The sequence below is a fragment of the Camellia sinensis genome, chromosome 8 (assembly GCF_055761805.1).
Source record: "Camellia sinensis isolate YWXY chromosome 8, ASM5576180v1, whole genome shotgun sequence".
Taxonomy (NCBI): Eukaryota; Viridiplantae; Streptophyta; class Magnoliopsida; order Ericales; family Theaceae; genus Camellia; species Camellia sinensis.
In genome coordinates this window covers 137,074,089-137,218,267 of record NC_138968.1, presented here as the reverse complement: position 1 = coordinate 137,218,267, position 144,179 = coordinate 137,074,089, and the positions used below count along the sequence as shown (strand labels likewise).

General features: G+C 35.3%; 5 protein-coding genes, 2 long non-coding RNA genes and 1 pseudogene across 14 annotated transcripts; 5 read left to right on the top strand and 3 right to left on the bottom strand.

Annotated features, from left to right (window-relative positions):
* The first annotated feature begins 44,279 nt into the window (after window positions 1-44,279).
* LOC145797145 (F-box protein CPR1-like) lies at window positions 44,280-46,044 on the top strand. Its single transcript, XM_082883568.1, has 2 exons — window positions 44,280-45,587; window positions 45,890-46,044. Exons 1-2 carry the CDS (start codon window positions 44,372-44,374, stop codon window positions 45,958-45,960), a joined length of 1,287 nt encoding a protein of 428 aa, XP_082739694.1. The 5' UTR covers window positions 44,280-44,371; the 3' UTR covers window positions 45,961-46,044.
* Window positions 46,045-50,606: 4,562 nt separating this feature from the next.
* LOC145798093 (F-box protein At3g07870-like) lies at window positions 50,607-51,638 on the top strand. The gene has a single exon (XM_082885561.1). It carries the CDS (start codon window positions 50,607-50,609, stop codon window positions 51,636-51,638), a length of 1,032 nt encoding a protein of 343 aa, XP_082741687.1.
* Window positions 51,639-75,672: 24,034 nt separating this feature from the next.
* LOC114276177 (F-box protein CPR1) lies at window positions 75,673-77,295 on the bottom strand. The gene has a single exon (XM_028217968.2). It carries the CDS (start codon window positions 77,177-77,179, stop codon window positions 75,950-75,952), a length of 1,230 nt encoding a protein of 409 aa, XP_028073769.2. The 5' UTR covers window positions 77,180-77,295; the 3' UTR covers window positions 75,673-75,949.
* A 9,055-nt stretch (window positions 77,296-86,350) lies between these two features.
* LOC114282749 (uncharacterized) lies at window positions 86,351-89,803 on the bottom strand. 7 transcript variants are annotated; one of them, XM_082883563.1, is made up of 7 exons: window positions 89,753-89,779; window positions 89,196-89,280; window positions 88,806-88,902; window positions 88,115-88,244; window positions 87,930-88,021; window positions 87,563-87,763; window positions 86,351-86,574 (listed from the first exon to the last, which is right to left on the bottom strand). In XM_082883563.1, exons 4-7 carry the CDS (start codon window positions 88,186-88,188, stop codon window positions 86,528-86,530), a joined length of 414 nt encoding a protein of 137 aa, XP_082739689.1. In that variant the 5' UTR covers window positions 88,189-88,244; window positions 88,806-88,902; window positions 89,196-89,280; window positions 89,753-89,779; the 3' UTR covers window positions 86,351-86,527. The 7 variants fall into 7 exon arrangements, with proteins under 7 accessions (XP_082739689.1, XP_082739690.1, XP_082739687.1 ...); XM_082883564.1 differs by lacking the exon at window positions 89,196-89,280 and having other exon boundaries at window positions 89,753-89,795; XM_082883561.1 differs by having other exon boundaries at window positions 88,115-88,902.
* A 3-nt stretch (window positions 89,804-89,806) lies between these two features.
* Window positions 89,807-92,547, bottom strand: LOC114302193 (uncharacterized). The gene is made up of 4 exons (XR_014338304.1): window positions 92,020-92,547; window positions 91,114-91,311; window positions 90,245-90,927; window positions 89,807-90,123 (listed from the first exon to the last, which is right to left on the bottom strand). It is a non-coding gene; the product is annotated as an uncharacterized LOC114302193 (long non-coding RNA).
* A 30,982-nt stretch (window positions 92,548-123,529) lies between these two features.
* On the top strand, window positions 123,530-126,708 carry LOC114287970 (F-box protein CPR1-like; annotated as a pseudogene). The gene is made up of 2 exons (XR_014338302.1): window positions 123,530-125,240; window positions 126,445-126,708. The product of XR_014338302.1 is annotated as an F-box protein CPR1-like (transcript).
* A 2,151-nt stretch (window positions 126,709-128,859) lies between these two features.
* On the top strand, window positions 128,860-129,713 carry LOC145797142 (uncharacterized). Its single transcript, XR_014338301.1, has 2 exons — window positions 128,860-129,117; window positions 129,568-129,713. It is a non-coding gene; the product is annotated as an uncharacterized LOC145797142 (long non-coding RNA).
* Window positions 129,714-130,115: 402 nt separating this feature from the next.
* On the top strand, window positions 130,116-132,062 carry LOC145798092 (F-box protein At3g07870-like). Its single transcript, XM_082885560.1, has 4 exons — window positions 130,116-130,270; window positions 130,952-131,288; window positions 131,384-131,632; window positions 132,015-132,062. Exons 1-4 carry the CDS (start codon window positions 130,116-130,118, stop codon window positions 132,060-132,062), a joined length of 789 nt encoding a protein of 262 aa, XP_082741686.1.
* The last annotated feature ends 12,117 nt before the right edge of the window (window positions 132,063-144,179 follow it).

Here is a 144,179-nt window from a genome sequence, read left to right as displayed (position 1 = left end):
TGGGCTTCTCCAATTCCTAGAAAGTATTTAAACAACTCTTGTATATGAAAACAATTCCAACCTATCAAATGTGCAGAAAAATCTATTTTTATTTTTTAGATTTGCAGAAAAATGTGCAGAACAATTCCAACAATTCCATATATAGATTTTATTTTTTAACATATCAAATGTGCAGAAAAATCTTCTTTTGCCAGAACAGAAAAAAATATGTTCGCAATTAGAAAGGGAGAGATAAAGAAGAGAATAAAGAGGGATTGAAGATTCGAAGCAGAGAGATGATCTTCTCTTGCCAGAATAGAAAAAAATATGTTCGCAATTAGAAAGGGAGAGATAAAGAAGAGGAACAAAGAGGGATTGAAGATTCGAAGCAAAGATGATGATAAACAGAAATGAACCCAAGTGAAGGATTTCAAAGTTAGAATTTCACCTGAAATTTTTCTGCTTTCTTCGCAAGCCTTTGAAGGCAAAATCTGAAACAACAGAAATGAACCCAAGTCAAGGATTTGAAAGTTAGAATCTCACCTGAAATTTTTGAAATTTTTCTGCTTTATTCGCAAGCCTTTGAAGGTAAAATCTGAAACAACAGAAATGAACCCAAGTCAAGGATTTCAAAGTTAGAATCTCACCTGAAATTTTTCTGCCTTTTTCGCAAGCCTTTGAAGGCAAAATCTGAAATCGCAATTCAAAGCAAAGAATTGGAGAGAAGGGAGAGATAAAGAAGAGGAACAAAGAGGGAGATAGAGATAAGGAGGGGAAAGGTGCAACAAAAAGGGGGAAAGAGATAAAGATGGAAGGGGGAGGAGACGTGGGAGAGAGAGAGAGAGAGTAGAGTGTGTTTGGGCAGGAAATATATTACTCTCAACCGTTAGATATTCATTAGGATTGATCTAGACCCTCCATTCAAAATGTATCTCACATATATTTGAAGACATTTTCAAAATCCTTCTTGCCTTATTATATAGATATATATAAAGGATGGTTACGTTTAGTAGAGTTTTCTAAATATAATTTGAGAATAGAGTTGTATTTTTAGTTTGTGAGTTTTGGAATTATGAGTTGAGTGTGAAAAATTTATTTGGTGAATGAGTTTTGAAAAGAGTTTTGAATTGAGTGAGAAATTTTTGATGTGACGTATGATATTTGATACAAAAACTTACAACTCATAACCAAACACACAACTCAAAATTTTATTCAAAGCTCATAAAAAAATTTTAAAAATTCAAAAAATATTTTTTATCATATATATATAAAAATTAACATATGTCAACAAAAAAAAAAATGCACTATTCTGGTCCAACCGATGGGACGACTGGTTAGCTCAAATTTTCCCGTCTTGAACAGAGTTTTCAAAAGTGAGTGTGAAATTAATTTTCAAAAATCGTAAACAAATATCGTGTGCAAATCAAAGCCTGAAACTAACGTTCTAAAACTCTACCAAACGGAGCCAAATATCTCAAGTCACGTAGTTGGGGGAGGTAGGTAGATGAAAATACCCGGGGGAAACAATTTATAATTTCTCCCCCTCTTTCGTGTTTGGAGGTTGAAGGTGGTTGGTGGTACACTGGTTGGTGATGCTCTCTCTCTCTCTCTCTTCTTCTCTCTCTCTCTCTCTCTCTCTCTAAGAAATTTGTTTCAAGAGTAGTGGGTAGCTACGGACCAGCCAAACTTGCTCCTCCATCTTCTCTTCATAAGCCCATTTCACTAGTCTCTAAGTCTTACTCCTATTTCAACTGAGGTCCTAGTAATTCCCATTTCTTATTTTTGTTGATTATGCTTTCAGTTGCATAATTTAGTCCCAAAATCTTGAAGTTGTAGTAGAGTGAGCTTCCCATTAGAAATCTTTAATCTTTTTGAATCCCAAAATCGTGATTCCTGAATTGGGATTTATCTTTGATTCATAAATTTCATTTCTACTTTTAAGTTTATGGGATTTTCTTTGTTGGGTTTCTTCACGATTTGATTCTTTTTGTGCAGGGTTGTTGGCTCAATTTGATTGATAGCTCAAAAATGTCACTGGAAGTGGTAAATCCACATGAAGAGGTAATCCCTCTGCAATTTATTTAGGCTGTGTTTGCACTATGATTTGCGTAAGGATTTGTGGATGGAAGGGAAAAAGTGAGGGAAATGTGAATGAAATATTAACTAAATTCTTTGTCCTTTCCCTCACATTTTCCTTCCCCTTCCAAATCGCTGCTCAAATCCATATCCAAACACAGCCTTATAGTTTTCAGATTAGTTGGGTTTTCTTTCATTTGTTACCTAAAAGCAAAACAACTGCTCAAAACACTAAATTAGGGGTATTGTTGTGCGTATGATCACCTTGAACCGGCCTCGTCAATTGAATGTCATTTCATCAAAAGTGGTAAGCATCTGTATAAAGTTTTTTTAATGCAAGGTTTAAGTTTTTGAAATAATTTTTGTGATTGAGGACTGCTTTTGTTTTTGGCAATAAGGTTTCTATTACTAGTCGAATACTTGGAAAAATGGGAAAATGACCAAAATGCAGAGCTCGTACTAATCAAGGCTAGTACCAATACATACTTCAATTCTTCGCCATTACTGTTATTTTTACATTATATATACCACACGACTCTGATAAAATAGCATTATTAAACGTAAATGTAACTGCCTCATCTTATTGAAGTTAGGTTGATGGATTTGCTTGGTGTTTCAAACTTTATAGTCTTGCTTATGTACTTTCATAGAAAGCTGGCAGTGCTTTTTCTGCCAATGGTGATTTGAAAATGTTCTATGATGGCAGGAACTTGAGTAAGTACATCATCATAATGTAATTTTAGATTGTGTTTGGATTATGAATTTGGGTAGGGATTTGGAAAGGGACAGAAAAAAGTGAAGAGAATGTGAATGAAATATAAGCTAATAAATTTTTTCATTTCTTTTCCAAATCCTTACCCAAGTCTAACCCATATCCATGATCCAAACACAGCCTTAGTATACAATTGCTTTTGCAACAAGGTCACTTATAAGTGGGCTTTCTTCTGCAGAGGATTCTGCCTTGAGGTGGTCTATAGAATGTATTGGCTTTGCTACCACATTCATACCTACAAGAAGACCCATGTAAGACATGAATTTGATCTTATATCCCAACCCTTGCAAAGGAAAGCAACTTTTGAGCTTATCCCAATAATGAAATAAATAAATAAAAGATAGAGATCCTGGGCATTTGGGTAAGCATTCTCCTATCACTTGGGTACTGACATACATCATATCAGATTCTTCATTCATCTTATTAATAAAGATGAAGTCATTGATAACAGTGTGGATATGTATGCAGGGGAATTTTTTGCTTTGACAGGAGCGAGGCTGAATGGTAAGGAATTGGTTGCAATTGGACTAGCAACCCATTTTGTCCCTCTTGAGGTGTGTTTTCAACTCTCTTATTCAATTCAGTACTGCTACGTTCACACAATTTTTACGGCCCGAATGCACACAATTGAGACTCTTACCGGTAAGAATTTCCAAAAGAGTCTCATTCGGGCAGATTTAGGCAAACAAAATTGTGTGGATGAATCATTAATCTATTCAATTATAGTTTTCTGCCATTTAATCATGCGTGGGAACTTTGTTCACGGTACGAAGGCATGCTTATATGAAGTATTAGACAGCTATGAGGGACATAGATGCAAAAATTAGTGTTGGTTTCATAATAATAATAATGTCCCTCATCTGATAAATGTTTGTGAAATATTTTCCTTGAATATGCATTCTCCCTACAGCCTGTAACAATATTTATTATGACAACTATAAAAGGAGCATAACCTTTTAACACTTGTACAAAATTTAATTGACTCGGCTGAAAAATGGTTGTCTTGTGTACGCGTTACTATGCGATTATTATACACTGTTTGTGTTCTAACCGTAAACTACAAAGACGTATCAATTGGGCTTAGTGGAATATGCATGGAGGCATGTGAGTGTTCAATAAGTGTTCAACAACAATGTCTTGGGTGGAGACAATGATATCAAGAACTTGAAAAGCAGCACAAAACGGCGGCCTTAATTCTTACAAATATGAAGTACTTAGAACTAGACAACCGAATTACCAATAATTTGAGCAGGACGAAGAAAAAAGTTCTTGATAATTTTGGAGCTAACTAGGTGGCGAAAACACAATACAAAATTAAGAAAGTAGTGACAACGGAGATGCGATAATGAATCATGAGCATGGGTGGCAATAGATGAATTAACCCTTCCAAAATTGCTACTTGTGTGGCTTCATTTCACAAGATGATTGGGATTAATTTAATTCATTAAAAGATAAAATAAATTAAAAAATTAATAAGATAAAATATCACATTCAAATCATAATTATTTTACTTTTTTTTTTTTACAAAATTACAAAAAAAAAGTAATAAATTCATCCCAAAATAGAATTTTTTAAGTCAGACTAAAATAATTACAAAGTCAAAAGTCAAACTAAAAACGTTCTTCCCAAACGAAGGCTCAATACATCTTGTTTGGCAACCAACTTTTTATTTTAAAAAATTAGAATATCACATCATACACATCATTCTATCACTTTTTTTTTTTCCTCACAACTTTTTATTTAATTAAAAAATTTATTCCAAACACACTAACCTTTTCTACCTCATAAAAAAGACAACAAATTAAAAAATCACTAAAAAGAGTCAAGTTATCAAAGGAGTAGTGAAAGGAAACAACCAAAGAAGGTTTTTTTTAAGGACGTGGGAAACATTATATTAATAAAAACAATAACAGTACCTAAACAAGATCCCAAAGAGCCATCAATAAAACAAAAACAAAAAAAAAACAACTCCGCCAAAAAAAAAAAAAAAAAAAAACAACTATAACCAAAGAGGGTTATAAATATTAAATCCAAGAAATCCTATGGTACACACCCCTCGAACGGTGTGTACCACCATATGCAACCGATCATAAATTGACACAAATTTATCACAAAAGTTTGTATCAATCACAAAATATATAATCTCACCACAAATTGACATAATAAAAAATATCATAATTTAGTCGCAATTTTTTGTTATATGAACCACAAGATTTTGAAGATTTTTAATGTTAATTTGTGATGAAATTACACATTTTATGATAAAATTACGTCAATTGTGGCAGGTACATATGGTGCATACCCTTGGAGGGTGTGTACCATCGGTTTCCAATAAATCCATCCCTAATTAGTCCTCACACAAAAACCATAAAAAGCAAGTGGGCTAATTTTACCTAATTTCCCCTTGATTTCAATTTGATCCTTATTATTTCACATGCAATACATTTGTCCTTTAATTTTTGATCTTGTGTCAAATTGGTCCAATTTTTAACAATTGATCCATTTTTTAACAGAAATTTGTTACTCACATCCAAGCTAACTGAACAAACACATATTCAGCAAGAGCAAGCAGCTGCCCAACACAGTTGAAACTTTTTCAAAAAAAGAAAAGAGGGAAGAATAGTGAATGGTTCATCTGCAATAGTAAAAACATTTCTTAAACTTATTAAAATCATTTTTTTAAGTCATTCAGGAGCATCTGATTGAGTTAAGAAAGTGAATTCCCCAACAATTCCTCATCAGAAAGCTGTGCCACCTATCGCAACTAGGACAAACCATGTTGGTATAAGGAACTTCCTTCTATTGTATTGCACATCAAAAAAATAAATGAACTTTTTCAGCCTCTAAAATCAACAGTTAAATAAGTCTCAAAAACAGAATATGTATATATAAAGAGTAAACAAAGAGAGAAGCAGAATAAAAGTCACAAGGCTCGTCTTCTGCCAGCTGATTACTAAATCAAAAGATACACGTAAGATATTACTGTCATATAAATTCGCTATTTTCTTATTCTTATTATAATTAATGTGGTAGGTAATAATACTTCAATACATAGCATTATTATTCATTTCCAAATTCAGGACCTGAAAAATCTGAACTTGTCCCTCCAAAGATATATTTGACCTTTGCACAATTGTTTAGAACACTTTACTACATAGTATTCACGAAATGGAAAATTTTCAGGGGATTCTTATAACTGGAAAATTCATTCTTCACTAATCATATCTTGTGGAAAGGCAGGGAAGGGTAAAGAGTGAAATTGAATGTTAAATTAACTGTTAGCAGTGAAGAACCCGAAAAAAGCAAAAAAAACCAACCCATGAGTTCAACAAAATACACCCTTGTCTTTGGTCAAGTAACATCCAGGTTGTACATAAGCCAAAATAACTAAAGTAAGTGTAAAGATGTCTATTTGTTGCATTTTTCTACTCTGTTATCAGAATCTTACGATTCGCGATTCGATTCACGATTCGATTCGCAATTTTTGCAAAATTGATACGAATCTAAGGGTGAATCTATTTTGGAAGTGAATCTCTAGTGAATCGCACGATTCACAATCGATTCACGATTCGATTCACTTTTTACGATTCATGCAATTTTTAAATTATTATGTCCGACATATTTTCGACTCTATTTTTCCTCCATTTTTTTAGTAAAAATGACATAATACAACTTCTAATAACATTTAATACCAAAATGACCAGCATATATACATGATTTGTTGTTATTTTAGTGATCATGAAGTTTTTAATAGGATCCAATTACATTTAGTCAGACCCAACATATTTTTAACCTTTCTTCTCATTTTTTTTTCCTTTAAAAAATCGTAATATATCTAATAAATTAGACTATGAATTATCTATTGCTATTTTATTAAATTAAATATTACATGTATGAGGTTAGTTATACTTTTTAAAATATTTTAGGCTTTAAAAAAAAAGATTCTAAATGATTTTTTCTTATTAATTGCTCACTGTTTACTTAGAAAAGTATGTATGCTTATTGTCCAAATATCAATATCGTTATTAATTACTGTTACTTTATAAATTGATAGTTTGTCTATTTGGTTATTATTTTTATTAAGAATGATTGATAAGAAATATCTAAAAAAAAGGTAAGATAGTGATCTTACATAGGGACGCTTGTTAACTTCTTACTTATTAAACTACGTGATTATCATTCAAAATAATATTTTTATTGATTTAAGTCTAAATATTTTATATTCATAAGATATATTTAACATCTAAATGTGTAAATATATGTCTTCAAATAATTTAGAAGAAATGACCGAATCTTTACGATTCACGATTCGATTCGATTCACGATTCGGTACGAGACCATTTCGATTCACGGTACGAATCCCGATTTGACAACTATGTTTTTCTACAGTAGTTTTTGGGTAAATTATACTGACTTCCTTTGACAATTGAAATAAACACAGTTAAGCCGCTAGTTTGACATACTTACACCCTATAATTTAAGGTGAGGCTATGAGGAGGTTGTGGTTGGTGCCTAGCCAGAAACTATAGAGAAAGGTGGGGGTAGACAGACAAGGTGGGGCAGGGGGTTAGAAATGGCAGAGGTGAAGAAGAAAACAAAGGGGTTTAGAGATGGTGGAGATGCCTTCATCAAAATAATGCTCCAGATCCTAATGGATTTGGCGTATCCCTTTAATTTAATGATTTTTTTGTAAGGGGCACGGAGGGGACACGGCGGGGACACGCGTGTCCATATCGGGAAACAGCATGGGACACGGCGGGGCTCCTTTTTAATTTTGTTATATTTATTTGGGGTCAAAGTGTAATATTTAAGAAACAAAAAATGAGAGAGGGTTATTTTGTAATAATACAAAATATATACAACTTAGGTTTTGTTTATTGTTGTGCTTGAATCTCTTCACTTCAGCAAACTCAAACGGCGTTGATTCGACTGCCTTCGAAGCCCTCCGACGACGCAACGAGACGAAGTCCTCCAGCGATGTGAGGCGATGAATAGTCCCTCTGGTGAGTGTCTTTTGTTCGATTCTTCGTCGTCTTCTTCTTCTTCATCGATTCTCAGTTGATCTCCATCACCGAACGACCTGGTAAGTAGTAAAGCTCTCGTCTCTGTCTCTCTTCTCTCTTCTCTCTTGTCTATCTCTCCTCTCACAGTCGATCTCCATCTCTGTCGTCTCTCTGCTCTCTTCTCTCTTTTCACCTCTCGCCTCTCTCTCGTCTCTTTGTCTTCTCTCTCTGGTCTATCTCATTTCTCTCTCTTTTCTGTTGATCAGATATTTTTATTTATATATATATATATATATATTATATCTCTTCTCTTTGTCTTCTTTCTTCTTTATTTTTTATTTATTTTATGATTAGATATTTATATATATTGTATATTTTAATTTAATTTTTTCTTTATAAATTTATATATTGTAAATTTATTTTTACTATATATTTAATTTTTTCTTTATATAATGTATACAATATATAGAACATATGTTTATAATGTTTAAATGTAATGGTCTTTATATACACATTAAATTAATATTAGTTTTTATTAATTTTGATTGTTTGGCAATATAAAATTAATCTACATAGCAAATACATAACATATATATTTTAAAAAATAATAATAACACAAACGGTGATAAAGAAATCTCCAAACTAAGGATTAAAGAAGATATTTGGCAAATATCATGCTCACATAACTAATTTTCAAATATACAAACCAAGATGCTCTTAGACAATACAACTAAAATTAACTCCAGAAAGAGATAATGGCGTAGGCTGAACTTTTCAGTATTCAAGGCATTCTCAAAAGACATACGTACTAGGATTGAAATAGAAGTAGCTTAGAGCTATCAATATAATGCATTTAGCAAGCATAAACCTAAGCAATAATGAATACTTTAATAAGGTGCAAAAGGTACATCTTGCCTGCACTTGTTCTTCTTGATTTTTATATCAGATCCTTGGTTCTATCAGTCCGCTTCACTCTCTTCGCACAGAACCGATCTCTTATAACCTCATCACAACAATCTGCCCCTTTATCAAGCAAGACTAGGCTCTCCATGTAAGTATCCACATCAAATGAATACCAACAATAGCTATCTATAGTGCCTTGGACACCAAGATATATAATTTGTTTGCTCTCAGGGTCATAAGTAACCAAATATCCCTCACTCGTCCCCAGAAGAACTTCACCGTTCTTTCTCATCCCAATTGGCTTCCTCAATAATCTTCCGGAAAGATCAATTCTAATTTGCCTAATCCAAGAATTTGCCACACCATACTGTTTCCGCGGGGGGGGGGGGGGGGGGGGTGGTGGTTGTTAGATCTACAATGCCGGATCAGACAAAGGGTTTCACCAAACACAACAAGGCTCATCTTTTGCATCAATTTGTCCTCACCAGCTATACCATCCGGAAATGAAGGGCTTGTTTGGTTTGTTTTTCAGAAAAATTTTTAGGAAAAATTCTCTACAAACAAATTTTCAAGAGTAATCAAATCAAAAAAAAATTTTCAAAAAAAAACTCAAAATTTTGTTTTGTTACCTACTTTTCAAAATCACTTTCTCTCCCATACACATCAAAACAATCACTTTTTTTTAAACTTTCTCTCCAAAATAATTTTTCAAAACCATTTCTAAAAAAAGGCAAACCAAACAAATTTTCGTACCTTTCTATCTCAAAAACTACTCCACAAACACAAACCAAAACACCTCATCGTTCATGTCGAATGACACAATCAAATTTCGAAAAATCCCACCATACGGTGCTAAAAAAAAAAAAGAAAAATCCCACCATACCTTGGAGTGTGAGCAACCCAATGTGAAACCCCATTGATATAAGCCTGTCGCGATCGCGCTACAACATTATACGGAAGAGCTTTATCACTAATGTTTCTCCAAATTCCAGTTTTTAGAGTGTAAAGCTCAACCTCAGGTGGAACTCTATCACAATCCAATCCAATATGCACAATTCTAACAACTTTGAAGTCATTAGATACTGAATCAAAGCCAAACCCAAAAGAATGCATAAAGGGGCCGTGTGACCTAAACCTGACTTTAGGGTATGGAATCAACACAGACTTCCTAATCAATGGATTCCACAAAAACATTTCATGGTTATAACAGGCCTGATCATCAGAAATGCAAATCAACCCATTACAGCTACCAACAATCCCAAAAGGAGGGTCTATGAAAGTGAATGGAAATTTGAGCTTTGCGTACTCATTGAATGTGTTGGTGATAGGATCGTCGAAGCGTAACGAGTAGTGTTCTTGTTCGATGGGATCTTCAGTGCAGTAGCGAAGTAGGAGGTGAGTGTTGTTAGGGTTTGAAATGGTTCGATTGAGGTGGTGAGAGATGAAACTAGGGCTTGTAATGAGAGAGTACCATGACTTGCAAACCAGTGTGAATCGGACGAGAGTCTCTGCGGGTAGCCTGGTGAGGATATCGATCAACAATTCTGGAGGTATGTAGTCCTACATTGCTTCTTCTTTTGTGCGGTTTTTAGGGTTTTAGGCAGGGGAAAATGGCATAAACCTCTGTTAGCGTTAGAAAAATGAAAAATTATCGGCCGGTTCTGAGGATCACGTAGCCATATTTCAGGCGAAATACAAACCTTTATTCCTCTAATATTTTTTAATAATTTCACACAAAATTATAATTTCATTTTTTTTTATTGTTACTCTTTGTTATTATTATTATTATTATTATTATTATTATTATTATTATTATTATTATCAATATTTAACACATTTTGCTATATTTGTCTACTTTAATTTCTCAATTTATTCTTCTTCTTTTTTTGGGCAATATTTTAAACATTCCAGTGAGTTTCTGACAATATTTTTGACGTCCAGTGAACTTTCTAAACATTTCGATGACGTTCAGAACATTCCGGCGATACTCTAAGAAATTTTCAGTGATATTTCGACGACTTTATGGTGATATTGAACATTCCAGCAAATCTCTGATAACCGTCTGACGGAAGTCCGGCAGTAGTGGAATGTAGCAACGCCTTTAAATTTTTAAAAAATAAATAAATAAATAAGATATAAGTATTTTGTTTTGAGATTAGATGGATTTTGAACTTTGTGTATGAGACTTATCAGTAAGTTTCTCTTATATAAATCTGATGTTTGGGTCAAGTGGCTTGAGTAAATACAAAGTCTCTTAATAGATAGTGCGAACTTAGCCGAGTCTGGTCAATGTCTACCTCTTGTTATTAGATAGAAATTAGCTTAAATATGCCACAAGAAAAAAAAAATTAAAAATTGAGTATTTAAAAGTTAGGAATAAATACTATTGAATTTTACTTTTTGATTATTAACTTTATACTTATAATAAACTATAACAAACATACTCAACGTATTAGTTAAAAAATTGAACATAAATTTAAATTTAAAGTAAAAATGATCCAATTAAAAGAAGTGAACCATCTAGAATTGCACATAAACCTCTCATTTACTTTCAAGATGGTGAAAAAAAAATTTGTTCTTTAATTTCAATTCAATTTTTGGAAGTGGGTTATCAGTTCATCTACAATTTTGTTTATTTATTTATTTTGTTATTGTATATATGTATTAAATGGCTTGTTTCAAGTCATTGTTTGGAATAGTATTTGGAAACTTGAAGCGTTACTTCAAATCAAAATTTTCGCTACCCCAACATGATCACTTGCTCACTAATAGTCTATTAGATGGATGGTTCGTGAGGGCCTTTTATGTGCTAGGGCCAAAGGGATACTTTTGTAAGAAATGATTTTGGAAAATATGATTTTTTCTTAACTTTGATCTATTTTTTAGGTGAGACCCATACGCCAAAGTTGGCGGGTCTAAGTGGTAACGCGTTTTCTGCCGCATTGTGATTCACGTAATATATTTGGTTGTTTAAAACAATTATCGAGTGAATGGGAATTGAAGCCAAAGTGAGCTCCATGGAAATTGAGTTTTTGGTGGAAATTTCTTAAGGTTTGGTTTAAGGCTTGTCCCACATTGGTTTGGTGGACAAACTTATGTGGGTTTATAAGGCATGAGTTTGTAACTTGGAGAGGGCCTCAAGGGGCACCCCAAGTTTGTAGAATGGAGAGGTTATGGGCAAATTGGGCTAGACTCATTGGATCCAAAAATAAACACACGGGCACGCCGTCGTTCGTCCGGGTAGGCTGGGTGCATGGTGTGAGGTTGGGTTGGGCTTGTCCGGCCCAATACCTATCTTTTTGGGGCAAAAATATTTGAATTTAATTTTATTTTTTGGTAAAATACAATCTGTCCAGAATTCAAAATTAATTTCGAAAATCTATCCAGTTTTTCCTCTACCCGAACAGGTTTTGAATTTGAATCGAATAAATTCAATATCTGTTTAAAATTCAAACCAAACAGTGCCTTACCTGTTTAAACAGATTTGTATCTATTTAATTTAAACTGAACAGGAACTGTACCTGTTTAATTCAAATCTAACAGTCACCACTCCATCTATAAATAGGTAGTCTCTCATTTGGTTTTTTACTCCAAGTTTTCGTTCCAAATTCTGCCTGCTCTCTCTGCATTTTGCTGCATAATTTTCCTTGTGAGAAAGAGTGTAAACACTTAGTGTGTTCGTTGTGTGAATAGTGTGTAGTGCTGCTACTATTCACTGTTGATCATTTTATCTTGGGAGATAGACGTCTACAATCTGAAAACACCGTGGAGAAGACGAATCTGTCTTAAGGATACAATGTTAAACACTAGACTTGATCAAAACTTTGTTCGAGAAATTAATAAAGTAAGTTGTTAATTTATTTTCTGTTTTTATTTACTGGTTTGATTTTTTGTAATCAAACAATCTCTCTCCTTCTCTTTATTTCTTCTATTTGTTGTTAAGTACACAAACATTATTTATTCGTAATATAGTGAATATTGTCCAACAATCTTAAGACAGATTATTTTTTGGTGTCTTCATTGTATTTATTTTTCTATTCTATTCATAAAGTGATATTCTGGTTGGAAAATACAAATAGTAATAATATACTGTTTGACAAATAGTAGTAATATACTATTTATTTTCTTTGCCAACTAGTAGTAATATATTGGTGTCATTAACAATTGCAGAATAGTAATTTGTGTTACAGAAAATTATTATGGTATTTTATCTTTCTAGTTTTAATAACAAGAAAAATAAAATTATTTTGTGTTATAATTTATTTTCTGGTTATAGTAACTAAGAAATTAATTTGGTTTTGGTTTTTTCTGATTTTTTGTAATTAGATATTATGGCTGCTGAAAGTAGTAATCCAAATCCGCTCGTTACACTGACTCCGGTCCCTATCTAGAACCATGTTCAAGTTCCAATAAATCATGGAGAAAAACTGAAAAAATTTAACGGTACTAAGTTTAAGAGATGGAAGCAAAAAATGTTGTTTTATCTTACAACTCTAAATCTGGCCCGGTTTCTCCATTAAGAGGCTCCAGTACTTAGAGATGATGAAAGTGATCGGCAAGTTGTTACCGCTATAGATGGTTGGAAACATTCTGATTTTCTGGGCAGAAACTGCATCCTCAATGGCCTTGATAACATGCTGTATAATGTTTACAGCCCTCTGAAAACAGGAAAAGAATTATGGGATTCTTTGGAGAAAAAATACAAGACAAAGGATGCCGGTACAAAAAAAATTTGTTGTCGGTAAATTTCTAGACTTCGTTATGGTAGACTCCCAAACGGTAATTTCTCAAGTTCAAAATTTTTAATTAATTTTGCATGATATTCATTCTGAAGGTATGTCTCTTAACGAGTCTTTCCAAGTCGCTGCTTTAGTGGAAAAGTTACCACCGGCTTCGAAAGATTTCAAAAATTATTTAAAACATAAACGCAAAGAGATTACCATGGATGAATTGATTGTAAGACTAAGAATTGAGGAAGATAACAGAAAGGCTAAAAAGGGAAATGGTAAAAATCCCATTGAGTCCAAGGCTAATGTGCTTGAACAAGTGCACAAACCACATAACAAAAAGAGGAAGTTCACTGGAGATGGTCCTAAACAAAGCGACAACAATGGCAATAAAAAGTTCAAAGGTAAATGCTATAATTATGGCAAGACCGGACATCTAGCTTTAGATTATCGCCGCCCTAAGAAGGATCGCGAAAGTACAAGCAAGAAGACCACCAATCAAGCAAATGTGATAGAATTAGATTACATCTCTAACGGGGTAAATAACATCAATCTCTCTACTATGGTGTCTGAGGCTAATTTGGTTGAAAATCCCAAGGAATGGTGGGTTAACACTGGGGTAACTTGTCACATTTGTGCGGACAAGAAGATGTTCACTACTTATAATGAGGCTGCAAATGGTGAACAACTTTTCATGAAAAATTCTTCTACTTCTACTGTGGCTGGACAAGGAAAAGTGATCTTGAAGATGACATCAGGAAAAGAACTTACCCTTAACAATGTGCTGCATGTACCAGACATCCGGAAGAATTTAGTTTCTAGTTCTTTGTTAAGTAAAAATGGTTTTAGGCTTGTATTTGAGTATGATAAATTTGTATTAACAAAGAGTGATATATATGTTGGTAAAGGATACATAAGTGATGGTCTCTTCAAGTTAAATGTAATGATGGTTGTACCAAAACTTGCTATTAATAAGAATAACACATCTTTTGCTTATATTTTTTAGTCAAATTTATGGCATGGTAAATTAGGACATGTGAATTTTGATGTTTTGCTTAGATTAATTGGTTTGAATTATATACCAAAGTTTGAAATTGATCATAATCACAAATGTGAAATTTGTGTAGAAGCGAAATTAACTAAGGCTCCATTTAAATCGGTTGAAAGAAAAATCAAACCTCTAGAATTAATTCATACTAATGTATGTGATTGTTCAAACTAGAGGAAGCAAAAAAATATTTCATAACATTTATCAATAATTACACAAGATATTGTTATGTATATTTACTTAGAAGTAAAGATGAAGCCTTGGAAATATTTAAACTCTACAAAACTGAAGTTGAAAATCAACTAGGTAAAACCATTAAAATGGTTAGAAGTGATAGGGGTGGTGAATATGATGCACCATTAAATGAATTTTGTGCACAACATGGCATTATTTACCAAACTACAGCACCCTATTCTCCACAGCAAAATGGAATTGCTGAAAGAAAGAATTGAACCCTTAAAGAAATGATGAATGCCATGTTACTAAGTTCAGGCTTACCGGAGAACTTGTGTCGGGAAGCAATATTATCTGCTAATTATGTTCTTAATAAAATACTCCACAAGAAAATCAACAACACTCCTTATGAATTGTGGAAATGTCGACCACCTTCCTACAAATACTTAAAAGTGTGAGGGTGTTTGGCAAAGGTAGAAGTTCCTGTTCCGAAAAAGACTAAGATAGAACCAAAAACAGTAGATTGTGTGTTTATTAGTTATGCTCAGAATAGTAGTGCATATCGATTTTTGACTTATAAATAAAAAATACGAGATATAAATGTGAACACTATTATAGAGTCAAGAAATGCTGTGTTTTTTGAACATGTCTTTCCTTACAAGAAAGGACAAGAATTAAGTTTACATAAAAGAACTTATGATTGTACACAAAGTCAAGAGACTAATGACAATCAAACACAAGAGACTAGTAATGGTCTCAACCAACAGGATTTAACTGATGATGAAGCAAGATGTAGTAAGAGAGCTAGAACATCAAAATCCTTTGGTCCAGATTTTCTGACATACCTGTTAGAAAATGAACCTCAAAGCTTTAAGGAAGCAATGATAGGTCTTGAAGCACCTTTGTGGAAAAAGGCTAGTAATAATGAAATTGAATCTATTATGCAAAATCATACTTGGGAATTGGTGGATCTTCCACCTGGTTCTAAACCTCTTGGATATAAGTGGATATTCAAGAGAAAAATGAAAGCAAATGGTTCAATAGACAAGTATAAAGCAAGACTTGTCGTAAAAAGTTACAGACAAAAAGAAGGTTTGGATTATTTTGACATATATTCTCCTGTGACAAGAATAACATCCATTAGCATGCTTATTGCTATAACAACATTGCATAATTTAGGAATACATCAAATGGATGTTAAGACAGCTTTCTTAAATTGAGATCTAAATGAGGAGATCTATATGGAGCAACCCGAAGGGGTTGTAGTACCAGGGCAATAAAAGAAAGTTTGTCGGCTTGTAAAATCTCTTTATGGATTAAAACAAGTTCCTAAGCAATGGCATGAAAAATTTGATCATGCTATGCTTACTAATGAGTTTAAGATAAACGAATGTGACAAATGCGTCTATGTTAAAAACACTGACAAAGGTTATGTCATCGTTTGTCTTTATGTGGATGACATGCTTATTATTGGAAGCAGTCAAAACATGATCAAATTAACTAAGTAAATGCTTAACAAAAGATTTGATATAAAAGATATGGGGTCGCAGATGTTATATTAGGAATGAAAATTACTAAAACATCTGATAGGTATGTATTATCTTCTTGGTAAATTTATCAAGGATGATATGAATGTAGCTAGAACACTTATAGACATCAGTTTTTATTTATCAAAAAATAAAGATGATGCAATGTCTCAGTTAAAATACTCCCAAATCATTGGAAGCCTAATGTACCTAATGAATTGCACTCGTCCTGATATAGCTTATGCTATTAGTAAATTGAGTAGGTACACTAGTAATCCCAGAGAAGACCATTGGAAAGCGATCATTCGGGTTTTTAGATATCTAAAATTTACCCGTGATCATGGTTTGAACTTCACACGATATCCTGCAATACTAGAAGGTTATTGTGATGCTAATTGGATATCGGATACTAAAGATTCAAAATCCACTAGTAGATATGTCTTTATTATGGGAGGCGCTGCTGTTCCTTGGAAGTCCACGAAACAAACATGCATCGCACAATCCACAATGGAATCTGAGTTCATTGCTTCAGATAAAGCAGGAGAAGAAGCATAATGGTTTCGCCACTTCTTAGAAGACATTCTAATGTAGTCAAAACCTGTGCTAGCTATCTGCATTCATTGTGATAGTCAATCTGTAATAGGCAAGGCACAAAATCATATGTATAATGGTAAGTCACGACATATTCGTCGCCGACATAATATCGTAAGGCAATTACTCTCAAATGGAATAATCTCAATAGATTATATAAAATCTAAAGAGAATATTGTGGATCCGTTAACAAAAGGTATGACAAAAGATCAAGTGTATAGTTCATCGAGTGAGATGAGATTAAAGCCTATTACATAAGAGTCATCATAATGGTAACCCTACTTATATGACTGGAGATCCCAGGAACTAAGTTCAAAGGGACAACTAAGTTATGTATGGCTCGCTAGAAATCACCAAGGGATTAAAATTCCTTACGCATTCCTATGGTGAAAGTGATATCTGCAACATGTGTTGTATGCAGAGATTTTAAAGATAAGCTTTGCTTTTAATGATTACTTATATCCTGATTTAGGCATAATAATCAAGACGAGTATAAGAGATACTCGCAATAAGAATCACCTATATGAGTGTCGAACTAGGGCCGACTCTATGAGAATGAAAATGCTAAATTCTCTAGAAACACTCATGAATAACCAAGAGCATTCAAGGCCAAAATGAACACAACCGTAAGAACCACGATGTGTCAAAAGATATTTTGTGTGAAATCTATTGTCTTGGCTTACACAAACGGCTGAACAATTCAAGGCATTGCGTCCATTGGTTAGCTAATAAGTCTGATAGGTTAAGGTTCAAGGCCGAAAGCTACCTATCTTGATGCAAGATATTTTCGATTCATACTCTTTCGACAAATTCTGCATATTGTTGCATTTTCCGTTGTCATCAAATTCCATTCATGTGGGAGATTGTAAGAAATGGTTTGGAAATATGATTTTTCCTTAACTTTGGTCTATTTTTTAGGTGGAACCCATATGCCAAAGTTGGCGGGTCTAAGTGGTAACGTGTTCTATGTCGCATTGTGATTCACGTAGTATATTTGGTTGCTCAAAACTATTATCGGGTGAATGAAAAATTGAAGCCAAAATAAGCTTCATGGAAATGGAGTTTTTGAAGGAAATTTCTTAAGGTTTGGTTTAAGGCTTGTCCTACATTGGTTTGGTGGGCAAACTAATGTGGGTTTATAAGGCATGGGTTTGTAACTTGGGGAGAGCCCCAAGGGGCACCCCAAGTTTGTAGAATGGAGAGGTTATGGGTAAATTGGGCTAGACCAATTGGACTCAAAACACACGTGCGCGCCGTCAGTCCGTCCAGGCAGGTTGGATACGGGTGCGTGGTGTGAGGTTGAGTTGGGCTTGTCTGGCCCAATACCTATATTTTTAGCCAAAAACATTTGAATTTTATTTTATTTTTTGGTAAAATAAAATCTGTCTAGAATTTTAAATTAATTCTGAAAATCTGTCCAGTTTTCCCTCTACCCGAATAGTTTTTGAATTTGAACCGAACAGATTCAATATCTGTTTAAAATTCAAACCAAACAGTGCCTTACCTGTTTAAACAGATTTTTATCTGTTTAATTTAAACTGAACTGTACGTGTTTAATTCAAACCTAACAGCCACCACTCAATCTATAAATAGGCAGTCTCTCATTTGATTTTTTACTCCAATTTTTCATCCTAAATTTTGCCTACTCTCTCTGTATTTTGCTGCATAATTTTCCGTGTGAGAAAGAGTGTAAACACTTAGTGTGTTTGTTGTGTGAATAGTGTGTAGTGCTGTTGCTATTCACTGTTGATCATTTTATCTTAGGAGATAGATGTCCACAATCTGAAAGTACCATAGAGAGTACAAATCTATGGACTTGATCAAAACTTTGTTCGAGAAATTAATAAATTAAGTTGTTAATTTATTTTCTGTTTTTATTTATTTATTTTTATTTACTGGTTTGATTTTTATAATCAAACAATCTCCCTCATTCTTTTTATTTCTTCTATTTGTTGTTATGTACACAAACATTATTTATTCGTAATATAGTGAAGATTGTCCAACAACTTCAACTCATTGTAGAAACTGATTACATTATGGTTTTAATGCTTTTCATAGGAAGTAAGTTCATCATTGCAAGTCGGAGCAGCTTCTTCTGGACAACCTAGTTCTAGCACAAGGATTAGAAGCGTCATATCTTCATTTTGTATACTGAGATGCTAATTTTATTGCAAGCACCTTAGCCAAATATATAGTTCAACTCACATCCCTAGCTATAGAAATAAATACAACTTCTCTATTTTTGAAGCCTTTTTTTTGTTATTGGATATGTTGGTGCTTCTCGGTTCAAATAAATATCTAAACCTAAACGTTGTACTGTTAATACAAATATTCTTTGTACTAAGTGAATGGTTCATCTACAATAGTAAAAACATGTTTAAAACTTCAGTAGGGTATCATTTACACAATTTCTTCCCCCACAATCCCACAAATGAAGTGGCAAGACATAATCCAAGTTCCATATTATGTCTTGCCACCTCATTTGTGGGGATTGTGAGGAAGAAAATTATGTGTATGAAACATTATTCTTTAAACTTATTAAAATCATTTTTAAGTCATTCAAGAGCATCTGGTTCAGTTAAGAAAGAGAATTCCCAACAATTCCTCATTACAACTAGGGCAAACCATGTTTATATAAGGACTTCTGTTGCATATCACAAAAATAAATAAATTTCTCTTTAAGCCTCTAAAATCAACAGTTAAACAAGTCTCAAAACTGTGTTTATAAAAATGAAAAAGAAAAAAAAAGAATAAACAATTCCCGTAATCAATTGATCAATAAGACTATTAAATCAAAGGAAACACAAAAGATATTATTGTCATTAATTATTTTTATTCTTCAATATATAGTATTATTGTTCTTTTTCCAAATTCAAGAGTTGAAAATTTGAACACTGCTCAAGAATAAAGATATATGTCCCTCCAAAGATAATATTTCACCTTTGCACAATTGTTTACAATAATTTACTACATAGTATTGCCAAAAGAAAAAAAATTCAAGGAATTTTTATAACTGGAAAAAATTCATTGTCCACTAATCAAATCTAGTGAAAAATTTCTATAAATAATTGTGACTAAACAAATCAAACATCATTGGAAAATAAATTATAGAATTGCGGATTTAAGAATGAAATGCAACATATACCAAGAAAGTAGCAACTTTTGAAAATCAATAAACACATTCTTCACCGTCATAGTCATGTAAAGCAAGTCTCTCCATGTAAAAGAATATTTTATAAGGCAATCGTGCAATTTAAGGTCCCTATGAAATTGGGTTTTAGGTTCATAGGAAACCAAATTACCTGTTCTTCTTTCAACAAGAATTTCACCATTCTTCATGGATCCAAAAGGAAATCCAATTGTTTTCCTTAAACTATACTATTTAGCCCAAGAGTTCACAACACCTTATTCCTTCATAAACCATATGCCCCATTTTGTTGTAGCTGGATCCTGGACAACCAAGGCAATCGTGTGTTGGAATGCCAAAATGGCAGCACAATGTCCATCAAAAGAAGGCACGATAATTTCCCCAAATATCTCATCTGCCAATCAGAACGACACAATCGCCAATTCTTTCATCTCCCTGCCTCTACATGCTATCCAATGGAGAACTCCATTAACAAAGGGACTCGGTCCCTTATGGGAATAATAAGGCAGTATCCAGTTGAAAAGCTCAGCCCACACTTCTCCTTAAAACCGAGGTATTAAGGAGAGGGAAACTAGAGCCTTATAACTAGCACAGATGGGGCAACTCCAAGTAATGTGGGACACACTCCAACACACCCTCCTGGACCACAACACACACTAGCTAGACAAATAGCCCACTAGTCACAGGCCTAATCAAGCTCTGATACCAAGTTGAAAAGCTCAGCCCACACTTCTCCGTAAAACCCAGGTATTAAGGAGAGGGAAACTAGAGCCTCATAATTAGCATAGATGAGACAATTCCAAGCGATGTGGGACACATTCCAACATATCTTACCCATAAACATGTCACCAGTCCTCTTCCTCCTCCAAGAATTTGTGCTCATGGTATAACCTTAACACTTGGATTTTTAAATTTTCCATATGCAATTTGCACCAACTTATAATCGCTGATTTTAGGAACAAAGCCAAACCCGAAAAACATTCCATACTGGTAAACTCTGAACTTCAATTTTGGGAGGATCTTTAATTTTCGGATCAAAGGGTTCCATTTATATTAAACGAATTTGTTTTTTCCAACATCTAGAAGGCACACTAACCCATTAGAACAACCAGCAACAAAAACATAATTTTCTAAGCATTTGGGAAAAAACTCTCTCTTGAACTCCAACAACGTTTCGCAACAACAAAATGAACAAGAGAAAAAAATTAGTATCAGATTGGATGATGAGTTAGGGGTCTTATTATCATCATTGATTGAATACTCTGATTTGTGAGTAAAATGAAGATGCTTGGTGATGAAGAAAGGTTCGGTTATTAAAGATCGCCATGATTTGCAAACGCACCTACATTGGCTGAGTGTTTTGAGTGGTAGTCTCCCCAAGATTTCCATCGTGATTAATTCTATCGGCAAATACTTGTTCAAGTCTGACATAATTGCGAGGTGAAAGACTGAAAAATAAAAACCAGACAATTTGAATTTTTTAGGAGTTTGTTTGTATGTAAACAGTTCTTCCAAACATCAAAATTGTGGTAATTTATAAATAAATAGGATTCTCAGGAAATAATCTAATGTTTGACTTATTAAAATTGTCTAATTTATCCATTCCCAAATAGATAAATACCAATTTTTGAGTTCACCTTTGACTTAAACTGCTAAAGAGTCCAAACTATCATGCTTACCGCCATTATATTTTTTGAGATTAGAATTTTTCTCATATTCATATCACAACTAGTTGGTAATCCGTCATGTATTAATTTTTAAATAATATTTTATAAAATAAAATAAAATTATTTGTATATGTTTATATATAAATTATTTTTAAAAATATTTTGCAATGTATGTATTACAAAAGAATAATATATATATCTATGTAATAATGATTAAATTATTTTTAAACATTCATTTTAATATTGAAAATAATGATTAAATTGGAGAAAAAAAAAGTCATTTAAAATTAAAGAATGATTCTAATTATTTATTTTGATAATCTTAACCTTATCATTCTATAAAAGTTTTATTTAAACAAATATATATATAATAATTTTATTTCAATTATTTATGTGTATTTTAATAATCTTAATCCTATTGTGCTATAAATGAGTCACTAAAATAAATATATAATAGTTTTATATGATATTAAATTATAACATAATAAAATAAACACTCAATTTAACATTAATAATAGTTAAACTAGAAAAAAAAAATAGTAGCCTACAATTAAAAGTGATTCTAATTATTTATTTATTTTATAAAAAAAATATTTAAAAAAATTAAATATAAGTATGTTGTGGTTATATTAAGAAAAAATAGATAGATTAATTATGTTGAGTATTTATTTTTTTTAATAGCTATTTTAAAAATATTTATTAGGAAAGTGTAGTTTAAATTATATATATGAAAAATAAGTATTTCTCAAATAAAATTCATATAAAATTTGTCATTATAATTGAAATTAAGTTTGCGTAGAACTTTATATGTAAATGAAAAAGACATGATGATGTGGCTTTTTTAGAAGGAAAAAAAAAAAGGACTTTAGAATGTATATATATATATATATATATGAAAAATAAATATTTCTCAAATAGAATCCATGTAAAATTAGTTATTATAATTGAAATTGAGTTTGTGTAGAACTTTATATGTATAATTAAAATTGAGTTTGTGTAAAACTTTATATGTAAATGGAAAAGGCATAATGATTTAGTTCTCTTAGAAAAAAGTAAGGCCTTATAATGTATCACCTAAGCATGAAAAAGATACTGCTTTTAATATATATATATATATATATATAAATATATGATATGTAAAAACTTGAGAGGTTTGTAAGGCTTATCACAAGTCTCATTGCGATGATTCGAATCATTTATTTTGTAGGACTTTCAATTATATCATTCATGAAAAAAATTAAATTGATCTAATAATCGTAAGTTTTTTTATTTTATCGTGTTTGTATCTAAAAAAAATGAATAGACTATTTTCAAAAATATATTTGCCATTCATGTTATTTAAAAACAAATGTGATAACATGAAAATGGTACGATTATTAGATCAAATTAATATTTTTATACATTGAGAATCCTACAAAATAAATGGTTCAAATCATCAAAATGAGACTTGTATTAGATCCCATAAACCCCTCAAATTATCTCAAATTGAAATGTAAACATAAGAAAAGTCTAATCTTTTTTTTTTGGCAAACTTCACTTTACCACCCTATAGTTTAGGCCATGCGCGGATTATCCCCCTGACTTTCAAATATCACCTCATAACCCCACTGTAGTTGATGAAGCAATGTGCACTGTTAATACTGTGAATGGTAGACGTAAAAAGACCAATTTGCCCTTGTATATATATATTGAAGCTTGCTTACCAGTTTCACTTCCAAAAGTCGTGCATCTGAGAAGAGGAAAGTGAAGAGAACTAGGGTTGTTCGATTGAACAAATTAAGGTTTCAATCGAACGAAATAGTATATAGATTTGAGAAAGTAGGGCTTCGATTATTCGATTGTCACTGATTTGGAGATCCATGAAGCAAACGAAGCCCAAAAGTTCATGAAGAATAAGTTGTAAGGTATTTTTTCGATCATTGCTTTTTATTTTGTGTTTTATTCGGTTCGATTTGCTGATATATATATGTATATAAAATGTTAGTTGATGTACTTTTTGTTGTTGTAAACTGTGGTCCCGTATGTTTTGTATATTAGGGTTTGTGTGCCTCCCTTTTTCGTAGCATTAGTGGTTAACTTTTTGTCATGGCACTGTGTGCGGTGCAGTTGTTCATATCTTGTTGCTATGGTGGTTTTTTGTATATATAAAGTTGTTCATATACTGTGGTCCCTTATGGTTGTTTGTTTATTTGTAGTAAATGATGTCAGTGTATTACTTTATTTGTTTATTGTCATTGTGTTTTGTGTGGGGTATGCACTGAAAAGGTGAAGTTTATCCCTAATCCTCAGTGTATTACTTTGTTTGTTTCATTCTTCAATTAATTTGTAACTTTATGCCTAAAGAATAGGTTTTTTAATTCTATTACTTTATGCTTTTATATTCTGTTTCTGTTTTGTGTGATCTGTTTGAGGATTAGGGATTATTTATTATTTTAGTTTATGTTGGTTACATGCATGACTATATCTTTGTTTAGGGTTTAGGGTTGTGGGTTGTGGTCCCAAAATGTATTGATGAAAGTCTTTTCTACTTTAGGAGTGAATGCTGAAAATGTCAGACAAATTCATAACTGTTCAAATGCATTATGGGAGCCATTTTGTCTTTCATCCACATGTTGTTTATGAGGGTGGTAGGATGAATGAAATAATTAACTGTGACTTTGAAAAAATGTCTATGTTTGAGTTAAGAGATCTTTATTATGACCTGGTTGGTGGAAAAGGAGCAAACATAGATATGTACTATACATGGCCTGGTTATAGTTTAGATGTTGGGTTGAAAACAATTTACGGTAATGTTGATGTGATGAAAATGCTTAAGGCTTATAAGGGTTTGGATTATGTAGTAGTTTATGTAGAGAAAGGTGTAGATCCTATTATGGTTTTGTCATCCAATGGTGAGTTGTTGTCAGATCCCAATGGTGTAGAACAGGGTGGTAATGCCATAGGTGGTGGTGACACAGAACAGGGCGGTAATGCCATAGGTGGTGGTGACACAGAATAGGGTGGTAATGCCATATGTGGTACTAACACAGACATTATTGATATAAACTTGTCTGATATTGACATCATAGTTGATGACATTGGGAATGACTCAGATGATAGTGCAGAGGTTGCTGAGGGTGAGGATGTGGGTAAGGGATGTGAGGGTAGTGATACACAATATGAGGGTAATGATACACAACATGAGGAGTGGTTGCAGCATACTACTGACACTGAGGCTATAGAAGCTAATGAGGCTGATGAGAGTGACAGTGCACAAAGTGAGATTGAATTTTTGGCTGATGAAGAGAAAACTGATAGTGATGATTCTGAGGACTTGGACTATATAGTTAGTGAAGAATATAGTGATACTGAGACTTCTGAGGATAGTTCAGAGGAAAGTGATGACCAAAGTTGGTTGTATGAAGACCTAGAGGGTCCAAATGATGACATTTTTTATGAAACCTCGCACAGAAGAACTAAAGGACACCACCTAAAGTTAATCTACTAGGTGATGTTGGTTGGTAATCAGATGTTGATGATGACGACGAATTGATTAGTCTGAAAGGGTCATCAGATGAGGCAGATGATGCTGGATACCCAGAATACAAAGAAGGGATGATGAAGGATCCCAAACTTGTAGTTGGAATGAAATTTCCCAATCCCCAAGTTTTCATAGAGTATTTGAGGGAGTTTAATATGGTGCATGGTTATGATATAAGGTACATTAGAAATGAGAGTGCTAGGATCACTGTTCTTTGTAGGCATGGCTATATTTGGAGGATACATGCTCCTCTATTTGGGGGAACCCCAACCTTTCAAATCAAAACTCTAGAGAAGAAACACACATGTGGGAGGAATTACAGCAACAAATAAGCCAACTCTAAGTACTTAGGGAAGAAGTTTGTAGATAAGGTGAAAGATGACCCCTCTATTAACATAGCCTCTTTCAAGAAAAAAATTAGAAGAGAAATAATGGTGGATGCAAGTAGGTTTCAAATATATAGGGCAAAGAGAAAGGCAATGGAGATAATTGCAGGGGATTTGGCAGAGCAATATCACAGGATTAGGGATTATGCAGCTATAGTTGTTAGGAAAAATCCAACGTTACACATTTTAATAACAACTAATCTTGAAAAGACAGAGCCTACATTTGAAAGAATGTATTTCAGACTTGGTGCACAAAAAGATGGATTTCTAGCAGGGTGTAGACCAATAATAGGACTAGATGGTTGTCATTTGAAAGGGATTTTTGGAGGGTAGCTACTTAGTGCTATTGGGAGAGATGGAAATGACAACATGTATCCTATTGTAGTGGCTTTGGTTGAGATAAAATGTAAAGCCTCTTGGTCTTGGTTTCTTCAGGAATTGATGAGTGATATTAGGAGTGTTGAGGAGATGGGGTGGACATTTATATCAGATAGACAGAAGGGGTTGGTTGAAACATTTGTTGAGTTATACCCTACTATAGATCCCAGATATTGCTTGAGACATATGTATAGTAACTTCAAGATAAAATACAGTGGTTGTGTGTTGAAAGATCTGTTCTGGAAAGCTGCATCAACTGGAAATGTACATGAATTCAATTATTGGATGAAGAAGATTGAAGAAGCTGATCCTAAGACTGGAAATAGGAAGACAGCTTTGGAGTGGTTGAGGGAGATTGACCCTGCTTTGTGGGCAAGGTCACATTTTTCTCCAAGGAGCAAGTGTGACATTCTTGTGAACAATTTGAGTGAGTCATTCAATTCTTACATTCTAGAAGCTAGGGAGTTATCAATAATCTCTATGTTTGAATGGATCATAAGGAAATTGATGCAAAGGATTCAAGTTAAAAAGGCTGGAATGGCAAAATACAGTGGTGAAATTTGTCCCAATATTCATAACAAACTTGAGAAGTTGAAGGTGGAATCAAGGAACTGCTTTGCAACCTGGTGTGGACAATTGGAATTTGAGGTTGATCATTTTCAGAGGAGGTAGGTAGTGGACCTAAGTACTAGGACATGCAGTTGCATGAGATGGGATTTGTCTGGTTTGCCTTATAGTCATACCATCAGTGCCATTCAAATCAATCATGAGTAGCCAGAAGCCTATGTGCATGAGTATTATAGCAAGTCTAGGTACTTGGATACTTATGCATTCATGATACACCCAGTTCCAGACATGCATGAGTATGAGGAAGGTGGCCAGAAATTGAATCCACCAGAAGCAAAGAAATTAGCAGGCAAACCAAAGAAGTTAAGAAACAGACAAGCAGATGAGCCAAGAAATCCACACAAGGCATCAATGAAGAACATCAATGTCACATGTGCTAAGTTTTTGCAAAAGGGGCACAATCAGAGGTCATGCAAGAACAAACTGCATCCTAAGTCCAAAATGGTGAAGGTTAGTGTATACTTGTGCATTCATTTATTGTACACATGTTGTTATTTGTTTGTTGTATACTTAATTTGTTTGCTGCAGCAAAGATGTGTTAGTGGGCAATCATCTCAACCTGCATTAACTCCTACTCCTACTCCTACGCCAACAACAAACATCCTATCAAATGAGGTAACCAACTTTTAATGTTGACTTGTAACTTCAAGTAAAAAACTAACAGTAGTTTGCCCAATTTGTTCCTAACTGGAAATTTTTTTGCCTCAGATATCCAGTAACTTCCAAACTAGAAGAGGAGGCCAAGCAACATCTTTGCCGCCAATGAGTAACTTCTACTGGACTGAAGATGAGGAGTACTAGGTTATCCACTCAGGTAACTTACTTGTTTATATAACCAACTTTTTAATTTTGTAACTTTTCAGTTTGTTAATTGAAAATGTTGTTGCAGCCCACAAAACTACCAACCCATGGTGGAAAGGCATCAAGTGGTCTTAGCAAAGGACCTGAAACCACAGTTGGTGGGAGAGGTAGAGGACCAATTAATGCATCTGCATCTGCAGTCAATGTTGGAAGAACTAGAGTGAATGCTGGAGTAAATGCTAATGTCAGAGGGCATGCTGTTTCAGTAACTTCTGTACTAGAGACAAACTGGACAAAAAATTGGCAACTGGGTCAAAGTAGACTATAGGATTACCTGTTATTATATATGTTTTTGTAATGAAACAATACTCTAGGATATGTTGTGTTTGTATTTAAGCTAAGAAAGGATAGACACACACTTATAGTTATGGTTTTTGTATATAGAGTTATGTTTTGTATTTAGAGTTATGGTTTTTGTATTTAAGTTATGTTTTGTATTTACAGTTATGGTTTTTGAGAATGGTTTTCAAATGCAGCATACTTCTGTAAATGTATTGGTATTGAATAGAATTGTGAATCTCAGTTTTTTTTTTTTTGTCATTTTTGTTCCATTGCCTCAAGTGCATTGATTTGGAATGAGGCCTGTTGTTTTGCAAATCAACTCAGTCAGTTTGTTTGTGTTGAAATGTTGGTTGTACATTTTGCATTGGAATGCAATAAAAGAAATTAAGAATTTGTTGATTTTTTCGCAATTAAACTCAGCAGGGTTGATTTTTTTCCAATTAAATTTAGCAGGGTTGATTTTTTTCCAATTAAGAATTTGTAAGAATTTTTTTTTCCTATAAAAGAAATTATGAATTTGTTAGAATAATTTTCAATGTTGCAGTAAAAAAAAAAATTGAATTTATTTTCATGTTGCAGTAAAAAAAACATACAAAATCACAAGTTTCATAAACATAATTTCATTTCTTGCAAACATACATCAAGTACATAAAGCACCTTACAAATTCATTTCATACTGAACATTAACATGCTGGAAATGAAACACACAAGCAAAACCACCATAGATGTCTTCATCATCATGGTCTGTGCCTCCATCTTCATCTCCAGTTTCATCAGTCTTCCATTAAACTGCACACCTTCCTCAACTCTTGGCTTCTCATCATCAATCTCATCTCTTCCATAGATGGGAGCATATCCAACTGGGTTGCACCAAGCCCAGAAATCACAACCCCCAAACCTGCATTTTCACAAACATAGTACAACCTACCTTTTGAAGGCTTCTCAAACTCCACGATTCTGATGGCTGCTTTTCTCCCACAATGACATTTCTTAGTCATGAACCTCAACATTTGTCCTTCTCCACCTCCAATGCTTGAAGATGACATTTTTGCTGGGTAGACTAGCCTGCAACTCAACATACAAAGCAAGAAGGCAATATAAAAAGCAAGGTAAGTTTTTATGTTTAACCTGAGGGGCATTTTGGTCTTTTCATTGCGAGGGAACATCATTAGTTTATGCCCACTTGCATCACACTCGCGTGCACTGCACAGCCAGTTAGAATACACAGAAAAGCTAACGGTACACATTTGCAAGTCAATGGGGTAATCCGCACATGGCCTAAACCATAGGGGGGTAAAGTGAAGTTTGCCCTTTTTTTTTAATACAAAATACATTTTCCCCATTTCACTTTCCACGACTACCATCTACAGTGATAGTGTTAACAGGTGGGTTAGTGTCAACTATTAACAAAAATAGAAGATGAAGGCTTTTTGTTGTTGCGATAGACATGATTGTGTATGAGTTGATTGCCAAATTCAATGTTAGATGCTAATTCAATCTCTAAAGATAGAGACTGAGCTAATGAGCATGAGAAGAAGAGAGAGACATAAGAGGAGGGAGAAAATGAAGGGGTTGATCTACTTCTTTGACACATTATGCAAGAGTGTTTAATAGAAGAGAGAGTGAGAAAGTATTGATTGGTGGTGGACGGACATCTTTTCATTTATTTTTTATTTTTTATTCTTAGCACATACTCTAATTCACATCCTAACATATCCATTGTCATACTTCACACATTAATAAATCTTAACACAAAATTGAATATCACTTTTATTACTTTTTTTACTTTTTGTCATATGACACGTTAACCCACACAATTTTAACTTCTCCATTAGGGATGCTCTCAATTAAGACTGCAAATGAATGGAATCGTTCGTAAACAAGTTTGAGCTCGACTCGGTAAAAACTCGTTAGAACTCAGTTCGTTATTTTTTTTAAAATATATTTTTTAAATATATATATATATATATTTTTTTTTTTTTGCATTTGAGCTCGTTAAATTTTTAATAAACAAGCCTAAACATACTAAAGCTCAGCTCGTAAGCTCGGCTCATTAGCTGACTCGATCAACATTTATTATTTGTATATTAAATAATATAAAAATAGGAAAATGTTTGGGACCCCCATAAAAGAGGACCCCACAACCCCCACTGATGTGTTGACCATTGATGTGTTTAAATTTTTTTTCTGTCTCTGACAGTGACATGAATGGTCCAAATCATTTTAGGGGTTGTGAGAGTTGTGTTTTGTAGGGGTCTCTATCATTACTGATAAAAATATGTATAAAAAATAAGATAAATGAGTTATTTATATATTTAAAAAATATAAATGTAAATAATAATTAACTATAAATAATACATTTATATAATAGTGGTGGTAAATATTATTATTTTAGTATATTTATATATATTGTATATTTAATTGTATAATTAAAGTTTTAATTGTAACTTTAGTCTTATATGTAAGTATGAATTTTATAAATTTTTTGACTCGTTAAGATTCGTGAACATATTCGAGTTCGAGTCAAGCTTAAGTGAACTCAGCTCGAGCTTGAGTTCGATTCGTTAAATTTTTATTGAATTCGAGTTCGAGATCGAACTCGTTAAAATTTTAATAAATAAGTCCAAACATACTAAAATTCAATTTGACTCGGCTCGATTCGTTTGCGTCTTACTCTCAACCAAACACCTCTTCTACCACTATCCCTTCCATCTTTACTTCCACCCATCCTTAGCCGGCACACCCCCTACTCCCTTGCCACTACCTACCCTTCCATGGCCACCACCTCTAGCTGAAATTCCCATACAGATGTGACGAACCGACCACAGCCATCACCTTATTCGTTGGCCACAACCATTTTCGATTGGTTTCATAACAATGGGGAACCAGCGAGGCGGCGTTTGCCATGGAAAGCACGTTTCAAGTTTTATTTTATTTTATTTATTTTTTCTCGTTATTAGAAGGTTTCAAGCTTTGAGTTGAGCGCATGGGATGATATGGGTGCAAAATAGCAGCACCACATTATCATGCTAGGCTGTCATGTAGCTTTCTTAGGGCATTCACACCAATCTCTTCAAAATTTTAGTCAAATTATAACTTAAAAAGTTATTTTTCTATTTTAGCTAGTCATCACATTGCATCAAACTCTCTATTTTAACTTAATCCTATTAAAATATTTGTTATTCTTTGTTTTTTTTTTATAATTAAATTGATGAGCTATCAACCAAACAACTCTTATGTTTTACAAAAGGTAAAACTGGAGGAAATGTAAAAAAATAAAAATAAAAATTAATAAATAAATAAATTTGTCGTTGACCGGTTGACCGGCCAGACGGCCAGGCAGACGTTCGGTAACACGCAACTCTACTATTGTAGTGACGAACAATACCTTACTTGTTGTAACGAGATACTGTAGCATTAACAAAATAACTGAACCTATACCGAGTCTAATGGAGCCCATATTCTTGATGTTTGCTCTCTACAATAGCTTCAAAGCTATTGTAGAGAGCCTGATATTGATGCTCTTAGTAGATGTTTAAGAAGTTGCTATTTTAATAGACTAAAATTTTTGTGTTTGGGAAGATGATTGGATTTTTTTGTAGTTGAATGTGATGTTTGTGAGAAAAAAAGAGAAATAATTATGAATTTGATGTGACATTTTGTCTTATTAATTATTTTAACTTATTTAGTTTTTTAGTGCTATTTTAGCTAAAAAAGCTAAAACATCTTCTTCCCAAACACCCCTTGTATGATTTTTACTGTTTATGATATTAAGAGACATCAACCTGTTGTAATTTCTTTTTTGATTTATCAAAAAATTGTTGATCTAATTTTCTTTGGACATATTTTATTGTTACATGTTAATTTAATTATTGATTATATTGATAAATACCAATGTTCATGTAAGTATATAGACCGCTTTTGACAATTTCAGTAAAAGTCAATTTTTTGGTATTTAAATTTTTCTGGATTGTATTATTTAATTATTTATTTACACCTTTTTTAAAAGAAGTCAAAAAAAAATTTTAAAAAATCATTTTTTATGAAATTGGTCATACTATTTTGATTTTAAAAAATGATAATAACAATATTACAGTCTTTTTTAAAATTTTAGCTTTGTTTGACAGTTTTTTAAGTATTAAAAAGTAAAATCAGCTTAAAAAAAAGGTTGTGTTTAGGCTTGTTTTGGCAATTCAGCTAAAAGACATTTTTTGACTTTTTAATTTTTTTAGATTCACTACAACATTTTCTTAGTTTAGTGACATTTGAAAGTGCCACAAAACTATTCTTCTAATGACATTTTTTGGTCTTGTGGCATTTTGAACAAGTGCCACTTCTATCGGTGCCACGGTAGATACGAGTGCCACGGTAGATACTTGCAAGTGTCACTGCACCATCATGGCTGAAAACTTTCAATGACATTTTAATGTCATGGTAGATATTATTTGTGGCACTATCAAGTGCCATTAAAAAAAGAGTTAGTGACACTTGTAAGTGTCATTACACCATCAAGACTAAAACCTTTCAGTGACACTTTAATGTCATGGTAGGCACTATTCGTGACGCTATCAAGTGCCATTCATGACGATAATTCGTTGTAGAACAATTTGATCCGCTCTTGCGGAGACTCGAACCGCTAACCTTCCGCACCATAAACCTTATACACCACACTCTTCCCACTACACCTCTATACCACCACATGATTATATATGCAACATATATTATTTATATAGTACATACATCCATATTAATATAAAAGTATATGTATAAACATAATTATTTTATTGAACATAATTTATGTAAAATAAACTATTTACTACCAAAATAAAAAAAGACCACTTTTGGCGACTAAAAATATTTTTTAGTCGCCAATTCTATACTTTTGACTACTAATTGTTTTTTAGTTGCTAAAAAACTTAACTTTTGTCGACCAAAATCGGATTTGGTCGCCGAAGATGCACTTTCAGCTTCCAAAATTTTGGTCACCAAAAAATTTTATTCCAGCCTTAGGATTTTAGTTCTCCCGCGCTAAAAATGACCACTTTTGGCGACTAAACTTATTTTTTAGTCGCCAATTGTAAATTTTTGGCTACTAAAATTTTTTTTGGCACCAAAAAACTTTACTTTTGGCTACTAAAATTTTTTTAGTCGGTAAAACCCATATAATTAGCGACCAAACTTATTTTTAGTCGTCAATTGTAGACTTTTGGCTACTAAATTTTTTTAGTCATGAAAAAACTTTACTTTGGGCTACGAAAAATTTTTTAGTCACTAAAACCCATATAATCAGCGACAAACTTAATTTTAGTCGCCAATTGTAGACTTTTTGCTACTAAAATTGTTTAGTCGCCAAAAAACTTTACTTTTGGCAACTAATGCTGTTTTGGTCAGGAAATTTAGTCGTCGAATATGCTTTTTCCTGTAGTATATATTGAGTTTAATTCATTTATTTTTAATCATTTACTGCATTTTAAAAATTTAGAAAATATATTGGCATTTTTTATTTTTTCAAAAATGTCATTATAAGCTTGGAAAGTTTTTGGCTTAGTGGCATTTCCCAAAATGCTATAAAATATTTGTTTATGACACTTTTCACCTAAGTGCCATAAAAAGTAATTTGCACCTACCTAGTGTTCTGACATTTTTTAAAAAATGCCATTGCAAGTAAAGTTTAGTGGCATCTGTTGGAAAATGTCACGAACATAATTTTTTGTGTCATTATTTTATAAAATGTCATAAAATTGATGTGACATTTCTTTATTGAAATGCCACTAGAGACTTATATGTTTTGTGGTTCTATGGCATTTTTCTAAAACATTTAATGCCAATTTTTATTTTTGTGACATTTTCTAAAAACATGCTACTAGTGTAGTGTCACTGAAGTGTAAATTTGTTGTAGTGACATTTTTGTTGTAGTGAAGTGACACTTTTTAATTGAAATGCCACTAGAGCCTTGTATGTTTGTCGCTCTATGACATTTTTCTAAAAAATGCCACCAAATATTCTTTTTGTGACATTTTTTAAGAACAAGCCACTAGTATGGTGTCACTAAAATATGTTTTTGTTGTAGTGTTGTGACACTTGTTCATTGAAATGTCACTAGAGCATTTTATGTTTGTCGTTTTGTGGCATTTTTCAAAAACGTGCCACTAAGTATCATTTTTGTGGCATTTTCTAAAAATATGCCACTAGTGTAGTGCCACTAAAGTATGTTTTTGTTGTAGTTTTGTGACACTTGTTCATTGAAATGTCACTAGAGCCTTTTATGTTTGTCGTTTTGTGGCATTTTTAAAAAACGTGCCACTAAATATCATTTTTTGTGGCATTTTCTAAAAATATGCCACTAGTGTAGTGCCACTAAAGTATGTTTTTGTTGTAGTGATTGTATCATCTTTTTATTTTTTTTATATGTTTTTTTAAAGAAAGTGAAAAAATTAGTTGTTTTAGTTTCCAAAAGTTGTCCACTGCTGTCTTTGATTGTCATCTACCAAAATAATTTCAAGAAAAATGCTTTATACCCCCACTGGGGGTCGACCCCCAATGAGGTGGAGGCCCATGATTGGGCGGAAAAAAATTGTTTTTTTTTTTTTTTTTTTTTTTTTTTTTTTTTTTTTTCGGCTGGCAGCCAATGGGGGCGCGCCACCTCACTGGGGGTGCGACCCCCACTGGGGGTATAAGGCACGGCTGTAATTTCAATTGCACACATCAGTAAGTTTCGGTCTTTTGGCAGGGTGTTTTTTTTTTTTTTAATTTTTAATTTTTATTATTATTTTTATAATTGTGTACTATCATTTTGCAAGGCAATTCAAAAAAAGCCTTAACTTAAAATTCAAACAAATAAAAAATAAATATTCCATTACAATTAATAAAAGAGTAGTGCTATATTTCCTAATTTTATCCCGTCAATTTCACTTCTAATTATGTAGGTTCATTTTCAACGCCTTATTATGAATAGACATACGATAGTTTTTATTGCATTAAAAACTATTTGTTACAGCATTTTCACAAGCATGACAGGGAATTTAGGATTTGAATGATGCGGGTTTCAATAGCATTTTTTTGGTTGTTTTGGTAAATTCATGGGATACTTATCAATAAATCTCATCTTACAAGTAAGTACTCTAATTAGTTTCAAGTTTTTTCTATTCATCTGTTAAGTTCTATTAGTGGAGAGTTTCTTTTCGTATGGTCCTATTTTTTATTTTGGTAGTATTTTGGTGGATAACTATACCCTTTTATTAATGTGATAGATATGATGTGATATTCCAATGTGGTAGGTATTAACGTGACATTTCAACGATGTGACACTCAAAAAAAAATAAAAACTCCTTAGTTTTCTATCATGTGACAACGCCGCGAGTATGATACGACATTTTAAAACTTTTACTCAAAAAAATAAAAATAAAAACTTCTTAGTGTATTTTTTTCAAATATGACAACGTGGCAGGTAGATGTGATACTTCAAAAAAAAATATTCTTAGTGTACTTTTCTCAAACATGACAACGTGCCAGATATGATGTGACACTCTAAAAAAAATTAAAATTCCTTAGTGTACTTTTCTCAAATGTGACAACGTGGCGGGTATGATGTGACAATCTAAAAAAAAAATAAAAACTCCTTAAGCGTACTTTTTCTAAATGTGACAACGTGACGGGTATGATGTGACACTTAAAAAAATCATAAAAACTCCTTAGTGACATTTTTACAAACGTGACAACGTAGCGGGTAATATGTGACACTCTAAAAAAATAAAAAAAATTCTTAGTCTACTTTTCTCAAATGTCACAACATGACACTCTAAAAAAAATTAAAAACTCTTCAGTGTACTTTTTCCAAATGTGACATGTGACGCTCAACGTAGCGGATATGATATAACACTCTAAAAAAATTAAAAACTCTTTAGTGTATTTTTTTCAGATGTGACACTCTAACGTGGCAGGTATAATGTGACACTAAAAAACTCTTTGGTATACTTTTTTCAAATGTAGCACTCTAATGTGGTGTGCAAATGAGTCATTACACATTCAAAAGGACTAAATGGATTACATGAAAAAATATACAACTATATGAATTACAAGTCCAAAATATAGGACTTATTGGTCAATCTCCTTATATTCATAGGTAGTTTATTAATGAAATTTGATTATAATAATGCATGTGTTAATATTAATCGAATAATAAAAAATGGGGTGTGACATATCATTAGATGTGAAATTGGAAAAGCAAAATTAGAGGATGAAACACACACCATTTAATTTCATTTTTTTAATTTATTAATTTTTAAATAATAAGAATTAATTTGACAAAAATAAAGCTCAAACAAATATTTTATAATTTAAAAAAAATTATTTATGACTCCAAAAATAGAAAATCTTATGAAAATTATTAGGAAGTTTTTTTTTTTTTAAAAAAAATTAAAATTAAACAAAGTGATGATAATGTGGACTAATTAAAAAATAATAACTTCCTAATTTACTCAATGATTTAACACAAATCAAACTCTCATCTAATTAGCATAGAAAATAGAATCTAAAGTAAAACATTACTCATAATATAATATTTTGTACAACAAACCAAATATTTTTACCCCCAAAAAAAGGTGAACTATAAATTGAAACATAAATACATGAAAAAAAAAACAGCCCTTGAGTTTTCCAATCTGATTGTTGAGTACAGACAAAACAAAACAAATCCATGAAATCACAAATATGGCTGACACTCTGTTTTTGGTCGAGCGGAGCAATCCTTTGAAATGACTCTTTTTGGTCAAACAAACACTCTTTGAACCTTCGCTTGTAGAGTTACCGGACCTTTGGATCTTTGCTGAATACTGGTGCCAAATCAAATTGAGGATCTTGGGGTTCTGTTATGGTGGTGGGTTATACAGAGTTTGAATTGAGAGAGAGGGAGGGAGAGGTAAATTAAAGATAATGTTAACAGACAAATACACACACACACACATATATACACTGATATGATACAGCAAAAGAAAGAAAAAGAAAAGGAAAAAAAGGAGAAATAGAGCAAAGGGAACAGATAGTCTTGAACTGGATATAGTTACCTGTTTGCATATAGTCTTGAACTAGACATATATGTAGTGAAGTCTTCTTTCAAGAAATATGTGTTGATTCATCTCTGATATTTTTATTCTTTTGGTACATTTGTCATCCTGTAGATTCTATGTCTAAAGTATTACTTTACCATTTGTGGGGATATATTTTTGAGTATCGACACGTGGTAAGGTGACGCCAACATGTCAGCCAAGGTGCCACGTGGCAGGGTCATGACGCCGAGGTTATCTCGGGTAAAACCGAGGTTATTTCCGAAGATATCGGAGTCCAAGAAAAGCGGATAAGGGACAACAGTCCTAGAATAAAGAGGAGACTTAGCCAAGATAAGGATAAAACTCTTAGGAAGTTTATTTTTATCTCTGAAGAAGTCCAAAGTAAGTACTAAACAGGAATCCATAGAAGTCAGGCTTCTATTGGGATTAGGATTGACGTAACTATAAAAGAAAGGCACCACCGTGGGTCTAAGGTACGCAATTTTGTGCTTTGAGCATTGAGTTTAGCATTATTGATTATCTTTGAGAGATATACTGACTTGATCGTCGAAGTGCCTCCGGGTGGTCGAAACCACCGCCGAAATCTTCTCTTTCTGTTACAGGTTAGCCAGGTGTCATCTATTCTGCCAGTGTTCTTCAGCAGAATACTGAGTTGGGCAGTGTGATCGGAAAATCACCCACACAATTTGGCGCCGTCTGTGGGAACGAAAGGAAAATAGATGACCAACGACAGACCGAAAGAGAAGGTTGGGGACAACACCCCTATTGAGAGTGGGAAACATATTGACCTTGGTGTCGAAAAAGACAACTACAACGAAAAAACTCGTGATAAGAATCACGGAAAAGAGGACGTCGGCCAGGAGGGCGACGTGCCGAAGAAATTAGACCGAAGCAGGTATTATAACGAGGATGACCTCCAGCCACCGTTCCCGTCACAAGATACGCCGATTCCAGCAGCTAAGAAAGATGCCCAAGTAGGGGGGCAGAAGACAACTCCTACGACTCCTCAGCACGATAGGACCAAGGAACATTCTCACCGGCCTTCAAGGGAGGTCGGACGAGGAGAATCAAGAAGGGGAGATTCACAGAGGACACATCGCACCAAGGAAACTGACTCCAAAGAACATCAGCATGTTCAGGGGAAGGACCTCTGTTTCGACGCGACCAATGGAGGGAGGTCCAAAAGGATTCGCAATGACACATGAAGTAGTGCACCAAAGAGGCTAAAATCAGGAGATAGCCGAGCTCCTGGACGAACCAAGGAGGATCTGAGGGATTACCTCCAGAGAAAGCGACAAGATGCCGAGGTGACCTCACCTGTCAAGCCGAGATAACACTGAATATGAGAAGACAAGAGCTCAGCCCAAGTAAGCCAATCCCAGATTCCAGATCTCGGGTCCCAGATCCCAGAAGACAAGATCTCGGCCTATGATGATTAAGTCCGAGAAGAGAAGAGTTTACCAAGATGATGTTTAACACTTGTTGAAACTTGAGAAAAGTTTACAAGTTGAAGTTAAACTGAGATGATGTTTAACACTTGTTGAAACTTGATAAAAGTTTACAAGTTGAAGTTAAACCGAAATCATTGTTTAACATTTGTTGAGATTTGTGGACAATTTACAAGTTGAAGTTAAACCGAGGTCATTGTTTAACACTTGTTGAAATTTGTGGACAATTTACAAGTTGAAGTTAAACCGAGATCATTGTTTAACACTTGTTGAAATTTGTGGACAATTTACAAGTTGAAGTAATTAAACTGAAATCATTGTTTAACACTTGTTGAAATTTGTGGACAATTTATAAGTTGAAGTTAAACCGAGGTCATTGTTTAACACTTGTTGAAATTTGTGGACAATTTACAAGTTGAAGTTAAACCGAGATCATTATTTAACACTGATTGAAACTTGAGAAAAGTTTACAAGTTGAAGTAAGACAAATGATATGTCTTGTACTTGTTGAAATTTGTGATAAATTTACAAGTCAGGGCTAAGGTTGTATCAAATTAAGTACTTGGGTACTTGCCGAGGTAAAATATCAATTTGTATAACCGAGGTGTATCACCCCGAGATGGTTGCAAAGAAGGATGGTTTCGGCTAAGAAACTCGAACAAAGCTTGGTTGTTAGTTCCAAAACATTGATGAAAGAAGATTATAGGTCTTGGTCATATTGAGCCGACAAGTTCTGACTTCGACAACAAATAAGGGAGTAAGCTTAGCCGATGTGCTAAATTCGAAGAAATGATATAGGTTCCATCACCTCAGGATGCCGAGGTAATAGAACCTAGGGGGCAGTTGTGGGGACATAAAATTTTGAATAACGACACGTGGCCGAGATGTCACCGAGGTACCATGTGTCCTGGTCATGACGCCGAGGTGATCTCGGCAAGGCCGAGGTTATCTCCGAAGATACCGGAATCCGAGATAAGCGGATAAGGGACAAGAGTCCTAGAATGAGAGAAGACTTCAGTTTGGGTAAAGATGAGACTCTTAGAGAGTTTATCCTAATTCTACTGGGAGTCCAAGATTAGCAGTAATTCTAAGTTCATTAGAGCTAGGCTCCTATTGGGACTAGGATTGTGTTGGCTATAAAAGGGAGGCACCCCCATGGGTCTAAGGTATGTTTTTGATATTTTGTCTAGTGAGTTAAGTACTATTGGTTATCTTTGAGAGATATTGAGTACTGACTTGATTGTCGGAGTGCCCCCGGGTAGACGAGCCACCGCCGGAAACTCTTCTTTCTGTTGCAGGTCGTTCGGGCTTAATCTATTCTGCCGGTGTTCTCCAGTTGAGTACTAAGTTGGCAGTGTGGTCAGAAAATCACCCACACACCATTTATATCTGTGTTGATGTTATTGTCACTGCAATCTATTTCTTGGGTGGCTGAATTTATATTTACTAGATCAGCCCTGTTTGGTAGGGGTGGTAGTTTTCATAATAAGCATTGAGAATTAGATAATTGTGATCCGCAGTTAATTAACCTGTGGCTAGTTTTATGAAGATGCATACGGGGCTTTGTTTACTCAAATTGTTGTGTTCTCAGTGTGGAGATTTTTTGGAGGGAGCCCATATACATCCTTGCGCCGTTTGTTTGCTAATGAAATTGAAAAACATGAATGTAATTTAGTGCTTGTATTCTACATCCTAAGATCATGAAACGATTATGAACCAAAACACCTTGTCATTGTAATCAGACCTATTTTTGTAAAACTATCCTTTCTATCGAAGGCAACTTTCTCTCAACTGGAGAGATTGGTTTATAGCTGAGATTCAATGCTGACTTGCTCACTATTTAATGGAAAGAACTTCTAACATCTTGAAATGGTAATTTTTAGATTGGTCCTTGGAAATTTTTGTTTGTAATAATTTGGATTGGATAGTCGTGAAATGTTTCTCAACCCAGTTCTTGCAATTTAATTTATGGGATCCCCTGTGGAAAGTTATAATTTTTAAAGGAAACTATTAGGTGTCTCAAATTATGTTTATTTACTGAAGCTCTAGCTTGGAACTTGAGCATCAATAGTCCTACTGAAACTCATGGAGAGCTTTTAAACCTTAAAAGAATTCGCATTCAAATCATTCATTTTATAGGAAGTTCCAGAAGTGAAATCAGAGTGAATGTTTTGAAACTTTTGATAGTTCTCATTGTTAAAATGATGGGAATTATGAATTATAGGTAAAGAGAAGTTCAATACATTCTAGGAAATTTAATTAAACCAGAATGCAACTCTTAATTTGGAAAATAAATAGTCTTTGTAGACAATGGCTTCGTTTGGAAAGTTGCTATTTTAGTAGGCTATTTTAGTTTTTAGCTATTTTAGTAGGCTAAAATTTTTGTGTTTGGGAAGATGATTGGATTTTTTTATGGTTGGATGTGATGTTTGTGAGAGAAAAAGTAAAATGATTATGGGTTTGATGTGATATTTTGTCTTATTAGTTATTTTAGCCTATTTTGTCTTTTTGTGAATTTTAGCCTAAATTAGGCTATTTTTTTTTTCCCAAACACCCCCAATGTAGAATTACTCAAAATCATATTAAATTTGGTAATTATGGTTTCATGCATGATATAAATTTTTTGCACTTAATTGTTGAATCTGATTCAATCCAAACGATACATGATCTTCACAGGGACAGACCAAGAAGCAGGTAAGGAAAGCTCTGCCACTACTAAAAAAAAAACTTTTTGCGACCGCTATAAACCGTCGCAAATAATAAAAAAAGTCGCAAAAGACTTTTTGCGATGGCCCATGCGACGGCAAATGGGGGTGGCAAATACTTTTTGCGACGGCAAAGCAACCACCTAAATTACTTATGGTGACCGCTATTTTGCCGTCGCAAAAAACAAAAAAAAACACTAACATGATTTTTGATGACCATCTTGTTACTGTCGCAGCAAAAAAAAAAAAAAAAAAAAAAAAAAAAAAAAAGAGAATAAGAAGAAGAAGAAGCATAAAAGTGTAGCGTTAAGCACTCTAGGAATAGCAATGACAAGAATTCAGACAGTATAGTATTGTAGTCTAATTGAACATTCCATTTGAGTCTCAAAATTTGAGCCATATGTGAAAGTTATTACAACTAAAAACTTCGGAAAAGTTCTTTTATGAAAAAAATACAATCCAGAACTGGCCAATCTTCTCATCAATTTTCTTACTCAGGTGTTTCTCCACTCTATCGATGAACTAGCCAATCTTCTCATCAAATTTCTTTTCAAGTTCCACATCACCACATTGCACTTATGCAACAAAAATTTCAAGCATTTATGATAAAAATTATATACTGTCAAAATTAAAATTATCAATTTCAACTGTTTAAAATTAAAAATTATATCTCTATGAGCCCATCTGGCAATTGATCTACATTACAAAATGATTAGGCCACATGTTACACCATGGTTTATTATGGCTATGCTATTTTTTTTTTCTTCTCTATTTTTTATGTCTTTTTCCTTCTTTTCACATATCACCTTGATGTCATTAGCATAAGTGATTATTCTTCTTTGTTCTGCTTCTTCCATTCCTCAGATCCACCATGTGTTAGTTTGAATATATTCATTTACACGTGAATTTGTGCTCTTTTAGAGTCAATAAGGAATGGAATATTTCAACTTGACATTGTTTTAGTATTTTGGTTTGTGTACTATAGTAACTCTAGGAATATCAATGAAAAGTGATTACGACTGACATACAGTTCTATAGTCCCTATTCATTCATCAATTTTTGATTAATATTCTATGATTAATATTCATTCATAGAATCTGGTAAAACACCAGAAATAAGCCAACAAATTAGCAAAAACAAGATCAATCACCAAAATCATGTCTCTATCTATCTGTATAACTTTAAATTAACAAAAACAAGATGAATCACCTAATAAATCAAACAACAAGAATTAAAGACCTATCGAAATCAACACAGAAATTCAGAATAAATCAACATAGAAATTCAACAACTAGGCATGAAACAAACACGCTAGATTACCGAGAGAGACAGAGAGTTGGATTCATACATAGAAAGTAGCTTACCGATTATGAATCTTGATTATGAATCGATCGAAATCTTCATCAACAGCCGATCAAAATCTTCAAATCTTCATCAACAAATCGATCAAAATCTTCAAATCTTGAGAGTGAGATTCAAGTGAGATTCAAATTTAGTCGAGCGAGAGAGATTTGGACAATGAGATTCGAGTGAGAGAGAGTCGAGCGAGAGAGAGATTTTGAGAGAGAGAGAGAGATTAGGCAACAACAGGAAATGAGGTACACCACCGTTGGAGACAAATTTGGAAAATAAAGAGTGAAAGGGAGAGATAGGTCTAGTTTTAGATGATTTTTTTTTTTTAAAAGTTAAGAACACGATTGGGTTAAATGATTTTGTGATTTTTTTAATGTAAAAAGTGATTTTTTGCGACAGTAAAATAATCAGTCTAAAAAACATAGACGCAAAAAGTCATTTTTCTAGTAGTGTGCTGCGGGACTGTCATCAGCACCTGCATAACTTCGATAGAGTTAGCTTTTGTTTTTTTGATGCCTCATCCTTTTTGTATTCCCTGTAGAACAGAGACTTAGAAAGGCCTCCTTTTATTTCATTTTGTTTATGAAACCTCTTAAATTTTCGTTAATCTATGCATTATCGTTTGAGTAGTGATCGGGTTTTCTCAAGAATTGTGATGGAGTCGTAATTAATAGTATGACTGAATCATCCTTTATCCCCCGAGGATCTTCATTGCTTGATTTATATTTGGTTGGGAGTAGTCAACTTGATTTCAGTGATAAAACAGAACATTTAACAAGAAGGAAATGTATAACAGGTTAATCTCCAAGATCGAAAAAGAGTGTGGCAAAGCTTGTAAGTTGATGGGGCAAATAGTTGGTTCTATATTTTACCTGTTTGATTGGTGGGTTAGGTTAGGTGAGATATAAGTATAGTCAGTTTGAGTATGATATTATTAGAATGGAGGCTTACATTTGTTTGTGCACTAATATAAAGATATTAGTTTATTAAGATTGTATCTATGAAATTATGTAAAAAAAAAAATTATTATATATAATTTTGTTATTTTTATAAAATAAGAGCATAAGATTAATTTGTGAATCATAATTGTCATGAGAATACTAATCCCACAAAGATGGGACCATGAGATTGCTAATTCAATCCTACTCCTTGAGAGGCTTTGCAAACATGGCCTAATGACATTGGAACATGGTAAAAGATTTGTAATTTTACCATGGTGTGCACTCCTTTAGGTGAATATCTTTGCACGTTACATAAAAGTATGTAACTTTATCATAAATTTTTATAACATCAATTATAGAATATATAATCTCGTCTCAAATTGACATAATAAGATATTCATAATTTTGTGCTTGATGTTGAAAACATTTATGACTTGATTATGATATTTTTTATTATATCAATTTGTAATGAGATACGTATTTTATAATTAATGTGATGAAATTTTATTATAAAATTATGCATTTCATAATAAGGTGCAAATTGTAGGTAGGGGGAGTGCACCCATAACATTTCTCATATTATATGAGACTTCCTCTCTACCCGCATCATTGGTCTCGTTTAGGAACTTCCTCTCGACCCATATCATCGGTCTTCTTTCTGAAGTTAGTTATTTTAGTAAATTATTTTAATTTTTAGTTATTTTAGTTGGATAAAATTGTTGTGTTTCTAAAGAGAATTAAATTTTTTTATAATTAGATGTGATGTTTGTAAGAGAAAAAAATAAAATGATTATGAATTTAATATGACATTTTATCTTATTAACTATTTTAGTTTATTTTATCTTTTTTATGAATTTTAAACAAAAAAAAGTCCAAACCCAACTTTGCAAGTCAATTTTTTTGTCTCCCCCTGAAAGATTTAAAAAGTAACTATTTTGAAAAATTATTTGTTTTATTAAAGATAAATTCTTTAAAAATTTTCGAAATTAAAAAATTCCTAATAGATAAAATCAGAAAAAAAAAAGTATAAAATTAGATAAAATATAAATATATTTTATTCAAATTTTATCAGCCGAACCAAACACTCTCTAACAAAAACATTATGCCGCCAAACGAGCCCTAATTAACCAAAATCGAAGAAGTTTCCTCTCACATCTGTGTGTGCAAACAAAAAGGGTAGAAGAAGAAGTAATGTCCGACTATCTACCCGAAGAAGTGTGGATTGATAACATCCTCTCAGCACTCCCCATCAAGACCCTCCTTCGATGCACAAGTGTCTGCAAATCATGGTACTCTCTCATCACTAGCCCTAGTTTCATTTCCACACACCTCAATCGAAACAAACAACAAGACCCACCATTATTACTGCTTAGACATTGCTCTGAGCGTCCTAGGAAAGAGCATTTCTCAATACACCATGACAATCCCACACTCGATGAATATGCTGAGCTTGATTTTCCATTTCATAGCGTAAATTCGTATTTCAGGATTGTGGGTAGTTGCAATGGTGTGGTTTGCTTGTCTGATGATCACATGTGCTATGTACACACCATCATTTTATGGAACCCATCAATTAGAAAATCTTTTAACCTCCCAAGACCCAGTGTTGTTTTTCAAACCCATGGCCCTTTTATGCATTCAATTGGGTTTGGGTTTGATTCAATCAATCATGAATGTAAAGTGGCTAGGGTTACCTATGTCGAAGATGGTGATGGTTTTGAAATTGTTCCACCCGAGGTTGAGCTTTACTCGGTCAGCAGGGGATGTTGGCAAAGCATTAGTTATTGTGGTCTTCAAAGCATTATTCCCGAGCGATCACCACAGGTTTATATCAATGGGGCTGTACATTGGATTGCATATGATCGGAAAACAAATGGAAGTTTTCGCTGCAGTTTGATTGTGACTTTCAATATGTGTGATGAGCTGTTCCGGCAGGTTTTTCTACCAGATAGCTTGGCTGCCCAGCGCTGGACAAACCTGAAGATCAACGTATTTGGGGAATCACTTTGTGTGATGCATCATGTTTGCTCTAGTGCTAACAAAGGATATGACATGTGGGTGATGGAAAAGTATGGTGTAGTTGAGTCGTGGACTAAACTATTTGCTATCATCGATTATCAGGGAAGTTTGGGGCCGGTTATTGGGTTTAGGAAGAACAGTGAAGTCTTTTTGGTAAGTAGTGGAAATTTGGTGTCTTATGACCCTGAAACAAAAGAAAAGAAGAATCATGGAATCCATGGTATTGGCTACTTGTTTTATGTGGATACTTATGTTGAGAGCCTGGTCTTAGTCAGGGGGTCGAACGGACTCTCAGGGAGGCATGAATTTGTTAAGGAAACTGAACAAAAAAGAACAGCAACAAAGAACAGGAAGAACAGGCAACGTACATTTTTAATGGGAACAAAAGGCGAGATATGATTCTTACTTGTTCTTGATTAATTTATAGCTTACATTTGCTGTTGCTATTTGTTCATGTTATGGATGTGGAATAGACATACGTATACTTTTGAACACCAAAACATTATGTTGAATCAAGGCAACATCTTTTAAATGCTGCTAACCCATTGCAATCACTGAGTATGCATGAATTATGTTTTAGGAGAAAAAGATCAGTTTGTGCAAATTGACATCAGTAGCTCCGTTGTGAGTAATAGTTTCTTTTAACTTCAGTATTATTTCGTTTCTTATGTGTATTCTCTTGTGTCTTAGGGTTGTGGCTACAACGGAAGCTCAAGCTCAAGACTAGGAAGCTGGGAAAGGCGGGAATGGGAAAATGTTAGAAGTGGAGGCATTGAGGCAAGCCATTCCTTTATTAGTTGCCTGTTTGCATATAGTCTTTAACTAGATATAAATGTAGTGAAGTCTTCTTTCAAGAAATATGCGTTCAACTCTGATATTTTTATACTTTTGGAACATTTGTCTTCCTATAGATTCTATGTTTGAAGTATTACTTTACCATTTATATCTATGATGATGTTATTGTCACTGCAATCTGTTTCTTGGGTGGTTGAATTTATATTGACTAGATTAGCCCTGTTTGGTGGGGGTGGTGGTTTTCATGATAAGCATTGAGAATTAGACAATTATGATCCGCGGTTAAAAAAACCTGTGGCTTGCTTCATGAAGACGCATACGGGCTTTGGTTACTCAAAATTGTCGTGTTCTCCACAGTGGAATTTTTTGGAGGGAACCCAAATACACCTTTGCTCCGTTTGTTTTCTAATGAAAATAGCAAAACATGAATGTAATTTTAATGCTCATATTCTACATTCTAGGATTATGAAACGATTTTGAACCAATTCTTATCTGCTACTTAATTTTTAAAAGTTATTTCAAACACCTTTTCAGTGCAATCAGTGCTTTTTTTTTTTTTTTTTTTTTTTTAAAGAAAAATAATCCCTTCTTTCCAACGAAACTTTTTTCCAACTGGAGAGCTGGAGAGATTGGCGTATAACTGAGATGCAATGCCGACATTTATCTCCCCCCCACCCACAAAAAAAAAAAAAAAAGAGATATAATGCTGACTTGCTCACTATTTAATGGAAAAAGCCTCTAACATCTTGAGAGATAATTTTTAGATTGGACCTTAGAAGTTTTTATTTGTGATAATTTGGATTGGATAGTCGTGAAATGTTTCTCAACCCAGTTCTTGCAATTTAATTTATGGGATTCCTGTGGAAAGATTTAATTTTTAAAGGAATTAGATAAAGGAAAGTTTCTAGTTTGCCAAATTATATTTATTTGCTGAAGCCCTAGCTTGGAACTTGAACATCAAAAGCCCTGCCGCAACTCACGTAGCTTTTAAACATTAAAATGAATCTTTTCATTTGATGATTGTAGATGACAGCATCATATTTGCCAAAATATTGGAATCTGTGTGCGGGATAATTAAATCCATTATTATTACTATTGCAATTTTGTGGTCACTTAGAAAGTTACGATGAAAATGATAGGAACTTCCGAAAGGGAAGTCAGGGTGAATCTTTCGAAACTTTTGATAGTTCTCATTGTTAAAAATGATAGGAATTATAGGTAAAGAGAAGTTCAATATATTCTACAAAATTTAATTAAACCGGAACGAAAATTTTAATTTGGAAAATAAATAGACTTTGTAGACAATGTACAATTACTCAAAATCATATTGAATTTGGTAATTATGGTTTCTTTGCGTGACAATTTTCGTGTATTTTATTGTTGAATATACATGATCTTTGCAGGAAATAGGACCATGAAACGGGGTGAAGAAAGCTTTGTTGTGGGACTGTCAGTAGCTCCTGCATCACCTCCACAGAGTTAGTTTTTGTTTTTTGATGCCTCACCTTTTTTTCTATTCTCTGTAGAACAGAGACTTATTCCGCCTTTTACATCATTTTGTGTGTAAAGCCTCTTAAAACTTTCATTAATTTATGTATTATCGTTGGAGTAGTGATTGGGTTTTCTAAGGACTTGTGATGGAGTCACAATAGTATAACTGAAGCATCCGTTATCCTTTGCGGATCCCCTTCCTTGAGTTATATTCTGCTGGTGAGTAGTCATGGTTTCAGTGGTAAAGCAAAACAATTAACAAGACGGAAATGCATAAAAGTTTAATCTCCTAGATTGAAAGAGTGATGAGATTATTAGAATAGTGGTTAGATATATAAGATAAATTGCGTTTATTTATGTAACTAGTATATGGTCATATTAATTGGTTAGGATTAAGTTTATGACATTATGTAAAAGATCTCATTATATAAGAAAGTGATTTTGTTATTTTTATAAAATGAGGGCAAAATAATGTTTAATCATTCAATTCTATAAGATTGGATTGTGAATCCCAACTGTCCTAGAAATACTAATCTTGCAAAGGTGGGATTAGCAATTCGATAGGGCCCTTAGTACCACACCCCTTTTTCAATCCCACCATTTAAGAGGCTCAACAAACATGGCCTAAAAGAATCCGGTGCCAATTTCTCATTCTTTCCCTTTATTTTTATTTTTTCCTTTTCAGGTTACACTCCCAAATTATAAATTCTAGTACGATTTAAGTTTGGACATCTAACTTGCACAAATGCATATAGATAATTCAAGTCATGATATGTTCTTGTTTAATACAGAACCAGAAAAATTTACACAACCCAAAAGAAAATATCTTGAAGAAATTTACAAATCTGAAACTCATTGAGGGAAAGAAAAAGAAAAAGAATGAAGGAAGACCTAGAAACATGCCACAACTTTGGGTGGAGACAATGACATCGAAGAACTTGAAAAGTAGCAGGAAACTGCCATCTTATTTCTTACAAATATGAAATATTTAGAACTAGACAACCGCATTACTAATGATTTGAGCATGACCAAGAAAAAAGTTCTTGATAATTTTGGAGCTGACCGGGCGGCAAAAACACAAAACAAAATTAAGAAAGTAGTGACAATGGAGATGTGATAATGAATCATGAGCACGGATGGCAATAGATGAATTTACCCTTCCAAAATTGCCACCGGTGAAAGAGTTGGAAAGACATGGTATAAGAAAATTCTATTATACACATCCCATATTATATACACTCTTAGTTATATTATTTTCTTCTTTAGTTATGATCAATTTTTTTCTTTAATTAAGATATTATTTTGAAATTTTGATTATGATTTTTTGTGTGTTTGATTATGACTTTTTTTTTTTTTAAATTTTATATTATAACTCAAAAAGTATAAAATTATACTATTTTCTTCTGTAATTATAAGTGCATATGGTATACACCCGGGTGTGTAATAGTCTTTCCCCTTGGTATAATGTAATTATGTTAATATGCAAATCTTATTTATTTATTTCAGTGTATGTCAAATATCTACATTAAATATATATTTTTTTGCTTTAGTCTTATTTTAAAAAAGTTAATGTAATCATATCAAAATTATAAGACTAATTGTTTTTTTTTTTTTAAACTTTAGAAGGGGTAAGAATAATTTAGGAAACGTTTAGGAATAGATTTTTTTAATTAAAATATGAGATGAAAAAAAGATGTTCGTAATGATTTTTTTAAAATTTTTTAACTAAAAACTATAAAAAAAAATATTAAAATGAGTGAGTGAGTGAAATGAAATCTTTTAACTTAACATTCACCAAAGAAAAAAAAAAAAAAAAATCTTTAACTTATGACTAATAAATATCAAAAGGGTTACTAAAATCTCAACTCCCAAACAATTCCTACCCATTAACCAAAAAAAACACTAAAAAAAAACGATTGCTACCCTGAAACAAAAGTCAATGCAATTGCAGAGATACAAAAATACAGGGCGTCTCTATTTACACACCACCTTTCATCTCAAGTCACACCATTAATTAGTTTATTTTTTATTACAATATTAACCTAATGTAAAATGACCACAAAGGATAAAGGGCTATAATATGCACCTTATGTAAAATTACTATAAAGGACAATAATAAATACAATACACACCTCTCTTCTGAAATGTTCTTTATGTATCTTCTCTCTCAAGAACTCAAGAACCCAAAAACAAAAAATAAAAAACCCTTAAAGAAACAATAAAAAAATGTACGTATTATTGAAGATTTTGATTGGACTGAATGATGGATGCATTTGGCAATATTGGTTTGGAACAATGGAGCAAGAAAAAGGTTAGTTTTTTTTTTTTTTTTTTTATTTTGGTCGTTTTCATGTATTGCTGATTGGTAAACCGTTTGTATTCGTTTGGATACCCAAATTTGAACAATGTACTAATGTTCGACTACCTACAACCGAAAAAGTTCTAATTATTCGATTTTCTAGTGTCGAACATAGTCCACATGTTCGGTTAATAAGTTTCAAACTTATAGCATTTGTTCGGTTTTCAACAGTTGAACTTTTGAACTTAGCTTGACTCTGTATTTTTGAACACTTATAACACTTTTTTTTTTTTTTTTTTTCCAGAACTGTGCATCCATGGAGGGGATCGTGAACCAGAGGAGAATGGAGTGAAGTCATCTTCAGCATGAATGGAGATCGGTTTAGACTGGTTCCTAAACCTCTGGGATGACAATGAAACAAAGAATGGAGGGGGACATTGTGTGTGTTTTTGAAGTGGATGTGTAGAATATGGATGAGTAAAGATTGTGGATGGGTATGTGAGTGAGTAAGGGTAAAGATGGAAGATTGTAGATAGAGTGTGTGAATAAGGGTAAAGATGGAAGATTGCAGTGTGTATTGGACAAATTTCTTATTTATCAAATTACTAAAGGTGTGCATTGAGTAGTGGTATGCCTTGAGATGAAAGGTGGTGTGTAAATAGAGGCACCCAAAAATACATTTCCCACTCTACTCATATCTATGTTCTCTCTCTCTCTCTCTCCCATTCAAGAAGCTTTCTCTCTCTCTCTCTCTCTCTCTCTCTCTCTCTCTCTCTCTCTCTCTCAAGAAGCTCCAAGAAATCTCAATCCCTAACTTGAACCATGCTGGACAATCTACCAAAGGAACTGTTGACTAAAATACTCATAAGACTACCAATCAACACTGTCGTTCAATTCATGTGCGTTTCCAAAGCATGGTGTTCTCTAATCACTAGCCCTCATTTCAGTAACAGATACCTCAATCGAACCCTTATTGTTTCCAAATCCAACAACAGTCATCCTCTACTCATCAGACACTTAGACGACATCGAAATTCATCAGGAGCACTATACCATACATTGGAGTAACAATGATGATCCAGTCGATTCGCATCATTTTGAGCTTCAATTCCCTTTTCGGGGTTTCAATAAAGCTTTTCAAATTGTTAGTTCTTGTAATGGTCTGGTATGTCTCTCAGATGATTTCTATTGTATCATGAACAATGTGATTTCGTGGAACCCAATCATCAAGAAGTCATTGACTCTTCCATTGCCAAGAACTTCAACTAATTGGCTTCAAGGTCCAGCTAGTCAAGTTATTGGATTTGGGTTTGATCCCAAAACTATAGATTTTAAGGTGTTGAAATTGACCTATTTTGAAGAGGGTCTTGATCATTTTCTCTTGAAAAAACCCCCTTTCATTGAGCTTTACTCACTTCGTTTGGGTTCTTGGACAGACATTGGTGTTGTTGCGCCTATGTGCCTCGTACATTATAATTCATCTCAAGCTTTCGTTGATGGAACCATCAATTGGGTCCCGGTTGATAAGAATAGGTCTAATGCTTTGATTTTGTTATTTGATTTGAGGGATGAGGTATTTGGAGAGTTGAATTTGCCGGAAAGTCTTGTTAAATTGAATCCTTTGACATTGTCTATTGCAGAATTTAGGAAGTCAATTGTTGTGTGCCATGAGCCTTACATTTCTTCTAGTAAATGTTTTGTATGGGTGAAGGAGTATGGTAAGGTAGAGTCTTGGACCAAACTATACACCATTGATACGGTGGAAATGGGAGAGGTACTTTTCTTGAGGGGAAATGGTGAAGTTGTTTTGTCTTCAAGGAATGGATTGATTGCATATAATCCCAAGAATCAATGACGTAGGGATCTTGGGCTTCATGCTGTTCATTTCTTACTTTGTGTGCATGCCTACATTCCTAGCTTGGTTTTACTTGGGGAATGAAATGATGCACAAAAACTTCTGACTGAAGAGGCTAATGTTGAGGAGGAAAAACAGTAACTTTGAATGAAACAGGGAAGATTAAGAAGAGCAGACAAGATTCAAGTGTACATTTAATAAAGTTTTAGGTTCTTGTTTCTAATATATTGCTGGAAATTTTGGTTTTTTTGAGAACTACCAAATACACTGATCAAAGCTAGATATCAATAGCAATGTAAATACTAGTGTTTTTTTTTTTATTTTTTATTTTTTTTATTTTTTTAACAGTAAATGCTAGGTTGTTCAAACTTCTGATTTGTTAGCTCCATTTTTTATTTTTTTTGTTTCAATTGTACATGTAGTTGTCAACAAAGGTGGGGTTTTTAGTCCTTCATATGCAGCTAAACTTGGATTCCTTTGACCTTTGTAGAAGTTTGCCTTTTGATTTGATTCGATTTGAAGATAAAACTTGCAGTATACTTGTCAAGTCAATGAAATGTAAAAGAAACCATTCTTAATTTTGCCATCATTTAACTTCTTAATTATTTTAGAAAATTTAAAATAATTAAAATATATAAAGAATTGCATCCCAAACATACTTTTGCATCCCCGTAGTGATAATCTTGAATCCGTCATTGGTTTGAAGAAGCCTTGTTATCTGGCAAAGTCCTCAATAAAACTAGAAATAAAGTAAATTGTGGCCAAGATAGCATAGCTTTTTTTTCAAAAAAACAGTTTTATTATTTTTGTTTGGGTTTCCTACTAATTATTTGCTTGTTTCTGCTTTGAAAACAGAGTTCTTTTCACATGTTACATGCTATTGATGAATATTTATAGTTAGGTCTGAGGTAACAGAAAACAGTATAACATCTCACCAAAAGAGGACGATGCAAGAATGAGATTACATTAGAGGATGCATTTTGATCCTTAAAATATAGAGTGATAACTGATGAGGATAAGAATTGCGATGGCTTGGTTTGTCATTTCATGATTTTTCTATTTTTATCTTGTAGGAATGGATGATGAATTGGTAGCCACTTTTTTTTATAAAAAAAGGGGGCAAATTTCATGAACACACAAGACTTTCATTTATCTTACTCTTTATTTTTCTCTTCTTAACCCTTGGAAATGCTATGCTAAAGACTATTCAAGAGGTCAAACGGCGTAATACAAACGAAATGTAAAGAAGAAAAACAAGTCCCGTTTAATTTTGAGACCTATAGGTTTAGGAAGAAGATGAAATGCTTTTTTGTTTTTGTTTTTGATGTTGTGAAATGCCTTTTTTTGTTGAAGAGATGGTTTTATGGCTCTAAAATTGAAATTTTTGTGCCATCACCTTATATGTCAATGGAAATTTATGGGTTCATTTGGGAAATGGATTGGCTTTTAGACTTTTTGGCTTTTTAGCTATTTTAGCCTGGGGCTAAAAAATCTCGTTTGAGAAGGGCTTTTTGACTTTTTTGACTTTTTGAGAGAGAGAATGTAATGATTATGGGTTGGATATGATGTTTTGTCTTATTGAGCTAAAAAGCCTATTTTGTCTTTTTGTAGCTAAAATAGCCCCAAACCCAACCCAACCCAACCCAACCCAACCCAACCCAACCCTTCTTCCCAAACGAAGCCAGAGTGGTTAGGATTTATTTATTTTTTGATTCATAGCTACATAGTCATTAGGATTGATTTAATAATTTTCTAGGTCATGTACATATGCAAATAAAAATGAGATCAAGAAACATTATTACATTTTCAATTTCCTTGATTAGGAGTAATAATCATTTGGCTTAACCATTATACCCAATATCTAATTTATATAGGTTGTGTTTTAAGTTTAGATTTGTGGAGTGATTTGCGAAGAAAAAAAGAAAATAAAAGATTTTTAAATTTAAAAAACATGCATATAGTTTCTACTTATTTTTCTTTATCTATCTTTGTTTCTTTCCTTCCTTTTTTTCTCTTCATAAATACAAAAGTCAAACACAATATAAAATTTCACTAATAAGAAGAAGAAGCGAGTGGTTTCAAAAAGAAAATTCTTTCCAACATTTTCTTCATCTATTCATCATAAAATAGTTGATCCATAGCATATGAGTGATTTTGTTGTATTGTACTAAAATTTTGATCCAAGTGACAAAAATATGTATTCACACTGAAAGAAGAAATAAGATAGAAATATGGAAAGAAAAGAGTGGAATCTGGTTCTGAGAAGAAGAAAGATGAGTAATCAAGCTGGTCGATTAAGGGAGAATGAGTTTGTCACTCTATTCGTGGATGAAGTCCCAGAGTCCATGACCCCCAGGGATCTATTTAAGCTTTTCAGCAAATTTGGTGTTGTTAAGGATGTCTTCATACCAATGAAAATGAGGAAAACAACAAGAACAAGATTTGGATTTGTGAGGTATGATTGCAAGGTGGCTGTAGAGGTGGCAAGGCAAAAAACTGATGGATTATGGTGTGATAATAGGGCCTTGAAAGTGAAAATGGCGGAGTACAGTAAATTTGATCAACATAGACAGATGCTAACTAATAAAAGGGAGGTAAGTATGGAGCAGAAGAAGCAGTGGAATCCAATACAACCTCTGATGGGAAATAAAGGTACGACATATGCAGATGTGGTTCAAATAGGAGGTCAAAATGGCAGAAAACAAGAAAAACAAAAAGTCTCTATCAGAGCTATTGAGGCTGGTAACGGGTGGCTGTATGACAGCTTGTTGGTGAAGCTCAAAGAATTTTTCTCTTTTCATGATTTTAAAAAGGAGATGCAGAAAAGAAATGTAAAGGGTGTTGATGTTCAACAAGGATGAGAAAAGTTAGTAATTTTATCATTTAGCTCTTATCAACAGATGAAGGAAGAAAGAGCTTGGATGCGGGAGTGGATATATGAGTGGAGTGATCAAGTATCTGAGTGGGACGAAAGGATTTGTATGGATCAAGAGAGATGTGTCTGGATTACTTGTGTGGGTGTTCCCCTCAATCTTTGGAGTCTAAAAACCTTCAGAGATATTGGTACTGTATGGGGAGAAGTAATTCAATACCATGAAGATACACTTGGGGGTAAGCACTTTCTGTTTGGCAAAGTTAGGAAACATTATGGAGCCCATAAATACGGTGATCAATCTAGTAGGAAATGTGAGGACCTATCAAGTGCAAGTGTATGAAGAGCCATTAGTTAGTATCTGTCAGTGCAATAGTGATTATAGCCGCCACAAAAATGAAGTATTGGAATCCAATATGCAAGCTGAACTCTATTATATATCCAAAAACATAGGACAAGTTGATGCTGCATATCCGAAAGCCGTTGATAATGGAAAAGAAGGTGGAGATGAAGATGAAGGTGGTTCATCTGCAAAGAAGAACGATGATGAGGATGTGGAAAAAAGTATTGAGGTGTCAAGTAATGGCAATCACACAGTGGAGAGGGTGGCAGATAGCCTGCTCGAAGGTAATAATTATGTGTCTGGTTCAGTTGTCAAAGAAACTGATAGTGCTCCAGGGAAAACAAACGATGGGGGCTACTGTATTGAAGAAGGAGTGGAGCAGGTAGCTGGCTCAAGAAAAGAGGTGCATGGGCCTGCTCAAGGGACTGATGACCATGTGTGCACTAGTGGGTTTATGCATAGTCTGAATGGGACAGAGGGTGGTAGGCCCAATATCAATTTAGAAGTTGTGATAAATGGAGCTAAAGATCAGCCTATAAATATTGGGCCAAGATGGCAGGTCAGTTCGACTTTGAGTAATTGTATAGCCCAATCCAAGCCTATATATGTAAAAGGAAACTCAGCCCAAAAAGACAAACATGAGAGGGGTGGCCCATCGCAGAGGGCCACTGATAGAACAAGAAAGAGGATTGATTTAAAGATGAAAGGAGTTGACCAAAGGAAAAGAAGAAGAAGGAAAGGTGCCCAGACAAATCAGAAGGGGATTTTATTCAGTAACTGCTTAAAAAATGGGGTGATCCTTAGAGCGGCAGCAGTTGCTACTTTTTTATCCGTGTCTCAAAGTGGTAATTCCAGAAGAAGAGGACAGCTGCTTACTAAAGGTCAAGCTATGGTTGCAGTAGGGAAAGAATTAGGGCTAAATTGTGAAGGGAAGGAAGATGAAGTGGTGGAAAGACTAATTGAGCTAGAGGAAAAAGATTTGGGACGAGTTGTAGGGGAAGGTGTGACGGCTTAAGGTGTCGGAACAAGGGGGGTTGAGGCTGTTGTTAGCTCTTATGAAGATCATGTCATGGAATGTTAGGGGTCTTAAAAGACCTGAAAAACGGAGTAAAATTAAAGTCTTGGTGAGGGAAAGGAAAATCGATGTTTTGCTGCTTCAGGAGACAAAACGAGCCAGTGTTGATGTTAATTTTATAAAATCTTAATGGCCAATAGAGGATATGGGTTTTGTGGAGGTTGATGCTGAACGAAGTGCTGGTGGCCTTCTTTGCCTTTGGAATACCAACGTTTTTCAGCTGATTGATTGCTGTAGTTCAAGGAATTTTATTCTCCTTTCAGGTATATCTTCTCAATCTTTCCCTTGCATAATATGTAATATATATGCTCCGAATGATGTTTTGAAGAAGAGGAAGTTATGGGAGTGTCTTATTAATTTGAAACCTTTTTACCCCAATGCTTGGTGGTTGGGAGGTGATTTTAATGAGATTCGATTTATGAGTGAAATGAAGGGGTGTTTAAGAAGGGAGAGGAGTATGAAAGATTTTAATAAGTTCATAGAAATCTTAGAGATGACTGATTTACCTATGCAAGGAAGATTATTCACATGGTGTAATGCAATGGAGGCAGATAGGTGGAGCAGGATTGATAGGTTTTTGCTCGACCTTGCGTGGTTGAAGAGGTGTAAATTTAAACAATGAGGATTAGCCAGAGACATTTTTGATCATTGCCCAATTCTGCTGATGGAGGATGAGCGGGATTGGGGGCCAAAACCTTTTAGGTTTATCAATGCATGGACATCTCACCCTCAATTCAAGAATGAAGTAAAAAGGGTCTGGAAGGGGGCTCAGCTTTTGGGTTATCCTAGTTACAAACTCATGCATAAATTGAGAATTTTGAGAGCACATCTGAGAATGTGGAACAAGGAGGTATTTGGTAATATTGATGATCAACTGAAAAAGGTTGCTGAGGAACTTCATGAATGGGACTTGAAAGCTGAATCAAGATCCTTGGTGGAAACTGAAGTGCAAAGAAGAAGAGAGGTTAGAACTCAAGTGTGGCATCTTAGAAGAACCAAGGAGAGGATATGGTTATAGAAGTCTAGAATGTCATGGGCCCAAAGTGGTGATAAGAATACTAGACTATTCCACTTGATGGCAAGCAGCAGACAGAGGAAAAATTTCTTGGATTCAGTGAAAGTAAATGGTGTTGTAGTGCAAGATCCAAGTATGATGAGACATGAAGTGGAGAATCACTTCATTGCAGTGTTTGCTGAAAGTTGGAAGTGTAGGCCTAAGTTGGAAGGCCTTTTCTTATCTATAAGTCCTATAGATTCTGAGGGGCTTCTAGAGGCACAGTTTAGTGAAACAGAAATTTGGACAGCTATTCAAGATTGTGATGGAAATAAGGTGCCTGGTCCAGATGGCTTCAATTTGTATTGCATTCAAAAATGTTGGTCCATAATGAAAGGAGAGTTTATCAAGTTGTTTCAAGAGTTTTACAGTATTGGGAAGATGGCTCGGGGTGTAAATAGCTCTTTTATTTCCTTGATTCCTAAAAAGAAGATCCCCATAGCCTTGTTTGAGTATAGACCTATTAGTTTGGTTAGTTCTATCTATAAAGTGGTGGCTAAAGTGCTATGTAGAAGACTCAGTCAAGTGCTGCCTAAACTCATAGGGGAAGTTCAAACTGTCTTTCTTGGTGGTAAAGGCATTCTTGATGGAGTTTTAATTGCCAATGAAATGGTGGATTGGTGGAAAAAGTCAAAGCAAAAAAGTCTCATTTTTAAATTGGATTTTGAGAAAGCCTATGACTCAATTAATTGGGAGTTTCTGCTAGCAATGATGCAAAATTTTGGGTTTGGTCAAAAATGGGTGGGGTGGATTAAGGAGTGTATCTCTACACCAAGGATTTCAGTGCTTGTAAATGGATCACCCACAACAGAATTTTCTCCTCAAAAGGGGTTGAGGCAAGGTGATCCACTATCACCTTTCCTATTTAATACAGTGGCTGAAGGCTTGAATATCCTATTGGAGAGAGCAAACACAAAAGGGGCTGATTAAAGGTGCTTTAGTGGGTTATCAAGGGTTAAAAATCTCTCATTTACAATTTGCAGATGACATCATTATCTTTTGTGAAGCATCATGGAATGAACTCATTATGATCAAAAGAATTCTAAGGTGTTTTGAAGTGGTGTCAGGCCTTAAGATTAATTTCCATAAGAGTATGGTTTGTGGCATTGGTGTGGAAGAGGGGTTAACTAAGGAGTTTGCTAAAAAACTTAATTGCCTTAGTCAGAAATTACCTCTTACATATCTAGGTTTACCTTTAGGGGCAAATCCAAGGAGAAGCAATACTTGGAAACCAGTGGTGGAAAAGTATAAGAAGAAATTAGCATCTTGGAAGAGGAGATACTTGTCTTTTGCAAGTAGATTGACCTTAATTAAGTCTGCATTGTCAAGTTTACCAGTGTATTTCCTATCCATCTTTAAAATTCCTGTTGGTGTTGCCAAAACAATTGATAGGATTCAATCTAATTTTTTGTGAGGAGGTTCTGACATTAAAACAAAATTCATTTAGTTAAGTGGCAGGAGGTGTGTCAAAGTACAGCTCAAGGGGGGTTAGGTGTGAGAAGGCAGAGTGAGGTTAATGTGTGTTTAATGCTAAAATGGTGGTGGAGGTATGGTAGAGAGCATAAATCATTGTGGAAACAGGTGGTCTGTTGCAGATTTGGTGGTTTTGGGAGTAGGTGGACTCCAGAACTAGTGACTGATGCCATGAGTGTTAAGGTATGGAAGGATATTGCATCATTAGGCTCATCACTTATTGTAGTGGATGAGTTTTTGGCACAAAATTTTAAAATTGTCTTGGGGAATGGGAAAAGGATTCATTTTTGGTCGGATAGGTGGTTTAACAACACAAGTCTCAGAAGTGAATTTCTTAGGTTGTTTAGTCTATCAATTGAAAAGGAAGGCTCCTTGTAGTTTTTTTTATCAACGAAAAGGGCAGGACAGTGATTGGAAGTTAGCATTTAGAAGACCACTTTTAGCTTGGGAGGAGGAGGAAGTTCAAAGGCTTCATGTATTTTTGTCAGAGGCACCAAATCTAAATCAGTTATCTGAGGATTCATGCTTGTGGATGGCTAAACCTTCAGGTGTTTTTTCTGTGGCTTCAGTTGGGAAAAAGATGCAGTCTCTTGGTGAGCTCATGGTTAGCATTTCAAAGTTCATGTGGAGAAATTTAGCACCTTCAAAGGCTCAGTTTTTCAGTTGGTTAGCTCTGGAAGGAGAGATTGAAGACTAAAGACTTCATGCATAGGATTGGAGTTCTGTCTGCCAATGATAGTTTGCTCTGTGTGTTTTGCAAGACGGGAGGTAAATTGGCGGGAGGTAAAGTGGGCAACTCCAGGTTCTGTGAAAGTTTTGCTGCAATGGTGGTCTGGCATGAAATTTGAAAAGAAGGAGTTAGAAATTTGGAAGGTTGTCCATTTGGCCATGTTCTGGTCTTTGTGGAAAATAAGGAATGATTGTTTATTTAACAATGGCAAGGTTGATTTTGCAGAGATGGTAGAGCTTTTAAAAGTCAGAATTGCCTTATGAGTCAAGTCAAATGTAAGGGTATCAATTATTCAGTGCATGATATTATGACAAACTTGAAGCAGGTAAGAGGTTGTCTAGTATAGGAGGCATGCTGTTGTATGTCATATTGCTATATGTTGCTGCTTTGAGGTCTGCTCAATGGTGCTGTGTGGTGCAGAGGAAGGGGTGCAGCTCATATGAGTGCAGGTCTGATGCTATATGATACTAATGTATTTTGGGCTGCAGGGGAACTGTATGGATTGTTGTTTGTTGTATGCTGTTTGTAGTATGCTGTGTGGAAGTTGTTTGTAGTATGCTGTTTTGTTATATGTTGCTGCTTTGAGGTCTGCTGAATGGTGATGATGCTGGTCTGCTGGTTGCCTTGCTATTGGTAGGTTTGGGATGCAGGGGTGCTGCTGTCAATTGGTTGTGTGGTTGCTGGCTGCCTTTGAGGTCTACTGAATGTGTGGCTGCTGGTTGTCTTTGAGGTCTGCTGCCTGTCTTTGGCTGTCATTTTGCTGCTATCAATTCTGCTTGTGGGTGATCTGGGTCTGCTTGTGGGTTGTGCTGCTATCAGTTATGTTATCAGGGGTGCTGCTCTCAGTTCTGCTGTTGTTAGATGTTGTTACTGGTGTTTTTTTTTTTTTTTTGAGTTGTATGGTGTTGATTTTTCAAGTTGTCTGTCTTTAATTAGGCTTCTAGTTTGGGTTGTCTGTTATGTTTAGGCTTGGTTAGTCTTTACTTGGTGTGGTTGTTCTGGGTGGTTGTGGTTGGTTCCTCACCAACTCTTGATGGTGTGTTGCATATGATTGGGCGGTCTTATTAGTGCCAACCTAGTTGGGATTGATTTGACCCGCTATGATGCTTTTGCACTCATCCTTTTTTTCCTTTATTGATGTATTAGCTTTCTTCTTTACCAATAAAGTTTTTTTTCTTTGCTGATCAAAAAAATAAAAATAAATATAGACAAAATATGTCCTCTTTACATTTTTAAAAAAAAATTATTAAGTCCTATTGTCATTATATTCATTTATATTGACCTATCTAAATAAAAATTTTATGAAAAAAGTAACACTTATTAATTGAGAATTTTCCAGTTAGGCCTATTAAAGCAGCCTAAAAGTTAAAAAATCACTACAAAAAATTAATTATTCTCTTTATTTTTTTGCTCATTTTTTTATAAAAAAATTTTGAAAAACAAACACTAAAAAAATCATCTTCCCAAAGCAATCCTTATTGCTAGGGATGTAATCGGTTCGGTATGGTCGGTATTTAGATAAAACATTTCACTAAACTGATAATGTTTGTTTTATTATTTTGAACATTGATATAAACCACTTTTTCCATCAAACTGTACCAAACCGAACCGATTGAAACGGTACGGTTCGGTTCAGTGTAGTTTAATTGGTCTAGGACCTTTTAAACTTGAGTCACTTTTAAATATAATCATTAATCTATATAAAAATATTAAATTACTTATTTGTCTACCATTTCAAATATATCCAATCCATCCATTTAATAAATACTTTTCAATTCCTAGATTAACAAAAATAAAGACAAAAAAAAAAAAGTTAACAAATACTAAGGTTTCAAGAATAATGAGTTAGAATTAAGATTATATATAATAAGAGTTTACAAACTTAGATTATAAAGTTGATAAGATTAATTAATTGAGGTTAATAATTTATTATACTTATTAATATCATTATATTATTAGATTATATATATATATATATATATTATAAATACAATATATATTGAAGTGGTTGGTTTCGATTTAGTTCAGTGCATAAGATGTTTGAATCGATAGAGAATCGAAAACTAAAAAAAAAAAATCAAATTTAAAAACCACACATATCGATTCTTGTTAAAAAACAGACTAAATATAGTCGATTTTGTCCGATTCAATCGATTTGATTAGTTTTTTCGATTTTTCTTACCTCCTTACTTATTACAATCAACCCAACTCGGTTAGGTGATTTGGATTCCCAATCAACTCAATTATTATTTTTATTTTTTTATAAAAAAAAATTAAAAAAATCATTTTCCCACTACAACTCTTATTGCAATCAACCCAACTCTCTTCGGTCATTTGGATTCCCAATCACCAATTGTTCAAATTGGTTTAGTTAGTCACGTGATGAAGCCCTAGCAAATCATAGAATACCTGTGGGCGTTTGGATGCAAAGTTCTAAAAAGTCTATAAACTATGGGTAAATTGCATTCACTCTTTCTTAAATTTAGAAAAAACGCAATTATTCCTATACTTCTTTTAACATAATTATATCGCCATCTTAAGGTTTTAATTCATACAAAATTTAAGTTATTTTTTGTCAATAATTTGTTAGTTATATGAAAAAAGAATAATACTATCATTTATTTCCTACTATATATATATATATATATTTATCTTTATTTATTTCAATATTTATCTATTATTAGAATTAATTTCGGTCATTTTAATCATACTAAAAGGGTATTTAGTCTAATTATGGTAAAAATAAAGGACTGACTATATTTTTTTAAATCTCAAATGAGATAAATATAATTTACCTCTAAGCTATTTATCATCAGTTAAAAAAGTTATATATTATATTTAATTTTTTGAGTTACCAACAAATAATTTATTTTTATTGATTTCTTAAATACATAAATTTGTTTTAATTTAAATATATATATATATATATATATATAAATCACTATAAAAAAAAAAAAAAAAAAAAAAAACAAACAAACAACCCAACCTACCCCAAATGAGGAATGCTAGACCGAATTCAAATAGCCAGTACAATCGTTTGAATTTTTTTTTTTTTTAAACTTTTTAATATATATATATATAATAGAGAGAATGGTGTGAGGCTTTTTTGCTTTGTGAAGGCTAAATCATTATAAATTTTTTTAAAAAAAGGAAAAAAAAACTTTAAGTCAACGTGAACAAATAAATTTATTTTCAATACTCTTAAAATTTTCATAACGTGGTTACAAAAACTTCACAATATTATAAGAATAACATGATAATTTCTCAAAAAAATAAAAAAATAAAAAGTAAGTATCAAAAACCGTCTAAGTCGTGGTGTAATTTAGGAGAAATAACAGCACAATTGGATGATAAAAAAAATTATAAGTCAATGAAAAAATGTATACATTTTAAGAATTAAAATATTATATTTTTTTGGCATAGTTTGGGAAGTTGGTTTTGGTGAGTTAAGAGCTAAAATAGTCACAAAAAACAAAACATAAAATCCAACCCATAATCATTATACTCCTCTCTCACAAAAAAAGTCAAAAAAGTCAAAAAGTCAAAAAGTCCTTATCAAACCAGGCTTTTTAGCCCCAAATAGTCAAAAAGTCAAAAAGTTAACCCACTTCCCAAACGGAGGTATAATTTTGTAATTTTTTTTTTGCTGTCATCATTGTGCAATTATTTTCTCTATAATTTATATACATAAAATACATAAATTTACTATTAAAAAAAAGAAGAAATGAATAAGGTTCTCACGTCATGTTGTTGCAGGTGGTAGGTAGATGAAAATACCCGGGGGAAGCAATTTATAGGTTATGTTTGTTAGAGTTTTTTAAATATGATTTGAGAATATAATTGAATTTTGAATTTATAAGTTTTGAAATTATATTTTAAGTGTAAAAAATTTGTTTAGTGAATGAGTTTTGAATTGAGTGGGAAAATTTTAATGTGACATATGATATTTGATACAAAAATTTATAACTCATAACCAAACATACAACTTAAAATTCTATTCAAAACTCATAAAAAAATTTTAAAATGCATTGTTCCAGTCAACTGGCCGGACGTTCAGGAGGACGACCGGTTAACTCAAAATTTTCTGCCTTGGACAGAGTTTTCAAAAGTAAGTGTGAAATTAATTTTTAAAAACCGTAAATAAATACCACACTCAAATGTAATAGTAAAATTAAGTGTATGCGTTACTATGATTATTATACACTATTTGTGTACTAACCATAAAATATGAAGACGTATCAATTGGGCTTAGTGGAATATATATGGAGGCATCTGAGTGTTCGATAAGTGTTCAACAACGTCTCTGTTTGGTAGGACTTATAAGCTGCTTATTTCAATTTTTAACTTAATTTAAGCTAAAATGTTTTGTTTGGTACAACTTAAGTTAGCAGCTTATGTTAGATAATATCTCAATGGGACCACATAATTAAATGTGGTGTTATCATTTATAAGAAACCTACAATTTAAGTGATTCAATTTAGTTAATAGGCTTAAGGGTATATGTGTTATGAACCTAATGCGTAGATACTAGTTGTATAATTTCTATTTCTATGAGGGGCAGAAATAGAAATTAAAACATATTGGTTAAAGTTGGTTTTCATTACCTTTCAGTTTTAAAATCAATAATAGTTAATTTATTGGTTTTCATTACTTTTCAGTTTTAAAACCAATAATGGTTAATTTATTGGTTTTCATTACCTTTCAGTTATGAAAACTAATTACAACCTTTAAAAGGTTATGGTTCCTATTCCTTCCCAAGGTGAAAAAATAAGAATACTGTTTTATTTTTCTAAATCCTCTCAAGGAGAAACATAAGGCACCAAAGGGAAAGGATTAGAAGGCTCTAACAAAGTCAATATTAAGGTTTTATTGACAATCAGACGCTTCCGTTTAACCGTTCATCAATGGATTCAGGTATGTCATTTTGTCTTGATTTCTTGATAATACACATGGTAAATGATCCAAAGTGTAAGGTTTATGTTCTGAAATTTTATGTTTACAAGTGGTATCAGAGCGGTTATATCATGTGTATTATCAGAACAGATATGCTTTTATTCATCCTATTTAGTTTCCTAGAATCAGATTCTGTTTTTTGTATTTCTGTTTTTTCCTCTGCTGCACATTCTGTTTTGTTTTCTGGAAATGGAACATAATTCGGATGGGCGGTTCATTTGTCAAATGGATGAACATCATGTATTTATATATATATATATATAGATATATCTTGCGATTTGATCGGTTTCAATTTGAACATCATTAAAAAAAAAAAAACTATTTGTTTTTGGAACCGTCACTTATATATATATGTATATAATTGGAATTGCTGCAGATTATATAACATATACGGGGTCACAAATTTAGAAATCTTTAAATTTAATGTAATTTCATACAACATCTACAGAAATTTAATTTTCTAACATTCTCAATATAAGTCAATTCAAACAAGATGTCACAAAAGTGATCTTTCTTGTCTAGATTGTTTTATATGGAATGTTTTGAAGTTCATGTCTGTGTATCTCATGCGGGTATTTATAGGTCCAAAGACATGATTAAGACTTGGCAGAATTACACACACATTTTGTGGTGATAAACATGTGTCAATTGTCAAGGAAACCTAATGTGAATAATAAATCCATCAAAAGATAGATTTGTTATTTGACATAACTTATTGTCAATGTTTGATCATTACAACAAGAATACCACTTACAGTTAATATCACTATCCAAAGGCTTGGTATTAATGTTGTGCTAGGTATCTTGAGATGTTGTCATTAAATTAATTTATTTAGAGATTATCTGTTTGGTAACTTAATGTGAACATGAGGTAATTGCAACATTTTTTGAGGATGTTGAGTTTGGGGGGGAGAAATCTAGTTAGAGACATTGTCTTTGAGGAGGAAACAGGAGTAATCCCACTTCCTACTACTACTTTTGACCAATCACAGGTTCCTATACCTGTCATTGCTCGAGAAGTAATTTCGGATCCTCAACCAGACAATGTTGTTCAAGATAATATAGTTCAAACCCCTATTCAAGATGAGGTAATTGTTCCTGAGGAATAAACTCTACAACCTCAACCTCAAGAATCTGTGCCATTAAGGCGATCCACTAGAGAAAGGAGATTTGCACTTTCAGATGATTATATTGTATATCTCCAGGAACATGAGGTAGAAAATGGAATGTCGAAAGATGATCCAATCAACTTTCGTCAAGCCATGGAAAGTTCCTAGTTGTAAAAGAAAGAGTGCAGAGTGGACAGATTTCCATAGAGCACATTGGGACAAACTCCATGATAGCGGATCCACTTACGAAGGGACTACCACCCAAGGTCTTTCATGAGCACACTGCTCAGATGGGTGTTGTTCTATTTGAGAATATTCTGGTTTAGTGGGAGTTTGTATTTATATTACTGCTTTATGTCAACCTTGAGTTTTATCTATGTAATTAGATTAATTTCTGCAGAAATGAAATATTCAGTTTATTACGCTCTGTTACGTATTGTGAAGTATTGATCTCAATAAAGTTAAGTAGGACCAGTTGGAAATAGGCATGTATGGATCACATCACATGTAATTTCCATGTTACGCATCCATGATTGATCTATGTCATTTAGCTGTATTAGTATACGTGACCATTGGTGGGTCGAGATAGGATTGATGTAACGAAGACCGCTTTGATCCTATATTAATATAGTTAATGGACAAGATTGTTTGGATACCCTCAAGTTATAATAACAAATTTCTGAGCTCACTAAAGTTAAGCACATTTTTCAGGATACATATGTGGTCCAGTGGGAGATTGTTAGATAATGTCTCAATGGGACCACATAATTAAATGTGGTGTTATCATTTATAAGAAGCCTACAATTTAAGTGATTCAATTTAGTTAATAGGCTTAAGGGTATATGTGTTATGGACCTAATGTGTAGATACTAGTTGTATAATTTCTATTTCTATGAGGGGCAGAAATAGAAATTAAAACATATTGGTTAAAGTTGGTTTTCATTACCTTTCAGTTTTAAAACCAATAATGGTTAATTTATTGGTTTTCATTACCTTTCAGTTTTAAAACCAATAATGGTTAATTTATTGGTTTTCATTACCTTTCAGTTATGAAAACTAATTACAACCTTTAAAAGGTTATGGTCCCTATTCCTTCCCAAGGTGAAAAAATAAGAATACTGTTTTGTTTTTCTAAATCCTCTCAAGGAGAAACATAAGGCACCAAAGGGAAAGGATTAGAAGGCTCTAACAAAGTCAATATTAAGGTTTTATTGACAATCAGACGCTTCCGTTTAACCGTTTATCAATGGATTCAGGTATGTCATTTTGTCTTGATTTCTTGATAATATACATGGTAAATGATCCAAAGTGTAAGGTTTATGTTCTGAAATTTTATGTTTACAGCTTATAGCTTAAATGAAGCTATTTTTCAACTTATGTCAAAAGTTGGTGATGGGGTGCTTAAGGATTTTGACTTAAGTGCGCAGCTGGGGTTGGAGGGGGGGTTAAATGAGTTAAATGCCCCACCCAAACTTTATTATTTACAAAATTGCCATTACATATTATAGCGATTCTAGTTTTGACCCGACTTTTGATGTATTCCAAACTCGGGTTTCATAGTTTAATATTGTGTTCGAATCTTGTTCTCCTCCTTTAACTCTTTGAATTGAGCTTTGAGATATGTTGGGCGCGTTTGGAACAGATTGGTTGTTAGTGGTCTAGATTGTTGTTGCCCAGATTTTGGCTTCTTCGCTCGAGCAAGCCTTGTGAAAACTTGCCTATTTGCTTGAGCTAGACTTCTTGCGCTCGAGCGAACTTTGAGTGCTCTCAGCTTTTTCTCTAGACGCAGAATTTCTGGGAAGGTTAAGTCCTTCGCTCGAGTGAGACTTCCTGCGCTCGAGCGATGGTGTGCGTTTGTGAATACCTGAAGGTATGTATTCTGCGCTCGAGCAACGCTCCTTGCGCTCGAGCGAGGTCACTTGTTGTGTTTGGTCGCTCGAGCGACAACTCCTTTGCTCAAGCGAAGGTCGCGTATATCAGTTCACAGGAGTTCATTTTTACATAGAAAATTTAGATCTTTTTGTTCCAAAACCCTAATCTGGCACCTTATCTCTCTAAAACACACTCTCTCTTTACAAATACTCCATGATCTAAAGGTCTCTCTACCCTACCCCCTTTGATAAAGAACTAGAGCATCTTGTGGGCTTCCTCTACATACAAGCAAAATTGAGTTTGAGCACTTTTGAGTTTCTCCTTTATCTCTTTTGAGTTTCTTCACTTGAGGTAGGGATAATCTACACCTTAATATGGTTTTTAACCTAGATATATGTTGTTTAGTATAAATGGTGAGATTTGGATAAAGTTAGGGTTTAGATTCAAAATTGAAAAAGGGGGTTTTCATGTTAGTTTACAAAATAACTATGGGGCTTTGTGTATGAGATTCTCTAGTATGGAATATGGTAAAACTTAGACATATGGGTTAGTATTTTGGAATAAAGGGAAATTTGCCCTAAGTTGGGTTAAATTACTACTTTGAATAAATAATGAAATTGTTACGGAAAATGTGAAATTGAGAGGATATGTAAATGAATGGTGCAGATGGATTTGTTAAATCACTCACCTATGGAAATTTGTTTGATTATCTGTTTAACGGGTTTTATATCTGTTTTGGGCTATTGGTGGAGGATATCTATGAATGTTGTAAAAATTGCATGAAGATTAAGTGAATTGAAACTAGTCATTAAAATTATGTCATTGAATATGACGGTTTTGTTAAAACATTGAATATGTGTTGTGATTTGTCATTGTATATGACAATACTTTAATACATTGTGTATGTATCGTTGTTTGGGAGGAGATAGGGGATGTACTCCATTGTTTATGAGGAGATAGGAGATAGACTCCATTTAAAACTAAGTTGGCCGAAGTGTCCAGGGTGAAAGCCCCGAAATTATATATATATATATATATATATATATATATATATTTGGGTACCGATTCCCTCTGATGAGAATTTCGTAAAATGGCAAGTTTGAAGTGTTGAATGATGGTTGACATTGAATTGTGAATTAATGAGTTGTAGTCTCATTTGGGTTGTTTAAATAACAATGAATTAGACCCATGAATTGATTTGAAATGAATGAAAATGGATTGAGATGTAAATATCAATATTGAACGGTCATGGAAAGAATGTAAGTTGGTTATGTATATTGGACATTTATTCTGACATCTATATCATAGTTAAATCTTATATATTGTGTTAGTTTATCTGTATTGGGTTTTGGTTTACCCTACTTGAGAAATCATTTCAGGTGCTAGTGACATGCCTCCCCCGAAGACGTAGCTTGGGAGGGTTTAGGAGCTGAAGGCTCTCTTTTTTTTTTTTTTTGTTATCTTTATGTTCACGTGTTTATTAAAGCCAAGGGCTTTAAATGTAAAGAGCTTATGACTCTCTTTTGTTGTAACCAAGTTATCTCTTGGAAAGATGTAAGCCCGTAAGGCATTTATTTTGTTGTTATCAATATGTATTACATGCTGTAGATTCAGGATGAACGTTTATGAATGTATAATGTATGTAATACCTTTTATAGTGGTCCAAGTTTTACCCCGACCTTTGTTGTGTTTTGGACTCAGGTTCTGTGGTTGTTTGTTGTTGTCTATATCTTGTTTCCATCATTTAATCCATTGTATTTGAGTTTTGGGATATTGTAACAACCCTCATACTGTTTGCTGATTAATGACTGATTGATTACCGATAATCACCGATTACTACTAAACGGAACTGATAATGACTGATAACTGACTGAGAATTGAATTGATTAAAGTACTGAACTGACTGACCGAAATTGAAACTGAATTGAGCGAATACATCTGTTTGAATTGCATTTTATCTGTTGACTGTTTGTTTGATCTGTTCATGTTTTATGTTTAAACTACTAATTGAAGGCCTTATCGGCGGCCGAATCTAGAATTGATTGGTGTTTTATGATCGTCATATTTAATATGATTTTATGGTATAATTATCTGAAAACTGATTAGGTATGATTAAATTAGATTAAAATAAGCCAATTAAAGAGTTTGACGAAATTACACTTTTGCCATCTAGTGGGGCCTTTGTTTACTCATATTTGAAGCCTTGTGTATGCTTTATCAAAACATTTCCTCAGCCTTGTTTGAGCACTCAGCCGAATTTAGAGAGAGAGGAAGTGAGAGTCTTGAGTTCACTTGTAGAATTGCTTGGAAATTGAAGGATTTAGAGCATAAGATTGCATAGTTGAGCTTGTTCATCTTGCATTCAAGACCTAAGGTAGAGTAATTACCCTCTTGTTTATGAATTGAGCTTGTTCTTGCATGATTCATGTCAAATTGAGGAGCTAAGTCTTATTTTAGTTCATACATGTTGAAATAGAACATAATTCATGCATGCATGTTTGAATTGTTGGATTTTGAGTTGAATTCATGGCAAATTGCCACTTGCATGTCCATGTTTTAAGAGTAGTCCATGCTTTCATCATGTTTTGGAATCAATTGGCTCACTAGAGCATGTTTTGAAGTTTGAAAGTTATTTAAAGATCATGCATGTCATGTTTGAAGATTGTTCTTGGAAAATGGTTTGAAATTGGGTTTGAATTAAACACCCTTGGGCTTTGATTTCTCAAATTGAGTTTTGAATCGTGTTATTTCATGTGTTTATAAGAGTTTTCCAGAAAATGAGCCCAAGAGGATCGGTTTTGAGTTGTTAACAACTTGGTTTTGAGCTTGGAGGTGCAATTTGGAATTTCCAGATTTCGCACTTCCGCTCGAGCGGGGAAAGTTCCGCTCGAGCGTGGAATTCGAGCACCCAGCATCTCTGTACTGTTTTGCAGTCCGCTCGAGCGGAGGTTTGGGCGCTCGAGCGGAGTCAGGTCTCAAGCTCGAGCGGGCGTCGAGCGGAGATTTCACCCATCCAGTACTTTTACAGTACGCTCGAGCGAAAAAGTTTACGCTCGAGCGTGTACCTTTGTTGCATGACCGCTCGAGCGGGGAAACCTGAGCTCGAGCGGGACTCTGTTTTTCTGAAAATGCTTTTAAATGTACATCTTTGCATCATCATCCCATTCTAGGCATTCTTAGGCCTAGTTTAAGGCATCTTGTTGAGGATATAGATGTAGAGCACACCGAGGAATTAGGGGTTAAGTTATTATCTTTCCCAATTGTGTGGCTTAGTGTGCTCAATCTGTTAACTGTGTAGGGTTGGCGACTGGGGAGGCACGCTCTAGCATACTGTAGCCCAAACTCTGTGAGTAACAATTGTGTAGAGATATGTTCAAAATGATTATCTTTTGAATACTGAACTGAACTGTTTACTGAACTGATATTGTTTACTGAATGAGTGTATGTCCTATATTCTGAACTGTATTGTGGCATCCTTAGCACCTACTGTTCACTGTTACTGTTACAGAGATCTCTGTCGGTTCCCTTGTTGGAACCACTACTGTTTACTGACTGATGGCCATCATTACTGTTCAGTCTTTTAAGACCTACTGTTACTGCTATGCTAATGGATGTACCACATATGACTGTTTACTGTACTGAACAAATGAAATACTGATTGAAATGAACTGTTTTCATTACTGTAAGGACATTCATTCTAAACCCCTTTACGCTTTATGTTATTCACTGGGCTTTAGCTCACTGCTCATATATATATGTAGGTGTTCAGGCACCAGACCGCAGCTAGGAGCGTCAGGGTTACTCCAGTTTTGTCAAGCCAGCATTTGTGCCTCACTGCGAGGTTCCGAGCCTAACTGTTAAGGCGTAGGGGTGTCTTAGATTTTCCCCTTCTGTACTGTCTTACCGTTCTGTATAGACTGATTGTTTATCGTACTGTTATGCAGAGATTAAGTCCCTAGTCTGAATGATTGTAAATATTGTGCATACTGTTCTGTACCGTTTATGTATGAATGTATGAAAGTCTTTTTGCATACAGACTGTCACAGCTCATTGGGCATTGTTTATCTACTGTTTTGGCTTCCGCCAGGCCCTGTACTCTGTTTTACTGTACTACTGTTCTGCAGGCCTTCGGTAATCTCGGATTACTGGCCAGTTACGGTGCTAAACCCATAGGGCCGGGTTTGGGTCGTGACAGATATATTGGGTAAGTTTGGAACATGTTGGTTGTGCGTTGAAACAAATGGTTGCTGCCCAGGATTTGATTTCTTCGCTCGAGTGGGGCTTTTTGCGCTCAAGCGAGCCTTGGGTATTTGCTTCTTTGCTCAAGCGAGCACTTTTGCGCTCGAGCGTGTGTTCGCGTCCCTAAAAGACCTGAAGGTTGGTATTCTTCGCTCGAGCGAGCTTTCTTGCGCTCAAGCAAGGTTGGTGTTATTTGTTCCTTTACTTGAGCGAGCACTCTTGCGCTCGAGCGTGCGTTTGCGTGAGTGGCAGACCTGAAGCTTCGCATTGTTCGCTCGAGCGACGCTTCTTGCACTCAAGCGAGGTCCTTGTTATGTCTGGTCGCTCGAGCAACAAGTCCTTCGCTCGAGCGAGCCTCGTATATATCAGTTCGCAGTAGCGTGATTCAAGAGCACTTTTTGGTTTCTTTTTTATTCCAAACCCTAATCTGGCAGCCTCTCTCTCTAAAATGCCCCTTCTCTCTACAAATACACTTGATCTAGAGTGTCTCTACCCTGCTTCCTTTGTAAAAAAGGTAGAGCATCGCATGGGCTATCCTTTTGATCCGAAAAAGTGTAGATTTGGAGCATCTTGGGTTTCTCTCTTCATCTCCTTTGAGCTTCTCCATTTGAGGTAGGGATACTCTACTCCTTAATATGAGTTTTGACATAAATGTTAGTCATTTTGTAAAAATGGTGGGATTTGAAAATTTTGGGTAAAGTTAGGGTTTGAGTTTGAATGTTTAAAAGAGGGATTTTTCTTATTTGGGCTTCATATGTGTATGTGAGATCTTAACAATGGGTTAATTGTGTATAATGGGTGAAATTTGGCCTTAGGGGCAATATTTGAGAAATTGGGGAAAATGCCCTAATTCGAAATGAATCGCTTTTTTGTACAAATAGTGAAATAATGTGGGAATATGAAATTAGTTTGAGAATCATGAAATTAGAGGAAATTGTGATTAAATGGTATAGTTGGATCAATGAATCACTCACCTATAGAAAATGTGATGATTTATCTGTTTGATAAATTTAATTATCTATTTAGAAATATATGTTTTGGGCTATCGGTGGAAGATAGCCATGATTGTTGTAGAAACTACATGATGATTAGGTGAATTGAAACTAGTGAATTGAAATGTCATTGAATATAACGGTTGGATGTTAACATTGAATATGTGATTTAATTGGTCATTGTATATGACAACGTGTTAAATACATTGCATGTGTATATTGTTTGGGAGGAGATAGGGGATGGACTCCATTGAGAATTAAGTTGGCCGAAGTGTCTAGGGTGAAAGTCTCGAAATCATATGTGTATATTTCGGTGCCGGTTCCCTCGGACGTAGTTCCGTAAAATGGAGAGGAAATGAAGTGTTGAATGATGTTTGTTATTGAAGTGTTGGTATATGAGTTGTAGTCTCATTTTTAAACTGTTTGGATAATATTGAGCTATATCTATGAATTGATTGAATCGAATATGATGTAATTGTTGATTGGTTATAGAAATGGTATAAGTTGGTTTATAAGTGTTAATCATTTATCGAATGCTAATGTTTTAGTTACTTCTCATATTTGGTTTAGCATATCTCTACTGGGTTTTGGCTCACCCTACTTGGGACACCATTTTTCAGGTACAGGTGAAATGCCGTCTCCAAGATTTTAGCTTGAGAGGTTTAGGAGTTAAAGGCTCCATTTTGATAATTTATTTTTGATGTTAAATGTAAACTCAAGCCAAGAGCTCTATATGTAAAGGAGTTAGAACTCTTCTTTTGCTGTAACCAAGTGATAGCTTGGAAAAGATGTAAGCCCTTAGGGCATTTATTTTGTTATTTGGAGTTAGAATTAGATGCTATAGTTTCAGGATAAACTTCAATAAAAATGTAGGGTATGTTTGGTTTGTGTTTGAGAGATGTGTTTTAGAGATAAAAAGTACGAAAAGTTATTTGGTTTGGTTTTTTTCAAAAGATGTTTTAGAAAATTATTTTGAGAGAGAGTTTTGGAAAAAATGATTAATTTGATGTATGTGAGGGAGAGATTTGTTTGGAAAACTTGTTTTGTTTACAAGTTTTGAGAAATTTTTTTCGAAAAATTTGTTTGGTTTGATTACTTTTAAAAACTTATTTGTAGAGAAAATTTCTCAAAAATTTTTCAGAAATACAAACCAAACGAACCCGTAATGCATGTGATATCTTTTGTAAAGGAAACTCTGATAAATGAAACGTAACTTTTCTATTATGTTTATGGATCTTATGCATGATTGTCATATGCTTTAATTTGAGGGCGTTGCACCTTTTGTAATATGAACTATGATTAATGAAAGTATATCATTTTCTTTATGTTTATTTGCAATACTAAAAACATTTCTTAAACTTGCTAAAATCATTTTTTTAAGTCGATCAAGAGCATCTGACTGAGTTAAGAAAGGGAATTCCCCAACAATTCCTCATCAGAAAGCTGTGCCACCCTATTGCAACTAGGACAAACCATGTTGATCTAAGGAACTTCCTTCTATTGTATTGCATATCACAAAAATAAATGAGCTTCTCTTTCAGCCTCTAAAATCAACAGTTAAAACAAGTCTCAAAAACAGAATGTGTATATAAAGAGTAAACAAAGAGAGAAGCAGAACAAAAGTCACAAGGCTCGTCTTCTGCCAGCTGATTACTATATCAAAAGATACACGAAAGATATTACTGTCGTATAAATTCACTATTTTCTTATTCTTATTATAATTAATGTGGTAGGTAATAATACTTCAATATATAGCATTATTATTCATTTCCAAATTCAAGACCTGAAAAATCTGAACTTGTCCCTCCAAAGATATATTTGACCTTTGCACAATTGTTTAGAACACTTTACTACATAGTATTCACGAAATGGAAAAATTTCAGGGGATTCTTATAACTGGAAAATTCATTCTTCACTAATCATATCTTGTGGAAAGGCAGGGAAGGATAAAGAGTGAAATTGAATGTTAAATTAACTGTTGGCAGTGAAGAACCGGAAAAAAAGCAAAAAAAAAAAAAAAAAAAACCAACCCATGAGTTCAACAAAATACACCCTTGTCTTTGGTCAATTAACATCCAGGTTGTACATGAGCCAAAATAACTGAAGTAAGTGTAAAGATGTCTATTTGTTGCATTTTTCTACAATAGCTTTTGGGTAAATGATACAGACTTCCTTTGACAATTGAAATAAATACAGTTAAGCCTCTAGTTTGACATACTTACACCCTACTTTCTTATTGTTTAAAATCGCATGAGACATAAAAATGGATGATGTCATCAAAATTTTAAATGGAAATAGCAATTGGCCTACATTACAAAATTACTCCAATTGAATCAATTTCGTAACACCTCCATGTAACATACCTGTATATACAGTGTAAAAGTAGTTCAAAATGGACAAAGATTGAACCTAATGTTTTCACTTTGTTTCCAGCAACTGTTTTATCCTCACGGCCACACCCTGGACTCCACCTAGTGATCATGCACTTTTCGACACTATTAACTCTCCAAACACAATGGATAACTGACACCAACACCATTTTTATCAATTATGAAGATCTAATAATGTCTTTGCAACACAGTGCATTCGAGCTAGATGGTGATGGTAAGCAATGAAGCACACACCATACTAACATCCCGATCTTACTACACAATATCCTAGAATAAGCCTTGAACAAACCAGTGAATGCTTCCCTCTTGGATTTCATGTACTTGCGTAGTTCCTCACAATTTTTGGTTACTGGGGCCAATGGAGGAAATCAAGTGCTAATTTGTTACAATGTTTATAAACAAGAATCAGAGGGCTCTGTGAAGGGGTGAAGGAGGTGCAAGAGAGAGGGCGATAGATGGAGGTAAGGGTGGGCGTTGGGAGTGTTGAGGATGCTGCTTTGGTGGCCAGTTGGTGTGTGGTGATGGGGTGAGGCTATGAGGAGGTTGTGGTAGGTGCCTAGCCAGAAACTATGGAGAAAGGTGGGGGTAGACAGAGGGAGTGGGGCAGGGGGTTGGAAATGGTAGAGGTGAAGAAGAAAACAAAGGGGTTTAGAGATGGTGGAGATGCCTTCATCAAAATAAGGCTCCATATCCTAATGGATTTGATGGTCAGTGTTTTCGAACTACTTGGAATATAGTAGGTAATGATGTTATTCATGTTGTTAACTAGATTTTGAGAATGGTATTTTGATTAAGTTAACAATCATTGCTCTGATTCCAAAATACCCTAATTTTAATTCCAAAGGTCCATAATCTGTCCAGTTTTCTGCAATTTTTCTTAGCAACCACACAAATGGTGATAAAGAAACTCCAAACTAAGGATTAAAGAAGATATTTGGCAAATATCATGCTCACATAACTAATTTTCAAATATACAAACCAAGATACTCTTAGACAATACAACTAAAATTAACTCCAGAAAGAGATAATGGCATAGGCTGAACTTTTCAGTATTCAAGGCATTCTCAAAAGACATACATACGAGGACTGAAATAGAAGTTGCTTAGAGCTATCAATATAATGCATTTAACAAGCATAAACCTAAGCAATAATGAATACTCTAATAAGGTGCAAAAGGTACATCTTGCCTGCACTCGTTCTTCTTTGATTTTTATATCAGATCCTGGGTTCTATCAGTCCGCTTCACTCTCTTCGCACAGAACCGATCGCTTATAACCTCATCACAAAAATCTGCCCCTTTATCAAGCAAGACTAGGCTCTCCATGTAAGTATCCACATCAAATGAATACCAACAATCGCTATCTATAGTACCTTGGACACCAAGATATATAATTCGTTTGCTCTCAGGGTCATAAGAAACCAAATATCCCTCCCTCGTCCCCAGAAGAACTTCACCATTCTTTCTCATCCCAATTGGCTTCCTAAAAAATCCTCCAGAAAGATCAATTCTAATTTGCCTAACCCAAGAATCTGCCACACCATACTGCTTCATCATCCATATCGAACAATGGGGGGGTTCACCGTAAGATTTACAATGCTGGATCAGACAAAGGGTTTCACCAAACACAACAAGGCTCATCTTTTGCATCAATTTGTCCTCACCAGCTATACCCTCCGGAAATGAAATCTCCCCAAACACCTCATCGTTCATGTCGAATGACACAATCAAATTTCGAAAAATCCCACCATGACCAAACCTTGGAGTGTGAGCAACCCAATGTGAAACCCCATTGATATAAGCCTGTCGCGATCGCTCTACAACAATATACGGAAGAGCTTTATCACTAATGTTTCTCCAAATTCCAGTTTTTAGAGTGTAAAGCTCGACCTCAGGTGGAACTCTGTTACAATCCAATCCAATATGCACAATTCTAACAACTTTAAAGTCATTAGATACTGAATCAAAGCCAAACCCTAAAGAATGCATAAAAGAGCCGTGCGACCTAAACCTAACATTAGGGTATGGAATCGACACAGACTTCCTAATCAATGGATTCCACAAAAACATTTCATGGTTATAACATGCCTGATCATCAGAAATGCAAATCAACCCATTACAGCTACCAACAATCCCAAAAGGAGGGTCTATGCAAGTGAATGGAAAATTGAGCTTTGCGTACTCATTGAATGTGTTGGTGATAGGATCGTCGAAGCGTAGCGAGTAGTGTTCTTGTTCGATGGGATCTTCAGTGCAGTAGCGAAGTAGGAGGTGAGTGTTGTTAGGGTTTGAAATGGTTCGATTGAGGTGGTGAGAGATGAAACTAGGGCTTGTAATGAGAGAGTACCATGACTTGCTAACCAGTGTGGATCGAACAAGAGTCTCTGCGGGTAGCCTCGTGAGGATATCGATCAACAATTCTCGAGGTATGTAGTCCGACATTGCTTCGTCTTCTTTTGTGCAGTTTTTAGGGTTTTTGGCAGAGGGAAATGACGCAAACCTCTGTTTAGCGTTGGAAAAACGAAAAATTATTGGCCAGTTCCGGGATCACGTAGCCATATTTCAGGCGATTACAAGCCTTTATTCCTCTAATATTTTTTAATTATTTAACACAAAATTATAATCTCATATTTTTTTCATTGTTATTTTTTTCATTGTTATTATTTGTCATTCTAAGATTTTTTTTTTTTCTTTGACGATATTCTTGATATTCAGTGAATATTTTAGACATTTTGATGACTTTTTGGTGACATTCAGAACATTCCAGCGATACTCCAACAAATTTTCAGTGATATTCCGGCGACTTTTCGATGATATTGAACATTCCGACGTTTAGAATTCTTTTTGGTAACAATTAAAAATATATAAGACTAATTGGTGCAAGTGCTTTGTTTTGAGATTAGATGAATTTTAAATTTTGTGCATGAGACTTATCAGTAAGTTCCTCTTATATAAATCTGATGTTTGGGTCAAGCGGCTTGAGTAAATACAAAGTCTCTTAATAGATAGTGCGAACTTGGCCTAGTCTGGTCAATGTCTACCTCTCGTTATTAGATAGAAATTAACTTAAACACACCACAAGAAAAAAAAAAAATTAAAAATCGAGTATTTAAAAGTTAGGAATAAATAATTTTGATTTCTACATTTTTTGATTATTAGCTTTATACTTATAATAAACTATAACAAACATACTCAACATATTAGTTAAAATACTGAACATAAATTTAAATTTAAAGTAAAAATGATCCAATTAAAAGAAGTGAACCATCTAGAATTGAACATAAACCTCTCAGTTACTTTCAAGATAGTGAAAAAATATTTTGTTCTTTAATTTCAATTCAATTTTTGGAAGTGTGTTATCAGTTCACCTACAATTTTCTCTATTTATTTATTTTGTTATTGTATATATATAATGGCTTATTTCAAGTCATATTAGTTTTCCTTTTAAGTCGACTCCTAATTGTTTGGAATAGTATTTGGAAACTTATAATGTTATTTAAAATCAAAATTTTTGCTACTCCAACATGATCACTTGCTCACTAATGGTCTATTAGAAAGATAGTTCACGAGGGCCTTTTATGTGCCAGGGCCAGAGGGATACTTCAACTCATTGTAGAATCTGATTACATTATGGTTTTTAATGCTTTTCATAGGAAGTAAGTTCATCATTGCAAGTCGAAGCAGCTTCTTCTGGACAGCCTAATTCTAGCACAAGGGTAGCCTCATAGCTTCATTTTGTATGCTAAGATGCTAATTTTATTGCATATACCTTAGCCAAATATACAGTTCAACACACATCCCTAGCTATAGAAATAAATATAACTCCTCTGTTTTTGAAGTCTTTTTTTATTGTTGGATATATTGGTGCTTCTCGGTTCAAATATGTATCTAAACCTAAACTTTGTACTAAGTTAATACAAATATCCTTTGTATGAAGTAAATGGTTCATCTACAATAGTAAAAGCATGTTTTAAACTTATTAAAATCATTTTTAAATCATTCAAGAGCATCTGATTGAAGTAACAAAGAGAATTCCCAACTATTCCTCATTACAACTACGATAAACTATGTTGATATAAGGACTTCTGTCGCATATCACAAACACTTTGGCCTTTCATGTTTTAAGTTTTTTCCACTTTTCTTCTAAGGCCAACTTCTGTTCAAAATTAGACAGAAAATGTTACAATAACTGTCACATAACATAAAAAATATATTATTATATTAGAATTTAAGTTTATGTTAGAAGTATAAGTCATGTATAATAAAATATGTTTATGTCATGTAACCGATAATGTGCCATTTTCTGTTTAATTTTTAACAAAAATTAGCTTTAGTAATAAAGTGGGAAAAATTTGAAACATGAAGGGCCAAAGTAGAAAAAAAAAAAAAAAATCAAAAGGCCAAAGTGGGAAAGTAGCTAAATAGAAAGGGGACTAAGTGTAATTTACCCTTTAAAAAAAAGGAGAAAAAAAAAGAAAAAAAAAAAGGAGCAAATAATTCCCATAATCAATTGATCAATAAGACTGCTAAATCAAAGGAAACACATTAGATATTACTGCCATTCATTATTTTTATACTTCAATATATAGTATTATTCTTTATCCAAATTCAGTATCAAGAATCAAGATATATGTCCCTCCAAAGATAACATTTCACCTTTGCACAATTGTTTACAACAATTTAATACATAGTATTGCCAAAAGAAAAAAATTCAGGGAATTCTTATAACTGGAAAAAAATTCGTTGTCCACTAATCAAATCTTGTGAAAATTTTCTATAAATAATTGTGACTAAACAAATCAAACATCATTGGAAAGTAAATTATAGAGTTACGGATTTAAGAATGAAATGCAGCTTATACCAAGAAATGAGCAACAATTGAAAATCAATAAACACGTTGTTCACCTTCATAGTCAAGTAAAGAAAGGCTCTCCGTGTAAAAGAATATTTTATAAGGCCATCATGGCAATTTAAGGTCCCTATGAAATTGGGTTTTAGGGTCATAGGAAACCAAATTGCCTGTTCGTCTTTCAATAGGAATTTCACCATTCTTCATGGATCCAGAAGGAAATCCAATTGTGTTCCTTAAACTATACTGTTTAGCCCAAGAGTTCACAACACCATATTCCTTCATAACCCATTTGTCCCATTTTGTTGTAGCTGGATCCTGGACAACCAAGGCAATTGAGTGTTGGACCGCCAAAATGGCAGTGCAATGTCCATCAAAAGAAGGCACGATAATTTCCCCAAATATCTCATCCGCCAATTGGAATGACATAATCACCAATTCTTCCATCTCCCTGCCTCTACATGCCATCCAATGGAGAACCCCATTAACAAAGGGACTCGGGCCCATTTGGGAATAATAATGCAGTATCCTACCCGGAAACATGTCTCCAATCCTCTTCCTCCAAGAATTTATGCTCATGGTATAAACCTTAACACTTGGGAAAAAACCAGCAACAAAAACATAATTTCTGAGCATTTGGGAAAAAACTCTCTCTTGAACTCCAACAATGTTTCGCAACAACAAAATTAATAAGAAAAATATTTTTTAGTATCAGATTGGATGATGAGTTGGGGGGTCTTATTATCATCATTGATTGAATACTCTAATTTGTGAGTTACATGAAGATGCTTGGTGATGAAGAAAGGTTCGGCTATTAAAGATTGCCATGATTTGCAAACACACCTACATTGGCCGAGTGTTTTGAGTGGTAGTCTCCCCAGGATTTCAAGTCTGACATAAATGCGAGGTGAAAGATTGAAGAATAAAACCCCCTAGATTGTAGGGAACTAGACGGGTTGAATTTTTTAGGTGTTTGTTTGTATGTGAACAGTTCTTCCAAACATCAAAGTTGTGGTAATTTATAAATAAATAGGATTCCCTGGAAATAATCTAATGTTTGGCTTATTAAAATTGTCTTATTTATCCATTCCCAAATAGATAAATACTATTTTTTGAGTTCACCTTAGACTCAAACTGATAAAGAGTCCAAACTATCACGCCTACCTACCACCATTATATTTTTTTGGATTGCACCTTTCTCATATTCACATTACAATATGTAAAAACTTGAAAGGTCCATAAGGCTTATCACAGATCTCATTTCAATGATCTGAATCGTTTGTTTTGTAAGGCTCTCAATTATATCATTCATGAAAAAAAAAATTAAGTTGATTCAATAATCGTAACTTTTTTATTTTATCGTGTTTGTATCTGAAAAAAGAAAATGAATGATTTATTTGCAAAAATATATTTGTCAATCATATTTTTTAAGACAAATACGATAAAATAAAAATGTTACGATTATTAAATTAAACTAATTTTTTTATGGACGATATACATTGAGGGCCTTACAAATGAACGGTTCGGATCATCAAAACGAAACTCATAGTGGGTCCCATAAGCCCTTCAAATTCTTTCATGTTGAAATGTGATGTGAATATAAGAGAAGCCCAACTTTTAAAAAGAAAAAAAAAACAAAATACCTTCCTATACCATCATCCACAAAGTACTACGTTTTTCCCATTTCACCTTCCAAGAAACATTTAGTAGAGAAGTTAGTAAATTTTTTTAAATTTCTAACAATTTTCTTTTACCATTATACCTTCCACCTTTACTTCTACCCATCCTTAGCCGACACACCCCTATTGCTCCCTTGTCATTACTTACCCTTCCATGGCCACCACCTCAAGCTAAAATTCCCATATCATATCACCCCATTTTTTTCCATTATTGCCCATTCATTCTCACCCCCAATCACTAGTCAGCACCCTTCACCCCTAATCAATTGGAGGTGAAGAGGAAAATAAAAGGGAAAGAAAAAGGAAGGATGGCAATGGTAGGTGGCTATATCAGAAAGGAAGTGAGGGGTTATAGGCAATGAATGAAAAAGAAGAAAGGGGATTGTTCTAGTGTGTTTTTAATCAAATAGAAAAGCAATTACAAATTGTACGAGCACAAAATAATCTTCTTGTATAATCCTATTGATCAAGTTTGCACTCCTTCAAATGTCACCGCTTTACCACCTGAAAACACAAACTTGAGCTAGCCGGCAGGTGTGTGCCAGAAACCCCTCCAATGCCTAAGTCAGCAAGTAGACAATAGACAATAAGCTCGGTGTATTTGAGAATAAGAATTGCAATACCTGTCCATAGGTTCTCTCATGAGCTTTTATAAATTCCACGTGGCAGTCCTGACAGGACTCTAACTCTCCTTAGCAGAGTCCTCCCAAGAGTTTCATACCTAAGGATAATGCTTATCCTTAGAACACCCTCCTCACTGCAAGCCAAGTAAGATGGCACAAGTCTTTGCTCGACTTTCTACCGCCCAACCGAACTACCTTTGCTTTGTCCTCCAATGGCTTAGCTATGTAACACGCAGCACCGTAAAAGCTAACATTGCATGGCTCTCCTCCTAGCTCGGTTTTCCTCTCTGTTTGACTACCTTGCTTGGTAGTGCAACCATAGCATTGACTGCCACTAGGACGTAGCCAGGTCCCGTAGCTAGGTCTCGTAGCTAGGTCCCATAGCTCGGTCCCGTAGCTAGGCCTAGTAACTAGGTCCCATAGCTAGGTCTTGTGGCTAAATCCCATAGCTAGGTCCCATAGTTTGATCCCGTAGCTAGGACTTGTAGCTCGGTCTCGTGGCTAGGTTTATAGCTAGGCCTCGTAGCTAGGTCCCGTAGCTAGGTCAAAAAATATGGGCATTTACTAGTTCGGTCAAACATCTTTGATCGCCATTCTAACCTAGCTTGGCCCAATTTAGATACACGAATTACTCTCTCAATTGCCCCTTAATTCCATCTGCAGTGCATAATTAGGATTACTCTATCCAGCCGAGCTATTTTGCTCTATCCAACCGAGCTCACCAAAATTGCTCAATCATAGATTTCTTATAGTTAGACAATCTTACCAATCATACTTTGCCGAGCTAACCAGCTCAGCAAATATTTTTCAAAGTTGGTCAACCTTGCCAACCTACTTTTCCGAGCTAACCAGCTTGGCAAAAATTTCAAAAAGTTGGTCATACCTGCCAACCTTCTTTGGCCGGGATAACCATCTCAGTCAAGGAGTGCAAAAAGTTGGTCACATGTGCTAACCTTCTTCGGCCGAGATAACCATCTTGGTCAAAGAGTGCAAAACGTTGGTCACACCTGCCAACCTTCTTTGGCCGAGATAGCCATCTTGGTCCAAAAGTTCAAAAAAATGTTTGTCAAACTTGTCAACCTCGCGTTGGCCGATATAACTGTCATCTTAGTCATATAGTGCAAAAAGTTGTTAGTCAAACCTGCCAACCTTCTTTAGTTGAGATAACCATCTCGGCTAAAAATCCAAAAAATGTGTTGGTCAAACTTGCCAACCTTTATTGCGTTGGGCAAAGAGTGCAGAAAATGTTTGTGGTCAAACCTGCCCACCTTCTTTAGCCTAGATACTCATCTCAGCTAAAAAGTGTAAAAATGTGTTGGTCAAACCTGCCAACCTTCATTGGCCCAGTTGGGCAAAGAGTGCAAAAATTTTGTTGGTCAAACCTGCCAACCTTCTTGAGCCTAGATACTCATCTCGGCTAAAGAGTCCAAAAAATTTTCTTGGTCAAACCGGCCAACCTTCTTGAGCCTAGATACTCATCTCAGCTAAAGAGTGCTAAAAAATTTGTTAGTCAAACCTGCTAACCTTCTTTAGTTTAGATACTCATCTTGGCTAAAGAGTGCAAAAATGTGTTGGTCAAACCTGCCAACCTTTATTGCCCTCCAGTTAGGCAAAGAGTGCAAAAATTTTGTTGGTCAAACCTGCCAACCTTCTTTAGTCCAAATACTCATCTTGGCTAAAGAGTGCAAAAAATTTTGTTAATCAAACATGCCAACTTCTTTAGTCCAAATACTCATCTCGGCTAAAGAGTGTAAAAAATTTTGTTAGTCAAACATGCCAACCTTCTTTAGCATAGATACTTATCCTAGCTGAAGAGTGAAAAAATGTGTTGGTCAAACCTGCCAACCTTCATTGCCCTCAGTTGGGCAAAGGTTTGTTTAGAAAGAGTTAGTCAAACCTGCCAATTCCTTTTGCCCCATGTTGGGCAAATATTTGTGCACAGTCGGTCCTTTTTGTCGATTGTGTTAACTTTCGCCGAAGGCTTTTTGTTCGGCATCGCTATTGTGCCGACTCTACCTTGGCGTGCGCCCCATCTTCCTTTACTCGGATGTGTTAGTGCACTCTCTCCATCAGGGCCTCCATAGTAAGGGGCGGCGTTATTGTCATTGAATCTCTCAACTTATGACCCACTAGCAGACCCTGCTTGTACTGTGCAATAGCTAGGTTGGTAGGACAGTCGTCTATCTGGTTGAAGGTCTCCCAATATTTGTTATTGTAAGATTTCAATGTTTCTTTTCTCGCCCATGTCAATGGTAAGCAACTGATCTACCTTGATTGGCATCTTGATGTTCATCTTAAACCTGATGACAAACGTCTCCGTAAGTTATGCCCATGAAGTAATGCTACCTTCTGGCAAGTTAATCTTAGGTCACCCAAGCTTGACAGAAACAATATGCACATCAGAGTTTCGTTCGGCTGATGTATGGCCATAACTTGGTGACAGTGGCTCAAGTACATGTAAGGGTCTGACTTCCCCCCATAGATTGTGAACTTAGGCTGGTTGAAGCCCAAGGGCAGTGGTGCATTCTCTATTGTCGGAACGAACGGCAAGCTTTGCAACCTTGCCAATGCCTTATCGACTAGTTCATAGGCAAGAAGCAATACTAGCGTTCCAACCTCAACGCTTTCGTACGGTCTAGGTGCCAGTTGTTGTACAGTCGAGATCCTCTGAGGGTCATGGGCTTGGGCGTCTTTCCTCCTTCGCACCCTTTCTTCCAGAACAATTCATAGATCCACTGATCTGGGCAGCTCGGTGTGCCGAGAGGTGGTATGGTGTGTATGTGAGGGTCGATGACTCATTCCCTCTATGTGAGACCTCTCAGTGCTCATTCTCTCAGACCTGGAGCAACCAGTCCTGGAAGTTCTTGATCAAGTGTCGTCTGCTCCAAGGTTTCTGTTTTCAGAATACGAAGGCGTAACTGCGTGTCGTGATCTCCTGAGTGGCGAGAATGCATTCTTCCTTCGCGGAGTTCCACCCTTGCCACGCTTTTGCCCTTTATCTGGCATTTCATGGCCTCCATGTCTGATGCCATTTTCCTTATCAATTCATCTTGCTCTCTTACGCGATCCTCTAGAACTTAAACGTCCATCCTCCGCCTCTGTCCATCTGGGCTTTGAGAGTGACGAGCATTAAACCACGTTTTTCTCGTGTACCCCTCTGAGGATTTCGTCGCTAAGGGTCTAAATCTGCTATGAGCAGAACAAAAGGCGAATCCTCACGCCTCCTATCCCCTTCTAGAGTTTGTCATCAACAGCAGACTGAGGCAAGTCTTCGTTATACGCCATTGAAATCAGTTGAAGAAAAACTCAATCAAAAAGGTTTTTCTTTGTGATCTTTCCCACAGATGATGCCAATTGTACGAGCACAGAATAATCTTCTCATATAATCCTGTTGATCAAGTTTGCACTCCTCCAAACGTCGTCGCTTTACTACCTGAAAATACAAACGTGAGCTAGCCAGTGGGTGTGTGCCTGAAACCCCTGCAATGCCTAAGTCTGCAAGTAGATAATAGACAATAAGCTCTGTGTATTTGAGAATAAGAATTGCAATACCTGTCCGTAGGTTCTCTCATGAGCTTTTATAGATTCTACATGGCACAGTCCTAGCAGGACTCTAACTCTCCTTAGCAGAGTCCTCCCAGGAGTTTCATACCTAAGGATAATACTTATCCTTAGAACACCCTCCTCACTGCAAGCCAAGTGAGATGGCACAAGTCTTTGCTCAACTTTCTACTGTCCAACCGAACTACCTCTGCTTTGTCCGCCAATGGCATAGCCATGCAATACGCAGCACCGTGAAAGCTAACATTGCATGGCTCTCCTCTCAGTTTGACTAACTTGCTTGGTAGCTCGGCCATACACTACAAAAAAAATTATTTTTTGCGACGGCAAAATGCCGTCGCAAATACCCTAAGCGCCGTCTCAAAAGGTATTTGCGACGGTAAAATGGTTTTTTGCGACGGCAAGTGGGGGTCGCAACAAAGGGGGTTGCAAAAGGGTTTTAGCGATGGCAAGTGCCGTCGCCTTTGCTTTTGTGACGGGAAAATTCATTTTTTGCGACGGCAAATTTCTGTCGCAATAATGGATGAAAATCTGAGTTTTTTTCGACGACAGAGTATTGCCGTCGCTAAAAGGGTTTTTTGCGACGGGAAAAATACTGTCACTAAAAGTGTATTTGAGACAGCAACCTGAGCCGTCGCTAATAACTATTGTCGACGGCAATGATACTGTCGCTAAAGGCCTTATTTTTCAATTATATTCCCTACCTTTTGCGACAGTATAGGTGCCGTTGCAAAAAGCCTAGTTCAATTTTCTTTTTGAAACGGGGTGTTCTGCCGTCTCAAAAAAAAAAAAAAAAAATACCCTGTATTAAAATTATTAAAAATATCAAAATAACCTGTATTAAATGAAAAATAACTAAAAAAAATCAATAATTACATAATAATATAAAAAGTCCAGTATATAAATAAAAATTCATCCATAATTAAAATATTCTTCCATTCATAACAATACATCAGCAAAATTATCCCAATACATAATGTTGCATAATACATACATAATGTTGTTCACAAATCTAAATAACGTAAATTAAAAACAAAAGTTTTCGTCATGACTCTTCCATGGGTTAATATTTTAATCTTTACACGCCTGCATTCCAAAAGAAGCAAACTGCTACTCCGGAAATATCTGAAAATAACAAAATAAAAATAATTAACGACAATATAATTGTGTTAATATTTTAATTACAGAAAAACATAAAAAATTAACTACTATATATATAAAAAATTGGCAGAATAAGGATTCATACTTTTGTTGCAGCCAAAGATTCTAGGAATATTTATTTATTTATTTTTGACTCACGACTCTGATGGCATTAAAACTGATTGTTTTGAGGAAAGTACATTATGTCCTTACATGTCACAGTTTATAACGATTTCTTTTAACAATGTGAGATATGGGTTGGCAAAAATTAGATCATGAATAGATCATGAAGACTGATAAAAAAAAATTAAAAAATTGAAAAAAGCCTTTCCTATGTGAAATTCAAGAACCAAATGAAATGCATATTACTGCCATCTTCATATTGACAGCATATACAAATGAGATTTGCAAGAATCTTCTTAGTAATATCAATATATCGGGTGCTCATACATGAGAAATCAAAGGATTGAAACAAGCCAACAGCCCACCCATCCAGCTCCATAGACCAACTCTACTTCTAGCTTACTGTAGAAATGACTCCATCCAACTATATGTTTTAGACTACCACAATTTTTATGTAAAATCTGTACTAGTGGAGACAAAGGAAAATATCAAATAACATTTAACTTAAATTAATATTTAATATATAGTAACCTTTTGTTTAACAATCTAGATAAATAGAAAAGCATGATAATACATGATTCATTGCAGACCAAATAATATGATTGTTTAATACATGCAGAATCTTACAAAACAATGGTTTAAACCAAGGCACAAACTAGTCATAAAACAAATAAAAAGCATTCAACAATGAAGAAATATAGTCATCAAAATAACAAATTATACAAAGGCTTGGGTATTTGATGTCCGTGGCACAATATATCACACAAGCGAAGGAATAAAAAGGCGTGGACAATGCGCCATTTAAAATTACTAGAAAAACATGTAACATGTGATGATGACAGAATTGTACCTTTGGAAGGCTCCAACGGTTGATTCTTTTCAAGAATCTGGGATTCTTTTAGCTTACTCGATCTTTTCCCGGAAGGGTTAAAGGCACCAGATTCTGCAGCAATTCTTTGGCTGTTTATTTCACATTTGATTGCCCCCACGCTGGGGATCTGGGAATTGAGAGGTGCCACCACCACAGGATCTGAAGTAGAGGAGTAAACACCTGACACATACAATGTTGGGCAAGCCCAGAGATGAGAACCTAATTTGACCTTTTCCCTTTTGACTCCAACTCCGGTCACAAAGGTGGAAGTGAAGTAAGGAGATTGTTTCACAGAACATGTTTGTAAATGCGGCATCAACAACTAGATTATCTTAATGAAGATTACCAATAATACATGCAGATGATTGGGTGCCACGTTCATGACTGGAACTGCCATCAGGAACATGTGTGGGCCCATTGACTGAAATGGTAGAAGATCTGTAACATATAGACAAAATTCAGAGTGGAAGCACAATTTTTTGCCAAGAGATGAGCAAATTAGGCTAAAAAAACAAAATGCAACATATTTACTTTGTGACATGAGGGTTCGCATTATTTTTTGTTTTTTCTAGAACTGACAGGGAGGGCTTAAAACCTCTCTCCATGCTATTACTGAGTCCATTTTCCTTATGAGCACTCACATTCCTTCCACCACCAGCACCTAGTAGTGATAAGACAAAAAAAATCCAATGAAATATATAATATAAGCAAAAATGAAGGGGGTGAATTGATATTTGGTGATTTGCAGATCTATGAAACTACATACGAGCTATGAAGCATGGATATGGTTATTATATAATATTGATACATCAATACGACAAAACTTAAAATATGAATAAGGGTATGGCCCAAAGGCAAGAAGAAAACAATAAAGGAAAATCAGCATTTACACGTTGTGAATGGCTGCTTGGTGTTAAGATACAGAATGCCACCAGCACTACCCACTAATTAAAATTTATAATGAAACAATTATACTCTATATGGCTTTTGGAATAACCATAACCTCTTAGGAACAAAATTAAAGAACAACCACGATTGTAGATATAAAATAAATAAATGACAAGATCGTTGATATTATTAAAAGAAAGAAACATAACAAATAAAAAAGGAAAAGACTTAAGCTCAAAAAAAGTGTTTTCTATTCTTCCTTTCTTCATTCTTATCCACTTCATTCTTATTTGAGTATTTCTGTTCAGTAAGAGAGGTAATATTTAAGGTTAACCTCAGCTTCAATTTCAGATAATCTTTTCTGATGCATAGAAAGTTTGGATTCAACCTCTGCCAAAGCATGAAGTTGCCTTAACAGATCACCACCACCCCTGCAAATATTAGTTGCCGATTTAGAAAGTTAGATTACCAGAAGGGGATAAAAATAATTAAAACCATCTTCTTGTGTAGAATAATAGCAACAATGGATTTTACCTTTTAACACTTGTAAAAAACATAAATATGTGCAGAAAAAAAAAATCGGAAAGTTTTCATAGTTCAATAAGCACATTCCAATACTTGTAGATAAGGTTTTGGCAAAGAGTAGTTAAGTAACAACTGACCAAAATTATAAATCATTACCATTCTCAAGAATGGGGCAAAAGCATCAAGGATATTTGCTTACTTGCAACTTTCACCAGTCAGAAGGCCACTAGGCTGAAATATATCACCCTCGAGAGTGGGGTGCCAATTTTTCTATTAAAAATAACCTATGGACCAGTCATTAATGTGAAAATGAGATCAAGCTCAACAAGATAACAAAAAAAAAAAAACATTTATTCAAAATACGTGGTAGTTTAGACACGTACAAGATGACAAATTAATTTGGTCCAATTCCAAAAATAAGGTTTAGCTAACACTTTTACAGATCAATAGCACAACCTTGAACCAAAGCGCATGTGTTTCTAAGATGTTTGTCAAACAATAAATTCATTCATCAATTCTAACTTTTGAGAAAAAAATCCAACACCACATGTTCTCCGATCCTTTTTTGCAGTGTTGCTTAGTGAACTACAGTACATTTAAATCAAGACGTAGAATCAATGTTGCACTCAAATACAACATGACCAGAAACATAGCAGCAAAGCAACAAAAGAAAAAATGTCATCTTCATATGGAAAATATATGTTATAATCATCTACAACGGCACCTTAGGGAAAAAGATTACTGAAAAGGACTTACCTCCCTCGTTGCATCAATAGTTTTGCAAACAAATGTTGAACCAAATACATAATATTAAACAATTTTCTCCTACAGCATCCTAAAAATGAACTGAGTGTAAGAGTCCAGTTATGATTATGTTTAGAACATGTCAAAACTTGGCAACATATTATACCATTTCTAAAATAAACCAAGTATATGGCATCATGCAAGGCCAACCTCTAAGGCAGTCATTGTGAAGCCATCCTTCACTTTAATAAGTTTAGCAACTGCACCGTTAACCCTAGTCCTATCAAAATTCTTCATGGGATCATGGTATGTGAAATCCATGCCAAAAGAATTCGAATTTCATCCATTAACTTCTGCACTAGCTCCAACTCAGCTGCACGATCCTGAAGAACAATTTAATAATTACAACTCACAATTTACAATACACAGAAGAATTTTGACCAAACTGAAAACTTATGCCATCTGAGGTAGAATTTGTAGCAGAACCACCATTGGAAAAGATACCTTTTGTAAGGCTTCCATCTGCCCCTCTTCATACAGAAGAGATTCCAAAGCCAATTTGACATTTTCCACATCTTTTGTTCTAGCATCAAGCTCATTTTCTACAACAACAGCTTCTTCACGTTTTGATAATAACTGATTTGCTTTCTCTTTCAGCTCTTTCTCAGAGTGGCTTATTTTTGTTTTCAGGAACTAGTTTGGGCTTGACACCAACTTTGTATTTTTCAATGGATAACAAACAAGTTATGATATTTCCTAAGAGTAATGCAGTTAACATCCCCACGTAGTTCATGTATTCACAACTTATAATTACTAAAATATTAAGTGTAGAACACAAGCAAGCAAAATTATGTTGCACATTGCGGAATGGGAAAGCAAAGGGTGTGAGGGTTACAGTCACTGATTCACGTATCAACAGGCCATCAAATAATGACAACTGCAAACTCTTGACCATTATGTTTATGCAGGATAAATGACAAAGTTAAGAGACACACTTGCACACACTTTCCAAGTCCGTTGATTGTCGGACCATACTGACCATTTGTATCATTATAAATGGAGATTGATTACGGACCTTTCAATATGGAAACACGTGTCTTCGCATTAGAAATTGGAAATTTATGACCAAGCCAATGAAATTCTGTCATAGATGCAGCTTGCTGAGATCTTGCCTCGGCCATAACAGCCTGCAAATCGAGATAAAGCGAGACATGAGATAAATGGCAAGTAATGTAACAAAAGTCTAGAAATTCTTTTCCAATTTTATAGATAAGAAGCAAATATAATCTAACCACTATTAAAAAGGAGATGACCATAAATAGATCAGGATACAACATTATTCATAGCTTAACCTTTGAAACAACTAAACTTACCTCTAGTTTAGCTTTGAAAAGATCAAGTGCAGGTCCTTCCATTTCACCAATGTGCATGAGTTCAGAAGTTTGTAAATTTGACTCACCAAGTTTGTGTAGACAGTACCGTATACTTGGTTCTAGTTCCTCAACACGCTCACGGTACAAAACGTGATTTTGTAGGTCCCTATATTTCCCGAGTGTTCCTCATAAACAGCCCTATTAGATAATGAAGTTAGCTACCATCCAACAACGATACGACTAAAGGAGAGGAGAGAAATTCCTGATAGTAGAAACATTCTAGATAGCCAAATTAGAAAGGGAACAAAGATTTTGAAGAAGCCAAAAATGGAAAATGCACAAGGATATGCCAGTAAATTCAAAGAGCAAATTACTCCCAAAGAAGGCAGAAAGGAACCTTAATCAAAATTTCATACAGTGAGAGTTCATATCTAATAACCCACACCACTCTATGTAATAGATTCAACAAAAGAAAAATTCAAGGCCAAACCCATCTATCAAGCAAAGACACTGAAAATTAGAATAGAAAAGTAGGCATCTTTGGGAGTAATTTCATGGACTCCAAACTCCAATTACCTGAAGCCCAACAACACGACCTAGAAAAATTAGAATGAGGTGGAAATGTACCAAAAAGTATGCACACACCCAAAAAACAAAAAACGAAAAAATCAAATAAATGTAAGGAGAGAGGGATAGAACACAAAACCCTAAAAATTTAAAAATAAATAAAACAAATAAAAAAGATGGCTAGAAAATTTTACTTGAAAGAAGTGCCTCAATCTCAAGAATATTCATTATGTTTCCAAAAAACAACAAAGCTATGGAAAATGTTAGCACACAGATGGCTAGAGAGTGAGAGAGAGAGAGAAAAAAACAACATGAAGAAGAAGAAGAAGAAGAGCTAACCTGGTTCAGAGATTGAGACTGACTGAGAGAGTTGAAGAGAGACACGCCGCATCGTCGTCGCTGGCTAGCCGCCGTCGCACGTTGCTCGCCGTCGTCTGCGGCTGCTTGCCGTCGTCTACCGCTGCTTGTCGTCGTCTGCCGCTGCTCGCCGTCAAGAGAGAGAGAGAGAGAGTCGTAAGAAGAGATGGGGAAAGATTAGGGATTTTTGGTTCAAGGGGGGAGAGAGAGAGAGAGTCGCAAGAAGAGATGGGGAAAGATTAGGGGGTTTTGGTTAAGGGGGGAAAGATTAGGGATTTTTTGTTAAGGGAGGGAAAAACGAGCGCCAAGGAAGAAAATAGCTGAGCCCAGATTTTGGGGGTTTTTTTTTGCGACGTCAAGTTTCATACCGTCGCAAAAAACTTGAATTATTTGCGACTGCCGTTTTTGCCGTCGCAAAAGCTTGTTCATTTGCGACAGGAAATGGTGCCGTCGCTGAAATCCGATTTATTGGCGACGGAAAGTGGTATCGTCGCAAAAAATCACTTTTTGCGACGGCAAATGATGCCGTCGCAAATGCTTCCGTGTTATATACCCTCTTTTCTTGTAGTGATAGCGTTGATTACCACTAGGAAGTAGCCAGCTCCCGTAGCTAGGTCCCATGGCTAGGTCCCATAGCTAGGCCTCGTAGCTAGATCTCATAGCTCGGTCCCGTAGCTAGGTCCCATAGCTAGGCCTCGTAACTAGGTCCCATAGCTAGGTCTTGTGGCTAAATCCCATAGCTAGGTCATGTAGCTAGGTTCCATAGCTTGATCTTGTGGCTAAATCCTATAGCTAGGTCTTGTGGCTAAATCCCATAGCTCAGTCCCATAGCTAGGACTCGTAGCTCGGTCTCCTGTAGCTAGGTGCCGTAGCTAGGTCAAAAAATATGGGCATTTACTAGTTCGATCAAGCATCTTTGACCGCCACTCCAACGTAGCTCGGCCTAATTTGGCTACACAAATTACCCTCTCAATGCAAATATAATAAATAATACATCATAAACCTTTATATTGGTGCTATATAAAGACTAAGGCCTCATTTGGGAATAGATTATTTTAGTAACTTTTTAGCTTTTTACGAAAAGATATGTAGAAAAGTAGAGAGAGTGATATGACAACTTATAGTGACTTTTTGACTGTTTGACTAAAATTGAAGGTTGCCAAACGAGGCCTAAGTAGTCACAAATTTTATTAATTAAAAGTAAATTAGTTTTTCTTTTAGGGGAAAACACACACACACACACACACACACACACACACACAAATCCATTTTCATATCTTGTGAATCAATTAGTCCTTCAAAAATTCTAATGAACAATTAATCCCATCCAGGTGTAAATGTCATAATTACCCCAAATTTAACACGTGTGTATAGTGGGTTATGTCTATAGATTATCGAAATACTCATTTTATGAAATTACACATTTAGACAAAGCATACTAAGGACTTATTATTGTACACCTAGTTGGTATGGTTGGAGAATCCCCCGTTTGAAGTTATTTCCAAAAAAAAAAAAAAAAAGGATTCAATATCAATACCTATAAGATTTGAATATCCATACACAATGATTGAGATGGACTTGGAAACAAAAATAATGATTCCATATCAAAACCCACAAGATTTCAATACACAATGATTGAGATGGAATTGGAAACAAAAATGCTTCCATATCAAAACTCACAAGATTTGAATATCCATACACACACAGATTGAGTTGGAATTGGAAACAAAAAGGATTCCATATCAAAACCGACAAGATTTGAAAATTCAAATATGACATTTTGTCTGCTGTATTATTTGCTTATTTCATCATAACTTTATTAGCTTTATTTATTCAATGTTGTTGAATTGTAGTGTGATGGCATTATAGTTTTTTGAATGTGCCCCCCCTTTTTTTTTCATGGAGATGAAATATATAATTTGTTAAATGTGACACAGGATGATATAATTAATTTTGAGGGTGAACGTTCATTACGGTAATATAGGATTTTGTAGCTTCTCAAAAAAATATGTAAGATTTTATATGTGTGACATATTTTGAATTATAATTGTGTTAACAAAGTAGAGTTCTAATAGTTACACTGTATAAATGTGGAATATTAGGCTCATCCAGAAGATCACATCATGCATTGAATGTGGAGTTGACTGAACATGAAATATTATGTTCGTGAGGTAGATTACGTAATTTTATGTTAGATTTAGGGCCTTATAGTTTTTTTTTTTATGTGAAATATTATGTTGAAATATCTTATGAATGTGTTTATTGAACTTTATTGTATGTTTAGGGACATGCATAATGCCCATCCCATAAATGTGTTTATTTGTTGGGTTGTGTGTATATCTTACTAAATGTGTGATTTGATTGTCATTTTAGTTAATTAAGATTGATATGAATATTTAATTTGTTGAATGTGACACAAAATTATGGAAATTATTTGAACATGGACATTGGTTTGTGTATGTGTGACTAAATGTAAACATGTATGCGATGCAATTTTTTGTAAAACATTTCCATCAATTATTTGTGGGTTTGTTGTGTTGGGGTTCACTTTAGAATTCAGATGGATTTACACAATTTTACATTGGCATGTTGTTCAGGCATGGTGATTTATTGTTTTTAAATGTTGTTCACATCAATTCAATGTGGTTAGTGAAGGAATAGTGTGATTTTGTTATATTGGTGTATATGTGGGTGGTTAGATTGTGAGTAACATCAGTTTGGTTTTGTTAATCTAAATGTGGGTAACATTTGTTTAATGTGGTTATTGGTGAACATCAGTTGAATACGAGGACCATCAATTTAATGTGGTTGTTTGAGGGATTAATGTGATTGTGATATATTGAATCTCTCAAAAATATACATTGTGTAACTTACTTTTCCAAGACATGAGATACAATAGAGAACCACAATAAAACGAAGGGTATAACCGTAAATCCACATGCCAATGAATATGTTAAATCCACCTTACTAAGATGAATTGGACTAATTGGTCTATAAAAAAATTCTTGGGACTAAATAGATCAACATTCCTTAAAGTGAGATTTGTTAGGTTTTTATTCTTGGCAATCCCATTTGACAAAACTCTTTTCAGTTGTACTTTTATTCGCTCTTTTATTTCAGTGAAGTTATGAGTTTTTAGATGCGAATCCAACCCGAATTGTGCCTTGTAGAGAAGTTTGCGGTGCTAATTCTTTCATGATTGCCACTTCTGTAACGCCCCGAAATAATTCAATATGAACTACCCACATTAATTGACATTCACTATACAACAACAATAATCTTTCCATCTTTACATGATCAATAATGAGTTTATACAAAAGTTTCACATGAGGATATACGTTCAACGATAAAAAGACACATGAATCTATAGCATATGAAGCACCTAGTCTCAAAATGATAAAGTGCCCTTAAGGGCTTACATCTTCCAAGGCAATAGCCTGGTTACACAAAATGGTCTCTCGGACCCATACACGTTTAGCCCTTGGATTACAAAAAATTTACAACAAAAGTAAGAGAGCTATTTACTCTTCACAAAATATCCACGTTCTTAATTCGGCGAGATCACCACATCTTTACCTGCACCAAAACCCATAGGGGTGAGCATAAAGCCCAGTAGAGAATTCTAACAAAGTATATACAGTTATGCCAAATCTCAATAAAATACAAATGTCAATGCCATGCCATGCTCTTTTGAAGAAATTTCATTTCATGCTCTTCTTGAAGATTTCCATTTCTCAACAAGTGTGCAATCACAACACATTTCAAAACTTCCAATTTTAATCAATAGGGGTGATAAATACGACACTGGTAATCCCTAGGCTGGTGTCTGTAAGTAGACTCTACAAGTACTACCAAATTGTTATTTTTACCAGTATTAACCGGAAGGCTCGACACCTATCCGCGTGGGTTTCTGGTCTTTCACCGTGGACACTCAGGCCAACTTATCAAATTCAACTACACCTCCTATCCGGACTCACCACGTATTTACCCCATAACACATTTCCATAGTTCCTCATTACAACATAATCTTTCTCAAAGTAAACGTTTTCCAAATCTTTTCAAGATGTGCAATAATGATAATAAATCAAATAAGAACATGATGCAATATAATATTTCATAACATTTCTCCATCTCGAACATCTCTACAACAACATCAATTTACCATGTTTATCATTTCTTCTCTTTAATATTATTTCATAAATAACCATGCCATCATTTTATCGCAATAACAACTTCTCATCATGCCCAAGTCTCAACAAGCTAGCCCCCTTCAAGGCTATATGAGATGCTTTCAACATTTAACTATAGATTTAACAATGCATACATTCCATGGTGCACAACCATTTGTCACCTCACAACAACACATGTTCAAATATTTGGTAACAATTATGTTACAATAACATCTCATTTATCTTCATGACACAAAATAATAAAGGATTTCACAAGTATTTTCATGTTTTCCCAAAATTCCCAAATTCTAGGGTTTTTCCTCAAGACAATCACTTCTCATTTCTTGGTGAAAACCCTTATCAAAACATCCTTCTTAGATCAAAAAGATGGAACCCTTAAAGATTGACCAAAATTTTGAAAGTTTAAAGAAAAACCCTCTTATGAAGAAAATCTCTACATTTTTTAAATCACAAAGTTGAAATTATCAAAACTAGAAGAAAACTCTTAAATCATCACCAACATAGCAAAACTATATATATAACTCAAGAATCCCTACCTCAAAGTCTTTGAGAAGATGGGGAAAAAGAAACCCTAGCTTAGATGGATGATCCTTCAACACACGCTACACTAAGAGGAGCCCTAGTTCTTGATCTTCAAGATTTAGAGGGAGATGGTGATGATCTTGGCCCAAAGATTGCAAGAATCAAAGAGTTTTAAGGCTTGAAGAAGTTTTCTAGAGAGAAGGGAGAGAAAAATAAGGTTTAGAGTGAGAGAGAAATGAGCAAAATGTGTTATACATTCGGACCAAAAAGGTATAAAAAACAGAGTTTCAGACTGCCCAGTTGGCCGCATGTACGGCGACCTCCACTGCTCGTGCGGCCAACCCCACCGCTTGAGCGGCCCACTTTCCCCCACTCGTGCATCGATTTCAAAATGCAAAGTCCTGTGCCTCAACCCTCACTGCTCGTGCGGCCACTCCCACCGCTCGTGCGGCCCAACTCCGCACATGCGACCTAGGGCCCCGCACGAGCGGCCCTGGCCCAGCAGCCTAAGTTTCTCGCTTCGTTCCTGGACACTCCGGACTCACCCGCGCACCCTCCAGAACAAGCGAAGTTCAACACCAAACAGAAAAACACTAGAACTCCAATCTAGAGAACCATCCTGGACATTTCAAATCCAACGAAGGTAAAAGGAGAATGAAGCGAAGAAAGAAAGAGAAAAAGAAAAAGAACCCAGCCGTGACAACTTTGCTGACTATGACGGGGATCGAGCTGTTGAGTGACAGCGCCCCCTTGAATATTAGGGTTTATATCTGAGGCTATTTTGCAAGTTTTCTTTGATGTTTGATTGAGTATTCAACTCATGGTTTAAGAAGTATACATCAAAGGATTGTTTGTTTGTTTTATTCAATACAAAAGAGATAGTTGTTCTTTGGTGGATTCTGGAGAATTCGAGCCTGAAGCTTCGGTGGATTCTGGAGTGGCTCATCGTCGTGATTCCATATCGACATTGTGGAATCAACATTAGGCAAGACATTTCCGAGGTAAAGACGGGGTTAGAAGAGGCACATAGGGGTCGGTTCAATTCAGGTGTGGATTCGCTAGGTAATTGAGAGTACACTTGTGTAATTCCTTTATATCTTTTTAGTGGATTGTTTTATGGCTTTTTCCCATGGTTTTTTATCACAATTGGAGGAGCTCCAATTGTGATTTTTCCACGTAAAATTGTTGTGTCGATTTGTCTTGTTTGTTTGATTGAGTTTGTTATTTACTGCTTAAAATTAATACATAACCACAAATCAACAGCTAGGGAATTTCTAGATTTTTCAATTGGTATCAGAGCAGGTTGCTATATTTAAAAAAAAAAATCTTTTAGAGTGAGATCTTGTTTGATTTATGCTAATAGATTCAATTCATGAGAGAAATTCTATGGTTCGACCACTCCTACTTGATGGATCCAATTACTCTTTTGGGAAAGCTCGGATGAGATTGATTTTAAAATCTATTGATGAAAACGTTTGGCAATCTGTCATGTATGGGTGGACCGAACAGATGATTACCGTTGATAGAGTAACCTTCCCCAAACCAATTGATAAGTGGGACACAATTGATTACCAAAATAGTAGTTGGAATAGTAAAACTATCAATTCTCTCTTAAACAGGATTGTAGGTCCGTCTTTGTTTTTTTCCTGCTCGGCAAAATTTACTTGCTCTCTGGCTTCTGTTATTGCTCTACTTCGGCATTCATTGTTGTAATACCCGAGCTTGTGGCAATGGTAGCACTGAACATTGCTTTTGTCAAATCCTGGTTGGTTGTTATAACCATCTCCTCTTCCTCTTGCTCTTCCTCTTGGAGCAAAGTGTGGTTGACTTTTTTCTTCTCTAGCTGGACCTTTTCCGCCTCTTCCTCGAAAACCATAACTTCGGTTATTATAACCACGGCCTCTTCCTCGGCATCTTTGTGATGTTCCCCCTTGCACGTTTCTGTCATCTCCAAAAGATAGCTTTGATTAAAAAGCTTTCTCTAGAGAACTTGAGGAAGTCTTCTTGTTGATCCTTTGTTCATGAATCTCAAGTGTGCCCATCAACTCATCGGTGGTCATGGCACTGAGATCCTTGGACTCTTCTATTGATATAACCACGTGCTTGAATTTGGGATTGAGTAATAGTAGAATATTCTCTATCACTTGAAGAGATTCCATCTTCTCTCCATATCTTCTGATCTGATTAACAATGGTCAATGTTTTGTTGCAGTACTCAGAAATTGAGTCATTCTCATTCATGTGCAGCATCTCGAATTCGCCACGTAACACCTGGGGTCGAACTTTGATCGGCTTATCAATTCCACAGTGTGAATTGTGAAGAATACTCCATGCCTCTTTAGAGGTTGCTGCTGCTGAAATCTTCTCAAAGCTTGACTCATCAATGCCTTGATAGAGTAGATACAATGCCTTTTTAGCTCTCTTCCTTGAATCTTTAACGCCGCCTTCTGAGTTTCATTTAAATTTCCTTCGTCTTAGAGAGTAGCTGGCTCGTCATATCCTCGATCCACTAACTCTCAAAAATCTTGTGAGGCTAGTAGTACTTGCATTTGAATACTCCAATTTTCATAGTTGTCCTTGCTGAGTTTTGGAAACTGGGGCTGAAAAAAATTGTTTGTGTTGGCTATTGGTTGACTTCCTGCAAATTTTTAGGATGTAATTTTCAAATTCTGATCATACTGATGTGTCCGGAATATTCCAAATAGTTGGAAAGCACTATTGGATCACAAAAAACGGACTTTAAACGGCTTAGATCTAGCCAAAATAGTTAGATGGTTCAGATCGGCGGAATCTGAAACTTTTGAGAAGCACCGGATAATTTCTCTGGATTGGCTTATGTCAGCGTAAGGTCAGTTGCTTGGCGGCATGGCTCAGCTCGATCTGCACCTTGGCAACACGGCTCCTGTCTACGGCTTGGCTCGGCTCTAATGGCCTGGTAAAAAAGATAATTAGAACTACTCCTGGCGAGTTTCGAACTCCCGCCCTATGTAATTTAGAAGCAAGAGTAAACCACTTTTCCCAGCAGCTCCGTTGTGCTTTATATCTTAAGTTATGTTATTTAACGTAGCCATTGTTTACTGTGTCTGAGTCATCTTCTTCCTCTGGTTTGCAAGTGCGGCGGGTAGTGCACGTCTTGGTGCATGAGAACGGCGTCAACTGGCACGTATGGAGCATGATACCTCCTCTTGGCTCGGTTTCCGACGCGGATTTTTGCAGTGTGATCATCTCGATGAGACCTACACATGGGTGTAATCAAAAATTGATTCTAACAACCTTGATTTTTGGGCAAGTTTTGAACCGATGCTCTGTTCTTGAAAATTTTGTAGAATGTCTGAAAATTCAAGCTACATTCGGCTCTAATACCACTGTTGGTGGGAGTGGGGTGCAAACCATTTGTGGTGGTTCACAAAAACAAATACAAGAGAGATGATTTATAATCTAAAAACAGATTTATTTTACTCAAATATTTAGAGTACACTGAAGAGGATAAACCAACTCTTACTCTCTAACTCTCTTCTTTCTCCTACACTCTGATCTCTACCATACATAGGCTATTTATAGATAAACTAGACAATGTAAAACCATTAAATGCAAATGCAGCTAAGGCTATAAATTTCAAACGATTGTAGCCAGTCATTCCTGAAAAACTTGATTTCAGCCTTCATACTTCTATTCTTAGCTAGGCCGGTGGAAAATAAAGACTTTCATTATAGGTTGGCAGTGAAGCAAGATTACTTCACAGCAAATCTCACTCATATATTCATAATTAACGTATGCTATTTTTTTTATGGTAAGTCGCACAATTAAGATTTTCCATGCATAGACACAACCATAAATTCTGTTGTGAGGAAGACAATATGATTGCCACAGTGCAATTACCAAAATACCCCTAGCGACTAATTTGGTTTTTCAAACTTTAAAATAACATAACTTTTTAATTAGATTTCTGTGTTGATAAAATTGGAATTTTTGGAATCTTAATCTATGTTAAAATATGAAATTTTAAAGGAAGAAAATCGTAGATATTCACTATTTGATTGTTATAAAATTGGATTTGTTGAAAGCTTGTTGATCTATGTCGAAAATTAAATTGGGAGAATTACAAATCAATTCTTTCAATTAATTACTAATACATGGAAAATTTTATTATTTTAATTATTAAAATTTGTATAATTTATCATTAATTTATATTTCTTTTAACAAAAATATACGAAGTTGTTATTTTTCCTACTAAATTACGGGAAAAACGCATAGTGAAATTTTGTTGTTCTCAAATATGAAATTTTAGTGTGCACCCACAATTTTATACTTATGTTTTGGTAATAAGTTAAAATAGTTAAAAAGTTAAAAAATTATTATAAAAATGTTTACTATTTTCTCTAATTTTCTGCATATCTTTTTGTAAAAGTCAAAAATCAACTAAAAGAAACAATTCCCAAATGAGAATTTTCTTTTAGTTTATTACACCGATCACGACATTTTCTCAATTTTCATATCTAATTCTTTATGATTTTAAATGTAAAATTTAAATAAACAACATCCAAAACAAAAATATTTTTGAACATTCATAACTATATATATTTAACATGTATTTGAAATAGTTTTTAAAAACTCAATTCAGGTACACACCCTCAAAAGAGTGTGTACCATATATAAGTTATGACATTTATCGTGTTGATTATCACAAATGCCATAATCAAATCTTTTCTAGTCATAATTTTAAAAAATTGATGAGTTATGACCAAATAGCTATAATCAAAGACTTTTCGAATCATAATCAAAATAATAATCATAATATCATAATGAGTCATAACTAACACCCGCAATGAGTTATAACCAAAAACCTTTAGTGATTTTTTTTTTTTAACATAAAAAAGTTATGTCAAACTTTTTCTTCTCAAATATTTGTAGTCGAAAATATTTAAAATGTTTTTTTTTATATTTGTTTTAGTGAATTTTTTCAAAATTTTCAATTTTCAAAAATTTATAAAAGAACCAGAAAATTAATTTTCTTTTTAGAAAAGCTTTATTTATATATGGGCGAATTACACTAACAGTCCATGTAGTTTAAGGTTTGCATCACTTTGATCCTTAACTTTTTAATTGTAATACATTTGATCATGAATTTTGAATCTTGTTTCAAACAAGAACAATCAAAAATGTTTTCTTTGCAAGCAGTTCATTTCAAGGGCAAAATCGTCATACAACTTATTTTGTATTGGTTAACTTATATGTTCTTTGAAATGTAATGGCCAGTTTTTAATAAATAATGTTGGAACTTTCTTTATTGTAAAGTTCTGTTTGATTTGATTTTCAAAATCTATTTTCAAAATTTTTTTCTGAGAAACTAAAAAATAAATTGGTGAAAAAAAAATTAAAAACACATTATTTTTATATAATTTTATGTTTTGGGAGGGTAGAATAATTATTTTATTGTGAGTGTAAAAAATAATTATTTCATTTCATTCTACCTAAATCAATGGCATTCCACCTCCATTTCAATCAATCAAACATTATTTGAGATTATTATCTAAAAATAAGATTATTCTTCAAGGTGTAGACACCCCATTTTTGGCCGTCCTAAAGACTTGGACGTCATCGATTGTGTGCTCGATGATTGGGCATGTTTGCGCTCGTTTGGAGTCCCCGGGGTTGTCGGCTGCGCGCCTTGCCTCTGATTCTCTGAACTTTCTTGGTTTTGTGCTTATTCTAAGCTAACCCTTGGTCCCCCCCCCTTTTGCCTGGAGGGAGAAGTAGGGGTGCAGACCACTTTTCTCCCCTACCAGCCAGTTTTCTCCCCTGTAGACCACTTTTCTTCCCTGTAGACGACTTTTGGTGGTCGGTCAGCTAGGGTGGGTGGTCGGTCGACTAGCCTAACTGGTCTATAGCCTACCACCACCTTCTCCTCTCTTTGTAGACCCTTTTTCTCCCCTGCTAGCCAGTTTTTTCCCTTGTCGACCACCTGAGGTGGTTGGTCGCCTAGGAGGGGTGGTCGGTACTTTAAGTGGTCTACGGCCTTTTTTCTACTTTTGCAGATATTTTTGGTGCCAGCTGTGCCAGTTGTTAGGCACAGAATGCATCCTTCCTACACGTGTAGGGAGGGATTCAAGCAAGCTTTGGCTTGCATATTCTATATAAGGGGAGTTCTCTCCCCCTTCCAAGGGGTTCAGAATTTTGGAGAAGAAAATATATACTCTCTCTCTAGATTTCTCTCTCTCTATATATATATATATATATTGTTGTGCTCCATAGTGCTTAGAATTGCATTTTCTTTGCATATTTGAACACAACCTCATAGCCAAACACCACATCTTTGTTGCTGAGGTTCTTGGAGGGTGTAATTGAGTTCTAAAAGCTGGTTTTGAGCTCAAGAAGTTGCTGTTCTTGTTGTTCTTCAAGGGTGAATCCTATTCCCCCTTTTAAGCTTTATTTTGATTGCATATTTGGCCACCTTTGCATGCTATTTTAGGCTTAGCTTTCAACTGCAAAAAGTTCTATTTTTGAGTGCTTAAAATAGTTTTTTAAGGCCTAGTTTGAGTTAGGGGAGGTTTACCCCCTTTGATGGCTTGTTTTGCTTTGCTTTGTGCCATCTCTTAAGGCCTTTGGGACCATCTCTTTTTGGCCTTCTTACCACTGAAACTCAAAGGAATTTCAATAGTAAAAATGTGATTTTGAGGTCCCAAATGGGTGGGTGTCATGACCCGAACCCGCTCCTATAGATTAAGGTCATAACCGGCCAGTAATCATGAGATTACCTACGGCCTCAAATCATATTAGAATATACTCCATCAGAGTTGAGGGGCCAAACGGAAATGACTTAAAAATTTTGTCCAATGAGCTATGCTTACATGGAATATCAAAACATTTCACATGTACTTAATAATAATAACTCACACCACATATCAGTATTCAACATCTTGTATACCCAGGATCATTCAAACACATAGTCAGCTAAACCAAAAGCTTATACACATAAACGGTCTATCACGACCAATAGAAATAGCAGAAGAAATACAAAAGATCATAAACAAAGCCTCTTGCGTGAGGCACTTGGGCTGACTTCACAAAACTCGGGTTCCTTTCTTAAAATCCACTAAGGCTGGGGTTGAATGTCCCTTTGTTCACCTACATACATATAGATAAGAGTGAGCTAACGCCCATTGAATAATATCAGAATAAAGAGGTTAATGAATGAGGTTCGCTCATAAATAAATCACACTTATAATGTACACATTGGAACCACTATTCTCATTCACACCAGATTTACAAATCTCAACAAAGCAAAACGACCTTGGGTCCAACACATCATATCCACATGCAAAACGACTTCAGGTCCAATTCTTATATAGAACAATATGACCTCGGGTCCATCTATACGAACCGACCTTTGGTCCGATTCAAACATATCAAACGGTCTCGGGCCCGATTCAAGTATATCCGGTGTATCAAATGGCCTCGGGCCAATTCTCTTTATATTCATATCCATGCATATTTCATATTCATGATCATGATCCTTGTCATTCAAACGGCTTTTGGCCCATCACAGTATTCAAACATATCAAATGACATATTCAAACGGCCTTTGGCCCATATTTGCATTCATATATGATGGCCTTTGGCCCAATCGTTCATATCCAACGACCTTTGGCCCAGTCACTCATGTCCAACAGCCTTTGGCCCAATCATTCATGTCCGACGGCCTTTGGCCCAATCATTCATGTCAAACAGCCTTAGGCCCAATCATTCGTGTCAAATGGCCTTAGGCCCAATCATTCATGTCCGATGGCCTTTGGCCCAATCATTCATGTCAAACGGCCTTAGGCCCAATCATTCGTGTCAAATGGCCTTAGGCCCAATCATTCATGTCCGATGGCCTTTGGCCCAATCATTCATGTCAAACGGCCTTAGGCACAATCATTCGTGTCAAATGGCCTTAGGCCCAATTCAGATATATCAAACGTATCAACGGCAAACGGCAAACGACCTTATACAAGATTAGGCATATAGAATACTCATTCATATTTCAAATCAACAAATCCATGAAGCTTATACAGAAATAGCATTTGGAAAGCAACATACCTGAAAATATCTTTACTAAGATATTACTCACAGTGATTTGTCGATGGAATTGCCCACGTGCTTGACCCTACACAGTTCATGAACATAATGGGTCACAAACGATTCAATCCGTTCTTAATTCATACATTCCTTTTAGGCTTCTTTCTTACTCTTTTAGCTCATTCACAATGCTCAATGCATGCCTAACAGTGCTTAGAAATGAAAGAGAACGGAAAACAAATCATAAAATCACTTTTCAAAATATCTGAAACAGGGATCCCCGCTCGAGCGCAGCTTTCGCCGCTCGAGCGGACCCCTTTGGTCTGCAAAAGTACTGGTTTACTTCATTCTTACGCTCGAGCGTGACTTCGGACGCTCGAGCTGAGAGTCAAACTACATGGTTCCCCACTCGAGTGTGAATCTCCCCGCTCGAGCGGATGTCCATGTCTGCAAAAGTTCTGGGAACTAGCATTTCACGCTCGAGCGGCGCTTTCCCCGCTCGAGCGGACATGCCGAATTCTGGAATTTTTGACAACCAGTTTGAGCTTCAAACTTGCATTCAAATTAAAATAGCTTGCATTTTATAGCCCATAACTCTCATATACAACTACTAACATGCTACAAACACCAATTTACTACATTATGAAGCTCAAATCTTATGAATTAATCACATGCAAGCCCAAATCATACTAAACCTACTTCCAATACATTAAATTCATGCATTCAAACTTCATATCTTCATCAATCATGCATGCATGTCAATTCTTGACTCCATTTCTATTACAAATGGTATAAATGGTGCTTATAACCATGAAACTCAACAAAATAATGCTTGCATGTATGATTCAATGCCCAATCTTTCATAATTAACATGTTACATGCTAGCTTATGCAAATTCATGGCAATTCGAAACATGCATGCATTCATTGACTCCAAATTCATCAATTACAACTTAATTCTTGCTCTTGGTTACATATTTTCTTTGAATTCACAAAATTACAAACTTAACTTATGAATTTATGCTCAAATACTCACCTAGGAGCTTCAATCTTCACAAATTCTAGCTAGATCTTTGAGTTTAGCTTCCAATCTCCAAGCTTTGAGCCAACATTCATAATTTGAGCCCCTTTCTCTCTCTAGAGCCGTCACTCTCTTTCTCTCTCTCTCTAGAGCATATTTCAGATTTTGAGTTCACAAAAATGAGGGACTTAAGTGTATATTGGCCTATTTGTAGGCTTGCTTAATCATATTGATTAAGTTTAAGTAATGGCACTCTAATTAACTATTCTGAATCTAATTATTTTGATCCGAATCAATTTTCAATTAAATTTCACCACAGGCTCTAAAAATTACTAGGGGTGCAACTCGGGTGGGTTCGGTCGGGTTGGGAGGTTGTCCAAGCCCAGCCCAAGTTGTACTGAGACTTGCCCAAGCCCGAATTGTAACTCGAGGTTGTCTGCCCAAGCTCGACTCCAGCTAAACTCGAGTTGCCTGAGTTGCCCGAATTGCCCGAATTGTAAATGAATTTCAATTTTTTTTTTTAATTATTTTTTCATTATAGAAAATCATTAATACCATCAAAACAAATAATTTATATAATGTAAGAGAGATGCCACTATAGTAGTCCTTACAATTTATGGGTGAAAATAAAAAGAAAAAAAGTAAGATTTTATGTTATTTGTATATATAATATATATTCAATATGATTTAATGATATAAATTACTTTAATATCATATAATGACTAATAATTTATATTTATATTTAATATTTTTATATATCTATATATGTATAATTCGGGTTTGGGTTGCTCGGATTGTTTAACATCTTTGCCCATGCCCGTCCAAATTTAATTCGGGCTTCTGAATTTTTACCCAAGCCCGTACCGAATTTGAAAATATTTTGTCCAAGCCCTAAAAAAATTCGGGCTGGGCTCGGGTTGCTCGAGTTGAGCCCGCCCAAGTTGCATCCCTAAAAATTACGCTAATCACAATAGCGTAATCAATTTCGGTTTATGTAGCCGATAAGGCCTTCAATTTAAATTCTAAAGCAGATAATCAAACAGATTTTCCTACGGTGAACAGATAGAAATTCAAAACCACCTATATTCGTATAAATGGCACTCAAAATCATATCAAACACATAATCACAATCATAATCAAGATTAATTAGCATAACACGGACCAGGGTTATCACAGTGGGGGTTGTCCCCCCTCCGCTTCTCTTGTTTGCATGTGTTGATGACCCATCAAAAGAGCATGTGTTTCTACTTCTTTGTGGCTTTGTTTAGGCTCATTTTTGTGACTTTTCAGACCTGCCATAACTCTATTTTTGGCTGTCTTGGTCACCTCTTGCATGCTTATTGCACTTGTAGTGTAATCCTACTTGTAGCCTTGCAAAGTAGCATGTCTTTGTGCCTTGAATTTGCGTAGTTAAAGCATGTTTTTAGCCATTATTTTCCATGTCATAACTCTATTTTGGGTTGGGTTGGTTTGGTTGCCTTTTGCATGCTCCTTGCATTTGTAGTGCAATTTGGTTCACTAGCCTAGTGTATTTGGTGTTTTTTTAGCCCATTGATCTAACATGTGTATGCTCTACTCCAGTACATTTTTGGCTATGTTTTAGCATGCTCTAGGTCTGATTTGAGTGGTTTTGGTCATGCATGCTTGGCTTTGCATAGCTATAGTGTATTTGGTTTTGCTAGCCTTGCACTTTGGGACCTCTAACATGTCATATTTGAGCTTTTTGCATGGCATGACATCATTTGGCATGTTATTTCAGACCATATACCTCTGCCATATTCTTGCATTTATCATTCATTTGTTGTGTTTGAGGGTTGAGCCTTATGCTTCACTTATGAGCCAATGTGTATGCATGCTTGCCTAAGCTTTTGGCCTACCATCTCATCATGTTTTTGGTGTGATTTTACCATGTTACAACTCTAATTTTTGTTGGTGAAGTCACCTCATGCTTGGTTTTGGTATGTGTAGTGTAATCCCACTCATTGGCCTTGCATGTGTCATGCTTTTTGCCTCCCGTTCTAGCATGTGTTAGCTCTACTCCATGCATGTTTTGGCATTGTTTTGACCTGCCTTGGGACTATTTTGAGTCATCTTGGCCCTTTGGGGCTTGCTTGATATGACTATGGTGCAAGTACCCTAGCTAGTCTTGAGTTTTGAGCACCCTACTATGCTATATTTGTGATGGTTGCATGTTTGGGCATCGTTTAACATGTTATTTCAGAGCATGTACATGTGTCATGTTCTCACTTCTTTCATTCCTTGAGAGCTTTTGAGAGTTGTGTCTTTGTGTATTATTAATGAGCCATCAAATGAGCATGTTCTCCTTATGTTGTATGCCTTGATCTTAACATATTTTAGCCACTGTTTTGGCATGTTCGACCTCTGTCCGGGGTTGGTTTGACCATTTGAGATTGATAGTGCATGCCTCATGTGTAATGTGTTTCATTAGCTTTGATGCCTTGGCTTTTAAACATGCCATCCATGCATTGCTTACATGATAGAGTCTTGCGCATGTTACTTTAGCATTGAAGGTTGATCATCTTGTTTGCGTTGCATATGTTTGGATTGGACGTTAATCCAAACACGAGGAATGTCGCACGTTTCATACTCAAAGTGATGAAACATGTAGCATTTCTTGGTCGCCGACCTTCTTGATCAAGCATGATAGAGGTGGAAGCCCTTATGTGATTATTTGTGCATTCATTGACATTGATGTGTGCAAACTTGGCTTCTTGGCCATCGTGCATTGCGATGCTCGGTTGGTGGCTCGAGAGTCGAGTACCGCACTCCCTTGAGCTTGAGAAATGATAGGGAGGGTGGTTGTGCACACATATCTTGCAAATACACTACTATGCCCCTTATTGTTCTCTATTGCAGGAAAACTGGAGCTTGGCAAATCAACTGGTCGGCCAACCAGTAGGGGTGTTCGACCATCCACTTTTTCTAGTCTACAACTAGTTTTTCTGGTCTACAGCCACCTTTTCTGGTTGGCAGCCCACCAGGAGGTCCCCATGTTGGAGTAGAAGCAATCTGGAAGTTAGTGCACTTTTCAGAGATCAAATCAAATGCAAACAGAGGCAATTCTGGGCATAGCAATGGATTTCTGAGCGAGGCGATCAAGCATGCATGCACCCCTCGCCCCGAGGACCTCTTTTAACTGCTTTAGCTGCTTTACTTAGTTAGCTAATTCGTCGGTTTTGTACTTAATTAGTTAATGTGCTTAATTAATTGATTTGTTTTGTAATAATTAGTTAACTAGGAATAGTTAATTAGTTTTGGTTTATAATAATTAGTTTAATTAGCATAGCTAGTTAGCTTATTATTCGGACCCTCCGTCGAGAGGGCAAATGTTGTAATAAGTGTGCGTGTGTGTGTGAATGTCTTCTAACCCCACGTCTTTCTTCCTTTTATTTACCAGCTTTTGATGGTTAGTTTTAGGGCATGTTTCAATTAGCATACTTATGTTTGCATGCGTGCATCATTCATTTGTCTTGCATGCACCGAGCTCGGCGCATCATTCAAACTGTATCATATTTCAATACCCATTTGAATACATGTATCAAATGTCGCATCCATTGTCATGATTAGATAGCCGAGCCTATTTAGTTGCATTTTTGCATGTGTTACATTAGGCATTGTTGACATAATTGGGATCATGCATATTTCTAACTAGCTTCCTGTTTTGGCTCGGAGTACACTGTAAGTGTTTATGCTTTAGCATCCTTGCATACATGTAAGTGTTGCTATGTTTAGCATGCTTGCCATGAGGCTATTTTCTTAAGTGTTAAATTGCATGAATGCCTGTGGATGAAGGCTTCATTGCTTGAATTGGAACAATTCATCAAAATATGCGTTTTAAGCCCACTTGAGGATGGCAAATCCGCGTCTTAGCCTACTTTCGAGTAGCACTTTCAAACCATTTAAAAAAAAACAAGTGTGAGATGTTTTGTTCCAAGTTGAGTGATTTAGTCTATACTTGTGTGCTGTGCGCATCACATAGTAATGTTTGCTAATAAGCCGGAATAAGAACACATGTGTTTATAAAAACAACATATCACGTTAGTAGAGGCCGATCTTTGATCAGGCGAGCGGGGGTGCTCATTTCAGGACCTTTCCCTCTCGTACCCAAGTTCCCGAGCCGAGGCAACTTTGGTGATGATGGACATGTGGCCTTCGGCACGAGTCAGGGTTTCTTAAATTTCCCAAAAACAAAATATTTAGGTGGCGACTCTGTAATCTGGCAAAGCAGCTCATGTTTGGCGCTTCTTGATTAAAATCGATTTTCTAAAAACGATTTGTCAAATTTGGATTCTTTGGTGATTTATCAGTCTTACATTGCACTTTGTGAGATTAGATTCAGAATCGTGACAGAAGTCCGAACTGTAGTAACTATGAACACAATTCGCACCCTTGCGCGCGGAGTGAGTTCGGGCGGTCTACGCAAGGAAATTAATAGAATAAAAGATTAACATTCCGTTTGTTTTGATGAATGTGCCTAATAATTTTATTAAAAAAAATCATAAGAATTATTTTCTTGTATTTAATTTTTTTAGATAAGTGCACTTATTTGGGTCACGTCACCTCTTTACTTTTCTGCATATATTTTCATAAAAAGTCAAAAAATATACTTATTTAAATCATCCTAAACAACCTCTAAGAGCATCTCCAATGATATTGTCACGACCCAAACCCGGCCCTATGGGTTTAGCACCGTAACCGGCCAGTAATCCGAGATTACCGAAGGCCTGCAGAACAGTAGTACAGTAAAACAGAGTACAGGGCCTGGCGGAAGCCAATACAGTAAATAAACAATGCCCAATGAGCTGTGACAGTCTGTATGCAAAAAGACTTTTCATACATTCATACATAAACGGTACAGAACAGTATGCACAATATTTACAATCATTCAGACTAGGGACTTAATCCCTGCACAACAGTACGATAAACAGTCAGTCCATACAAAACAGTGAAACAGTACAGAAGGGGGAATCGTAAAACACCCCTAAGCCCTAACACGTTAGGCTCGGAACCTCGCAGTGAGGCACAAAGGCTGGCTTGACAAAACTGGAGTTACCCTGACGCCTCTAGCCGCGGTCTGGTGCCTGAACACCTACATATATATATGAGCAGTGAGCTAAAGCCCAGTGAATAACATAAAGCGTAAAGGGGTTAAGAATGAATGTCCTTATAGTATGAAAACAGTTCATTTCAATCAGTCATTCAGCACAGTAAACAGTCATATGTGGTACATCCGTTAGCATAACAGTAGACAGTAGGTCTAGAAGACCGAACAGTAATGATGGCCATCAGTCAGTAAACAGTAGTGGTTCCAACAAGGGAACCGACAGAGATTTCTGTCACAGTAATAGTAAACAGTAGGTGCTAAGGATGCCACAATACAGTTCAGAATATAGGACATACATTCATTCAGTTAACAGTAATCAATTCAGAAAACAGTACAGTTCAGTTGTTCAGAAAATAATCATTTGTGAACATATCTTTACACAATCGTTACTCACAGAGTTTGGGCTACAGTATGCTAGAGCGTGCCTCCCCAGTCGCCAACCCTACACAGTTAACAGATTGAACACACTAAGCCACACAATTGGGAAAGATAAAAACTTAACCCCTAATGCCTCGGTGTGCTCTACATCTATATCCTCAACAAGATGCCTTAAACTAGGCCTAAGAATGCCTAGAATGGGATGAGGATGCAAAGATGTACATTTAAAAGCATTTTCAGAAAAACAGAGTCCCGCTCGAGCGCAGGTTTCCCCGCTCGAGCGGTCATGCAACAAAGGTACACGCTCGAGCGTAAACTTTACCGCTCGAGCGTACTGTAAAAGTACTGGATGGGTGAAATCTCCGCTCGACGCCCGCTCGAGCGTGAGACATGACTCCGCTCGAGCGGACTGCAAAACAGTACAGAGATGCTGGATGCTCGAATTCCACGCTCGAGCGGCACTTTCCCCGCTCGAGCGGAAGTGCGAAATCTAGAAATTCCAGATTGCACCTCCAAGCTCAAAACCAAGTTGTTAACAACTCAAAACCGATCCTCTTGGGCTCATTTTCTGGAAAACTCTTATAAACACATGGAATAACACGATTCAAAACTCAATTTGAGAAATCAAAGCCCAAGGGTGTTTAATTCAAATCCAATTTCAAGCCATTTTCCAAGAACAATCTTCAAACATGACATGCATGATCTTTAAATAACTTTCAAGCTTCAAAACATGCTCTAGTGAGCCAATTGATTCCAAAACATGATGAAAGCATGGACTACTCTTAAAACATGGATATGCATGTGGCAATTTGCCATGAATTCAACTCAAAATCCAACAATTCAAACATGCATGCATGAATTATGTTCTATTTCAACATGTATGAACTAAAACAAGACTTAGCTCCTCAATTTGACATGAATCATGCAAGAACAAGCTCAATTCATAAACAAGAGGGTAATCACTCTACCTTAGGTCTTGAATGCAAGATGTACAAGCTCAACTATGCAATCTAATGCTCTAAATCCTTCAATTCCAAGCAATTCTACAAGTGAACTCAAGACTCTCACTTCCTCTCTCTCTCTAAATTCGGCTGAGTGCTCAAACAAGACTGAGGAAATGTTTTGATAAAGCATACACAAGGCTTCAAATATGAGTAAGCAAGGGCCCCACTAGATGGCAAAAGTGTAATTTCGTCAAACTCTTTAATTGGCTTATTTTAATCTAATTTAATCATACCTAATCAGTTTTCAGATAATTATACCATAAAATCATATTAAATATGACGATCATAAAACACCAATCAATTCCGGATTCGGCCGCCGATAAGGCCTTCAATTAGCAGTTTAAACATAAAACATGAACAGATCAAACAAACAGTCAACAGATAAAATGCAATTAAAACAGATGTATTCGCTCAATTTAGTTTCAATTTCGGTCAGTCAGTTCAGTACTTTAATCAGTTCAATTCTCAGTCAGTTATCGGTCATTATCAGTTCCGTTTAGCAGTAATCTGTGATTATCGGTAATCAATCAGTCATTAATCAGTAAACAGTATGAGGGTTGTTACAGTCTCCCCTCCTTATAAAGAGTTTAGTCCTCTAAACTCGAGTTACCTTCAGTCTGGAAGAACACAGGGTTCAGTGGAAATAGTTCAGGATATCTCTTAGCCATGTCGTCTTCCCTTTCCCAAGTGGCGTACATGCCACCATGGTTCTGCCAGTCAACTTTCACTAGCGGGATCTCTTTGTTCCTCAGTTTCTTGATCCGTCTGTTCACAATCTGTATGGGCCGTTCCTCGTAAGTGTAGTCATCACTCAACACTACGTGGGTAGGCTCTATTACATGGAAAGGATCCCGAAGGTAGTCTCTCAACATAGAGATGTGGAAGACGTTATGCATATGCTCCATTTCAGGAGGGAGCGCAACTTGATACGCCACCGGATTGATTTTCTCAATGATCTCGTACGGTCCGACATATCTCGGCGCTAACTTGCCTTTGACTCCAAAGCGAGTCTGGCCTTTCATTGGTGTCACTTTCACAAAAACGTGATCACCCACTTCATATTCTCTGTCTCGTCTTCTGATATCAGCATAACTCTTCTGTCTACTCTGTGCAGTTTTCAGTCTCTGTTGTATCAGTTTCACTTTCTCAGTTGTTTCATAAACAATCTCGGGCCCAAGCAAAGGCCCATCTCCAACTTCTGCCCAGCAAATTGGAGATCTACATTTTCTGCCATACAATGCCTCGAAGGGCGCCATACCAATACTCGAATGGTAACTGTTGTTGTAGGCGAATTCAACTAATGGCAGGTGACTTTCCCAATCTCCCTGAAAATCAAGGGCACACATTCTCAGTAGATCCTCCAGAGTTTGGATGGTCCTTTCTGATTGGCCATCTGTTTGAGGATGATAGGCACTACTCAGCCTCAATTCAGTACCCAGTGCGGTCTGTAGACTTTGCCAAAACCTCGATGTAAACTTGGAATCCCTGTCAGAAACAATAGATACAGGCACTCCGTGCAGTCTCACAATTTCATCAATATAGATAACAGCCAATTTGTCCGCATTATAGATTGTTTTGACAGGTAAGAAGTGAGCAGATTTGGTTAATCTATCAACAATAACCCAAATTGAATCCATACCTTTTCTGGAGCGAGGTAACCCAACGATGAAATCCATCGTGATATGCTCCCATTTCCACTCTGGTATGGGTAAGGGTTGTAATAGTCCGGCAGGTCGTTGATGTTCAGCTTTGACCTGTTGGCAATGAAGACATTTGGATACAAAATCAGCAATTTCTTTCTTCATTCCTGGCCACCAGAAATTCTGTTTCAGATCTTGGTACATTTTCGTATTCCCCGGGTGGATAGACAATTTCGAATTGTGGCCCTCTTGCAGAACTCTCCTTTTCAGCTCAGTATCATTTGGTACACACAGTCTTCCATGAAATTTCAGTACAGTGTTCTCAAATTTGAATCCCGGTCTCGGTTTAGATTCTCTTTCTTCGATGATCTTCTTCAAGAAGTCATCCAGTTGCTGTTTCTCTTTAATCTCTTCAACCAGTGCCGGTTGAGCAGAAATAGCAGCTAAGGTTCCACCTTGTTCTCGTAAAACAATTTCAATTTCAGATTTTTCAAGATCACAAAGCAGCTCTTTCTGTCCGGTAAGCAGACATGCTAAGTTTCCAATCGATTTTCGGCTCAATGCATCGGCAACGGTATTGGCTTTTCCCGGATGGTACAATATCTGTAGGTCATAATCTTTAATCAGTTCTAGCCATCTCCGCTGTCTCATGTTCAGTTCTTTCTGTGTGAAGAAATATTTTAAACTCTTGTGGTCGGTATATACTTCACATGTCACCCCGTACAGATAGTGACGCCAGATTTTCAGTGCAAATACTACTGCAGCAAGTTCCAGATCATGGGTCGGGTAGTTCTTTTCATGCGGTCTCAGTTGACGAGAAGCATAGGCAATTACTCTCCCATTCTGCATTAAAACACATCCCAAACCCTTATGAGAAGCATCACTAAAGACAGTATAACCATTCGTACCTGATGGTAAAGTTAAAACCGGTGCAGTCACAAGTCGAGTTTTCAACTCTTGGAATGCTGATTCCCTTTGGTCAGTCCAGTCAAATGATGTCCCCTTTTGTGTTAACTGAGTCAGTGGTAGGGGAATTTTGGAGAAATCTTTGACAAATCTTCTGTAATATCCAGCCAATCCCAAAAAGCTTCGGACTTCAGTCACATTTGTCGGTCTAGGCCAGTTCACTACAGCTTCAATTTTAGTTTCTGTTCTCTTAAAGTTTGTAGGGAAAGTCTCAGATGATGTTCATGTTCTTCTATATTCTTGGAGTAAATCAATATGTCATCAATAAATACAACAATAAAATTGTCAAGGTACGGTTTAAAAATTCTGTTCATGAGGTCCATAAATGCAGCTGGTGCATTCGTGACTCCAAAAGGCATAACTAAAAATTCGTAATGTCCATACCTCGTTCTGAAAGCAGTTTTATCAATGTCTTTCGGTTTAACCTTCAGTTGATGATACCCCGATCTGAGATCAATCTTAGAAAATACTTGAGCACCCTGTAACTGATCAAACAGGTCATCAATACGCGGTAATGGGTATTTGTTCTTTACAGTTACCTTGTTCAGTTCACGGTAGTCTATACACAATCTCAGTGAGCCATCTTTCTTCTTGACAAACAAAACAGGAGCGCCCCACGGTGAAGTACTGGGCCTGATAAACTTCTTGTCTAACAGTTCTTGCAATTGCACTTTCAACTCTTTCAGTTCAGTTGGAGCCATTCGGTAAGGAGCTTTAGAAACCGGCTGTGTTCCGGGAATCACATCAACGGTAAATTCAATCTCCCTGTCAATCAAATCCCCTGGCAAATTGTCTGGAAAAACATCTGGGAATTCTCTGACTATAGGAATACAGTTCATATTAGCATTATCATCAGTAGATACAGTCAGTACAGAACACAAATATCCCTTACAGCCCTTTCTAATCAATTTTACAGCTTTCACAGATGAAATCAGATACGGAGGAGGTACTGCTCCACTCCCATTAAACACAAATTCAGGCAAACCAGGTGGGCGAAAAATAACTTGCTTGGTCACACAATCAATAGTGGCATGATATTTTTGTAACCAATCCATCCCCAATATTACATCAAAATGATCAATGTTCAAGGGTAGTAAATCAATAAACAGATGCATATCCCCAACAATGATTTCACAGGCGGGGTACATATAAGCACATGTCATAGATCCCCCAACGGGTGATGATATAGCTAACAGATAGTTCATAGGTTCCAAGGGTCTATTCAATTTACGCGAAAAAGCATGCGACACATAAGAATGCGTAGACCCCGAATCAATTAGTACATAAGCATTCTGAGTACAAATAGAGAGAATACCTGACACAACGGTCTCGGTATTTTGGACATCTCCCGGTACTAGGGCGAACACTCGGCCCTGCCTTATGGGCTCTTTTCCGGTAGTTCTAGGGTTAGGCTTTGGTGCTACATTTGATGCTGCTGCGCTTGGCGTAGCTTTACTACTAGCTTGTGGAGCAGAGGGACAGTCTTTAACCATGTGGCCCACCTTGCCACACCTATAACAGGCTCCTGATATCTTGTAGCAGACCCCTTTGTGCTTTTTGCCACACTCAGAACAGGGTGGTATGAACCCACTCCCTTGGCTGGGGCTAGTTGTCGACCCCGTATTCTGTTTCTTGTTGGCCGGGTTATGCTTGCCTTTCTTGAATTTGAAACCCTGCCTTTTACCATGCCATTCGGTTGTTGGTGTTTCAAATTGTTTCACTGCTGCAATGTTCGACTCGGCCATCAACGCCCGGTCGAGAACACCCACAAAAGTCGGTAATTTCAACACATTTATTCGGTCAAGAATTGCAACATTAAGGCCACCTTCAAATTTCCTGGCCTTCTTTTATTCAGTGTCCACCATGTGTGGTGCATATCTGGCAAGTTCAGTAAATTTGGTTTCATATTCGGCAACCGACGTGGTGCCCTGTTTCAGTTGTTCAAACTCAGTTACTTTCCTATCCCTGACACACTGTGGGAAGTACTTTTCAAAGAAGGACTCCTTGAACTGAGCCCAAGTCATGACAACATTTGTATCACGGATCAACATCCACCACCTTCTAGCCTCTTCTTGTAGGGTGAAGGTAGCTAACAATACTTTGTTCGCTTCTGAGCACGGAAACACTTCAAATAGTTTCTCTGTTTCCAGAACCCAAGCCTCAGCTTTTAACGGTTCGAGGCCTCCCTGAAAGGATGGCGGTTTCATTTTGCTGAACTTCTGGGTTAGAGCAATAATATCCCCATCATTCACATTCACATTAGATTCCGGCTGTACCGGAGGAGGGGGTGGGGGCTGTTGGTTCTGTTGCTCAAGTCTAGCAGTTATCAGTTCCATCATTCTTTCCATTCTTTCCATTCTTGCCTCAGTAGATGAGGATTCAGGTTCATTTGCAGTGTTTGCGTTATCCATTTCACTATAAGTAGTTATAACAGTTTTAAACATAAGCAGTCATTTGTTTAACAGTTTAACATGTCAGTCAGTCATAACCACACACTTATCATGCTCATGAGATGCCCTAATTACTTTCTAGGACACCCTATAGCTCATTTGGACACGTGTGTGCGGTATAACTCGTGATTAAGTATCGCTCTGATACCACTCTGTCACGACCCAAACCCGGCCCTATGGGTTTAGCACCGTAACCGGCCAGTAATCCGAGATTACCGAAGGCCTGCAGAACAGTAGTACAGTAAAACAGAGTACAGGGCCTGGCGGAAGCCAATACAGTAAATAAACAATGCCCAATGAGCTGTGACAGTCTGTATGCAAAAAGACTTTTCATACATTCATACATAAACGGTACAGAACAGTATGCACAATATTTACAATCATTCAGACTAGGGACTTAATCCCTGCATAACAGTACGATAAACAGTCAGTCCATACAAAACAGTGAAACAGTACAGAAGGGGAATCGTAAAACACCCCTAAGCCCTAACACGTTAGGCTCAGAACCTCGCAGTGAGGCACAAAGGCTGGCTTGACAAAACTGGAGTTACCCTGACGCCTCTAGCCGCGGTCTAGTGCCTGAACACCTACATATATATATGAGCAGTGAGCTAAAGCCCAGTGAATAACATAAAGCGTAAAGGGGTTAAGAATGAATGTCCTTACAGTATGAAAACAGTTCATTTCAATCAGTCATTCAGCACAGTAAACAGTCATATGTGGTACATCCGTTAGCATAACAGTAAACAGTAGGTCTAGAAGACCGAACAGTAATGATGGCCATCAGTCAGTAAACAGTAGTGGTTCCAACAAGGGAACCGACAGAGATTTCTGTCACAGTAACAGTAAACAGTAGGTGCTAAGGATGCCACAATACAGTTCAGAATATAGGACATACATTCATTCAGTTAACAGTAATCAATTCAGAAAACAGTACAGTTCAGTTGTTCAGAAGATAATCATTTGTGAACATATCTTTACACAATCGTTACTCACAGAGTTTGGGCTACAGTATGCTAGAGCGTGCCTCCCCAGTCGCCAACCCTACACAGTTAACAGATTGAACACACTAAGCCACACAATTGGGAAAGATAAAAACTTAAACCCTAATGCCTCGGTGTGCTCTACATCTATATCCTCAACAAGATGCCTTAAACTAGGCCTAAGAATGCCTAGAATGGGATGAGGATGCAAAGATGTACATTTAAAAGCATTTTCAGAAAAACAGAGTCCCGCTCGAGCGCAGGTTTCCCCGCTCGAGCGGTCATGCAACAAAGGTACACGCTCGAGCGTAAACTTTACCGCTTGAGCGTACTGTAAAAGTACTGGATGGGTGAAATCTCCGCTCGACGCCCGCTCGAGCGTGAGACATGACTCCGCTCGAGCGCCCAAACCTCCGCTCGAGCGGACTGCAAAACAGTACAGAGATGCTGGATGCTCGAATTCCACGCTCGAGCGGCACTTTCCCCGCTCGAGCGGAAGTGCGAAATCTAGAAATTCCAGATTGCACCTCCAAGCTCAAAACCAAGTTGTTAACAACTCAAAACCGATCCTCTTGGGCTCATTTTCTGGAAAACTCTTATAAACACATGGAATAACACGATTCAAAACTCAATTTGAGAAATCAAAGCCCAAGGGTGTTTAATTCAAACCCAATTTCAAGCCATTTTCCAAGAACAATCTTCAAACATGACATGCATGATCTTTAAATAACTTTCAAGCTTCAAAACATGCTCTAGTGAGCCAATTGATTCCAAAACATGATGAAAGCATGGACTACTCTTAAAACATGGATATGCATGTGGCAATTTGCCATGAATTCAACTCAAAATCCAACAATTCAAACATGCATGCATGAATTATGTTCTATTTCAACATGTATGAACTAAAACAAGACTTAGCTCCTCAATTTGACATGAATCATGCAAGAACAAGCTCAATTCATAAACAAGAGGGTAATCACTCTACCTTAGGTCTTGAATGCAAGATGTACAAGCTCAACTATGCAATCAAATGCTCTAAATCCTTCAATTCCAAGCAATTCTACAAGTGAACTCAAGACTCTCACTTCCTCTCTCTCTCTAAATTCGGCTGAGTGCTCAAACAAGACTGAGGAAATGTTTTGATAAAGCATACACAAGGCTTCAAATATGAGTAAGCAAGGGCCCCACTAGACGGCAAAAGTGTAATTTCGTCAAACTCTTTAATTGGCTTATTTTAATCTAATTTAATCATACCTAATCAGTTTTCAGATAATTATACCATAAAATCATATTAAATATGATGATCATAAAACACCAATCAATTCCGGATTCGGCCGCCGATAAGGCTTTCAATTAGCAGTTTAAACATAAAACATGAACAGATCAAACAAACAGTCAACAGATAAAATGCAATTCAAACAGATGTATTCGCTCAATTCAGTTTCAATTTCGGTCAGTCAGTTCAGTACTTTAATCAGTTCAATTCTCAGTCAGTTATCGGTCATTATCAGTTCCGTTTAGCAGTAATCGGTGATTATCGGTAATCAATCAGTCATTAATCAGTAAACAGTATGAGGGTTGTTACAGATATTTGCTAAAATAGCATTGTTATTGTTATAACTTGGCAATGAATAGTGTTTTTTTGTCAAATTATAGAAATGGTACTCCAATGGTTATATGTTATTTTGGCAAATCTCAACTAACTTTCTCTCCAAGTTTGTAGGTGTTGTTTGGATATAAGTTTTTTAGTATTTTTTTTTTTTTTGTGTTTATTTTTTGTCTTTTGTGACTTTTTTCAACTGCTTGTGAAAACAATTATATATTTACATTATACCAGACTAGACAAATATAAAAAAGGGGAATTGACCCATAAATCCTAAAAGGTGGAATTGTAATCTAATCAATCCTATATTTAATTTTGTACACCCAAAGGTCCCATTATTTGGGGGTGGACAGTTTTGCCCATGAACGTACTGTTTTTGGTTTGGTCATATTATGTTTGAATGATGTTGGTGTATGTAACGTTTGAAAAAAGCTTACTATAGTTCTTTTTGGGTTTAGTAGTGTATGTAGGGGAATCCACGTTATTTATGACCCACAGGTTGGTGGCCCACATCATTTTTTGAAACCCACATTTGAACACAACCCATCATTTTGCAAAAACCACACTTTGGTGGACCACATCAAGTAGATGAAACTGAAATTGATAGGCCACATCAACTTTGCGAACCACATTTGGATGGCCCACATCATAACAGAAGCCCAATCTCTGAAGCCCTACATTACGAACAGTCTTTGAAGATTGAGGTCTTGATTCTGACGTGTGTTCTACCGTAACTGAGGACTATGTTGGAGAGAACACCAGCCGAACAAACTATACAAACATTCAACCATTATGCTTCCCGCAAACACCAATCGAACACATCGATTAGTTGTGGGATGCAACAAATCGGAAAATGTAAAAACATTCAACCATTATGCTTCCCGCAAACACCAATCGAACACATCGATTATTTGTGGGATGTAAACATCGTAAAATGATACATGTGTTTACACACCGCCAACATTGCGAACATCGTGACAACGTTTACATCCCCAAAATAACAAATACCCAACAAATTACCGTGGCCGCAATCGAAGAACCCAACCCCACGGCAAACGACTGAGTACACCACCACACAAACTCACACACTTTAACCTCTCCGTCGACGTTACAGACCCAGTGTAGGAGACATTTCTGTGGGACTTGACATTCTGAAAGTTGCGGCGTAAGTATGGGAAGGGAGTTTGCATTGGTTGTGAATCGCATGGTTAGCGGGATTGCATCCCAAATTTGTCGATGTAGATATGGAATTAAACCGCCCAAGCGTGAAATTTGTACAACATCAAAATACCCCCAAATTCCATTGAATCCGTAGTGACAAACATAACGTCGTAGTTCAATAGCGAGGGTTGCTATTGTTGGTCAAATTGAAACGTGTGTTGGGTAGTACATTTAACATTTGCCAATCCAAATCCGATGACGACGCCTCGCCATTGACCATGGGGGTTAGTAATGGTTGGGTGTAGGTTTGGGTTTGTGACATATGTGGGAAAACACTACGACAGTAATGTGAGATTTGTGAATATGAGGGTGTGTGCGTATGTGTTGTTGGGGTGGGTTGTTTTGGTTTCGAATGTGGGTGTTGGTAGTGGTGGGGTGCGTTTGACTATAGGTTTGGTTTTGTGACATATGTGGAAAAACACTAGGACAGTAACGTGAGATGTAATTTTAATGTGAAATTTTAATATGGAAAAACACTAGGACAGTAATGGTAATGTGAAATATGCACAGTAAAACAAACGTAATCAATGGAATTCAAAAATCCTTTTAAAAATGTTACACGAAGAAAGGGTAAAAAGGTCATCAAATCCATTCCAAAATTAGCAAATGGGATCTTGCGGATCATATTACCAAAAAGAAAGGACTTCCCAGAGTATAAAAAAACAAGGAGGACTCCCTAGACTAAAACTCTCCCAAATGGGATTTTTCAATAATTTCCCCTATAAAAAATAAAAATAAAAATGAATTTTTTTTTAAAAAAATTTAAATATAATTCACATCACCAAAAAACATACTACTAAAAAAATTTATTAACTATATTAAAAAAATAAACAATCATCTTCAAATCTAGGCAATGAGCTTGAGTTTGACCCACAAGAATGAGAAGAGGTTATTGTAGTATTGAGGATATTTTCAAGGGGTCAATGATGGAGATTTCAATGGGTCGGTGCGATGGAGGTTCTGCTGGACTAGTAGTGGAAACTGTTATGATGGGTCGATAGCGGTATAGAAGATGAAGCCGAAGCATCTTCAAATCTAGGTATTTTTTTAATATAAATTTGCTTCATTTTTTTTTATTTTTTTTATTTTTGCTTGAGATTGTTTCAAATTTGGAAATGTTAATTTTGCTCGACATTGAGAATTTTTTTTTATTGAAATTCCTGAAATTTGCTAAAATAAATATAAATTTTTTTATTGATTTTTTTTTTTTTAGCCTGTTATGAAATTTATTTTCAAAATTTATTATTTTGTTGCTTTATTTTTTGGTGAATTTTGTTTCCGTTTTGGGAGTTTTTGCTGAGAAGGATAAGGGAGGGAGGGACGGAAGGAGGAAACGGTTAGTTTTGGTAAGTTGGCACATTTGGTAGCTGCTAAAGCTTGTGTCAAATTTGACACAAGATTTGACATTTGTCAAATATAGCAGCTGCCAAAACTTACCATTGGAGAATCACTTTTGCCTCACACCTGTTATATTATAATGACCTTAAAACTAATACTTTAAAATAGTTATAATAATGGTAATAGTGGTTGGGGGTAGTGGGGTTGCGAAGGTGGAGGTGGTGGAGCGACACAAGTAGAGATAAGGGGTAATTCATTAATTTTCTAAATAAATACATAAAAATATGTTTTATTTTTTTAAATATAATTCAGTTTTGGTATTATTTACAAAAATAATAGTCACGAATTTTGTATGAGAACCAATTTTTCCCATTATAGCCAAGTACTTCTAGAATTTCATGTGACATTGCTTATGTGATGGTCCAAATCAATAGCGTAGTGAAAATTTTTATGAGCGAAACATAAAACTCATCTTTATTAAATAAATGAGAGACAAAGAATGACTTAATTAGTGTTGTTGCAACTTTTCACTTGTCAAGAGTACCAGCTCGATGTAAGCAATGACATATAATAATTTTACACTTCATTTGATTCATTACAATGCATTTTTTTATCATTATTTTAGTAAATAAAAAATAAAAATATTATAAAAAATAAAAATAAATATTTTGATAGAATAAATTTTTATTCCACTTTAGTCCAATAGATGAATAGCAATGCTACACACATAGAGAGTGGAACACAGAAGCCAAACACAAAAAATTGTTCACTAGTCGTCCACCCGAACAACTACTAGAACGACCGGAAAACACCATGATTAAGTGATAAAATTGACTAATTCTACTAGGTAAAATTTATTAATTTCATATAATTTTGTATAATTCCCGCTGTATTTTTATATCAAATCGGAATACTCGGGGAAATTAAAATTACTTTGACATTGTGTATGCAGAAAAAAAATGGCTTGAGGTTGATAAACTCATAAACATTTCATAGCGTAAGATAAACATTTTGGCGCCAATCGAGCCCTAATAAAGTAAGGCAGAGGTTTCTCTCATCATCTGTGTGTGCAAACGAAACGATAGGTGAAGAAGAAGAAGAAGAAATGTCGGACTATCTACCTGAAGAAGTGTGGATTCGTAATATCCTCCCAACACTATCCATCAAAACCCTCCTTCGATGCACAAGCGTCTGCAAATCATGGTACTCTCTCATCACCAGCCCTAGTTTCATTTCCACACACCTCAATCGAAACAAACAACAAGACCCACCATTACTACTGCTTAGACATTGCTCTGACCGTCCTAGGAAAGAGCATTTCTCAATACGCCATGACAATCCCACACTCGATGACTATGCTGAGCTTGATTTTCCATTTCATAGCGTAAATTGGTATTTCAGGATTGTGGGTAGTTGCAATGGTGTGGTTTGCTTGTCTGATGATCACATGTGCTATGTACACACCATCATTTTATGGAACCCATCAATTAGAAAATCTTTTAACCTCCCAAGACCCAATGTTGTTTTTCAAACCCATGGCCCTTTTATGCATTCAATTGGGTTTGGGTTCGATTCAATCAATCATGATTGTAAAGTGGTTAGGGTTACCTATGTCGAAGATGATGATGGTTTTGACATTGTTCCACCCGAGGTTGAGCTTTACTCGCTCAGCAGGGGATGTTGGCAAAGCATTAGTTATTGTGGTCTTCAAAGCATTATTCCCGAGCGATCACCACAGGTTTATATCAATGGGGCTGTACATTGGATTGCATATGATCGGAAAACAAATGGAAGTATTCGCCGCAGTTTGATTGTGTCTTTCAATATGTGTGATGAGCTGTTCCGAGAGATTTTTCTACCAGATAGCTTGGCTGCCCAGTGCGGGATAGACAGAGATCAATGTATTTGGGGAATCACTTTGTGTGATGCATGATGTTTTTTTATCTGGTTCTAACCAAACATATGACATGTGGGTGATGGAAAAGTATAGTGTGGTTGAGTCGTGGACGAAACTATTTGCTATCGTCGATTATCAGCAAAGTTTGGGGCCGGTTATTGGGTTTAGGAAGAACAGTGAAGTCTTGTTGGAAAGAAGTGAAAATTTGGTTTCTTATGACCTTAAAACAAAAGAAACAAAGAATCTTGGTATCCATGGTGTTGGCTGCTTCTTTTATGTGGCTACCTATGTTGAGAGCCTGGTATTAGTCAGGGGGTTGAAAGGACTCTCAGGGAGGCATGGATCTGTTAATGAAACCGAACAAAAAAGAACAGCAACAAAGAGTAGGAGGAACAGGCAACATACATTTTTAATGGGAACAGAAGGCAAGTTAAGATTCTTACTTGTTCTTGATTAGTTTACTGCTATTGCTTTTCTCTGTGTTTCGTACCTGAAATAGACATATGTCTACTTTGAACACCAAAACTTTATGTTGAATCAAGGCAACATCTTTTTCGTGCTAAACCATTGCCATGACTTAGTGGCTATGCATAAATTATGTTCCAGGAGAAAATGATCAGTTTGCGAAAATTTACGTCGGTAGCTCCATTGGGAGTAATAGTTTCTTTTAACTTTGGTATTATTTCTTTTCTTATGTGTATTCTCTTGTGTCTTAGGGTTTTGGGTAGGACGAAAGCTCAAGGTCAAGGTCAAGACAAGGAAGCAGGGAAAGGTGGGAGTGGGAAAATGACAGAAGTGGAGGCATTGTGGTAAAGCCATTCCTTTATTAGTTACCTGTTTGCATATAGTATTGTACTGGATATGTGTAGTGAAGTCTTCTTTCAAGAAATATGTATTCGACTCTGATATTTTTATACTTTTGGTACATTTGTCATCCTGTAGATTCTATGTTTAAAGTATTACTTTACCATTTATATCTGTGATGATGTTATTGTCACTGCAATCTATTTCTTGGGTGGCGGAATTTATATTTCCTAGATCAGCCCTGTTTGGTGGGGGTGGTGGTTTTCATGATGAGCGTTGAGAATTAGATAATTGTGATCCGCAGTTAATTAACCTGTGGCTAGTTTTATGAAGATGCATACGGGGCTTTGGTTACTCAAAATTGTTGTGTTCTCAGTGTGGAGATTTTTTGGAGGGAGCCCATATACGTCCTCGTGGCGCTTGCTTGCTAATGAACTTGAAAAACATAAATGTAATTTAGTGCTTGTGTTCTACATTCTAGGATCATGAAACAATTGTGAACCAAAGCACCTTTTCATTGTAATCAGACCTGTTTTTGTAAAATTATCCTTTCCATCCAAGGTAACTTTCTCTCAGCTGGAGAGATTGGTTTATAGCTGAGATTCAATGCTGACTTGCTCACTTTTTAATGGAAAGAACTTCTAACATCTTGAAATGGTAATTTTTGGATTGGTTTTGTTTGTAATAATTTGGATTGGATAGTCGTGAAATGTTTCTCAACCCAGTTCTTGCAATTTAATTCATGGGATTCTCTGTGGAAAGTTTTAATTTTTAAAGGGAACTATCTGGTTTCCCAAATTATGTTTATTTACTGAAGCTCTAGCATGGAACTTGAGCATCAATAGTCCTCCTGCAACTCATATAGAGCTTTTAAACCTTAAAAAAAATCGCTTTCAAATCATTCATTTGATAGGAACTTCCAAAAGTGACGTCAGAGAAAATGTTTTGAAACTTTTGAATTTTGATAGTTCTCTTTGTTAAAATGATGGGAATTATGAATTATAGGTAAAGAGAAGTTCAATACATTCTAGGAAATTTAATTAAACCAGAATGCAACTCTTAATTTGGTAAATAAATAGTCTTTGTAGACAATGTAGAATTACTCAAAATCATATTATATTCAGTAATTATGGTTTCTTCGCATGATATAATTTTTTTGCACTTAATTGTTGAATCTGATTCAATACAAACTATTCATGATCTTCACAGGGACAGACAAAGAAACAGGTGAGGAAAGCTCTGCTGCGGGACTGTCATCAGCTCCTGCATAACTTCCACAGAGTTAGCTTTTGTTTTTTGATGCCTCACCCTTTTTGTATTCTCTGTAGAACAGAGACTTAGAAAGGCCTCCTTTTATTTCATTTTGTTTATAAAACCTCTTAAACTTTCATTAATCTATGCATTATCGTGTGAGTAGTGATCGGGTTTTCTCAGGAATTGTGGAGTCATAATTAATAGTATGACTGAATCATCCTTTATCCCCTGAGGATCGTCGTTGCTTGATTTGTATTCTGTTGGGAGTAGTCAGTTTGGTTTTAGTGATAAAACAGAGCATTTAACAAGAAGGAAATGTATAGAAGGTTAATCTCCAAGATTGAAAAAGAGTGTGGCAAAGCTTGTAAGTTAATGGGGCAAACAGTTGGGTTCTATATTTTACCTGTAAGGCCATCTTTGATTGGTGGGTTAGGTTGGGTGAGTTATAAGTATAGTTGGTTTGAGTAACGATATTATTAGAATTAGGGGTGTTCGCGGTTCGGTTTCGATCGAAAAACCTCCAATCCGCCATCTGTCTGTTCGATTGGCGGATTGGAAAAAATTAATCCACATCCTTTCGTCGGATTGACGGATGTGGATTGAGCGGATTGGCAAATTGACGGATGAATATGAATCGGTTTGGCAGTTTAAACTTTTATAAATTTTGAACATAATACAACTTATCAACATTTTTTTTTTTTTTTATAACAATCCAACTCAACATAACTAAAAAATTATCAAGTAAATTGTCAAATAAAAATAATAAATACATATAAAAAAAGTATACATTATCAAAACTATTTTAGTACTTATTTTTTTATTCAAAAACTATTTAATTTAATTTTTTTAAAAAATGGCAAAATAAGCCTTTTATTTTCCACACAAAAGTACCAAATATCAACACTTGCCATTTGATAAAAAGATTTTCAAATTGAAAATACAATAGATTATCTAAACTCTTTTTCAATTGAAAGTACAAACAAAATATCTAAACAAATTGAAAACACAAAATTTTACAAATTACTAGGGGTGTTCGCAGTTTGGCGGTTCGGTTGTTGCCAAAGGAACATCAAATCCATTATCCGTCTAAAACTAGGCAGATTGGAAAAAATTAATCCACAATCGTCTACTCGTTATCACTCATTTGTTCAAAATGTGATGGATTGGTTCGGTTCGATCGGTTTAGACGGATCGAAATATCTGTTGCTCACTCCTAATTAGAATGGCGGCTTACATTTATTTGTGCACTAATATAAGGATATTAGTTTATCAGGATTGCATCTATGAAATTATGTAAAATAAAATTGTTATATATAATTGTGTTATTTTTATAAAAGAAGAGTATGATTTTGTTATTTTTATAATTTTGTTATTTGTGCACTAATTTTGTTATTCTTAAAGAGTATGATAGTGAATCATAATTTTCATGAGAATATTAATCCCACAAAGGTGGGGCCATGAGATTGCTAATTCAATCATACTCTTTAAGAGGCTAAACATGGCCAATGACATTGTCACATGGTAAAAGATTTGTAATTTTACCATCGTGTGCACTTTTTAAGTGCATATCATATGTACATTACTATAAAAATGTATAATATCATCTTAAATTAACGTAACAAAATATTTATAATTTTATAATTGATGTTAAAAAAGTTTATGACTTGATTAAGATATTCTTTGTTATATTAATTTGTAACGAGATTACGCATTTTATAATTAATAATATGAAATTTTATGATAAAATTATACATTTTATGATAAGGTGCATATCATAAGAGAGAACACCCTTAACATTTCTCATATTGTATGAGACTTCCTCTCAACCCTTATCTCTATTCTCTCTCATTATGTCAAAAAAAAAAAAATTTTCTACCTTAGAAAGATTTAAAAAGTAACTATTTTGAAAAATTATTTGCTTTATTAAAGATAAATTCTTTCAAAATTTTCAAAATTAAAAACATTTGTAATAGAATCAGAAAATTACTTTTCTTTTTGAAAAAACTATAAAAATAAAAAAATAAAAAATAAACTAAGCTTGTGTTTGATTAGGAATTCGAGGAAGGATTGGGAAAGAGAAAAAGAAAATGAAGAGGTGTATAAAATTAAAACAAATATAAGTATATTTTAGGGAAAATTAGTCTAGGGTTCCTCTCCCACTTTTCGTAATGGAAGAGATCCACAAAATTACTTTTTGATGTCTAAGGTCCCTAAACATATCACGGAGAAATTTGATCTTACCAAATCAAAACTCATCTCTCTCTCTCTCTCTCTTTCTAAACTTCTCCATTCTCAGACCTGTCCAGATCAACTCTTGTTCCTCACCCCTGACTTCATTCTCCAGCCGATTGAACTCCTCCTTCACCGGATCCGACCCGTGCAGCAAATTCAAGAACTCATCTGCGTCCAAACTCGAGGATCTCAAATACCCTGGTGGATGCCCATGCTATTCTACGGGACGAAGCAATCACTCTTGGAACTGGATGCCTCGCTTCTCTGTGCCTTTGACAAATCTGCTTTAGTCTTGGCTTCACATGCTTCCGTCTGTGCTTGGAGGGACCTAATGGGAACATTGTTCAACAGAGAAACACTTTAATTCAGGAAACAAAATGAATCACAATGATTTGGGTAAGTTGCAGAAATTTTTGTTAATTATGCTTAGTTACTTACATGTATCCCTATGATCAGTTTATTTCAACAAATTGTATAACTGGAAGTATAAATGAAAGTGTAAATGAAATCATGGCAAAATGTAAGAATGGAATTTTATTCAAGAAGCGAAGAACAAATGCATAAAAACATTCACATCTTTCAATAAAAAATATAAAACATTGTCTCAACCACTAGCCTTGTGCATCTGTAGTTCTCAATAAATTTGTTAGTCATGAGAGGAAGAAGGGTGTTTGAGATCAATCCTCAACACCCAATCATTAACACCTTGAATGTATGACGATTTGGTCAATAATTAGAAAATTCCCATTTTCATTATTCGTTGTACCAATATAACCCCAGCTAATTGCAAGCTCCTTTTTTTTTTTTTTTTTTTTTTTTTTGACTTTCTATTTGTGAATGATGCAGGCTGCATTCAAGAGTGACCCAAATGATGAAGAAGCTTTGAGAGCTATTGATCTTTTGTATGACATAGCTTTAATTTCTAGTGGTTCCATTGTAAGTGACTTGTTCTGTATCTTTTATATTATATGTCTACATCAGATTTGCATTCAGTAGTTATGAATTTAGTGGGAACAGCCCTTTCGGGAATTTCTCTGGAAAAGGCCAGAGAAATTGGAGAATTTCTCTGGAGATAATTTCTTTGGAAAAGGCCAGAGAAATTTCCATAATTTGCTTGACACCAAGAGTGAAGGCAAGCAAAGAATGCTGCTCAGGTGTCTGACCATTCTTGGAATTTCTTTGGCTGTATGAAATTTCTCTGGTTGTATGAATTTTCTCTGGCTGTGATCACTGTGTGAATTTTTTCTGTGCTCTCTCTCAAATTCTCTTCTTTTTTTGGAACTACAACCATCTCTCAGCAAGTTTGGCCCTTTATTTATTTATTTATTTATTTCATATATCATCGTTTATATCACTTTTTTGGTAGCAAACGGATTCTGAAAAACAGTTTGAATATGCAATCTTCAAGTGGTGGAGATGAAGAGTATGATTCACGGACCGAGTCAATCTTTTCTTTCTTGAACCACAGTTTTGGCTCCATCTCCAACCACCCACAACCGCCTCCTCCACAACCACCACCACCTCTCTTCCACCACCAACAACCCACTTTGTTTGACTCTCAAGCACACAATCTCAGGCTTTTTTTCTTTTTTAAATCCAGAGAAATGCTTGCGAATTGCGAAAACCAAAGAAATTCTCTGAAAATCCAGAGAAAATCTCGACTGGAATCCAGAGAATTTCTCTGGATCAAATTTTCTCTAGAGAGATTCTCTGGACCAAATTTTCTCTGGGCTGAAATTTCTCTGGACCAGAATTTCTCTAGATCAAATTGAGGGACCTTAGACATTATAAAAATATTCGATGTCCTTTATACTATAAAGTCTTACTACCAGGGACCCTAAAAAAAAACCCTATATTTTATTTATATATTACCTATTATTTTTATTTACAAATCCCAACCAAACAAAGAAACATTTTGCCGACAAACCAGCCCTAATTTACCAAAATCGAAGAAGTTTCCTCTCATCATCTGTGTGTGCAAACAGAAAGGGAAGAAGAAGAAGAAGTAATGCCGGACTATCTACCTGAAGAAGTTTCCTCTCATCACCAGCCCTAGTTTCATTTCCACACACCTCAATCGAAACAAACAACAAGACCCACCATTACTACTGCTTAGACATTGCTCTGACCGTCCTAGGAAAGAGCATTTCTCAATACGCCATGACAATCCCACACTCGATGACTATGCTGAGATTGATTTTCCATTTCATAGCGTAAATTGGTATTTCAGGATTGTGGGTAGTTGCAATGGTGTGGTTTGCTTGTCTGATGATCACATGTGCTATGTACACACCATCATTTTATGGAACCCATCAATTAGAAAATCTTTTAACCTCCCAAGACCCAGTGTTGTTTTTCAAACCCATGGCCCTTTTATGCATTCAATTGGGTTTGGGTTTGATTCGACCAATCATGAATGTAAAGTGGTTAGTGTTACCTATGTCAAAGATGATGATGGTCATCACACTGTTCCACCTGAGGTTGAGCTTTACTTGCTCAGCAGGGGATGTTGGCAAAGCATTAGTGATTGTGGTGTTCAAAGCATTATTCCCGAGCGATCACCACAGGTTTATATCAATGGGGCTGTACATTGGATTGCATATGATAAGAAAACGAATGGCAGGTTTCACTGCGGTTTGATTGTGTCTTTCAATATGTGTAGCTGTTCCGGGAGATTTTTCTACCAGATAGCTTGGCTGCCAAATGCAGGACAAACTTGGAGATCAACGTATTTGGGGAATCACTTTGTGTGGTGCATCATGTTCGGTTTAGTGCTAACAAAGGATATGACATGTGGGTGATGGAAAAGTATGGTTTAGTTGAGTCATGGACTAAACTATTTGCTATCATCGATTATCAGGAAAGTTTGGGGCCGGTTATTGGGTTTAGGAAGAACAGTGAAGTCTTGTTGGTAAGTAGTGTGACCCTGAAACAAAAGAAAAGAAGAATCATGGGATCCATGGTATTGGCTACTTGTTTTATGTGGATACTTATGTTGAGAGCCTAGTCTTAGTCAGGGGGTCGAATGGACTCTCAGGGAGGCATGAATTTGTTAAGGAAACCGAACAAAAAAGAATGGCAACAAAGAAAAGGAAGAACAGGCAACGTACATTTTTAATGGGAACAAAAGGCGAGATATGATTCTTACTTGTTTTATAGCTTAAATTTGTTGTTATGGATGTGGAATAGACTTACGGATACTTTTGAACACCAAAACATTATGTTGAATCAAGGCAACATTTTTTAAATGCTAACCCATTGCAATGACTGAGTATGCATGAATTATGTTTTAGGATAAAAAGATCAGTTTGTGGAAATTGACATCAGTGGCTCCGTTGTGAGTAATAGTTTCTTTAACTTCGGTATTATTTCGTTTCTTATGTGTAGTCTCTTGTGTCTTAGGGTTGTGGCTACAACGGAAGCTCAAGCTCAAGACTAGGAAGCCGGGAAAGGCGGGAATGGGAAAATGTTAGAAGAGGAGGCATTGTGGTAAGGTAAGCCATTCCTTTATTAGTTACCTGTTTGCATATAGTCTTTAACTAGATATAAATGTAGTGAAGTCTTCTTTCAAGAAATATGTGTTCAACTCTGATATTTTTATACTTTTGGAACATTTGTCTTCCTATAGATTCTACGTTTGAAGTATTACTTTACCATTTATATCTATGATGATGTTATTGTCACTGCAATCTGTTTCTTGGGTGGTTGAATTTATATTGACTAGATTAGCCCTGTTTGGTGGGGGTGGTGGTTTTCATGATAAGCATTGAGAATTAGACAATTATGATCCGCGGTTAAAAAAACCCGTGGCTTGCTTCATGAAGATACGGGGCTTTGGTTACTCAAAATTGTCATGTTCTGCACAGTGGAATTTTTTGGAGGGAACCCAAATACACCTTTGCTCCGTTTGTTTTCTAATGAAAATAGCAAAACATGAATGTAATTTTAGTGCTCATATTCTACATTCTAGGATTATGAAACGATTTTGAACCAATTCTTATCTGCCACTTAATTTTTAAAAATTATTTCAAGCACCTTTTCAGTGCAATCAGACCTGTTTTTTTTTTTTTTAAATTAACCCTTCTTTCCAATGAAACTTTTTCCCAACAGGAGAGATTGGCGTATAACTGAGATGCAATGCTGGCATTTATCCCCCAACACCGCCCCCCCCCCCCAAAAAAAAAAAAACTGAGATATAATGCTGACTTGCTCACTATTTAATAAAAAAACCTTCTAACATCTTGAATGATAATTTTTAGGTTGGTCCTTAGAAATTTTTATTTGTGATAATTTGGATTGGATAGTCGTGAAATGTTTCTCAACCCAGTTCTTGCAATTTAATTTATGGGATTCCTGTGGAAAGATTTACAGTGTGTTTGGTACAGCTCTAGAACGTTAGTTCTAGGGCTTATTTTGCACATGACGTTTGTTTACGATTTTTAAAAGTTAATTCCACATTAAATTTTGAAAACTCGGTCGAAGGAGGGAAATCACACCGGTTGACCGGAACAGTATATATATATATATATTTATTTTTTTTTGCAATTGACACGTTAATTTTTATATATTCAAAAAAAAATATTTTCCGAATTTTTAAAATTTTTTTATGAGTTTTAATAGAATTTTGAGTTGTGTATTTGGTTATGAGTTGTAAGTTTTTTTTATTAAATATCATATGTCACATCAGAAATTCGCCACTCAATTCAAAACTCTTTTTAAAACTCTTTTACCAAACAAATTTTCCACACTCAAATCATAATTCCAAAACTCATAAACTCAAAATATAACTCCTACTCTCAAATCATATTTAGAAATTGCTACCAAACGCAGCCTTAATTTTTAAAGGAATTAGATGGAAAGTTTCTAGTTTGTCAAATTATATTTATTTGCTGAAGCTCTAGCTTGGAACTTGAACATCAAAAGTCCTGCTGGAACTCATGTAGCTTTTAAACATTAAAAGAGTTCGATTTTGAATCTTTTCGTTTGATGCTTGTAGATGACTACATCATATTTGCCAAAATATTGGAATCTGTGTGCGGGATAATTAAATCCATTATTATTACTTGTTGGAAATCAAGCTATTGTTAATATAATAATACCAGCTGCATACTTATATCATTAATATATATTTAATATATATATATATTAGTTAGTGCTTCTCCATCAGATGCTTTGTTGTAGTGCTTTGCTTAGTTGTATAGGTAGTGCCTTCTCATCAGATGCTTCGCTTTCGGCTGCTTTTTATTTCTATATGTTTTCTTTCATGCTGTAGTATCATAATGATGTTGTATCAGCTCTCCTATATAATGGAGCCTTCTCTTCAGGTTTAATACACATTTTTGAATTACAGAGCATATTAGCTCTTTCAATCACTCTCTCAATATTTCTTTCATGGTATCAAAGCAGGTGTAATCCTGTCTCATCATTTTCGCCTCTTCAGTCAGTATTCGAGTTTTTTGTTTTAAATTTTTTTTTTTTTTTTTTTGTCTCTCTCTTCTACTCAAATCTATTCTTCTATTTCATGCCTAAATACGGTCCAGCTTTTGGAATGGCTATCGACTCATCCTCCTCTTCTTCTGATATTATCATCTCATCATCTTTATCCTCTCATCAAATGGAAACCTCTCATCTTCCGATCACCGCCCATAAACTGAATGGGCAAAATTATTTGCAATGGTCTCAATCCATATTAATGTTTATACGGGGAAAGGAGAAAGACGACTACATCACCGGAGCCTCAGCACTACCAGAAACCACAGCATCAACCTACAAAAGGTGGATAGCTGAAAATAACATGGTCATGCCGTGGCTCGTCAACTCTATGACCACTGACATTGGCTAAAATTTTCTGTCATTTGATACTGCCAAAGAGATCTGGGACATGGCAAAAGAAACGTTTTCAGACAAGGAAAACACATCTGAAATCATCCAGCTTGAAAGCTCTCTCCACGATTTACGTTAAGACAATCTTACGGTAACTGAATATTTCAATACCCTTACTCGTCTATGGCGTCAACTTGATACGTTTGAGGTTCATACGTGGCAGTGTGTTGCTGATGGTTTGTTGTATAAAAAGATTGTCGAAGGGAAGCGTGTGTTTACATTCTTGTTAGGATTGAACACAAATCTTGATGAAATCAGAGGCAGAATTATGGGAGTAAAACCGCTACCTAGCCTTAGAGAGGCATTCTCTGAAGTCCGTCGCGAAGAAAGCCGGAAAAAACTCATGATGGGATCCCATCAACAACTGAATATGGCAGAAAGCTCGGCTCTTAAGACTCAATTCGCTCCTATTGACAACCGTCAGAAAAATAAAGGAGGTAGGCCTTGGTGTGATCATTGCAGAAAGCCGGGTCACTCGAGAGAAACTTGCTGGAAGATTCATGGAAAGCCAGCAGATTGGAAGCCACGTCAGCCTCTTGAGAAAGAAGGACGAGGTAATCATGTAGGTACAAATGAACTATCACCACAACCTGAAGCAAGCCCTTTCACCAAGGAGCAAATGGAGATGCTCCAGAAACTACTACAGTCACAATTTGGTTCGTCTTCCAACCACATCATTGAATCCGGAACCTTGGCTCACAAAGGTAATTCTTTGAACGCCTTTACTGTTGGTAAGAAACGTAAAAAACCTTGGATTGTGGACTCAGGAGCATCTGATCATATGACGGGAGATGCAACAATTTTTGATACATATAGCTCATGTCAAAATAATTTAACGGTCCGAATAGTAGATGGTTCACTATCAAAGGTTGCCGGTATAGGTTCAGTTGTGCTGTCTAGGAATCTTATTCTCAACTCTGTTCTCCTTGTTCCTGACTTGGACTGTAATTTATTGTCAATTAGTAAACTCACTAAGGAAAAGAGGTGTGTTACTAATTTTTTCTCCACTTATTGTGAATTTCAGGATTTGGATTCGGGGAAGACGATGTTCCACAATTCTTCTGGGGGGAAGCTGTTCTTACAGCAGCCTACCTTATCAATAGGATGCCATCTAGGGTACTACAATTCCAAACTCCTTGTCAACTTCTCCTAAAATCCTTTCCAACTACTCGCCTCATCTCCACCATCCCACCAAAAATTTTCGAGTGCTCTGTCTTTGTTCATATCCATCAACAGTATCGAAGTAAACTTGATCCCAGGTCGCTCAAGTGTATCTTCATTGGGTATTCGTCACATCAAAAAGGGTATAAGTGTTACTCTCCGGTCACAAGGAAATTCTACAATTCCATGGATGTCACATTTTTTGAAACCCAGTCTTACTACCCTAAAATCGTTATTCAGGGGGAGACTCCAACCCAGGAATATCAATTTTGGACCCTTGAGTCATTTAGTGAGCCATCCATCACCACCAAATATCCCACACCTCCTGAGTCATTGAATCAATCTTTACCTGTCGAAAATTCCGAGTTCATTGTTGACTTGCGGGATAATGAGCACATCCAAGAGGAAACGGAGGAAGGAGCACTTTCTCAACAATCCCATGAGGCTGAACCGGGTTCTAATCCAAGCAACATTCCAGGTGACAATCTTCCTCCAACAGATAATACTGATAATTCTGAGTTAGAAAATAGTATTCTTAATATGCCCATAGCTTGGAGAAAAGGAGTTAGATCATGTACTCAGCATCCCATTGGGAACTTTATTTCTTATGATAAGCTATCACCTTCGTTTCGTGCCTTCACTTCTAGCATCATGGAGATACCCATTCCTCGGAATATTCAGGAAGCTTTCAAGTATCCGAAGTGGAAGGCGGCAGTCAATGAGGAAGTTCGGGCTCTGGAAAAGAATGGCACTTGGGCAATTACTGATCTTCCAAGAGGTAAGAAACCAGTTGGGTGTAAGTGGATTTTCACAGTAAAGCACAAGGCAGATGGTAATGTAGAACATTATAAAGCTCGGTTGGTCGCCAAAGGATTCTCCCAATCCTATGGCATTGACTATCAAGAAACCTTTGCTCCAGTTGCCAAGCTCAACACTGTTCGTGTACTTTTATCCTTGGCAGCTAATCTCGATTGGTCACTTCACCAACTTGATGTGAAAAATGCCTTTCTCAATGGTGACTTAGAGGAAGAAGTTTACATGGACATTCCTGCTGGACTTGAGACGACATCAAATTTCAACCAAGTTTGCAGACTCCGAAAATCCTTGTATGGTCTCAAACAATCTCCCAGGGCCTGGTTTGAACGGTTCACTAAGGCAGTGAAAGGGTACGGTTTTGTTCAATGTCAATCCGATCATACATTATTTGTGAAGCACTCCCTAGGAGGGAAATTGGCAATTATCATTGTTTATGTGGATGACATAATTCTAACAGGTGATCATGAAGAGGAAATTGGCTTACTTAAAAAATTCCTAACAAAGGAATTTGAGATTAAAGATCTTGGAAACCTCAAGTACTTTCTTGGAATGGAGATTGCTAGGTCAAAGAAAGGTATAGCAGTCTCACAACGTAAATACGTTCTAGACTTACTGAATGAAACAGGGATGCTAGGATGCAAGCCGGCAGAAACACCTATGGACATAACTATCAAACTGGAAGAAAGTGACGGTAGTGCACCAAGTGATAAAGGGGGATATCAACGTCTTGTGGGAAAACTCATTTATCTTTCTCATACAAGGCCAGACATCGGCTTCTCTGTTAGTGTGGTCAGTCAATTCATGAATAATCCAACCGAAAAACACATGACTGCTGTGATCAGAATATTGAGGTACCTAAAAAGGACACCGGGAAAGGGTCTCTTCTTCCAAAGAACAACAAATAGAAAAATTGAGATTTTTTCAGATGCAGATTGGGCAGGTTCATTGACTGATCGAAGATCAACTTCTGGCTATTGTTCGTTTGTTTGGGGGAACGCGGTTACATGACGAAGCAAGAAACAGTCAGTGGTAGCCCGTAGTAGTGCTGAGGCAGAATTTCGTGCTATGGCACTAGGTGTCTGTGAGGGAATCTGGTTGAACAGGCTGTTAGAAGAATTACGGGTTCCATCTGAGCATCCCATGGTTTTATACTACGACAACCAAGCCGCCATCAGTATAGCTAAGAATCCGGTTCATCATGATCGAACTAAACACGTGGAGATAGATCGACACTTTATCAAGGAAAAGATTGAAGGAGTTTTTCAAGTCAGCTACACTCCAACAAACTGTCAAAAGGCTGACATTCTCACAAAAGCTCTTGCTCGAGTTAACTTCGAAGATCTGACGGAAAAATTGGGATTGATTAACATGTACAACGTAGCTTGAGGGGGAGTGTTGGAAATCAAGCTATTGTTAATATAATAATACCAGCTGCATGCTTATATCATTAATATATATTTAATATATATATTAGTTAGTGCTTCTCCATCAGATGCTTTGTTGTAGTGCTTTGCTTAGTTGTATAGGTAGTGCCTTCTCATCAGATGCTTCGCTTTCGGCTGCTTTTTATTTCTATATGTTTTCTTTCATGCTGTAGTATAATAATGATGTTGTATCGGCTCTCCTATATAATGTAGCCTTCTCTTCAGGTTTAATACACATTTTTGAATTACAGAGCATATTAGCTCTTTCAATCACTCTCTCAATATTTCTTTCATTACTATTGCAATTTTGCGGTCACTTAGAAAGTTAAAGGGAATTCAGGGTGAATCTTTCGAAACTTTTGATAGTTCTCATTGTTAAAATGATAGGAATTATACGTAAACAGAAGTTCAATATATTCTAGAAAATTTAATTAAACTGGAACGAATCTTTTAATTTGGAAAATAAATATACTTTGTAGACAATGTACAATTACTCAAAATCATATTGAATTTGGTAATTATGGTTTCTTTGCGTGACAATTTTTTGCATTTTATTGTTGAATATACATGATCTTTGCAGGAAATAGGACCAAGAAACAGGTAAAGAAAGCTTTGCTGTGGGAATGTCGGCACCTCCTGCATCCACAGAGTTAGTTTTTGTTTTTTGATGCCTCACCTTTTTTCTGTTCTCCGTAGAACAGAGACTTAGGCCACCTTTTATTTCATTTTGTGTGTAAAACCTCGTAAAACTTTCATTAATTTATGTATTATCGTTGGACTAGTGATCGGGGTTTTCTCAGGACTTGTGATAGAGTCACTATAGTATAACTAAAGCATCCTTTATCCTCTGTGGATCCCCTTCCTTGAGTTATATTCTGCTGGTGAGTAATTAGTTTGGTTTCAGTGGTAAAGCAGAGTAATTAACAAGAAATAAATGTATAAAAGTTTAATCTCCAAGATTGAAAGAGTGATGAGATAATTTGTGACAACCCCGCCACGGATAATATTTTATATTTGGTTAATTAAGGAGATTTGGGATTTTAATTAGTCGTTATCCTAATTTAGTTTGGGATTTATGATAATTGTGGAATCTGATTCGTATATGATTCTTTTAAAGATTTATTTTTGCAATTAGAAATTAGGGGTCCAAATGGCTTAAGGACGTGAAATTAAGAAGCTGAATCATTTTAATTTTTAATTACGGACCCATTTGGGAGTTTAATTAAATATTTGATTCAGTTTAGTAGAATTGAGATTCGATTAATTAGGTCTGAATTGGAGTTAATTAGGTTAATTAAATTATGAGGATTGAGAATTGTGATTATTACGAATTAAATTTATTTATGGGGTGTCCAATTTGAATATGTAATTTATTGACGGAAATTTGGAGTCTGATTAGAAATTGAAAGCCTAAATGGTTTGAGAAATCAAAGTTGATGATGACAATAAGTTTAATTTAATATTTGGAGCCTTTTGGGAGTTTGATTAAAAAAAAAAAAAAAAAAATCTGATTTAGATTAATAAATTTAAATATTATTAATTGGGCTCTAAAGGAAGTCAGATTAGACTAATTAAATTAAGTGGGATTTGGGATTAGTCATGATTGATTTAATTATGTGTTAATCAAGATTTATTAAGACTAAGTGTTGCTTAGTTAAATTAATTTTGATCATACAGTAAATTGTAGAATAATCTAGAATTGGGTGTGTTTGTGGGTTTGTGTGTGTGTTGAGAAAATCTGGATGTGAAAAGAAGGCTGTGTGTGTGTTTATTCATTGTTTATACGTTGTATTAGATAGAGCCCATTGAATTCATTCTTTGACATTCAGGAAGAGAGCTTCAGCCGAAAGAGAGAAAGGCCCAGAGAGAGAGAGAGAGAGAGAGAGAGAAGGAAGGAACTCAAGGCTTGAGAATTGAAGGAAGAACAAAGGAGAAGAGGGTTTTGTGGGATACCAAGAGTCAAGCAAAAAAAAATTGTGGAAAAATTATCATAAGGTAAGAAATTTCATCTTTTTTTTAGTATAGTTAAAATAATCTAGACATAAATTGATTCAAGATGGATTTCTAGAGGATTAAAAATGAAGATTTGAAGATTAATTATTTAAATTGGGTTTTACATATTTTGAGTTAAAGATTATGAAATTTTTCTATTTTAGATCTATTATGATTTGGGTTTGATTGTTGAGTTTTATACTCTTAATCAGTTTCTATGAGTGTTTTACATGTAGAAAAATGATCAATTTGATGGTTGTGTTGGAGATTAAGATTTGGGTTAATCTAGGGTTTGAATGTGATGTAAAAATTGGGGATTTTGGTGTTAGGAAATTTATATGTTGAAATTGAATTGATAAATGGTAGATTGGGTATCTCTATGTTCTATGGAGGAATTTTATAAATGATTGAAGTGGTTTTACTTAAGTTGTTGAGTTTATGAAAATGTTGATTTTTGACTTTTGTAGTTAATTGATGGTGGTATTGTGCATATAAATTGATTGGATATTTAAAAAGTTTATTAACTCAAAAAAAAATGTACAAAGGATGGGTGTTGTGGAGATTGGATAAGAAGTTTGTTTGGGTGACTTAGAGTTGGAGGAGTTCTTTAGCTTGTCATTCCATAGCATGTCTTATTTAGGATAAATTTTGTAGATGCTGTAATTTTCATTGAAAGCTTTTCCTTAATTTTAGATCCTATTTACCAATTGTTAGGATTGGAGGAAGGCGTCTCTACACCTCTTGGGAATTAATTCGTAGAGTTTCAATCTATGCTTTTGCTAATTTGGAGGTGAGTATACTTACCATGGAAATTACCTTACCTCTATCTTTATTACAAAGTTTGAAAATAATTTTTGAATTAAAGAAAATGAATGATACATTTCATCATGATATATGTATAAAAAGAAAATCTATAAATTTATTGAGGCCAAGGGTTAAGTTTTAATAAAGATATGATTTCATTTGTATAATGAAGTATTAATTTATTTTTTTTTGAGAATTTATTTAAGTTGAGTCTTTCAAATTTTATGATGATGATGATTGAATGACAGAGAAATGTTATGTGAGGGTATTTATTTTATTGATCATATAACCGAATATAGCCTTTGGGGCCACAAGGGCCAAAATGCTTTGGGGTCCTGGGGACCGAAATGTTTTAAGGACCATAAGGGTCGTTATATGTATAAGGGGTCCCGGGGACCGAAACATTGAAACGAGAATTGAAGTGCTACGATGACATGAGCTATGTTCCTATGGTTATGTTTTGGGTAACGGTACCGTCACCACCTAAGTCGCGAGGTAACGCGACCCTAAGGCTATGTAGTGGATTGTATGATGGACAGGAAATCTTAATGTATTGAAAAGTTATATTTTTGTTTACTTTCATTATCCAAATGTATTTTTTTTTTCTGCCTTATGAGATTCCTTGGAAAAATCTTGATAACGTTTTATGAAAATTGTATTTCATCATTTTTATTTTTATTTTGTATAAATTTAAGTCCAATTAAGCTCTTATGTTTAGTATCTTTATTTTGAACCCTATTGGTAGGAGCAAGTTTTATAACTCCATGGTATTGGTATACTCATTGGGCTTTAGCTCATTCTTTTAAATAAATTTTTTTTTCAGATTCATAGACTTTTGTGTGGCTCGCCTCAACTTGGAAGACTAGAATTTTTTTTGAAGGATCACAGGTGGGCATCTTGTGGTTGAGGTTTTGCTTAGGGTCATTCTAGGATGTAAGCTTACCCTTTTTTTTTTTGAAGGAGGTTGATTGTAAATATTGCTTATGAAGTTGGATGTATTGATGGATTCGTGATTAGTATATATATTATATTTTTTTGGGAGGAAATGCTTGGGAACTATCTTGTAACATGATAATATTTTTTTTGTCTTTGAATAGATCATCTCATACATGTTAGGCAATTGAAAGGTCTTATGCACTTTTGGTTGTGGTGGTGTGATGTAAGAATTATACAGGAATTGTGGTGTAAAGGTGCTATAGCGTTTGAGGTGCACCCCCTTGGCAGGGTTTTGCCTTGCCAAGATTGGGTCATTACATTTTTGGTATCAGAGCACGAGTTAATATCTCACACACGAGTCGATTAAGCGTTAGAACATCTAGAACGGAATTAAGTTGCATGCATCTAATAAGTAAGTGATCAGTTGTGCACTTGGGAATATATGTGTTTGTGTAATAGATTTAAGTATTAAAACCAAGAATTAAGAGTTGTAGGGTATTTTGTTGCTTATAAGAGGACTGAAATGTGTTTGTTTAATAAGTGTGGTATTGAGGCTAAGAGCCAAGAACTATTGAGGAACTTTTTCACATTACAAGTAAATATTAGTGAGTACAAGTATAATGATCTGCGAGAATGTAGTATTATAAGAACTAAAGGTTATTTTGGAATTTCGATGATTAAGAAGGACTGGGATATGTGTGTTCAACAAGTTTAGTGTTGAAGATAAGAGTTATTGTGAAATTTTCTTTTTATGCTATAAGGGAAATGTAATTTTTGATCATAGCACATTGGTGAGTACATGCATATTGATTCATGTGAACACAGTATTAAATAGAATTAAAAGTTTTTGATGGAAGTTAGGAAGGCTATGTGGTTAAATGTAAAATTAGACTATGAGAACATTTTAGGAAGTTAAAGTATTTGATGATTAATGAAGTGTGTCGAACTATGGTGATTGAGAGTTAGAAAACTATTTGATATGAAGATGATATGCTATTTTGGTGAAGGACCTACTATATGAACCATGGAAGTTCATACTTATGTTGATGACCTTGAAAGTCCGATTAGAATCACGTTCGGCCAACATAGCTTCGAATCGGAAATTCTTGATCAACTTCATGGGAATGAATAGGTTGCCCTACCAATCTCTTTGCAAAAAAAAAAAAAGAATTGTTTAATTATGGTTGAATTTGTGATGTATGATTTAGGTTATCCAATATTACCCTGAATGCTATCTATCTTGTCTTGTGACTCTAAGAAAAGATAATGAGAAGAAAGAACGAAATGGAAGTTGAGTCTATGTTGGAGCAATTGGGCAAAATAGAGGAAGTGTTAAGAAATATAATGAAAGCTAGGCAATAATGCTATGGGAAACTGCAAGATTATAAGAAAAGTAAAGTGTTAAGTCAAAGAAGGAATTACATAATATGTTTGAGAAGCAGAGTATTAAGTGTTAAGCAAAGTTTGGAGTGGTAAGAAATTTTAAGCAAGATATAAGTTCATTCCCCAAATGTTCGATTTGTTGCAAATATTATAACGGGGTATATCATCGAATTTTAAGAGCACACTACAAATATGGAGAGATAGAACAACTAACGAAGGATTATTTAGGAGTAATAAAATTTTAAGGAGATTTCTAGTCAGCCAGTCAGTTTAAAGATTAGTTTCTAACCCAATTGCTAAGTAAAGGAGTACTTTAAGCATGTGTATAGAATTTTGAGTTGTTATGTCATATATGTTTTGGGATATGTGAATCTTTCCTACCTAAGGTTTGGCAGACATAAGATACATTTACTTGGATTTTGGAACTCCATCTAAAAATGCTAAGAATATTAGAGTATGACCAAGACTTAGATTTATTGTAAAGAAGCCTGTATCTAGTACTACTACTTAGAAGAGTTATTGCGAAATGAAAAGCAAGAAAATATTTTTGCCGAAGTTATAAATGCATATTTCTTAAGAACCTCTTAGGATAAAGAATTTGAATTGACTAACTTGCAAAGGATTGAGAAAGACAAAATTTGGTTTCAAAATACTTTGATGATAGCTTTGATGCTACTTGATGGTTGAAGTAAGTTATATATGTATACAAGAGAATTGGAAAATTTAGAATTTATTTGCTTAGGCATTTGGAACCCAATATGAGATTGTTAAGACAATTAGAATAAGATTGTTATTTCGGGTACCTCAACTAATTGTGAGTAAAGTGTCCACACGTTAATTGATTCAAGACCCATCCATTCATTTGAAGCTAATTGTTATAAGATGAATGTATCATTGGAAATATTATTATATAATAATAAATAACTAAATAAAAAATGTTTTTTTTCGTTAGTTAGAGAATTATATTACTTGGGAACTTGTACTATGATTATGGTTTGATATGGACCCTAGAATGTAACGTTTTGAGTGAATGGATTTTCTATCTCTCAAGTGGATGTG

Bases quoted from the DNA above. Each gene is read 5' to 3' on its own strand.
- LOC145797145 (XM_082883568.1), top strand. From the start codon at position 44,372: ATGTCCGACTATCTACCCGAAGAAGTGTGGATTGATAACATCCTCTCA. The intron at 45,588-45,889 runs GCGAGATATGAT...CTTGTGTCTTAG, and splicing joins ATTTTTAATGGGAACAAAAG to GGTTGTGGCTACAACGGAAG.
- LOC145798093 (XM_082885561.1), top strand. From the start codon at position 50,607: ATGCTGGACAATCTACCAAAGGAACTGTTGACTAAAATACTCATAAGA.
- LOC114276177 (XM_028217968.2), bottom strand. From the start codon at position 77,179: ATGTCGGACTACATACCTCGAGAATTGTTGATCGATATCCTCACGAGG.
- LOC114282749 (XM_082883560.1), bottom strand. From the start codon at position 88,188: ATGGAGAGAGGTTTTAAGCCCTCCCTGTCAGTTCTAGAAAAAACAAAA. The intron at 87,764-87,929 runs GTAATCTTCATT...TGTATGTGTCAG, and splicing joins ATCATCTGCATGTATTATTG to GTGTTTACTCCTCTACTTCA. The intron at 86,575-87,562 runs GTACAATTCTGT...TGTTATTTTCAG, and splicing joins ACCGTTGGAGCCTTCCAAAG to ATATTTCCGGAGTAGCAGTT.
- LOC145798092 (XM_082885560.1), top strand. From the start codon at position 130,116: ATGCAATCTTCAAGTGGTGGAGATGAAGAGTATGATTCACGGACCGAG. The intron at 130,271-130,951 runs GTTTGACTCTCA...TTGGTATTTCAG, and splicing joins CACCACCAACAACCCACTTT to GATTGTGGGTAGTTGCAATG. The intron at 131,289-131,383 runs GTTTATATCAAT...CAATATGTGTAG, and splicing joins TTCCCGAGCGATCACCACAG to CTGTTCCGGGAGATTTTTCT.